Here is a 120,197-nt window from a genome sequence, read left to right as displayed (position 1 = left end):
ATGTGCTACATATTAAGAGACCAGGCGTTCTGCTTTGTTAGGCGTGGAAGCAGAAAAGCCGAACTCAGTAATGAGGCCTGTCAACACCGGAGCCTCGTGGTTCAGTGGGGGAGGGGTAGTGAACGCAGCACCGCCCCCTGTGACGTTTAAGGCCCGCTGGAATGTGGGTTTGTTTAAAGGAAACACAGCTTGATGTGGGAATAAAGCACATTAAAGAAATACCTCTGTTGATAAAAGACAGTGTTGACAAAAAAAGTGGTAATCTTATTGTAATGATACACAAAGGCCTATTAAAAGTAGCCCTTTTGAGAGCTATCAGGCTACTTAAATAAAGTACACTGAAAAGGTGGTGCTTAAACGAAACCTGGGTCTGAAGCAGGTGGCAAGGCTGTTTTGGTTGCAGGGGTAACTAGGGACATAGTGTAGGTTATATAACTCATCATCAGTAGGGCACAGGTGTATTATTGGGATAAGGGGTGTCTTACCCTTCCATTAGGGCATAAGTACTTGTTTTTTCAATTCCTGAAATAGTAGCATTTGCAACCTCTTGGTTCGTATATCGCAGTCAATTTGGCCATTGTCATCTTGTATGTTATTTTGCCAGAAGTGAACATGTATGGAACCAAGAGTAGAGCAGAAGTGCAGCCAGAGACTATAACAAATGCAGTCCATATCCAAATTGAATTAATTAGTGGGCTAAATGGAAAAAAAAAAAAGTTAATCAGCAAGGTGACAAATGCAAACAGATAATTGGAAGTTAGGGTTGACATTTAAACATTACAGGGCCAGACATAGTTTTTGTTCCATATTTGAAATGTATGAACAACTATCAAAAAGGCACGAGCCAGAAACACATCCAAGTGCAGTGACTGACTTATCCAAGGAGAACTCTAGCATACAGCTAGGTCACCCGTCTGTGAAAGCGGCCGCACTCATAATTTTATTCTGGATATCCTATAACTCTACACAATTCTACAATTCACTTAGCAGACGCTTTTATCCAAAGCGACGTACATCAGAGAGTAAGTACAACACAAGCAAGGATCTAGAAAAAAGGGAACAATGTCAGTAAGAGCAAACGATCAGCTTTGAGTCCGATTGGACACACTCACTATAACTAGGTGATTTATTTAAAAATGTTCCTCCCCACAGTTGTAGACGTCCCACGTAATGAAGTCCTTTCACTGGCGGCTGCTCCATCTCCTCAGACCCCAGGTCCACCATGTGCAGGATCCACTGCAGTTTGAGTACTAGGCAAAGGTGGTCGTAGAAGATGCCATCCTCTATCTGCTACACGGGGCTTACTCTCAAATGGACAAAAGGGGGAGGTGTGGTGAGAATCATGGACGTTGATTCCTCAAGCACCTTTAACACCATCCACCCTCTCGTACTCAGAGATGAGCTGACAGAGATGAGGGTTGGATGGATTACAGACTTTACAGAGAAACCAAACATACGTCAGGTTGAAGGACTGCCCGTCTGACACTGTGGCTAGCAACACCTGAGCACCACAGGGGACTATGCTCTCCCCTGTCTTGTTCACTCTGTATAACTCCAAGCTCTGCCACATGCCACAATGTGGAGGTGGTCAGGAGAGCTATGGATATCTAGGGCTGCAGTTGGACGACAGGCTGGACTGCTCACCAAACATGGACACTAAAGGACAGAGATGTCTGTACTTCCTATAGGAAGGCAGGGGTGGTATACTGGTGAAGGAAGCAACAGGAACAAGGATGCAGCACAATGGACAGACATGGTGAGGAAGGCTGGCTCTGTGGCGGTCCCAGAGCTGGACTCTGTGGTGACGGTGGCAGAGAGAAGGACTCTGGACGAACAGTTTTTAATCCTTGATACCACTCACCACCCTCTGTAAAAAGTTGATTTCTGCTGAGAAATTGAGCATTTCGGCATGGGGCTGTATAGAGATTGTCCTTTGCGATAAAGCCTCAAGTGGCCACTGAAGGAACTGCAGTTTTTCATAATTCCATGTTTGCTACATTTTTGTCACTGGAGGCTGCCACTTGTTTGGAGTAAAGAGCTGAAGTTATGAGTATTAAATACTGTGATACTGCTGGGGGGATTTTGGCTCTGGTTTGATTTTCTAAAGCCAATGACACATTTACTAGCTTTTTTTTTTACCAGACAGATGTTTTCTCTATGGTTTGGTTGGGGCGTTTTGGTTTCTGTGGATAATGTATTGGAGTTTTTACAATTTGTCAAAACTTTTTATTTTGCTTCAGGAAACACGGTTGGTGAGAGAAATGAGACTAAATTATAAAAAAAGTAGCTAGAAAGCCTTGTGATGATCCTCTGTGAGTTCCTTTTAGATTACCCAAAGTTGTCTGATTCAGTGTTAATTCGAGCCCGATTGATTAATGGAGCTAATCTGGTCTCACTGGTGTGTTACAGCCTGAGGGTACACTAAATTGAAAAAGTGACGTAGACACCGTTAAACTGAATTCTATCCTGGAAAGTTAATGTGCCGGGATATGGTTTAACAAATGCAGGACTGTTCGGTTGACGAATGAGTAGGAACTAAAACTTGAACCCCAGCCTGAAAAAAGGCCAGGAATCATTTTACGTCTAACATCAGTCTTTCTCAAATCAGACACTTAACTGGTTTGATTTGAGTCTTTATTTTGGCTTTTGTTCCCCAACTAAATGGTCAGGTAAGCTGAAAAAATATTTCTAAAGGCATTCACTATTGGAGCACTGGCTTGTAACAAAAGCCAAGGCTGAAACACAAAGCTTTTTTTTTCGGCAACATCCAATTCACACTTGAATTTGGATCACAAACACTTAGATACTGTCATTACCAGCAGCAGCCTCGGCATAGGATGTTTGTCCCCCTTTGATCAGCGTTGAGGGAATACTTAAGTCCTGATTTCAAACATCTCTATTGATGCATAAACTCAGATTTTGTCACTGTAATGACTTTATCTGTCGTTTCTCCTCCATGTTGTCTTCTCTCAGCTACAGTACCACCTGCTGCTGCTGCAGGACAGAGTGATCAGCGGCCTCATTTCAGCACATTGCTCCATGCTGCGTAAATGATTTAGGCCCCCTGGTTGAAAATCTTTACTGTTGTCTCATTTTCCCCCGCAGACGATGCAGTTGAAGCGCAGTAATGACTGAGCCTATTCGCTCAGCGTGCTGGAAACAGCAGGAGGTCTGAGAGAGGAAGACAGACACAACACACTGCAATGAAAAAGCCACAGACACGTTCCAATAACTCCGTTTATATTCATTTCGTATAGGCCTTTCTTTCACTATATTACATTTAAATTTCAGATGCTCATTATGTAAATAAGGTTCTTATCTTTTTCTTCGCTGACAGTGCACACATTTCACCAGGACACCTCGTTCATTGTTGGAGGCTGCTGCTGTTTTTTCATTGTTTTAAATTTTAGCATGTTTTTATTTTATAACAGAGCGATACAATAGAAAAACAATATATGTCCAAATGAGTGTTTCAATTGCACTAAGAAATAAAAATTGTCCTTGCAAACACCTGAAAACACATCTCATATGACCATGCAGTATTCAGTGATTAGCTTTCCAGTGTGGAGGCTAACAGAATGAGTGTTGTTATTGTCAGTCTTTACTAAAAATAGTGACATTTATCTCAAATCAGAAGAGATAATTTTAGGCAAATGTGTCCAAAAGCAAACTTATGTCTGCGGACCCTGGGGCAGGCACACACAGAACTTGCCACTGCTGTCAAATGTGGCCAAATTCTTGCTCTTGCTCAAAAAAGGCTTTTTGTAAAGAGGCCCCAAATATATTTTGTTATGATTTGACGCTATGTGAATGGAATTTGATGTCTATATATATAAAACTACCATGACATTAAAATATCCCTTAACTGTACTGTTGGTTTCTTACATAGTTACACAAAAATTATTTGAAGGAAAGACGATTAACTCCTGTAATTTGTTATCGATGCTGAATTAAGTGCTCCTATTTTCTCAGGGCTCAATTAAGAACGCAACAAATTAGAGAAGGACGCATCAAAACTGATGAGTCTAGATAAGGAAGTTAATTTGAGCATCTGCGTCATCACTTTTAAAAGTTACATGTTCTGCAGTGAGCTGTTGCGTATTAAAATTCCTCCACAATTTAAACAGACAGTAGCCTCCTTTACCTTGCTTGGCCTTGCTCCTATTTGACGCTGCTGTCAATGTCAATGTCAGAGGTTTAATGGTGGGGCAAAGACGTTCCGGCACTGAGCTGGCATCAGAAACAGATACGTAAAGGCTTAACAGTAAAACGGCAGCAAGGCAGAACAGCGGTGTGTGAGTATAGTGTATGCATCCCAACCATGGACTGTAAATATGAATGGACTAAGCCTGAGTGACGTCAGCCATCCGTAACGGCAGAGGGTTCCAGTGGCTCATCGGCAGCAGCCGCCATGCTGGAAATGCTGTCTCACCCTAACTTTCAGTCAACATAACAACAGGCTGACAGCTGGAGCTGAGGCAGGTTTTAACCCTTACACCAAACCGTTACATCGCGCCCACCTGTCAATCATGTCAGCTACGTGCCTAACTATGGATAACACATATTGTTCAGGAATTTGAAACAGAGCCATTTTATTGAAAAAAATCCCCCCCCCTCCCCCATACACAGTTACTGTGAATTAGAAGATCGAACATAAAAGATACTGTTTATTAATCCCTCAATTGGAAATTCACTTTAACACTCTTGTAGGAGCCATAAATGTAGGTTAATCGTTTCTTTTGTTTACGCTCTTCTTAATGTTAGTGATTGGCATTTTCACCAAAAAATGTCGTGGTGATGGCAGTCATTGTATGGACCACACTCACCTGTACAACAGGACATTTTGGCTTAGACCAAAAGGAGAGACCACCACACTATACTGAACTACAATCACATGCAAATATTAAGATCCGGTCACTGGTACCAGTTGTAATTTCATGTCTTGTCGAATAAACCATGCATCTCTGATCTGCAAGGGAATTATTCTGACAGCGCTTCACAGTGTATTTCCTCCCATGTTTAGTCCCTCGTGGCATCTTTTTGTTACAACTCTGTTATTTAGTCAACTCACACATATGTTGCATACTGTAATCTTGTACTATACACCATTTCATCTTTCTAACTAGGTTAGAGCTCACTTTAGTGAATGCTAACCCCTTGCATCACATACTCTTCTGGCTACAGAAAAACAGGATGTCAGTGGCTGAGAAAACATATTGAATACAGTTTACATGGATATGATTTCATGTAGCTTGCATGTGTACCTGATATGTTTGTACCTCGCTGAATGAAGCCCGTGCAACATTTTTTGCGGCATGCGGCACCACATTTTAAATACTATTAGGCATTAAGCTGCAAGACTCCCATTAACATGATTTCTATGGATGGACTTTCTCTGCTCAGTGAAGATGGCTAGTCCATACTATAATGACACTGGCTCACTCCTGGGGATAATCAGATACATACACACACACGCGCGCAGACACACTCACACTCACTCACACACACACACACACACTAATTTGCATTCTCATCAGTATGCATGAAATTTCTGGCTGAACTTTAATACCCTAACTGCTGCATAATACACTTTAATGAGCGTAAAAGTGAGCATGACAATTAAAACTCGCATTAATCACTAAACGCTGAGGGGCGGGGAGGTGGGGGTAAGATGAGAGAGGGGGGAGAAAAGTGAGGGAGGGTGAAGGAAATATAGAGCACTCAGGAGGGGGGAGGGGGGGAAACCGAAGTGAAAATGAAGAAAGAATGGGTCGAGAGGAGCACAAAAAGGAGGAGAAAAAGCAATTGAGGCGAGAGCTCTTGTGTTAGAGTGCGGATGAGCTTGAGGAGGCATCATCACAGGAACAGCAGCAGATAAATTGTTTTGTTTTATCTTTTGAAGAGCATCCCCCCCCCCCCCCCCCCCACATACACACACTTTTCCCCTTCCTCTTCCTCTCTCTAAAGACAAGACAAGTATCTTTTTTCGTCTGGAGGATAAGAATACCTCCTAACGGAATATAAGCTGGTTATTTTTGCACCCTCCACAGAGCTGCTCCCCCTCTTTAGACACAGATGATTTGATAATTTGGAGGTTTATGAATATTCAGGACAGAATTTCACACATGATCTCGTTTGGATGTGTCTCACTTCTGGTTCCCCCCCCCCGCACAAGGAACGACACAGCCAGGCGCAGCTTGGAATGATATTCTACTCTCTGGATAACAGAAATCAAATGTGACAATTGAAAATGGTGTGCAAATAACTGGAAAAACATGTCAGCCTTAAAAAAGTCAGAAAGTATGCAAACACAGTGTACTGAAGTGATAGAGTATAGAGCATTTCATATCAGATCATCAAGCCAGTAGTAGTTGTAGTTGCGGTGTATTTCTGTCCTTATTAACATCTTTATTCCAACTTACCAACAAATAAATCTATATGAGTCAATACATTGAAAAGAAAAGACAAAATACCAAGCTTCAGCTTCAGCATATTTTATATAACATCAACTAAAAGGTAACCTTACACTATATACTTATTAACAAATTATACAATACAAAAATCAAAGACACATGCTCAAACAGACAAACACAAAATAAAATAAAAAAGATTTAATCTCAGAACTGTTTATCTCATGAGCCCTCTGGTTTATCTTGTGATTCTTCTCCATGCCCGTAAGGCTTAAAACCACTCTGTTTAAATTGTTTAAAAAATTATAAATAAAAAGTGGTTGAGGTCTTTTTTTGTTTTTAACTGGTTCAATTAGACAAGTCCCCAAGCAAACAAATTCAAACAAACAAACTCATGTTGTATTTTTTCTAAAGATCTTAAGGTCGTTTTTATAATCGCACATGTGGGACGGAAAGGACACTTTAGGGAAATTAGACTTCCACAAAGTGTGACCTCTGAATGTGGTGGATCAGATGGTTTGGATGATGAAGATTAGGCGACTGTCCAGTGAAGAAAGCAGTAAACTAGGAAGAGAGGAAAAGGCTTTCTGATCAGGATCAGGTCAGAATTTCTTCCCAGAAAAAAAACGGTAAACAAACAGTATTCACAGTAACTCCTGCCTGACTGGCTGACCCTATTTTGGACACGGATAATACACAGGTTGGCTCTGGGAATTGTATTTTATATTGTTTGCATTTCTCACTGAAGGCCAATGTTACAGTTTGAAAATGAGGTGCAACTGAGGCTCAGAAATAATATGTTGATGTAGGCCTACTGTCGCAGAAGGAGCTTCTGAAAACAGTTCATGGGGAGGTGCACGTCAATCCTCCTGAGCCATGACCTCCTCATCTTAGTTTGAGTAGATCAGGTATGTATTTTGTCTTTAACACATGTTCAGCAATGCTGAATAGAGAGAGCCCTGGATACAGTAGCTGGTTATCTAAAAAAAAAAGTTTTCTGTTTCCTGCAGTTAGGTCAGATCCAGGTCGGTTCATGTTCTTACTACAAACGAAACGCACCAGAGTAAAAAAGAAAAAAAAAAACCTGACAAGCGGCGTCTTTATAGGTGCGTTGACAGCTTTCACACCAGCGCAAATGAACCGCACTAACTTGGCAAACAGACTTGAGTTCCTTTTAAGCAAACTGAACAGGTGAGGTATGAAAACATTAAATGATCTTGAAGATACATTTTCTTGAAGGACTTTTGTAAATAAAAGTAAATAACCCAATCAACACAGTCTAAAAGTTGAACAAAGACTATTCAAGTAGAAAAAATTGAGAGTCATGGAAAGTATTGAATGATGCATAAGCAATGATGCACTGATAACATCGACGTTGATAAATCAGTCTGAGAGACCAATGTTTTCTAACCAGTCTTATAACCTTTAATATATTCTGTACAGTTTGCAAACACATATACAACACATTATCTTGAATATGAATAATCTGCTGCTGCCAAAAAAACATAATGTATTAAGTATTTGTGTTATTATATATAGCAATTACATATCAAGATTTCTGCATTCATAGACAGACAGAGACAAACTCTCGCAGCTAAAAGCAGAACAAAGAAGACCTGATGGTTGCTTATGTGTGTGTCTGTCTGTGTTAAGTAGTTGTGCGTGTGTGCGTATGTGCATGCATGTGTAAAAAGGATAATAAGAACTCCATCTGCATTTCCATAAATCAGAGAGGCCGATTCGTTGTCCCCCAGTTGAGGGGCCTGAGAGCACGGCCCCAGGGCCCATAGGCATTATAAATGAGTGTGTGTGTGTGTGTGTGTGTGTGTGTGTGTGTGTGTGTGTCATTGTAACAGCACCCAAATCTACGTAATTGTTGGCACTTGCACATATACTTTTTAAAACCTATTGTATCTTTTCGTATTTTTGCCGTGTGTGTGCCTCTGCTCCCTCTCACACTGAACCTCACAGATACACAAACGCTCAAACTCAAAGGCAGAGGTATCCACTGGATTACTCAATCGATCACTTTCAGCGTAAGAGTTCTGAATTATAAACACTGCGTTTGTGTGAGTTTGCTCTGCAGTCACTGAACACAAACTCTGCTTTTATTCAAGTGGACCACAGCGATGGGTCATACACACACTGGACCACAATCCTTAATAATTCATGCTGTCATGCTAATATGATTCTATTAATATAATAATAATGTAAGCTATGTACCAGACATGATGTTTTTAAATGAGCCGTCCAAATGAATAATTGATTGCATGAAGCTGCTTAATAAATGTTTTAATAATCTGTCTGCTCTCAAAATCTATTAGTGTAATTCTGACCAACACAGCCGAATGAGTTCACAGCGCAGACTGATGCTGCTTGACGCTGATCGCTTACACTAACAATCTGACATCCTCACTTTCTGTTTTTATTTTTTACAGCCAGTTCAATTGTCTTTCCTCTCTTCCTGTATTATAATAACAATAGAGGAGTGACTGCTACACAAAGCCACTTTTGTCTAATGACCTGGACAATATTTTTTATCTTCAAGGGAAATATAAAGGAAAAAATGTACAATTTTCATGTCAATACATTTTGGTAAAGAAATTCAAATTATCAACTCTGTAGACTATTTTCAATTTCAAAGAAAAGCCACTTAGATCAATAAGCCTATCTGACATGTTTCATTAAGATCCATTTCAAACATTTTTGGAGTGTGTGTACTTCACTTGAGTTTTATTTTTAGGGAAACGTATTACTTATACTCCGCTGCATTTGAAAGACAAATGTATTGTACTTTTGACTCCACTTGAATGTTCTCGTTAACTCACTTACTTTTCTTTTCTAAAATCCGATCAGACTGACAATCGACTGTTTTGGTGTCTTATTGCGTGTGGATTGTCCAAGTAGTGTTGCCGTACCTGAACGTCGTGCATCCCCATGGTTGAACGTATACGGTAGAGCAAACATAGAGCAAACATCACTCAGACAGTTCATTTAGTGGAATACAGAAGTTTGTCACAGAGGCACTTGTCTTTGTATTTTAGTATGTGTTTGGTGCTAACACAACTGCAGAGAAGTGAAAAAGCAAAGGGATCTTTTGCATCCCAAGGATATGACGATATGCCTCACAATTGCAGAGTTCAAGAGGCCTTGTACAGACTGAAATAGTTGTTTTCTCACTGTGTAAAGCTTGGCTGACATTTTCCCGCGTCATCAGGTTATTTTGGTTGTTCCCATTATTGTTTCTATTATATTGGAGCTGCAAAAGTGGAAATTGCCAGCATTTGATTTCAAAAGATGTAAATATTTTCTAAATAAACATAATAGCAGAATGTACATTCATGTATTCTTGACTGCACTCTTTCATTTTGAAAATAGTAAGTATTTTTAAAAGCTGACTGTTGACTGAGCGTCTTTCGCTTGAATTGGAGTCATGTTCGACTAGACTAACCTTTGGCTGAAGTTATGAAGTTGAGTACTTCGTCCACACACTCACCGGGAATGCACTTCAAAGTACATCCATAAGTCTGGAGATTTAGATTGTGCAAGTGAAACCATCAATATAGGACAAGACTGAACAAGCTGCTCACAGCTGAAACAGAACATGCTAGATTGTGTCCGTCTAAGGAATGTTGTTGCTGAGCCAATCTGGCCTGAGCCTTCCTTAGCTCACAGCAGGTCCTCATGCGCATGTTATCTTCAAGGAGCAGTGAAATGTATCTAGGGGGGCGGTGATGTTGAGGTTAATCGCTCTGTGTGCCCCTACAGATTATTTTTAACTGATAAAAATGAACACAAACGACCCTGGTAAAACTCTAACGAGTGAAGTGAGATTTAGCCTAGAGTCAAAGCCCAATAAACAGATCATATCAAAAGAAACACAGCCATTAAATTCACCTCCTTTAAAGCTGTAATTCTCATCTCTATTTCACTTAAATAGCAGGTAAATCAGGGACATGAGGGATGAAATGAAGGGCAGGATAAAAAAACTGACCCAGAACCTCTGGGCACGTCACACAGAAATTTAAATTAATTGGAGAGTTTAACACGTCTCAGAGCCCATCATTTAACCCTCGAAATCAATTATGTTCTTTTCAATTATGAGAAGAAGTTTTAAACTGTCATTAAAGTACAAAATCTTCTTCATGAAGTCTATCAGAAAGGTTCAAAAAGCTAAGTTCTCCAAAGATGTCATCCCATAATGCTGTGTAGATGCAACATGGGCGTTTGTGTGTGTGTGTGTGTGTGTGTGTGTGTGTGTGTGTGTGCGCGTGTGTGTGTGTGTGTGTGTGTGTGTGTGTGTGTGTGTTCCCACCTGATCTGATCCAGTGGGTTTGCAGCTATGAAATTGATCCCTGTGGTGGATGCACCAAAAGGCCCCGAGGAGCCGAGTGAACAAGGAAGAAAAAAGAAGACAGCAATCGCTTTCTGTTTGTTCTGCCACTAAATAATACAGAACGAAGACAAGACGGCAAACAAAAGCATTTGTGTGGCGTGGAGCAATACTGGGGTTACTAACTACTGAAATTACAGATGAGAATGGAACCATCTTTAAAAAAAACTTTTATTTTATTTGATGTTAACACTGATGGGAGACAAACCTGTGGGGACAGAGGCAGAGAGGAGTCTTTGACCAGTAAAGAAAGTTGAAACATGCTGGCTACAAACTGGATCTTTTTTTTATATATATATATAATGTTTACCAGCATAAAATATATCCAAATTTGTATTTTTTCACGCTTAATTGCATCGCTCCAGGCAGAAAGAAAAAGTGATTGCATCCGAATCCCCTGAATGTGATTAAACATAAATGTATAAAGTGGCAGCAGGGAGATTTAGCCCTGAATAATTAAGCTGTATTATACTGCTGTAGGAATTATTCCAACTTAAAATGCTCATTTCAGCTTGCATGTGTTTTTTAACATTCATGCACTGGAAAAAAAAAATAATTGAAGGGCCTGCATGCTGCTGAATATTTCATTCCCCTATACCCCTTTTTTTTTCTCCAAATATTCACAGGCTGAACGATGGCTTTTGCACCCAAAAATAAAAAGAAGGATATGAATTTTTCAGGCTTTTTAAATAATTAAGCCCAAAGTGTTTGGGGCGGCGAAACCCTGATAAACTAATCTGAGACGGAGGAGAGCTAGGGAGAAAAGGTCTGAGAGGGACATTAGGAATTTATTATTTTATCAGCGGCTATTTATTATTAACACAGAGAGATCCCATTAGCATTCATAGACAAAGGGACTCCTGGGAGGATGCCCTGTGGAGCTCAAGGTGATACATTAAAACGGAGAAGTTAAAGGAGGAGAAGTGTCCGCTTCAGCTGCCGATCTGCATGTCAGCTAACAGCTTTCAGGAGCTATTACTCAGTATCTGCTGCTATGGTGGATTTTGAGAGTGTCAGGTTCAGGATGTGAAAATGAAAAGCAACAAAGACGGGTACTAAAAACTTGATGTTATCTTTTACAATGACTACTGTTTGGGGAATTAGAGTTGTTGTTTTATTTTACTATTTTTTAAACTATTTTAGCACGAGATATCAAAAGCTGCCGAAATCCCAGGCTGTCAAAACAGAGATAAGGTCCAGACGTTTGTGGAACTTTTTACATGAACACCTAAGGTCACATCTATTCATAGCAATAAATGCAGAAAAGACATAAAGGCACTATGCCTGTTAAAGGCACTGTGCCTGTTAATGGCGCGGTATTTTCACCCCTATGATGTCTCATCTTCACTAAGAAGCCCTTTTCTGAGTTGCAGGGCTGTAACATGTGTTTGAATGGAGCTGTGTACTCACCTTTACATTTTGGTGTGTTTTACAAGAAATAATGATCAAAAACAAACACTCAGAGTAGACAACATTGTGTCAACTCTTTCCTTAAGGTTTGAATTTTGATCTGAACTTTTTGAAGCACTTGTGAGCAAGATCTTGGACTAAAGTCTTTTAGGTCTGTCATATTAACAGAGAGCAAGAAAATTCAAGACGTGATTAGACAGAGAGGTGTCTGAGACAAAGAAAAGATCCAATATATGTCTGCTTGATGGGAGAGAGCACAGGTACAATGATGGGTGAAGGAGTCTCCCTCTCCTCTTTTCAACTCCCACTAGAGGAGAGAACAGCTGAGAGAGACATCCATACCAACCCCACATAGAACAACCTACACACAGTGCGCGGTCCGTGTTGAAATATCTGAAATCGAATTTCACAAGTGGGATCTTCCTCCTGAATCTCTTAGCATGGTGTCAAAGATAACTTCTATAACATGTGGCCCTCTGAGTGTTGAATCAGAAAATCAGCTCCTCCAGACAGAGAAATCGCTCCCACTTTTAACTGACAAATCTGTTCATGATATTTCACGTCTTCAAAGCCCCAAGTGCTCAGACTTCAACTGTGAGGGGAAAACCACAGGATTATCATTCGCTTCAGAGAGGAAACTGATTGGAAAAAAGAAACATCTGCAGCCTTACTAGCTGCTCTGTGAGCTGAACACAGCGGTGCTTTCAGTGAATGGCTAACAGCATGCTAACATGCTCACAGTGACAATGCAAAAATGCTAAAGTAAATATTTTCTTCTGATAACCTTTGTCAGTAAGCACAAACAAGTACAAAAACAGCAGTATGTTCTCATGGTCTAAATGCGCTTATGCTATGCAATTTCAACATTTACTAATGTTAGCAACTAATTAGAGCTAAACACATGTAGTTTTACAGCAGATGCTAATGGGAATGCCTTTTTAAGAGTTAAATGCATATTTTTACTAGTCACACAAAAACGAAACGGACCACTGGACCACAAAATATCAATGGCAGCAATGTGACATTATTGAGCAAAATACTGCAGTGGGCTATGAAATAGGCCTACTTGCAAGACAGAACAATATTTTTGTCTCAGGGGTAAAAGCTAAAAGCTGAAACCAAACTACAAACATTATAAACTTTACACTTTTTGTAGTGAGGAGAACTGTGTTATATTACTTTAAAACTGAAAAAAAAAAAGATTTAAAAAATGTGCCTATCGATTTATGGGCAAATATTATGGCCATGAAAACATTTAGGGCTATGTTCATGACAGGCTATAGGTGGCCCCACATTAAAGCTCCTATGAGGAACTTTTGGTTTGTGTCAATTTTGGCGCCCTCCTGTGGACAAAGCAACACATCTTAGCTCTCTATATATTCGTAATTACAGCCAACGTTCTTTTAAAAGTGTAATGTATTAATTATTGCATTGTAAAATGTAAAATGTTGTTTCTTCAGCGTATAGATATTGCACTGGACTGACACCTACCCTGAGGCAATGTTTACAGACATTAAAAATTACAAAGAAATAATCAGTGTTGTCGCTGGTGGTCTGGTCTGCCTTTTTAAGTCATAAAGAGGCATCAGTATTCATTTCAGTCTGTTTCATAAACAGCTAGAAACTCTTTATTTTTATTTTTTTTGCTTTTTTAGCAAATACAATTTTGAGGATAGACCTCCAGAAACATTGAGAGATTTGTATAAGCTCTACTCTTTATGCATATTGAATCCTCTATTTTCATAATGACAGTATCTATAGAGGCATAATCTGTGAACCCCTACTTTTAACTTGTGCTGTGCAGGGGTGCAGAGGATGCTGGGTAATGTCACTGAATACGCCTGGAGTGGTGGAGCTCCTCTGTGGCCAAATACCCATATCTTCTGTCACTCAAAAGAGACAGTTAACAATTTCAAATTAATGGAAATAACCCTTAAATGAAGAATAATTGCCCCGTATGAAAATTCAATTACTGTTAAACCATGATGAAAGACTGATTGAAAATTATGAAAACTGTCTCTGACAGAGTAAGAAGACTAAGAGGTAAAAATTCAAGAACAAAAGAGGCATCACAAAGAACATTTTCAAAATGGATTCTTTTATTACATTATCAGCTCTACACAGTGCTAAATTCATATATTTCATAGAGATAAATGATCACTAAATGGATTAAAGACATTTCAAATTTAATCTCACCAACAGTACTTCAACCTTTCATGGGAAGAGAAATGTCATATTGATATGGAAAAACATAGCAAGAAGACCAAGTGTCTAGTGAAACACCAAGCACTGTGAAATAAGGCACTGATAGGTGCTTTAAATCGACAATAAAAAAGCATTTATGCTGCTACTGAAATGCTAATAGCAGCTGTAGTGAATGGTGAATTTGTGTATAACCTATAAGCAGAGTATTGACATCACTTCCATCAAGTCCACAGAATTAGCAACTTCATTGGGCCCCCAACTCTGGATTAAAATGTATACCTCAAGCCAATGAAATTATTCATCAGTTGCTGGGAAATTGCTGATGCAGCTGTTACGCAGCAGGTATAAAACACTTTTTTTTTGGCACTGACTACAAAAAGGATTTCCTCTTAGGGACATTACTCACTGATTACAGTAACTAATCACATCACATCTGTGATTTATCCTTTTCATAAAACAACAGCTCCCTCTTCAGGATTTTTCAGAACAAATTCACAAGCAACAGTTTGATACACTCTGAATATGAGAAGAAATATGAATCATGCCCAAACCCAAACATTTTGTGATAAAAGTCTTTATGGAATAAGAGACGCAGTATACACATGGAGACATTGATGGCTTATATTTTTCATATCTGGTCAGTGCTAAGATGATACTACTGTGACTGTCTCACGTGGGGCAGCCCTTTTCAATTTAGACAGTTTGGTGCTTTTCATTAAAGTGGAAATTATTCAATTTGCAAACCGAGTTCACTGTTCACTGTTCAGTTCTGTGTTTAGTTCACCAGCTGCTCGACTCAATAGTGACAGCTCCTCACTTCTAGTCAGACCGGACATGGCAATCATAGATTTAAGAGAAGAACATTTCGATCAAAAAGATGCTCTTTGATCAGCTTCCAACAACTCTTTCTTAAATTATCCTGCCTTTTTTTTGTATAGATACATAGGGAAGGCGAGCTGCCTAGAAGGTGTAAATGAAAAATCCATGGTGAAACGCCTCTATAGTTAATAGAATACTGCCCCCTGGTGGTGATACAACATGCAACATGCAGGTAGTTGGATAAGAACGAAAACTGGAAAAGGGTTAAAGTACAAGAAATATTTACACAAATGAGAGTAAGAAATCATATATCAATTATTACTCAAGAAATGGGCTGAAGATTCTCTTTAGATTTTGTTGCTGTTGGTGAAGAGTTTGGCTTGACGTTGGGTTTACGTCCTACTCCAAGATTAGGCTTATATCAATTAATTCATGACGTTGGCCTGACGTCATATTATTGCGTTTGATGGCTGTCATTTCCGACATTGGGCTGATGTCATATCATGAAGTTGGGCTGATGTCATTTCCTGATGTTGGGCTGATGTCATATCATGAAGTTGGACTTGTGGTATGCTCTGACCTTGGGTTTAAGTTGTATTATGATGTCATGTTGATGATGTCAAATAATGACGCCCAGCTGGCGTCATACAATGACATTAGGATGATGTCAAATAATTACTTTGGGCTAAAGTCCTTTCACAACATTAAGCTGACGTCATATAATAATGTTGGGCTAAGAAATGTATGGTAATAGCTTTTGTAGCGGTTAGGGTCAGCTCATCAGAAAATATCACAGGTTTGGGCAGAGCAGGTCGAAATCTGTCAAAACAGCGCTCTGTTTGTTGCTCTACAAAATAAGAAGTTGCAGACAAAATGTTTTTAGGACTGGAAGTTTAAAAATGTCGTAACTATTGGGACTCATGATTCATCGTTAATCTTGATTAGAAAAGAAATGTGAAAAAACACTTGAACAAAGTGCTGTATTCTGATTTTATTAAAAGCATTTAATCAATATAACAGAAAACCAAAAACATAACATAAGGTTGCAAAAATAATGAGAAAAATTAATTCCATGACCACAAAATGTGCACATTTACCTGAACAATCATGTTTTTAAGCTCCTAAAACCTAACTGCAGAGCCAGGGTTAGAAAGGCTTTAAGGCAGTGTTTTGAACATGTGAATCGACATCATTTATTTCCAGTGATTCTTTGGTAAGATATCTTGTTCTCTTTGGTCAGGTTTCAAGATTCCCCTGATCCAGTTTCTCCTCGTTTGAACTGTAATTGAAAAAGAAAAGATTCATTTAACACCAGTCTACTGAAGTTATCCTCTCATTCAGTGTGGTAGATTTATATTTGATGAATATTCAGGTCTAGCAGATTGATTTCAGGACTTACGGCATTCTTCAGCAAGTTTCCAGATTTGGTGAAGATGTTGGGCCTTCTTAGAGACAGTTTGGGGCTCTGCGAGGCGGTCTGCGACGTCGCCTTGGGCAGTGGCAGTGTCTGAGGGTTGGTTTGGCTGGATGTGTTTGAGGCGGGTTGTGACGGTGAGTAAGACGACTGATTTACGGAACTTTGTGATGGGTTTGGTGTGTACGGCTGAGACGGGACATAGGGCTGAGATGAGACATACGGCTGAGATGGGACATAGGGCTGAGATGGGACATAGGGCTGAGATGGGACATAGGGCTGAGATGGGACATACGGCTGGGAGGGTGTGAAGGTTTGAGGAGGGGTGTAGGTGCTAGAAGGAGTGTAGCTTTGAGGAGGTGTGTATGACTGAGGTTGTGGTGGAGTGTAAGCTTGAGGCGGTGAGACTGTTGGAGCTGGTGCGAACGGGTTGGTGTTTGCAAAGCTCTGGGTGTTCTGGTACGGCTGTGTCTGTGAAAAGGACTCAGGTTCTGGGGTTGAGTCCAGCAGAGTGGGTGGTGGAGGGGGTGGGAAGCTATCTGATAAGTCCTCAGAGTCGGCGACGCCGGTCTCGGGGCCGTTGAGCTCGTAATGCCTCTTCCTGAGCTCCCCCAGACGGACTCGCTCCTGCTCCAGCTGGCTCTCCAGCTGCAGCACCTTCACCTGAGAGGCCCAGAGAGCAGAACATCTTCAACAACAGTGGACTAAGGGAGACTCACCCCCTTAAAAATTCAGCATAACTATTCTCTGGGATTTCCCCCCTCCCCCCCCCCCCGAGAGGAGAATGCTAAATAATGTAACAAAAACCAACATCAATTTTTACATGAACTCTTTTTAATCAGAATCACAACGAAACTGGCCCACACACTATACCTCTTACAAAATAAATATTTATAATTATCCAGTCAGTGTGTAATAATTTAACTTAAAGAGCCCATATTCTGCCCTTTTTGGGGTTCGTATATTTAATCTATGTACCTACTTTTGTACGTTCACAATAGCTAAAGTTAAAAAAAAGTGTCTGTTTTCATGTACTGCTCCTCCTTGCTCCCTCTACGCTCTGAGTCCGTCAGCTACACTCTGTTGAGCCCACACTGTTAGACCCCACGTGTGCCAAGTCTGCTCTGATTGGTCTGCCGCTCTGTCGTTATTGGTCAGTGGCTCAGCACACTTCTCGGAAATTTCAACATGAGCTGCTGGGCTTGCCACAACGAGCCAATAGGCTTAGATCAGTGATCTCACACTGACAATGACGCCGCACTGACACATTTTTATCGAGGGGGGCTAGAACCGAGCGTTACATGCAGCTAATGCTACAGCTAACAGGAGGACGTAGGAGAAGCCGCGTTTCCGCAGACTTTGAATTTTTGCACATAGATGTGCCTAAACATGCACAGGACACTTGGAAAACACACTAAAGAGCATACAGAACCAGAAAAAACATAATATGGGACCTTTAGAATGTAAAAAATCTAATTTTGTAAATCTCCGAAGTCAAAGTCTCATGCCCTACCCCTTGTGTTTTTGGCGCCGCCAAGGTTTCTCTAGGTTTAGTTACCCTTAAAGTAAAAAAAAAAAAGCACAATACATTGCCCTCTCTGGTGCCCTGTTAGTGGAGAAAACAAGATAAAGTTTCCTTTTGCCCCTTAAAGTGAAAAGTTGAATAAATCTTTCAGATGGCCTTTTAGTGGGGGAAACTCAGTAAGAGTGCCCTCATAGTTGCCCTTCCAGTGCTGCAGACACGATAGGGTTCCCTTTTAGTGGAGAAAATGCACTCAAGCGCCCTCTGTGGCGCCTCACAAGAAATACAAATGTGACAAAATTAGCTTTGAGATTCCCATTAAAGGAAGAATGTGCTGCTTTTTTGATCCAGTAGATGTCGCCCTTGAGCACCAGCATGAAATCAAAAGAAACCTCCACTCTCCTCCAGCTACGCACCTCCAAACCCCTCCACTCACGTTCGCAAGAAGGAGACAAGCGTAAGCAGCAGACTAAATTGTATTTTTTCCAAGCTGCCTATGGCCTGCATTGCTGTGCTGGCAGGCTAATGTTTGCACTCTTTAGTTAGCTCGTAGCTTCACATTGCATGTGAATTGACGCGGAATGACCGTGATCCAAAAATGCTTCCAGGACATCCACATGAGCAGTGAGTATTTTATTCTTCTTTTCTCTAGTCCTTGACTAAAACAGCTTTTATACGCAAGGGGAGGAGTCAGCCGTCCCCGTCCATGTAAACATGGCACGACAACAACACTGTCAGTGGGACTCGCGCTTCTCACTCATCGTAGACAGGCATGACTCAGAGAGATATCTCTGTCTTGATTTCTTCTATATTTATGTGTAAAATGTTGCATCGTCTTCCTTTAAGTGGTAGATGTTAGTTAAAATTTGCTAAAGACTCTTACTGCTAAAGTTCTCTGTGGACTTTCTCTTAGTGGGGACAGTTTCATTAACTGTCCTCTATGAAAAAAGGGTCACAGGACCCTCTGCAGTGCCCCCTTCTTGGGAAAAATGTTCTCCCCTTATTAAGATAATTACACAAAGTGCCCTCTGGGATGATCTCTTAGAGGAGGTAATTAGATAAAGCACCCTTTACCATGACCTTTTCCTGGAGAGAATTTCCTGCAGGAACCTCCAGTGTTCCCTTCTTGTGGAGAAAATGAGACAAAGTGCTGTGTGTGCTAAAAATAGTTTCCTGCTTTGTGCATCTGTGAGTATTTATTTCAGAGTTTAAGTAGTTACACTTAGTCACAATCTGGGTCAATGATAAAATAATGTTGATCTTAAATACAGTTCTGAACCGTCTAACTGTCAATGTATCACAACTTTCTGCAGACAGGTGCCTTTAAAATCTTTGCACCTCTGACTGCCCGACCACAGGCGACCAAGGGTTAACCATAACCCTCTCAAACAACATAAAATACATGTGAATAATGTTAGGATGTGATTGATATATATATAGATAGATAGATAGATAGATAGATAGATAGATAGATAGATAGATACTTTATTGATCCCGAGGGAAATTCAAAGCATCCAGTAGCAGGTTACAAAGACGTACATGACATGAAACATTTGCTACAAATTAAACCACAAAACCGACGCCCCCCTCCCATACATATATATTAAACCGAAAAAAAGATTTAAAGAATACCCCTAGATGAATCAAACTTAAACTGTGCAATTAAAAATAGACTTATACAAGAAATGTACATAACCCGTGCAGGGATAAAAAATATATGTGCAATTTAAACAAGAACCTATAAACAGTTGAGGAAAAAAAATTAGATTAGATAATTAGATATCCTCACCTGCGCTTCCATTTCTTCTGTTTTCAGCTTGATCAGAGACAAGCCAGAGAAGTCCATAACACCTGTGAAGACATGAGAGTTCATTGCATTTAAATGTCCGATCACTGTTTGCAATTTTATGTTGATGTTGCTTCACAGCTTCCTTCCGCTGCCAATAAGTAACCCGATAAATCATTTAATGCACGTCTAATGTAACCAGAGTTGTCAAGTTTCTCCTCTCACCTTCAGAGGTCCTCCGCTTCCCGTGTTTGGTGGAGGTGACCACCACGGCAGCCATGTCATTAACGTGCCGCGACGCCTGCTGCAGCGTGCTCAGCTTCTTGTTGTTACGATCTGCCTTCACCTGAAATGATGACACATCACAGCACGACAGAACTTTAACGAAAGAAGAAAATTAAATCACCACATGGATGGAGTAATGAGCAAAATATTTGCTCATCGGAGCAAAATAGCTTGTTGATGTTGTGATTTGATTTCGTACCTTTGAAGCGGCAACCAGCTGCGCCGTGCTCGCAGCAATTTCATGACAGCAGGCAATGAGCTCCTCATGTGTACCTTTTTCATCCACAAAGCGGTCAGCAGAGTCTCTGACAGTAACAAGGCGAACACATATGTACTGTTACTTTAAAAAAAAGTTTGATATATTAAGAATAGATATGGAATAACTTTTAATTGATAAGGCTAAAATTGTCACTTACAGCAGCTGTGTGGCGCCCCAGCCCACGGCTTTGGAGGCGGAGATGAGTCCTTCTGTCCAGCGAGAGTTCTTGGCGTAAAATTCTGTAACAGAAGCTGCGCCCTGTGGTGGAAAAAAAATGTGTTGACATGTGTTATTGTTGACACGCAACTGTTAATTCGGCTTTTTGCTTCAGCGTTAATCAGAATAAATCAAGATGTTATAAAACTAATAATATGGAATTTATTCCCTTTCTCTAAGTCAAACATATCAGAGAATCAAACAGAGAAAAAATAGGGACAATACAGCCTGAATTTATTTTTTATTCATTCAAAAAGTCAGCAAATCATTCGCTTCAGTGAGTAAAGGTTAAAATCAAAGTGACTATTTGTTTTTGTAACGTATTGACCTGGAATAACCTCAAACTCACCAAAAAAAAAACGTACAACTTATTGATTAACTGTTTGAAAGAGACTTTGCATTGGAATATGAAGAAAGGACGTCCTAAAACCCTTGGAATAATCCTTTAATCTACATTGGTAAAACTGAACACTTGGCTATCTTGGCCTCGGAATAAACACAACTCAGGAACACAGCCGAGTTAATCAACACGGCAGGGGATGCCTTTGATGTGCTCTGGACTAGGGCTGGGCGATATGGACCAAAACTCATATCTCGATATTGTTTAGCTGAATGGCGATACTCGATATATATCGATATGTATTTTATTAACAGTGAAAACACAGAAAAATAAACTACCTGTTTGTGTATTAAGTAATATTATAAAATAAAAATGTTCCTTAAATACAATAAAAGAGAGAGAGAGGAGGAGCAGGGTTAAGAGGGACAGACAGTCAGTCATCATCAGTGAGATGAGAAAAAAGTGACCTGGCACCTCTATGATGTTATTTTAATGCAACTTAAACTATATTGATATTAAAGATATTGTCTTACCCTATATCTTGTTTGAAAATATATCGATATATCTTAAAAACTCGATATATTGTCCAGCCCTCCTCTGGACTATCTCAACAACTGACCTAACAGCTTTAGATCTGATGAAGAATCTGTCCTAACCAACATGCTCAATTTCTGATATAAAAGAATGTCGGTTCAATCCCTGAATCGGATATATATAATTGTGACATCAAGAGTAACATTTTCATGTGAGTTAGATTCCGCTACGATCATCTATGACGGAATTATATATGTAGGAAGTCTTTTCATATTACCTGATGAACTTTCACTGAATCTTACGTGGAGCACTATTGCCCCCTAGTGGCAAGATTGCTGCACAGATCTAAGTTTTAGGATTAAAGAAATGATGATACGTTAATTATGTTATTTTGTTCTAGTTATTGGAGATGGTATTTGAAGATATGATTTTATACTTTTCATACTATATTAATGCGTTTTTGAGAATGTTGAATGTTATAACGCTGGTTTTATTTCCATCCAGGCAGAAATCGTCTGACTGTCCTCAGGTTTGACGTAATGCGAATTTATTGCATCTTCGTTTGAAATGTTTAATGTCTGAGATAATTCTACATACAAATATTGACATGGTGATGTTCATATGATCAAGTTCTTATTTATACTCTTAATAAGTAAGAACTCGGAGTGAATCAAATTAGTGAACAAATTTAGGAGGTAGGTTAGACATTAGGCCCCGCTCCCTCGTAAAGTCACGCCGGGGATAAAATAGCCCGTCTTCGCGAACTCTTCGCTCTTAGTTTTTCTTTCACTCTCTTGTTTTATTTTCACTTCTCTTGTTGCCTTTCGTGCACTCTTGTTTCGTACCATTCTTGCTTTCTTCACGTTTGCTCCCAAAAAAGCTCGGAATTGCAGGACCTGCAGACCTCGTTTCCATCTTATAATTACCACTATTTTTCAGGTTATTATTATTCAGTGTTATTATTTACGTTGTCACGTCAGTATCACTGTCGTAATTATATCCTTTGCATATTTACTCCCTTTATATATCTGTTGTTCATTTTTCGTTATTAAACTTCACATTTCAGTACTTTGTCTGTGTATTTTTATGGTTTTAACTGCTTGAGAATTTACCCCAATGATATGAGACAGATTTATAAATTAATTAATTAACTAAGGTTAGTTAATTTATGCTCATTCTTTGAGCTGGTGCCCCGATTTATATTAGAAGTAGAATAATATGCTACATTTTATTAATAAACTTAGAGAGTTGAGTCCAAACAGATTTCACCAAGGGGACAATAAAGTGTCGTATCTTTTCGCACCGCTTTGTATCGCGATGCATCGTATCGCTTCATATCGTATCACTTCATATCACATCGTATTGCTTCATATCGTATCACATCATATCATATTGCTTCATATCGTATCACATCATATCATATTGCTTCATATCGTATCACATCATATCACATCGTATTGCTTCATATCGTATCGCTTCATATCGTATTGCTTCATATTGCTTCATATCGTATTGCTTCATATCGTATTGCTTCATATCGCTTCATATCGTATTGCTTCATATCGTATTGCTTCATATCGTATCGCTTCATATCGCATCACATCATATCACATCGTATCGTATCACATTGCATAGTATCGTATCGCATATCATCACATCGCATCGCATCGTTTCATCTTGTAGCTGTACAATGAGAGGGTTGATTTGTCTCTTGGGGAATACATGAAACTGAAACTGTATAAATAAATTGGTTATATGACCTTAAATCCGTCTCATATTTTCAACTCTACCAATCTTTTTAGAGTCAGATCTCAGGTGTTATTCTAAAAACTATGCTTAATATTTGCTTGGGAGAAAATCTGATATGGTCTTGTAATTTGATATTTAATTGACAATGTATTACACTGACTCACCCTTCCTCCTTCCACAATGTCTTTTTGAAGGTCAGTAGAAGCTGTCACCAGCATATGAACAGCCTGGAGGGAAATGGGAAGAGCAGAAGAAGTACTGAATAAAAATCCTTAGTTCCTAAAAATACATCTTATGGTAGACTGACTTTTTTACCTTCATCAAGTCTGAGCAGGAACCCAGGATGCTGTGATGAAACAGAAATCACACAGGTTAGAGCAAACAAAGGGAGGGAGAGAAGCTTTATGTATTATGTTTTTAGATGTGGTGTTCGTCTCACCTCTGGTTGACCTCAAGCTTAACACCACTGGTGTCTCTCCTTGCCTGATTCATAATCTCCTGTGAATCAATAATTGAATGAGAGACATTAAGAATCAGTAGGAGTTTTCTGGAGTTTGTGACGTTTACGTGTTTAAACGTGAGCATTTCCTTACATCCATTCGCAGCACCGCCTCTTCAATTGCAGTTGATGTAGCAATCATCTCTTTATCTACCATTGATCCCAGCTCCTCCTTCAGCACATCCTGCCCTTTCGGACGCAACTCCTAAACAGAAGACATACAGTTAGATTTCAAACAAGAGCTGGAAGCAAAAGTCTTGAGCTGTATAGCTTTATAAGAGAAATACTTGTGATGAGTACAGTAACTTGGGGTGGGGTTTCCATGTCACCACATGAACATTTCTGATTTGATTTCAGCATGTGAATATTTGTTTTACATTAATTAACCTTTGTCAAAATGTTAAAGTTAAGGATTTAGCTCAAAGCTTCTTTTGTCTTTAACAAAGACAAACATCAGTCTCACCTGTCCCAGAGCAAGGAGCCGTTGAACGGTGTAGCGTATCGCAGATGGATCAGCTCTGGGTAAACTGGCCTGAAGCTTCAGATCTTTCAGGTACTGAAGGCAGTGATTGGCACAGTCCCGACAGCTGTCAGTTAAACCTGCACAGCAGACAAGGAAAGAGGGACAGCGCGTTGACTGTTGGCGCATGATGTATTTGACATATAATCTTGGCATTTGGTGTGTGAGTGTGTGTCTCCTACAGTCGGCCTGGTCAGTGGGTGCAGAGTGTGATGTCGCTGCTCCGTTAACAATCGTGTCAGCAGCGAGGTGGGAGAACTGTGTGACCGCTCTCAACAAACCACTGGCATCTGAACAAGAGTAGAGAGGCATTAGATACATTCATGGTCTGGGGTTAACATACTCTTAACCAGAAGCACACACAGCTTACTGACCGTTTCTGTTTCCCATGTAGACCTGGTGGCTCTGCTGCATTTTATCAATCGAACTCAGAGTGATTTCAGCTCGATTCACCAAATAATCTGAAAAACAAAAAAAAAGAGAACTGGTGAGCAAAATGGAATCAAAAAGCAAAATGTCAATATGAGGATGAGGTAGAATAGGTGATATGAAGTTAAAGGGGAATTTGAGTTACGTTTCAGACCTTTAGAATTTCATTCTGAGACTGTCAATGGCAAAACAAAACAAAATATTATGGAGGTGCTTTAATCAGGGATATTTCTCCTCAACAATGGGATAGATTTGTGGCCATTTAAGACTAACAGCTAAAAGTGATGTTCTTCCAGAAAATGTTCTTCTATTATATGTTAAAAGTGGACCAAAAAAAAAAGGATTTCCACAATCAGCAACTTCCAGTGTTGAAAAATGAAGCTGATACGGAAGTGCAAAAAACTGCAGTTCCTTGAGTGTTCACCTCGGCAGCTTCCAAAAACAACAGAGAAAAAAGCAGTATATTTCGCAATTTAGTACGCTTCCGGTGGCGCTGCATTGCTGCGGTGTGGACTCCTGTTCTGTCCTGTTCCTGGTCTACAAACACTATAATGAAGTAGTTAATGATGGGCAAAATCATTGTATTTTAGAGCCCTCTTATTTGGTGAATACAGTGTAATGATGTTATTTTTGAAGGGGGGAAATGAGAGGTTTTACCAGGGGAACTGATGCAGCTGATATGTATGGGGTCGTCCACTTTGGCCACAGCATCCAGTATGATGCCTTCAGCCTCCACCACAGCACACTGCAGCAGACAGAACTGCTCCTCCTGCAGCTTCTTGGCCAGCTCTCCTTCGCGACACGCCTGAAGTTTCAGATAATCGCTCTCGTCAGTAACTAACCACCATGACAACTACAGCTTCATCGTGCAGTCATAAACGGTGCAGCACCTGTTGCTGCAACTGAGCGTGCAGCATTCCCAGCTCCATGCTGCTCCTCTGCCTCTCCTGCTCCAGGGAGCTCTGGTGGAGCTGAGCCTGCTGTCTGAGGGAGTTCAGCTCGGACTCCTGATCCCTCATTGAGCGCGTCAGCACCTCCCTCTCTGCCTGTAGTCCTGCGAGTGAACTGCTCAGCTGGGTCCCACTCTGAGGATCAAAACAGGCATGACTGTTTTAAAAGTGTGATTTGTCAAATGAGGACTGGTAGAGGATGAAGTTAAGGGAAAAATATTCCTACCATCTCTTTGCTCTGCAGGACGTTTTTTGCAACAGTCAGTTCCGCTCGTGTCGAGTCCAGCTCTCGCCTCAAACGGTCGATCTCCAACTTCTGCTCCGCATTGATGGTGAGCTTATGGAACACAAGGCAAGTTTATATCTTTATCACCTTTCAAAAACAAGACAATGTCGAAGGGCTACACATGAGGCAAAGACATTAAAGCTGCAACAATAAGACAAAAAAAAAGGCGGAAAAAAGCACCAAGTAGTTCATAATCAATGTAGCATTTTGCTGTTAATTAAAGAAAAGTGTGTTGACATTTGCTGGTTTAAGCTTCTTAAATAAAATAATTTAATGCTGTTATTCATTTTGTGACAGTAAAGTTGTTTCATTGGAGCTACTGGACAATGAAATATGAAAACAAAGTCTCAAATTGACCTGAAAATGGAAGTGGTAAACAGTAAAGTCCTCAGCTATGTGCCCCATCCTGCATGTTAATGACAATTCTTTGTGGTGCTCTGTCCCCAGTCTGTACCTGCTGCTGGAGCTGAGCTCTAAGAGACTCCAGCTCTCGGTTGAGCCGGTCTCTCTCCAGGTCCAGGGAGCCCTGCTGATGCTGGGCCTGTTGTCTCAACAAGGACAACTCTGAGTCTTTCTCTCTGGCGGATCGCAGCAGCACTTCCCGCTCGGCCTGCAGAGCTGCCAGGCTGCCGCTTGCTTGAGATCCCTCCTGAAAACATTTAAACAAAAAAAAAAATGTAGGTGAATAAAACATCTCTGAATGCAAAAATTCACAGGATAAAGCTGTAAAGTGTCATTCAATAGGGAAAAACCAGATATAGGGGACTGACATGCAGGAAAAGAGGTCAGACTTGAATCCAGGGATGTTTGGAGGGTGCGCTCCACTCCACTAGATTTATGAAACGGCTCGGTTCACAGTTTCTGACTTGGCCTGATGGTGGTGCTGAAGAGTTTGTTGGGAAGTTTAAATCAGCTATAATGTTTACAGTAATATGCCTGCTTACTTCAGTTCCTCTCTGAGAGCATTGTAACTGTGATGCATTCACTGACTGCGAAGAGGATGCCTTTGCTTATTCCTACACAAACTGATATGAATTTGAATGTTGACGCGTCCAAATATTTTTGAGCAAAGTGAGGTGCAATTTAACTAAGAGCCATTTTCAGACTTTTTCATTCCGCAAAAGTGCCGTAAATAACCTCCGCCATCATCAGGCCATCGTGCATTCAAACTGATTCTGCAACAGAGTAATGATGGTGTCCCAGTCTGTGAGTTCACGTTGCGTTTCGGCGTTGCAGAAGCACGGCACAGTGGGAACTCCACGTAGACACACAGTGAGACGTGCACGCACGCACAGCACTGCGCCGCCCCACTTGACTCTGCTGAAACTGTCTCACCTCTGTAAAGCCTCTATTACTACCTTCGAAGACGGTTATGAGGGGGGATCACTTCATCCCCCCCATTACGCCTCCGCGACATTCAGAACGAATGCGAGACGTCACAGGGGCGTAAATATCGGGACTTGAAACGGCAGTCTGAATTAGGCTTGTGATGCATTCGCTTACTTTTGTACTTATTCGGGTCAATTCAAAAAGTGATGCTTCAACCACTCTTGCTCCTACTGAACCCCCTTTAAAGTAGATATTTTTACTTAATTGTTTACCAACAAAAGCCTCTTAAAACAGGGATGTATTTGATTACTCTTGTACCACCTCAAGGGCATTTATAGAGCTTTAGGTTCTGTTACTTTTATACCTACTGTGGGTTCCTTAAACAGCGATTCATCCACTTTATTTCTTACCTATTTGTCTACTTTTAACAGCTGGCTGACATAACTGTGAATAATGATGTCTACACTAAGCTTAGGATAAGATGTTCAATGTCTGCTACTACTACTGAGCTACAGTAACTTTAATACTTGCTTCACTGATAAAAGAGTATGTTCATATTTGAACATTATGTCTCACCCTCTCTTTATTTTCCAGAGTACTGCGAAGGAGAGCCAGCTCTGCTCTTTGCTCCAGCAGCTCTTTGTTCAGGCGTTCCACCTCCTGAAGTTGGTTCATCTGATCAGAGGAGGAGACATGTAGTACATTATGAGGGGCAGTCTTTTTCACACAGAAAGGCTCCAGGTTGAAACTGATCATATCAGTAGATGTAGCCGTATTGTTCTGCAGTGGTTATGGATAAGATGACGACGAGGTCCCACCATGTTTCTTTTCTCCTGTCGTAGATATTCCAGCTCACTTTCCAGCTGCTGATTGGCTCGCAGCACATCGTCTTGGCCGTGTTTTGTATTGGACAGCAACTTCACCGTTTCTGCGTTCTGCACAATCACACACAAATAAAAGACTGCCTTTAGGAGGTTCAACATCTAAAGAAAAACACCAAATCGCCTTCTCCCTGAGTGTCAGTAAGACAATTATATCCACAAATGTCGACATTGTCCTCTACTCTGATGTTGCAGCTCACCTTCTTCATTAAGTCGGCATGGCTGCTGATCAGCTCTGCATGTCTGTCTTTGAGCTGAGTGAATCGAAGCTCTGCTGCCTGAGCCCTGGCTGCACAATGAAGAAGAAACAGGAGCTCAGTAAGAGTTAGCTTCATTCCTGTGTCTTTTTTTTTTTTTTTTATTGTTTTTTTTTAAACAAATCTGTGTACTCACTGTCGGCCTCTTTGAATCCAATCTGAGCACCAACACTTGCCACATTAGCAGACCGCAGAGCCTCCACTTCCATCCTCAGATGTTCGTTTTCCATCATGGCCATCTGCTTGTGTGTGCGCTGCTCCTCCATCTCCGATTCCAGACGGTTCACCTGAGACTTTAACTCAATAACAGCCCTCTGAGCCTGAAGGAAAAAGGCACGAATAAGGGGGTATGTTACATCTATATCAAAGGGTTTGTACTGGAAATGTGTACCGAGCAGCTCAACTGATCTACTGACCTCAGTCTTGATGAGCTTCAGCTCTGGCCTGAGCACCTCCAGCTCTCTCTTCAGACTCTCGTTCTCTGTGTTCCTCTTCTCGTCAGGTGCTGCCATTTGGTTCATCAAATAGTACTGCCAGGACAAGACATGCGAGTTTCAAGCTACACCAACGCTATGAAATGTAAAACACTACTTGTCTTCTAAGCAGGAGTGGCCTTTTTCTACCTTTTAAGACCAGTTCAATGATGACAACAAAAATACAAATTTCTACATTTTCTTTCTGTTTTAACCTTGAATCTAACTTTCACATAGAAATCTCTCATTTTGTGTTCATCATATTTTGAAAACAACATCGATCGTTCAGCACCGGCAGAGCGTAGAGATTTGGTGTCAGATCTCACAAAAGGGGAGTTTGAAGTTTCAATCATTGTGAATTTTCTTCTTATGAAGATGTGTTACCAGTATTAACTTTTGTGACTATGAGGCAAAAGATTCCAAACTCCTTCATATTTTCAGCTCAAGGTTACTTCCCCCGTCTTAAATACGAACAGGACCTGCTGCTCATTTCCTTAATGTGCATCTCTGTGGAGAAAAACTCAGATACAAAAAAAAAAAAAAGCATGCTCCCCTCTCTCTCTGAGCCCGTCTCTGTGAAGGCTTACCTGTGGCACCTTCGGCTGCCGCTCCACTTCCTCCACATCTAGCCGCTCCTCATTGGGCATGACCACCACTGCCTTTTTATATTCGCCAAATGCTGCGGCACGGAGGAAGTTCGGAGGAGCCTGCGGGGGTTTAATAACCAAAATGTATGTTATTTCAACAGAATAAAAAAACTTTATGTAAGTTTGAGTTGAAGCATCAGAGAAAACTCCGTACTTACATCTGGGAGATCAGGGATCCGGATGATACTCTTAAAGAACTCAATCTCTCTGGCTCTGTCGAAGAACTGTTTCAGGCTGTGAAAAAAAAAAAAAACGCGACTGTGATTGAGTGAACCGAAAAAAGATGTATGCAAGGTTAATAAAAGATATAGCATACAAAGGCATTTTTTTCTCATTGTAATACTGATCAACCTGTGTAACAAATCTATTTTAACTGTCAGATGTAAGGGAAGAAAACATTGGCTTTTTCCAGTCCACCAGGCTGGGGGATGAGTTTTCTTTTGGAGAAGTTAGTTAGCAAATATCACAGGTAGCAGTCAGCCTAACAGATAGACAACTGGTGAAAATAAAATAAAATAAAAACAGATTTTTCAACTAAGCAGTAATCAACTTGTAAATCCCCAGGTTACTGAAGCTGCTGCCTATGTGTTTGTAGAAATGCGTCGATTAAATACCATTAATAATACAGCACAGGGAGTAGACAACACACGTTTGCATTGAGTTGAGTCGGACTATGGAGACTAATACAGGTTGAGGTTGTCATGTTTTTCTGACAGTGTTGGTCAGGCTGTTTGCTTTAAAATCCCCTTCCCCAGCTATAAAGGCGATGAACGTGAAATGGACAACCAAAGAAAAAAAAAACATAAATATATATCCACTGAAAAGTTTGGGAACCCCTGATGTAGAGACTTAAAGGTCACACATTATACTCATCTCCAACCAGATTAAATAAGTCTCAGAGCTCCCTAAAACATGTCTGTGAATGTTATTGTTACTAATCCACTCTGATCCTGCATTTGATCATGCTTATAAACCCCTCTGTTTCAGCCCTGCTCAGAACAGGCTGTTTCTGTGTCTGTAGCTTTAAATGTAAATTAGCTGTGTCTGACCACGCCCCCTTCTCTGGTAGGGCTTGGGTGGCTTGCGCTTTCTCGCTTCATGCCCGATTGTTTGCGGTGAGAATGCAAACTCAGAGGGCAGAACATCCACCTAGCTGTGTGAGCGTCACCAACCTGGGGGAGGGGTTACTGCCCTTTGTGATGTCACAAAGGGAAAATCTCCAAATGGTGCAGGTGGAGCAGGTAAATGATGGAGAGGATGGACTTTTCTCATAATTGGGGGATTTTTAGAAAGGCTAGGGACACATTTTAGTGTTAGAAAACCACGACGCAGTGTATTATGTATAATATGTGACCTTTAAGTGGGATAATACCTTTTCTTTTTTGCCTTATATTACTTCAATTACACTGAAATCCTACCCTGTAAATAGATCACGGAACCGCTCTCGATGACCTAGAAGAGTGTCTGGTGCGATGCCTAAAAAACACAGAAGAACATGATGAATTTTGGAGGTCTAGTACAGTAAGGTTTGATTTGATGATGAACATTTTTCTCCGACACTCACGGCTGTGAAGTTTGAACATCAGCAGCACAGAGAAGTGGTAGAGGAAGCTGCAGTCCAGGATGAGCGGGATCAATGGAGTCAGTCTGCACTGTCCAGCTGGGGTCGAAGGTTTGGCCCCGTTGGCATCAAGCTGACGCAGAACTTCAGAGAACATAAACAAGACATTAAAGCTCAGTTAAAGGACTAGTCTAGTGGTTTTCTGCACTTTCATAATGTTTATAAAATCACATAGCCTTATGTAAGTAAAACCTGAAGAGGTGGATTCACCTGTCTCAGACATCTTTAGTCCAGCATCCAGGTAATCCAGCAGCTCCTGTGTCATATCCAACCTACAATATATAAAGCAACAATTAATAAAAGCGTTTAACTGTTTTTTTTTATAAGATGTGCTGTATTTGTTAGTGACAAACTTACACTTTGGTCTTCTCTGTTCCTGCTTCTCTGTCTAAAGTCTCATCGCTGACCTCCAGGTTTCCTGGGATCGCCCCGTGCTGAAGAGGAGGTTTTTATTATTGGAAATCAACCTTTTTTTTTTAATAAACTGACACTGTGAAATCTCTTTATATATAAACCATAAAATTATTTAGTTTTATGTTACCTTCACATGGAATTCAATTTTGTGGCAGAGATATTTGGCTGACAAGGCAACAATGTGGCCGTATCGATCATGCAAGCTTCCCTAAAATAAAATGAAAGGTGAATGTTATAAGAAGTCAGTCATTGATGGTTGTTTAGTTGCATAAGATAAAATATGAAATTTAAAGAAGGACACAGTGGTAATGGATGAGTAGGTTGTCTCAATCTGTGAAGGGAAAATTCTACAATTTGTTTAAGATGTAAAATAAAAAGAAACATAATATTGGATCCATGTTCAAAATGATGAAGGATTGAAGTCATTCAATATATAAATGTACTATGTTGGTGCTTGTACCTCAATAGGGATTAGTTGCAAGGTTTTTACACTGGTATCTAACTTAATAAAATCATCTCTGCTACTCACCCAGAGAACGCCCATGTCTTTAATATTGTGACAGTATCTGTGAGAATCTCTGACGCACTGCAAGACAGAGAGAGAGAAGAGAGATAACACATCAGCAACACAACAGAAAAGTAAAAAAACAAGAGGTAAAATGCAAGATTGAAGCATTTTTAATGTTCAAACTCACATTTCTGTGTCCACCACGCAGCACTTTGTGCAGCAGATAGCAGAACTTCCAGCTGACCATGGAATGGCTGGACAGAGGCAGGTTGAGGGCGTAGGACCAGAAGGTTGTAGCTCCGGCCTCCTTATATGTTCCTATGATGATTTCTTCACAGCTGTCAAGGAAACTCCAAAATACTAGTGCACAATCTAGATTCAACCTTTCACGAGTAGATTGTTAAATTAAATCCTGGTTGACTAGTTTTATTGAAATTACTCAACAATCTTACATCGAATGGTCAGGAAGGTTTTTATTAGTTTTAGTTGTTGTCACCAGAGTTTGACTTCTTTTGACTGTAGTGGCCCTCATTCTTTGCCAACTGTTCCATAATCCAGCTGAAATTCGTGATTCATTGCTGTTTTTTTTCCCACTGTATGACAATTTTAACAACTTAAACTGTTTTTGTAAAAGGGAAACAATGTGGTTTGATTTCAAAATAAAAGGATACCGCGGACATATTTCTCTTTGGCCGGTGTTTCGGTCGAGGTGACTGTTTTGCTGATGCAGTGAAGCTGAAAGAAAACAGACAGGTAAAGGTAAACAACTGGCTGCCGGTAATAGGTTCTAATTATATATAAAAACAAAAAAAGTTGGATTTTTACAGTCTATTTTTCCCTCAGTACAACAAAACATCTCGTGCAATATTTAAACGGGAATTCAAATCATTTAAATTGATGAAAGATATCAATAATAAGCTTCTTATTTTGTAGGATTGGCCTACGTTTTTGTTCGCACTTAAACCAAATATTTTCATTCTTGTAGTGCGCCTACAAGAATGAAAATAATAGGCCGAGTCATTAAATGTCTCTTATAGACTATTACTAAAACACAGTATATCTTTGTGTAACACTCCTCCTTCCGTGACGGACAAAATAAATCCAGTGGGGTAAAGTTTAAACCTGTTTTCATTAAACCGATCACTCACCTGTTGCTTGCCAAACTGCTCTTTCTCCGCAGCCAACGCTTTTTCCGTCTTATTGTCACTTTTGTTCTTGCTTTTACTCATTTTGAGGCTGTACTCCACGCAAATTGAACTTCAGCTGTATGAATCCAAGGTGTCAGCTCCTCACCTCCTGTGCGCTCTGGTGCCTCTTTAAAAAAAAAAAAAAAACACAATAGACGTGCGTCAGACGCTCCGTGCGCACGTCCCCAAAAGATTTCTCTTTAAAGTCGCTTCTTCAAATTGAAACATCGCAGTATTCCTCCACAAAGACGTAAACTAAGAAACGTGTCATGTATGTAAAAAGTCCCCTACTGAACAAAAGACGCGTCCCAGAACAAAAACAGTTGTGATTCTATTAAAATCTGAGATTATCTTGAGATTAGTATAAACAATATTCAGACGCACTTCGTGCTTAAATATGTTAGATATAAAATAGTGAAAAGATGACAAAGTTACAAATCCAAATCAAGAACTTTTTTTTAAAACAGCTATCTACATTTCCTGAGTCACCCTGCAGACTTGTAGGCGGTGAAACTGGAATGACAAAAGGACACACCACCTAACAGCCCTGTAGGACTGGTTTCACATCACAGGTACTTCACACAATACAGCCTTTAAAAACATATAGAGGGTGTCAAAATACAGTTTTTTTTATGGCCGTACAAAAAAAATAAAGAATATGTAAAAAGCGTGGAGGCACAAAATAAAATAAAAAAATTTATGGGGTATAAAAATGACAAGTTCATGAAAGTCTGTATTTTAAAACGTTATTTCTCTGAGCAACAGTGGAGTTCATACTTCCATAGTAAAATGGTATTTTGAAATGTTTGGGAAATTCTCATGTAGTCATTGTTTCAGTCTATATCAGGCCGTCCACACGTCTTTGCTGGCACTGTGTCGAGGGCAGGATTTGGGTGGAGTTTCACCAACCTGTTGGGGAACAGAAAACAAATCTGTAATGTCTTAACACACCCAAACCACAAGCAGTTTAACTGAACACTTTACTCCTCCTTATTGTCCCACCCCAATGCATACAAATGGATGAAACTCCTCTACCTTGTCTGTTGGGGAATATGGCTGGTGCTGGTGGTAGTGGTGGGGGGATGTCTGGCTCTTATGATGATACAAAGATTCAGAGGCCCCACGCTCTGAACTGGCCTGAATGACCTGCCTGGACTCATCCAAGAGCTGCTGCAGAGAACGGCTGGATAAAAAATCATCACCCTGCAGGAAAAGGATTAAAAACTTGAATCAGTGACCGACTGAAAGGAATGGTTCATTAGAAGAAATTCACTTCAAGGCTTTCTTGAAGGGAGTTAGACAAAAAGATTTAAACCACTGGATTTCTACCTCTGATGAATTTATAGATGAAGTCAGAGGACGGTTAGCTTAGCATAGCATTAGGAATGGAAACAAGGGAAACTGCTTATCTGGCTCAGTTCAAAAGGTAAAAACAAGCGCCTCTAATGCTCAGCACTGAACGTGTTGTATTATCGTTGTTTAATCCATAAACAAAAATCAGACAGGCACCATGTGATGGTTTTTACACTTTGTGTTTAGTAGAAATTAAACAAAAAAAATGTAAAACATAAAAGTGTAATGAGTGAATTTTAAAGGAGCCAGAAGGTAAGATTACCTTACCTTACTATTGAACAAAGCCGTGCTAGCATTTTCTTGTTTCCAGTCCTTTGCTAATCTAACACGGTGCTAGCTGCCGAGGGACAACAGATGGAAATTATCTAGCTAGCTAAATCTGGTACAAAGCATCTCTTCTCTTCTGAGACTAATGTTTTTTTTGTACACTGTCCCTGATTCAAATAAACGATTAAACTTTGGTAACACTATCTTCTACAACCTCTGCAAAAGAGACAATAATCATGACATTTCTCAACACCTGAAACCATCATTTTACATTTTTTTTGGTTATGTGATCATGGGTGCTTAATCTTGACTCGTCCTTGATGAAGCAGTAGACATTGCTGCTCTTCACATGAGGCCTTACATCTATCAGGTGTGCTGTGCAGACTCCCTGTTCAAAGTTGGCCGTTCTGTGTTGGTGAGCTGCCGCTAAAACCGCACCATCATGAGACAGTTTGAAATTCTTCCCCCTGAGCGATGAAGGTGAACAATTCTCTGGACAGGCACAGCTGACTTCATCCTGACTGAGACACAAAGACAAGAAAGCATATATATATATATATATATATAGTATCACACTCTCACACACTTCTGGTCTTCGGAACCAGGATGTGACATGATTTATCTCGTGGTTATCTGTGTAGCCATCGTTAACTGCCAGGATGAGTGTTTTTCTTGGAGTTAAAAGTTCATACTACTGTGTGTTTCTTTATCATAGCGCTGGCTTCAAAGAGAAATCTGGAAGTCAAATCAAATCTCTCCTTTTCTTCGTCTTTGTTTTTCTTGCAGAGCATTCACCTGGCTGGTAGTCCATGATTGGCCCTCTCTCGCAGGTTGTCACAGGCACTTTCCAAATTGGACTGCAAAAGCTGGAGGTCATTCCGCTGATTATCACACACCTGTTAACACATGCAAACAGCATCATGTGTATTTCTTGCATTGATTTGCTTTAAGATTTTGAGATACAAACCATCAAACGCTGAAAACAGCAGTCAGAGCATCTTTACTAGTTGAAACAGAATGTGTGCGAGGAGTCCCAGAAATGTAAGATCCTTTGCGTTGGTTCGATCCCTGCAAAGTAAGGCGGCTCTGTTCCGGCCTAAATTATGATCTCGATTATTTTGATTGATATTGACAACTATGTTTTTGAGGTACTGGCGTTGAACTCTTGTGGTCAAAATATAACAACAAACACTTTGAAACATTCACCACACATGACAGAACCTAGGAGAAAACGAGCGCAGCACGGCATGCGGCACAGTTATCGTTTAATCTCGATGATCTCGGTTGGAGCATGGTTAGCTATGACAGAGCTATATGGAGCTAAAGAGCATCGTTATCACGGACTTTAAGTCCCCTTTACCCCCCCCTGATTACCTCAAGAGAATGGAGCATGAATCAAATTCACTTGTGCAGGGTTCAGTGAAAATGTAAACACTGTTTGCGTTGCCAACAGTAACCAGAAATGTGACAACGGGTATCTTTCTGTTAAATAGTACCTAAAGGCCAACTGAAGCAAGTTTAATAGAATAGACAGGGTAAGCTAATGACACCAAATCACATTTCAGTTGCTTCTAAAGTTGAAGATTTGACTCAAAACAGGGACCCAGAAAGAGATCTGAGAAAGTGAACCTGGTGTTCACCTTCAAAAAACACTAATTGGGATTTTACAATTCTATACAACATTTTTTTACAAGAGTGTGACTTAACAAGCAGTGGACATGACAGTGACCCAGAGCCACAGTCCTGACACCACACAATCACTCTGAGGTATGCTGCCAAACCAGAAAGACACCACTGCTGTCAACAACAACATGAGCACGAGGAATGAGGAAACACGTATTCCCCACCAGCTTGAGAAGTGTTAAATAAAGGAATGCTCTGTTCATTCGTAGCTGTATACTTACCTGGCAGGGGGAGATACCATGATCAAGAAGGTGGTTCACCCATGGCGAGGCCTGGCCATTGCACTCCGGCGGGGCTGACCTATGCGAATTCCCCAAATGTGGGAATCTCCACTGCATAATTTGTGGTAGTGGGGGACTGCGTTCGCGCTCTCCCCTGATATTTTTTGGGCAGCAGTAGCTCAGTCTGTAGGGACTTGGGTTGGGAATCGGAGGGTCACCGGTTCAAGTCCCGGCACGGACCAAGTCCTGAGCACTGCCAAGGTGCAAGGCACCCAACCCTCCCCCACCAGCCCAGGAGCACCCACTGTGGGCAGCCCCCTCACTCCGAGACCCCCCCATTAGTGCATGTCCATAGGATCCTGTTTGTGCATGTGTGTGTATTTCAGCCTATGTTTGTGTAGCATGTTAACTAGACAGAGTGTAAAAACAAATTTCCCCTCGCAGGATCAATAAAGTATAAATTATTATTATTATCTGTTTGTCCATTTCTCCTGAGTCTTTTGCTTGATTTTAAACGTGTCAAACTCTACCTGGCGGAGGCAGCGGAGCTCTGACATGGTGCGTTCCTGTTTGGAGCGAGCCAGCTCCAGCAGCTCGTCTCTCCAGCAGTCTCCCTCTCCTGGTGAAAGACGAGCGTTACATGTTGCACTTCTCTTGAAAGTCACCGAAGAGACCTCATTTACAGATCAAAATCAGAAAAAGTAGAATGCAGAGTTTGAATAAAAGAGATAGAGTCATTGTAAAGTTGAGATTTAAAGGACAAGAATGGTAAATATTCATAATATCACGTAAATAATAAAAGGGGAAATATTCCTACATGTGAATGTTACACCAGCTCTATTTAAACGGCACCTACCACGAACTGTAGGGTTCAGTTTAGATCTTCAGTCTGTTATAAATCAGTTGTGATTACCTGTATGGGTTAGCTAAAAAAAACCATGTATTTCAAACAATATATGGTGTCTTGACTCTAGCCTGTAATATAATAGTGGAGCAGCTTTTTTTAATGGAAACATTGTGTGTCTGGTGTAAAGTGTTTTGTGTAGTTTTGACACCAACACAAACAAATGTGAGGTCAGATTCTCAGGTTATAAAAAAAAATGTTTAACATGAAACGAGTCGACACTGATGATGATAATGTCTTCTTATATCCAAACAGGTGCAGATTTGAGAAACAGTGAAAATGCAACAAACCTGACAAGGCGAGATCTGTGCGCAGCAGCTGGAGCTCCTGTTTGAGACGGATCATCTCCTCCCTCTGAGTGCTGCTCTGTGTCACCTGCTGCTGCAGCTCCTCTACGAACACAAGAGGATGACATGCTTAAGGAATACATAGACAACTATTTACGATTCATTGTATTGACCATACAGTATCATCATCAAAAACACTAAAAGTTCTCCAGGTCTCACCTCTCATAAGTGCAGATTTGCCTTTTTTCTCGTCATAGATGTAACTGGATCACTGAATCGTTTTCTGGCTGTTGTTTGTGGTTTATTTCTATTTTTTTTACTTTAATGCTGAGATATGATCGATACAAAAAATGTGTCTGAAGCATAGGTTGTAAATATTAATGGACGAAGCCTGAGTGACGTCACCCAGATGGGATGTGACAGCTCCGGAGGCTCATCGGCAGCAGCAGCCATGCTGGAAATACTGTCTCACCCTAACTTTCAGTCAACCTAACGATAGGCTGAGAGCTGGAGCTGAGGCGGGTTTTAACCCTTACGGCAAACCACCACAACCACCTGTCAATCATTTCAGCTACGCGCCTAACTATGGATAACACGAATCGTTCAAAAAACTCAAAACGGATGCATTATTAAAAAAATAATATATACATTGTGTGCCCATGGCGACAGTAACTAATCAGACCTATTTGTTTTATGTACCAGGCTGTAAACATATTAATTACTGCTGCTCTTTTTTTGGCTGTGGTGTGTATGTGACTTGGAGCACTCGACTAACTGCAGGATTTTGCACTTCCACATTGGCTTCATTTTTCAAGACCGGAGGTTGCCACTTGGTCTGAAGCCTCATCAAATGTATTATAGCTTTCACTGTCTCCTTAAATGCATTTCTGGTGTTGGATTAGTTCTCTTCTCTCACTTGCTGTTAATGTGAGCAGAGCACAAACTCTCATGTACGTATGGAACTGGAGTTTTTATCTCATGTACCTTTAAGATCTGTGATCTCATGCCTGGCCTCTTTGTGGCGCCGTTTATTTTCCTCCGAGTCTCTCAGCAGTTTGCTCTCCCGCGAACGACTCTCTGTTAGCGACGTCTCCAGATCTCTTAGGCGCCCCGTAAGCTCGACTATTTGACCAGAGGCCTCATTCACGTCTTTGTCCTGATAGGGAAAAGAGAACAAATCACTTTAACCCAGCAGAGGATTCAGACACTAAATGCTTAACGCTAAATTCATGTTTAATCGGAAGACAGACACAGTAATATAGTTACACACATGACAAAGACATTAATCTACATGTGCACCTTGAGTTTGAGCATGGACCTCAGTTCTTCCTCTCTGACCTGCAGTGAGCCAACCTGAGTAGACAGAGCCATCAGCGTCGAGTTCAGACTCTGGTTCTTCTCCTGAGAGACACCACAGACACTTAGACATGTCAGCCGAGAAACTAAATCCTCTGAATCCTGAATCCAGAGACACTAAAGCTTCACTGACAGTTTTATTTTAATCAATATGAAAGAGTGAGAAGAATGAGTACCTTCAGCAGTATTACTATGGAAAACAGTAAATAATGTATTCTTTCTGTACATTAAGTATTGTTTTTTACATACAAAGGAAAATTTAGGTTCTTACTGGTTCATTTCAACAAAATGATCCCATCAATTGAAAACAATGCAACTCTGGTTGATCTAAAAACACCTGCTCTCTTCAGATGCCATTTCTCTGTGTTATTCTTGCAAGATATACGTAGTCTAAAAATTAAGATATCATTTAAAAAAAAATAAAAATTAAGATTGTATTGTATGGTCTTGTTGTTCTTTTATGTTATTATGGTACCTCAAAGTCTTCACATCTTTGGCTGACGTGCTGCTGTTTCTGTTCCAGCTCACAGAGCTGATTCCGGGCTGCGCTCAGCTCCTTCTGGACTTCCTCCTCCCTGGCTTCCACCACCCACACGCGTTTAGTCAGAACTCTGATCACCTCGTTACGCTTCTGCAACTCATCTGCACATAAAACAACAAAATAAATCACTGGTCATGTAGAATAAGATACTAATAAGCGCTTAATAATGACTAATAAGCAGCCAGTATGCTACTAATTAGCATGCTAATAGGCAACTAGTTAATGGTGAATATTGTCACCTTAATTTAAAGTGTTACCCAACATTTTAAATAGAGATGCCCTGTTCATTTCAATTTCTATTTGCAGTCATACAACAGACACGTTCAAGAAACATCAATAAACATATGTTCTTGATTTCTTAATCCGCATAATTAGCAGTTTTGGTGTTAGAATAAGAACTGGATCAGTACCATGTAAGGGGGGGGGGATATGTTTGACTTCTTTGTGCCCTTACCATCCAGACGTGCACACCTTTGCTTCAACGTCAGCATCATCTGGCGGTCTTGTTCCCAGGCCTGAAGCTGCTTCCGATGGGAGGCAGCCGTCGTGTTCAGCTCCCTGTCCCGGTCCTTCAGCTCAGCCATCAGCAGCTGCAGCTCTCTCCTCTGCCTCTGGATGGTGGAGCTGCTCAGGTCTCTCACGGGGAACTGTAGCAACAGAAACACAAAACGCCATGTAAGCTGAAATAATTACCAGATTAAGCCTTAAGCAAGGCACGTGTTGAATGAGAGAGCACTGTATATTCTGTATAGTTCACTTGTGTTACCATATTTAAATTACTGTGTGGAAGTATGGGGCAACACCTACAAAACCACCTTACAATCACTAAGCACACTACAAAAAAGAGCCATTCGTATAGTAAACAATGTTAACAATATTATGAACACACCAATATACTGTTTTTAAAATGACACACCTTAAAGTTTGGGGATCTGGTAGAATTTAAGACTGCACAAATAATGTATAAAGCAAAAAATAAACTGTTACCTGTAAACATACAAAAACTGTTCAAAGACAGAGAGGGGGGTTATAACTTTAGAGGGAAACTTGAAACAGCATTATGCTCGGACCAATTTAAAAAGTATGTGTATTTCCATTTGTGGGGTGGTTTTGTGGAATGGTCTCGACGAAACGATTAAACAAAGTATGAATATAATGCAATTTAAAAAAATGTACAACAGATATATCTTTGAAAAGTACAGAAATGAGGAAGGAGAATGTAAATCTCACAGCTGTTAATGGCGCCTGTTCATTTTCTTCTTTTTTTGTTTGTTTTTGTTTTGTTCTGTTTTTCTTAATAGCTCGATTGGAGTATTTTTTTTGTATTGTCCGTTTAATTTATTTTATTGGATTTTGCATTTGTTAATGGTGAAGAATAGGGGTAGGACTTGACAAGCCTAGGCTTCTTCCTATCCCTTTTCGAACGAGTCAAATGTGTATTATATTGAAATTGGCTTTTTATTTATTTTTATTTTATACAGATTTTTATTTTTTTTCATTTGTTTATTCATTTTCATCTATTTTTTAATCGTTCAAAATAAAGAATAAAAGAAGAAGTGATCAGTCGTAAGAAGCTTGCTGAGCTTGACAGAATAATATTTTTCTAAATTCACTGACTGATTTCCAGGCTTCTGTGACTGCACATTTAAAATATCTGAACTCTAATATTGCCTAAAAGTACATTGTGAATGTATTATTCTGTTTACAACTGGGACTCAGGTGGCAAATATGTTTGAGTTTGCTGCCTTCACAGTCACAAATCCCTAAAACCAACACTAATTAATCTTAAACCCACATTTCAGCGACTGCAGGTAGCCAGGGGTTTAGAAATCCCATATTTGATCTCACCTCTGTGCCCAGCATGCTGGGGGAGCTGAGGATGTGTGCTTGGGTGGGAGGTGTGCTGCTGCTGCGGTCCATCTTGACACTTGTTGGGACATAAGGTTGGCCTGTATCCGGTGAAGCACCAATATTTTTCTAAAAGGTGACAAGTTTAGAATGAGGCATTTTAATTGCGATGCTATTGGTCATTTAATTTCTATGCGAAGTAAACAGAAATGTTACCTTTTTAACTGGAGTACTGTGCCACAAATCAGCTGATGCATCTAAAACAAAGTCAAAGTGGATGTTACAAGGTGGAGCTTTCTTTGTCCTGTATAGAAAACACAAATAAACAAACTAGATGTTGGTAAAGATATAAGCCTAATGTGTATGTTTACCATTTGACCAAAGGAAACAGGCTGAGGCTTTCTCCACAAGCTCGTCCATTACATCATAACAACACCAACCCACTTCATTCGTGTTCTGTCTCTCGTTGTTTTAGTCTCATTGTTGTTTTGTTGAGCTTGTTGATGACTTTTCAGAAACCAGCAGCAAGAAGTCTAAAAAAACGTGAGTGTGTATTATTTAACACAAGGCTACTGTAAATACCATTAGCTATCAATAATGTCTCTGAAAAACTGCAATTTCTGGCCAACCTTAGCTACCGCTTACCCTAGTCAAACTTTTGAACGTGAATAAGTGAATGAGGTGAGGTAGACAAGGATCGGACAACAACGTCACAAGAAAGGACATTGCCGGAAGTGTTCTCTAAACTTTTTAACTGAATTGTTAAAAAAAAGAAGAAGTTGTATAATAGAGAGTAAATTCTTGCAAAACCCCATATAAGTAATTTATGGAAGCTCCCAATTAATTTTATTGAATTTTTTTTTTGTCGTATAGCTGTCTTATCCTTGAAATATTTAGCCCAGGAAGAAAAAACGGCAGAAATCGTTCAAAGGAAGATTTTCAAAATAAAAGTAGGCTAAACGAAGCGCGAAGTACTGAGAAACCATCTAAGATTTTAGTTTCAGTTGGAATCATGTAACACCAATTTATGGAAGCCCATTTCCGCCAGTTAAAAAAAAAAATGAAAATAATAAAGTCATAATAATGAGATAAAAAGTCAAAATTATGAGATAAAAAGTCGAAATTATGAGATATAAAGTCGAAATTATGAGATATAAAGTCATGCAATGAAAAAGAATGCCCATCCTGATTCATTGCACCTCATCATATTGATTCAAATGGTTCTGTCAACACCAAAGCTCAAGATAAACAGTTTATAACGTACTATAAGGTTGACAGGTCGGTGACTTCATTAATGATAAAACCAGGATACAACACCTTCAACACATCTAGGCGAACACAGAAAGACTCAGGAAGAGCTTCTTTCCTCAGGCTGTCCGGACTGTTACCTCCACTCTCCTCAGTTAAAAACATAAACAGAACTAAACAAAACAGAACTGTGATTACATGATGCACACACACCACACATTACAATCTGCACATTGCACTTTGACACCCTGGACACTTTACACACTGACACTTTACACTGTTTACATTTTTCTATATTCTATATTTTGTATATTCAAATTTTTAAAATTTTACATTATATTTCTATTTTACTGTATATATGTGTATTAGTAATTTGAATGTTATTGCATGGCCTTGCGGAACAGTCTTTACATTTCACTGCACATCTGTATGAGCATGTGACAAATAAAAATCTTGAATCTTGAATCTAAAACAATAAACATGTGTTTTATTGCAGTTTCATTTGTAGACCTTGGATGAGAGAGTAGTAGGTGATGCAGCAAAGGACTGACAGCTGAACTAAACCTGGGCCCTGCATATGTATAATAATAGAGAAGTGCACACCCATAGACCGTAAATAGTACACACCACAGAGAGTATAAAGATGTTTGGTGAATGGTATACACTCATAGACTGTAAGCATTACACACTTGATAAACAGGGGACAGATGTGATATTCATGTGGGGTTCCAGCACATTCAGGTATAGCAGGAAATGAAACGGTGGACAGGTTGGCAAAGGAAGCTGTAAAGAAAGAGAGGATTGATATTAACATCAAATGATCTAAGTCAGAAGGGAAACGAGTCACATGGAGTAAAATTTAACAGGAATGGCAACAATATTGGAACAATCAGACAAAGGGAAGACATTTATACTCAATTCAGAGGGAAATAGATAAATACAGAGGGAGCAACAGAATAGAGGAGGTCGTAATGACCAGGTTAAGAATTGGTCACAGTAATTTAAACAGCACTCTACATATCATTGGAAAACATTCATCCGGTCTTTGTGAGATATACAATCTAGCAGAATGAACATGTAGTTATTAAATGTAGAAAGTACGTAGCACATAGACATAACATGATGTCAGACATGGAGAGAGAGAGGGACTCGTAAGAAGAGATTTAAAAAGTATTTTGGAGTGTGGGGAGAGAGGGAGAGGCCGAAGATGCTTGTTTAAATATCTCTTGAGAACAGGGTTTGTTGAGGAGGATTTAGAAATGCTCAATTCACTCTATCACTACACACTTCATAGCTATCACTCCCACCCTTCCTCCAGAGCCCCAGGCTGTCTGCCACACATCTGTATCCGACCTGGGTGCACCAGCAAGCGGACACTTTATCTCTATCACTCCCACCCTTCCTCCAGAGCCCCAGGCTGTCCGCCACACGTCTGTATCCGCTCTGGGTGCACCAGCAAGCGGACACTGGATGCCAGCTGCCAATAAAATCCAAAGAAGAAGAAGAAGAACTACACGCTTGAGTTGAGTTGTTCTCCCTCCGGTCACCAGGCGGCGCTGTTGCGTCCTGACGCTGCGTTAACATCCGTTACAACAACTAAAACAAGAAGCACTACTAGGCGTGCTCGAAGTACGCCAACTAACCCTTATTCAATAAGAATGCCAATCTGAAAGTCAAACTAACGTGAAATAATGCGAGCGGAGTCACTGAAAATACAACAATTTTAAGAGTATAGTTTGTGGGGTACGTATCACGACATTTTCTCGACGTTAATCCCGTCACAGTGAGCAGCTGAGCCTGTTCGCTGTGCGTTAGCCTCGTTAGCATGCTTAGCTGAAGCCTCATAAACCCGAGGTGCTAACGGGGTGACAGCTGGGTGAGTCAACGTTACTTGGATGAATGAAACCACTGAAACTAAAATTGGTGATTGGTTCTTTTGGCGAGGTTGAGTTTGCAAAGTGATTGTGGTGCTCCACGGCAACTTTGATATTAGAAATGCAAACACTGCTTCAAGTTTTTGTGCCTTTTTGAAATGTATATTTTACAGCCCACCAATGTGTAGAATAGCCACATGGGTTAGCCAGCTAGAAGCTAGTTGATTATTTATTCCAAGCTTTGAAGGCAAGTAGTAAGACTGTAGTTTTCTTTGGTCTCTGTGGGGATGTGTATCTGCTCTGTGCTGCTGACAGTAAAATAAGATAATCAGAGTTTGCTAAGCTTGATGAAATACTGCCATTGCTTGTTCACTCATGCCCACACTGGAGTCGTGTAATAACATCCTTTTTTTAAAAAGATTTATCCTTCACCAGTTGTTAGGCTTGAGTGGTGCCAGATTAAGGATGCTCTATTTTCCAATCTTCATTTACATCAACATTCACACATTTGTCTCTAATCCAGATACATTGTGATGGCTACTACTGAGATGGAGTCTGGTTCCTCAGAAAGCAAATCAGAGCATGGACCAGTTGACTCCGATTCAAAGCACCCACTGAAAGTCCTTTATTGTGGAGGTACAGTGTGTAACATTTCACTCACATTTACATCTTTAATGTGATCAAAAAAAATTAAATTGTGACAATGTTTTTATCCTCTTCTCCGCAGTGTGCTCTCTACCTACAGAGGTACGTGTAATGATCAAACAGCTGTATTAATTTTGATGTTTCACCAGCTTACTCATAAATAAACCTACCGAGCTGTTTTATGTTGTGTCACTGACTCTGCCCTGTTGTATCTGCAGTACTGTGAGTACATGCCGGAGCCAGCCAAATGTAGGCATTGGCTTGAGAAGAACTTTCCGGATATATTTGCGAGAATGACTGTAGGTGAGTACCAACTTTTCTTAATACGAACATACTGCAAATGCCTTATCATCTTACACACGCTCTTAATTGAAGCTACGTGTGTGTATATTGAGAAAACATATTATACCCATCTGGATTTATCTTCACAAAAGTCTGTCAAATGTAAATGTATACATTAGGTGTCCTTTCCGTAATACACATCAATGTCCCAAACCTCTGTTTCATCAATCGATCAATCTTCATTTGTATAGCAAATAACAAATGTAATCTGAAGACACTTTACAAAAAGCAGGTAAAAGACCTTCCTCTTTGTTATTTAAAGGGATACTTCACCCGTTGAAACATGAATCTGTGTTGACATTGGGTCATATATGTAGTGGAAATGTGAAATACATTTTGAAGTTGGTGCCTTCTGGGCCGAGAAAAGGCAGAAAGTGTCTTTTTGGCTCATGTGGATGAAAGACACCAAATCCCAGAATGCACAGCATCGCAGGCCACTCCCACTAAGGTCCTCTATTTCAGAATCAGAATCAGAATTACTTTATTAATCCCAGAGGGAAATCGTGTAATCGATCGTTACAGTTTCTTCAAAATATACAATATAGCAGAAGAAATATAGTAATAAAAACATTTACAGACATATTTACTTCAACACATGCGGCCATTTCCTCAACTGATTCAGAGATTTCTTCCAGAATTGATCTTGGAAATTTCTGGCAGAAAACAGACTCTATGTCTGTGTCCATAGGCAAACAGTGAGAGCTGGCCCAGGCTCCTCGTCCTCACCGCCGCCAACAGGCAGGCATTATGTCTCGGCTGCTGAGCTGGCAGCGGCCGGCGGCGGCAATAAAGCAATACAGCCGCGAGACGGTTGCTGCCGACAGGCCGGACTTGTGTCGCAGCGGCCAGCAGCGGCCCCAACAATTTATCAATACAGCCGCGAGACGGTTGCTGCCGGCAGGCCCGACTTGTGTCGCAGCGGCCAGCAGCGGCCCCAACAATTTATCAATATAGCCGCAAGACGGTTGCTGCAGACAGGCCGGTCTTGTGTCGTTAAGTTTCGATTCTGGGAGTGAGTTCCCACCCACTGATCTGGTCTGTAGCTTCAGTGGTCGAAAATATGAGGAACTAGGGTTGTAGTTTCACCCCGCTAACCGCAACAGCGTCCAGTGACGCAAAAATCGTCATTTTGCGTCACTGGAAGCTCCTTTTCAGACTTAGAAATACAAAGATTTCCCATCTCAGGGGAAAATGAGGTCGGAATGCGCGACCATTCAAAAATACTACCAGGTTTCTAATGATACAAAGCTTAATGCAAATGAAGTATCCCTTTAATATTACAAAAGAGCAAGTAAAAGTCCTTAATCATTGTTAAGTTACAAAAGAAAAATGTGATGGGGAGATGAGATAAGATGCAGGAAGAAGGATAGGGAGGGACAAACAGAGGGGGGGGGGGGGGGGGGGGGGTCCATAGCAGCAGGCTGCCCCCACCAACAGGAGCCTACAAGACATGAGAGCTCAGGAGCTCCCAGGAAAATATGTGGTTAGTAACTCACATAGTACATGAAGATTAACTGACAGCCACATGCAGTAATATGACGTGAATGCAGAGAGAGAGGAGCTCAAGGTGCAAGTTCCCCTGGTTGTCTAAGCCTATAGCAGCATAACTAGGAGCTGGTCCATACCTTGCCCCAGCCCTACCTATAAGATTCATCAAAAAGGAAAGTTTTAAGTCTATTCTTAAAAGTACAGAGTGTATCTGCCTCCTGGACCCTGACTGGTGGATGATTCTGAAGGAGAGGGGCCTGATAACCGAAGGCTCTACCTCCCGTAGTACATTTAGAGACTGTAGGTACCACGGGCAGGCCTACGTTGTGGGAGCGTAATGTTCTTTAAAACGTTTGGCTGTAGATTCAAGGTGCTGCACACCTGTCCTCATACTCTCAATCAATCTGAGATTTCCCCCCTGAGAGCTCCTAACTTAGCCTTAAAAAAAATCAAGTGCCGCGATTCAAAGACACATAGACAAGGAAGTAAAGGTAAAATAAGGTGCAGCAAAGACAGTGCAAGGTAGACAAAAAATATCAAATCAAATACAAAACAGATAACGCAGCCTAAAGACGTACATATAGACATATAGCTTACAGAATGTTTGACATCACGTGTGCTCTTGTGGATTAACCTCTTCACATGCTGATAGTAATATTTATTTGCTTCACGTTTGATTTGATGTGTTGCGTTGGGTAGGAAATGTGAGCGCATCGCTAAAGAGATCGACCACAGACGTGATCACCGCACGATCCGGTTGTGTAGTCTGTTTAATGAACTCCCTGTCATCCAGTGTGTTCAGAACATTTCTCTTGTGTTTATCTCTTTACACCTCTGCTTGAGAAACTCTTCAGCCTCTTAAAAGTCCTCCTCACTTCTCCTTTTGAAGTGTTCTACCATCGCAGCTCTCTTCAGGGCTAAGACGCTTTGTGAATTGCTTTCATCTAAACAAGTCTTTTACTTGGAGGGGATTTTCTTAAAGCTCTGAGAATACGTGCCCTGTAGTTTGGTTTAAAACAGTTAAAGTGGGAGAGTATTCGTTTGACTGTCAATCAAATAGTGATCCATTTTCATTCCAGCACAAATGACATGGTTAAATATATTCACAAGATTCACATGAAAACCCTGAAGCAGCAAAAGATTGTATTTGAAAACGAGGACTAAAGTTTATCAGTCTAATTTATAAAAAATCTGAACACAACTTAAGTGTCCAGGAAGAGACCAGGAATCCTGAATGTTCTCACTGTCTTAAACTTCATACAGTGATCAGGAGTAAGGCTAACCGTTAACTAAAAAGATCCCGGCTTTATACAAGAACGTGCTTTGTTGGCAGATCGGTTTTGATATTTTTCCCATTTTCCTTCCATCCAACAGGCCCGGCATCAAATGCGCCCAAGCAGGAAACCGGCACTGGAGAAGCTCCCCCTGTAGGCGAGGAGGAGGAGAAGAAGAAACAGAAGAGAGGTGAGTTAGCCGTACATGTTTTCAACATCAGCGTTACAGTGCTCGTTTAAGGTTCTCATGATGTTTATATCAAAACATCAGAAAGTGAGTTTTGTTTTTATTGAAATGAAAATAATGATAAGTTTAAGGAAACATTTGCGAGCTGCTGTCTTTGCTTTACTTTAAAAAAAAAAAATGTAGGTGGAAGAGGCCAGATCAAACAGAAAAAGAAGACGGTGCCTCAGAAAGTTACGATAGCAAAGATCCCAAGAGCCAAGAAGAAATATGTCACACGGGTTTGCGGCCTGGCAACATTTGGTAAGAGTTTTGTGGTTTTAATTTTGCCTTCGGCTCCTTCTCTGTCGATACTTTTGTTTTTCTTAACGTGGATTTTGTGTCGACTCCCTCAGACATTGAACTCAAAGAGGCTCAGCGGTTCTTTGCTCAGAAGTTCTCTTGTGGTGCCTCAGTGACAGCAGATGATGAAATAATCATTCAGGGAGATTTTACAGATGACATTATCGACGTGATTCAAGAGAAGTGGCCTGAGGTGAGCTGTTCAAATCCATTTTTATCTTGCTTTCTTCATTCCCTCCAACCTGTTGTGACATTCACCACTGTTTGCTAAAGGGGGTTAAGTAATGTTGGCTAGTAAAGTCATAGAATCTAATAATACATAAACCCATAATGTTTTTAATTTTAAACTCAACACCCCCCATCATAGGAGGACAATTTATTTATATCTAAAGATCTATTCTTACGTGGACTCGTCTCCTCGCTGTATCCAGTTCTTACATAACCCGACCAACCAATCAAACGTTGAGTATTTGAATAGAGCATGTTTATGATTGGTCAAATAGACCAGGGCAAACTAAAATACTTTTCAGTTATTTTTTACATTTTGAGATGACGCGAGATGTCCATGCCTACATCCTGGGCCATTCAGGCTGTTTTTAAAAAAAAATCTTTTGACCCCTACTTCAGTGTCGCTCAATGAGGCAGAATTGGCTTAGAGAAGTTGCTCTAAGTCTGACCCATTTTTTTTTAACAGTTTGGTTTAAACTTAAGCAAAGCCAAAGTGACATGGGATTTTGGAGAACGATGTGATGATCATTTAATTTGAGTAATTAGACTCACAGATTGCGGATCTGGCTGCTCTTAAAGTAAACATTTCCTTTTTCAATTGTCATGAAAATTTACCTTTTCTAAGTAGATTGTGTAACTCCTTTGTTCCTTTTAATTAAAAAGTAATTCATCATTTTCTAAAACGGCTAAAACCTCACTCAAACAGCACACGCACACACATCACCACATGTATCCATATATTTGAAACCTGCTCATTTCAATATGCCAGCTTTTTCAAAAACAAGCTTTGAAATCAGCTCCTGATGTCGGTCCGTGTGTCTCTGTGTTGCAGGTGGATGATGACAGCATTGATGATCTGGGCGAAGTGAAGAAGTGAAGACCAAATATGCACTTTTAATGAAACGGATGTGACCTGTAACAGCAACAAACACCTGGCCAAATGCACACATTGATTCATTTTCTACCTATTTTATTTACTGTTCATAAAAAGCTGCGGACTTGGCCACTCACTTGGCATTATTATTTTTTTTTTAAGCTAATAACTGCTTCCTCTCGTTTGCCAAAGGTGTGGTATGACGCGAATCCCTCCCAAATGTTCTTCACTCAAACAAACTGTAGGCTAATAAATTTCAGTCTCCTTCACCTCTACGCTCTAACTGTACTTCTTTCTGAGTTTGTTTCACGAGGTATATCTAAAAAGTCATGTATTTTTCAGGGCTTATGTGAGTCACTTAAATGGCTGCAGGTTGCTTGTTTTTGCACGTTATCCCCACGAGTCAACCTTATTCTGCTGCATAATAGTTTTATAATGAGGCTGTGCTCCCCAGTCAGATAATATTTACTGTTGTTTCCATGCTCCTCTGGGTCAATATCACTTCCCCAAAAGATAACGGATAGTGCACAGATGCTCGCTCCACGGAGGAATAAGCATGTTTGTCCGAGAATCATTTGCATGAGTGCGAGCATGATTCCCTTACCGAAGAAGTCACCTGGTACAGCATTATGTACCTGTGTTGACTCAGTGTGGAGCAGCAGATTGGTACTCACCTCCTTATCGACGTTTTAAAGCATGAATCTCACACGCTTTGATGAGTGCTGCGCCTTCGAGGCTCCCATCCTAGACCAGCTTTTGCCTCCGATACTGGTCCTTGAGTTCATGTTTGGACTGGCGGGTAACGTTGTGGCGCTGTGGATGTTCATCTTCCACATGGATACATGGAAGCCGAACTCTGTGTACCTGACTCACCTGGCTGTGGCAGACTCCATCGTGCTGTTCTGCCTCCCTTTCAGAGCCGACTATTACAGACGGGGGAAAAACTGGCTGTACGGTGACGCCTTTTGTCGAATTCTTCTCTTTTTGCTTGCCGCAAACCGCGCCGCCGGGATCTTCTTCCTCACGGCTGTGGCTGTCGACCGGTACTTCAAGATCGTCCACCCTTTGAATCGAATCAACAGGTTGGGTCTTTGTTACGCTCTCTGGGTCTCGCTCTGTCTCTGGGGTCTGATTTTTCTCGCTACCGGGTATCTTCTCGCCGATGAGCACTTTTTCACAAGCAACAACCGTACTCAGTGCGAGAGTTTCAACATCTGCATGGGCTTCAGCCCCCTCTCCACCTGGCACAACACTTTCTACATCGTCCAGTTTTTCCTCCCCACGGCAATCGTCGCTTTCTGCACCATCAGAATCACCTGGCAGCTGAAAAGCAGGACTGTGGACAAAAATGGGAAAATCAAACGTGCCGTGCAGTTTGTCTCCGCTGTGGCTCTGATCTTCATTACCTGCTTCTTCCCCAGCACCATTTCACGCATAGCCGTGTGGATCCTCAAGGCGTGGTATCAAGAATGCAAGTATTTTGAGACGGCTAACCTGGCGTTCTACACATCCGTTTGTTTCACATACTTCAACAGTGTCCTGAACCCAGTGGTGTATTATTTCTCGAGCCCGGCATTCAGCGGCACCTTCCAGAAGCTCCTGAATAAACTGCTGAGAAGGAGCAATGATGAAACTGATACATCTGAGAATGACATTTCCACGGTTGATGGCAGAAGAATATAAAACCAGCTGCTATTTCAAACTGTTACATGAATGCATGATGCATTTCAAAGTTCTGGCTACTGATAAAAAATGATCCTGATTTATAACTAATAAGATTTAGTGAAGAGGTTATGCTGTGACTGTTACAACAAAATTGAACAGCCTGTAAAATTAGCAATTTACTGTTGTGTGTACTTGCATAGGCTTAACATAACCCCTCAAATGTAAAAGCCCATTTCTACCAATGGTTAAAAAAAAAATCTATTCTGTTAGTGAGGATAATGACTTTCATTTAGATTTTCTAATGATGACTTGGTATAATAAAATATTAACTTGGTATTGCAAAATAATTTTATTTACAAATCTTAAATATTTTGTGGAAGTTACTTATTTTAGAAAGATACTTTTTCTGAGATGCAGAACTGTCATTATTCATACACCAAATTAATAATTTATTATTGACAAGTCCTAACTTACTATGATATATAGCTGCATTATTGTAGAGAACAATCTGCATTCTGAGATACTAAATTGTGAACTGAGGATAATACAATATTAATTTTAAGAGATTACTTTATAAAGAGATGGTCTTTTATTTGGAAGATGTACCTGCTCATTATCTAAAAAACAAATATTTTTAGATTGCATCCTATAAAAATGACTTGGTAAATTTTCCCATATATAGTGGAACTGGGCTGCAATACTAGTATGTGTGATTGCGCTGTTAAACATTGAACCACGACTAAGATATTTCATCTTCCAGTCTGTGCATTTTTTTTTTCCAGTAAATAAAGAAATAGGATAACCTGTTTAAATTTGCAACTATCTTGCCGTTTCTCTTTGTGTCTTTCTCGAATCTTGAAATTGTCTATAAAAATGTTGGATGTCGGATGAACTGAGTTTACGTTCCGTCCCGTGAAGGCAACATTATTTCCCAAGGTGACGTCATTCTGTCAGACGGGCTGGGGCTGGAAAAACATGTAACGGTGCGAGGTACGCCGCACCTACGCACCCACGACATCCTTAACTGAGACCCAGTTCACCAAGAGAGACCAAGTAAGATATCACAGAAAATATTTCCACGATTGTCCGCTCTTATTTTTGCTGTACTGTCATCTCAACAGTGCCCTACGCAGTAAATTAACAACTAGTTTTGAGCTAAATCTGAAGCTAGCTAGCGTCCAAGAGCGCATTCCGTTAGGGAGAGGGGGCGCTCAATACAGATAGATACAAAAATCAAAGAATAAGTTCAATGTGTAACACTGAAAAATAACATGTTTGATCAAGTTAACCCGATTATGTCAAATAAAATGTTTTAATATGTTGAGGATAAAGTGGTGCAGCAATTTTAAGTTGTGAGATGCAGCAAGTGAAAGGAGCCCAGCCCATGCAACAAACAACAAGACCTGTGTCATCATCTGCTACAATGACTTATTATATATTCATGGGAGATTTGTTTAAGGCGAGACTGTCCTTTTTGAGGCTGAAAACAAAGCAGTGGGTAGTCTGACATGCTACTGGAGACTGAGAGAGACTGGGATGAGATTTGACAGCTCTGGGTGTGTTTGTTGTTTTGGTCTGTTCTTCAGGGAGCAGACAGGGCTGTTCCTGTTACCTGCTCCCTGCTCAGTGCATTGGATTATTAGTCTATAAAACAGACCTCTTTATTCGCTGACATTTGCATATACAGTAGGTACAGTCAGATAAATATGGACAGTCAGATAAAATCGTGTAGATAAAATGAATAAAGTGAATTGAGTGATAGGGTCTTCATTTTTTTTTTTTTTACAAAGAAACAGTTCTTGTTTGAACTTAGTTAGGACTATATGTTCTGGATACTCCCTTAACTCTGGCTAAAAGTTCAGAGGGCTAGTCGTTTATTTGACTTGAGTTGTTTTGTGGACTTTAAGTTCTTGATTCATCCTTTTAAAGACTAGTTTCTTTGAGCGTTCCTTCGTTCCAGGGACTAACATAATATTTTTGGTTAAAATGCAACAACATATAGTCTTGGTGGCTTGTGTGCAAATCAACCAACATTTAAAAGGTATGCCAGCTGATATTCTCTTATAAAGATATATATTTTAGTTTTTTTGTTCGATCATTTCAAAGTAAAGTTTCTTACAAAATAAGCAGAGAGATGTGCGGTTTGCAGCTACCGGTATCTGGGTAGAAATCAGAGTTGCTGCTTGAGAAATGGGTTTAAATCTTTCTAATTAAGCAGCAGATGGAGTATTGTTTTATTTAAATGGTAGAAGATGGTTGGAATTTTTGTAGAACAGCAGTATGTTTTTGTTCAACAACCTCTGGGGTTTTTTGAATAATTTCAAGGTATTTATTTTTCATGAAAACAAAGGCTCAGCTCTGTGACTAATGTAGAGTTACTGCAAAAATTATCCACTTTTGTTTTTGTGTTCATAAAACACAAAGTGACTAAGGAAAATGTTCTAAGACAGCAAAACAAAAATAATGGCAAATAAACTGTTATGTACATGCATATAGGTATAAAAACTGAAATATACATAACTCAGCACAAAAAAAGTAAAACTAAAATAATTAATGTATCATCGACTACTATCTGTAAACGAGTGTGTTCCCCACTGCTCAAAAAACCCCAGTCAACCCAGCCCACGATGAAAACTTCTGCCCTTACTGTCGAAAATTCCTCGAGTGCAAATACTTTAATAAAGGCTCTGAGTTCCTGTCCAGAAACAATCTGTTTGACCCAAATTAGCCTGGCTTTAAGTAGGGCCACTCTACTGAGACTTCACTACTGTCAGTAACGGAATCGCTTTAGCTAAAGCTGCTGGTCAGTCCTCGTTTATATTGCTGCTACACCTGTCAGCTGGCTTTGAACGATCAAATCCTGTTGTCCATGCTACTTGAACTTGAGCATCTCAGGATCTGCCCTCTGCTGGTTCGTGTCCTACCTCTCGGGGAGATCTTTAGAATGAGGTGTCCAAAGCGCACAGTTTATCAACAGGGGTGCCTCAAGGGTCAGTGCTCGGTCTCCTTCTCTTCTCAGTATACACACCCTCACTTGGTGCAATCATCCGCTCTCATGGTTTGGTTTGTCATACCATTGCTATGCTGAAGATACCCAGCTCTTGCTGTCATTCCCGCTAGATGACTTTACAGTCAAGAATTTCATCACACCTTTCTGAAATCTTTAAATGTATAATCAATCATGATATTGACGACGATGATGACAGTATTTAGAATGGTTTCGATGCTGATTTGAACTCACATGAGCAGCTGTCAATGTTGTTGATGATGACTTTAATATTTCTTTAAAAAGAAAAAAGAACGCACTGATACTGACTTAACTGACGTTTTTTTTTTCCTCCTCTCTTGATCCTTGCTCATGTTGTACTTACTCTCTTATGTACGTCACTTCACACAAAAGCATCTGCCAATTTAATAAATTGTAAAATTATAAAAGTTGTATCTGCTATTTTAAGGAAAAAAGCTGACACAAATCAATGAGCAAGACTTTTCAAATGTACCAGATTATTTACATACATACTACATAGAGTAAGGAGTTATGGAGAGAGTGATATGCTGAAGCCTTCACAGTGTGAAACAGAATGTCTGTGTTGACCTAGTTACTCTAAAAATGAATCATCTGCTTTTATTAATAAAATAGATGAGCCGCTGCCTGACACCTACAAGACCTGCAGAAACCAAAATGTAGCTCATCGTCCGGAGAAAGGCCCGTCTCACGCTAGAGTCTCATTTCATTCAATTAAAGCCATGAAATGAAACACACTGGACGAGTGTGAAACTGTACACATGGCAAAAGGTCAGATGATGTCATCTTTATAGATGGTGATAACAAATAGCCCGGCAATAAACAGTGGGTTGTGGAAAAATTGTTGGAGGTGTTGTGGTTACACTTGGAGACAGGAGAATTGATCATGTTTTATTGTTTTATAATATTGAAGAATAATATATTTGATTATTCATGATGGCCAATAGAAAAATAATCAACATTATCATTACTCCTAAAATAAAACAGATTGATTGGGTCTTACGTGTTTGTTTTTTTGTGTAGTAGTCCACCAAAAATGTGTTTTTATATTTTGATTGATTCACAAAACAAAATGTTTGGTTTTTGCAGCTGACTTCTTTTATGGAGTGGTGGGAAAGGCCCAGTCCCCCACCCTGATCAGGCCAAACCCACAGGCGACAAAGCTGCAGCCATGAGCACCACAGGCAAGGTCAGCGGGCTCAAACCCCCCACTAAGATAGCCCGACCATCTGGGGTGCCAGGAAAAACCTCTCCATCGTCTGGTAAGACAGTAATGAAATAACTTATAAGTATCTCTTAAACCACTCGGTTACAGAATTACTCTCTTCCATTTACTTTAGAGGTTTTTGTGATTAGTCATTTTATCCTCACTTATCATTTAAGCTGTTTTAAATCTCCTTTTGTTCATTAACCGTCTGGTCATTTCTCTTGTTTTATGTCCTTGTTAAGCTCTTTCTTACTTTAATTTGGAAATGTGAGAAAGTTCAGGTGGAGGATGTTATGAGTATATTAACTTTTCATAATATAAACAAAAAGATAAAAGAGAACTGCACAGTGTGAAAGTGAAAATGAGCCTATAAACAAGAGGACTATAATGCAAATATGATGCAAAGCTGCGGTGTTTGCACTGAGAAACCTTTCAGACCTTTCTTAACAACACCTGGCTGTCAATGTGATCACAAAGATCATAATTTAATCAGCAAAGACCTGCTGAAGTGAACTGATCGCACGGACCTCCTAAGTGTGATGGGATGCAAACACAAATGTATGTTTGTTAGTGTGTTTTTGGCAGTAGTCATTTACAGAAATGTTGTGCAAAGACAAGTCATCTATGTGTAAATTGTACTTTGAGCAGCATCCACAATATACCTGAAGAACAGTTTATTAAGACCAGTCAAGTATTGAGTAAATAAATGGAAGCTGCATTTACGTAAGTCATGTTTAAAAAAACGTCTGCTGCCTTCCTTCACATTTTTCTATCATTACATAAAGAGCTATGATATTAATGCTGTTTTTTCCCCCTTTTCTTAATTTTTACTAAAAGGGGACATATTATATAAACAAAACACTTTTACAGTGTTTTTGAACATATATTTTGGTAACCTGAGTGTCTACTGACCCACAAAATGAGAAATAAATCCATCCAGTCCTTTGTTTGTGGTCTGCATAAGTCTTACAATACAGAGAAAAGTGCTCTGTTTCAAATTTGCTCAACTTGTGACATCACAAGTTGGGTTCTTGTAAAAAAAAAAATACCCTCCCCTCCTCAGGTATCTCCACCCATGGACTCCATCCCCAGCCTAGAACAAAACTTTTGCGCAGGTCTGCCAGTTTTATTCTCGCTACAGAGGAGTGATATCTACCGGGAAACCTTGGGGGGACTCATTGCATTTAAAGAGAGACACACACCAAAACGGAGCGTTCTGAGAGATCTGGTTTCTACAGGGTCACAAACCTCCTCTGGTGCTTGATTCATGTTATATTTTGACCAAAGCACAGCACAGATGTTTCATTTAGACCACAGGGGACTGTTTGAAAAAGTAGAAAATGGGTATAATAGGTCCTCTTTAATCTTAGTTAGAACAAGACAAAGCACTAAGAGAAAGACTTACCACCATCACACTGGCTTTGGATAGTACTAGTGTCATTTTCTAACAGTCTATAACCCAACTTTTAATTGATGTGACTGATGTTATTACAGGTACTCAGAAGCCAGTTCCTCCGGAGAAACACCACGGCATTGTGACCTCCCCGACCCAGGAAGACTTTAAGATCGGAGAGCGAGTCTGGGTCAACGGCAACAAGCCCGGCTACGTGCAGTTCATCGGGGGGACTCAGTTTGCTCCCGGGCAGTGGGCGGGGATTGTGTTGGACGAGCATATAGGGAAGAATGACGGCTCTGTGGCGGGGGTCCGGTACTTTCAGTGTGAGGATGGGAGGGGGATCTTCACACGTCCTTCAAAGCTCTCCAAGACTGCGCTGCCTGAAAGGGAGGCAAACGGAGGGCACGCCAGTCCAGCACCAGGAGCTGCTGCACCTGCAGCCAGCGAGTCTGCACCTGCTGGAACGACCTCAGCTGGTAAACATGGACAACACCTGTGTTCTTTTTGTTTTGTTTGTTTGTTTGTTTGCTCTGAAATCTTTTCTAATAAAATGTTTTCTTTGTTTAGCTCAGGGCAGTGGCATCAAGACTGCACTTCAGCGTATGCACGTTCAGTCCAGCGAGTCAGTGTCGAACCTGTCAGACACAGAATCCATGAAGAAGATCAAGAGAGAGCTGAGGCTGGGAGACCGCGTGCTGGTAATTGTTGGTTATAAAGCAGTATCAAACACACAGTTCTACTTTCCTGATAAAGGCTGGTTTGTATAAAAAATCTGGTTCATCAACGAAGTATGTTTAACATTCGCTTGGTGTTGTGGCCTATACAAATCACAAGAAAACTTAAAATTGGGGAAAAAAAACTAAGGGAATGCTTTTTGTGTGTGTATGCGCAGGTGGGTGGTACAAAAGCAGGAGTGGTGCGATTTCTGGGAGAGACAGACTTTGCGAAAGGGGACTGGTGCGGAGTGGAACTGGATGAACCACTGGGAAAGAATGACGGAGCTGTAGCAGGGACCAGGTAAACAACATGGACAAAGAGCCATTGTAAAACATCTGTTTAATTACAATCATAAAGGTTTGGTTTGCAATAGAGGACCATACAGGCAATGCATCCTAAAAACAGCACAATGACATCAATACATACATATAAAACATAACCACCATGGATGTCATCATGATGGATGTAGGTGAGATAAGGGACACAAAGACCAACAGTATAGGCATAGTAAAAGTGTACAGGCAACAATGCCTTCAGCTTATTTAAAAACTCAACTGCTGATGGGACAAACGACCTCAGGTTAGATTTGACCCTCCTAACTACAGTGAACCTGCTCCCTGTCGGCAGAAGTATAAAATCTGCATGTAGGAGGTGCTGAGGGTCTTCCAAGATGGCCTTTGCCTTCTGAGTGGCTCTTACTTGGAAAACATGGCCAAGATCATTCAAGTCAACGCCGACAATCTTTCGGCAAAGTTCAACCAGCTGACGTTTCGGTCTATGCAACGTCCTGTTTCCCTCTCAGATATTTCCAGTGCCTGCCCAGATACGGCCTGTTTGCTCCGGTCCACAAGGTGACACGTATCGGCTTCCCCTGCACCACGCCGACCAAGGCCAAGAGCTCTCGGAGGAGGTCCACCCTGAAGAGGAGCCCAAGTGCCTCCTCCATCAGCTCAATCAGCTCCACCACCTCCTCCATCAGCGGCAAACCCAGCCGGGCTGGACTGGCAAGTGTTACTCTGACCCAACAAACCTCACTGCCTTTTATTTAAATTTTCAGTTGATTATGATATATTTTTTCCTCCTTTGTCCCTTATTTTCAGCCTCTTATACTTGGTATATATATACAATTTTTAAATCAGTATGTATCCGTCACTGTGTTTTTTTTCCAGCTGACAGAGACGTCTGCTCGATATGCTCGTAAGATCTCCGGCACCACAGCCCTCCAGGAGGCTCTGAAGGAGAAGCAGCAGCACATCGAGCAGCTGCTGGTGGAGAGGGACCTGGAGAGGGGTGAGGTGGCCAAGGCAACGAGCCATGCGGGAGAGGTGCAGCATGAGTTGGTGCAGCTGAGGAAAGGACGGGATCAGGTAAGGTTCATGTGCACATGCTAATGTTAACTGCAGTCAAACAAAAAGACAGGCAAAAAAAAAAAAAATCAATCAAGGGAAATGATGACTTTCCTCTCTGTATTGATATATATATATTTTTTAAAGCTATTTTAGCTTATGTAACGGCTAAACTAAAAAGTCTGCACACAATGACTCATGCATAAAAACATCTTTTAATCACGACTTATTAAATTAACTTGTTCATTCCTAAGCCATGGTCCAACAACAAGCATTACAAAATACATTCAATTATATTTTTATGAATATACATGATAACTTCAGTGTTCTACCTCTATCTCTGTTTGTAAATCCGGGCTAAAATCACATTTTTATTCCTCTGACATTTTCGGTCAACTAATCCTTTAAGCTCCTTTTCTTTTTCTGCTGTTGTGTTTTTGTGCTGGTTCGTTTCTCTTTGTGTCTTTTATGTCTCCTTTTGCACAACACTTTCGTCACCTATAGCTACCTTAAGTATGCTCTGTAAACAAACTCGGATCAGTTTACTACTAAGTTAGTTCAATCAGGAGAGACTTAAGTAAGAGTTTACAGTGATTTATTTAACAGTTTTGGAAAAGTAACTATGTAATGCCTTGATGACTTCACGCACTCAGAGGGACAGTGAGGCAGGATAGGATACCCCATTATGGAGTCTAGACCCTGGTGGTGGTGGTGGTGATAGAAGATTGCAGGATGCGATGAGGAGTGGGTTTCTGAGGCTGTATCTGGACTCTGCTGAGCTGGAAAGGAGGTGACTGATGGGGCGGAGGAGGGTCGCAGCGATCGCACTGAAATGACAAACTGACTGCGGAGGAGAGAGAGAACAGATTGTAAAATGTGACAGCAGCAGGATGATTGGTTGAGAGAGGTTGTGGCAGAATCAGGTTGGATTATTACTTAAAAAGTAAACGCCCATAATCATCTGATCACCAGAGCAGGGAGGAGGTGGAAGTGGTAGAGAGGGAGTGGCTAAGTTAAATGAATGAAATTGAATGAATGTGTGAGAGATTATAACCAGTCTTCCTGCTTGAACTTAAGCTGAGCTCCATTTCTGAACGAGTAATAATTAATTTCTATCAACAGGAGACAATCAAGAACTTAATCTCCAAGAGTCACAGAATTGTTCAATGTCTCAGGACAAATCAAACATAGAGTTAGAGGCCTTTTCTGACTGAAGGAGAAACTTAAATTTATCAGCATTTTAAAGATAACCTCGTCAATCATTAAAGATAATAAAACATCTCAATGTTGGTGATTGGATCTTCTTTGTGTGTGTGTTTTTTTTCTCTTACAGTATGCCGGAGAGATGGAGGCCAAGTTGGATCAGCTGCGTTCGCTGGTGGAGGCAGCCGACCGAGAGAAAGTGGAGCTGCTCAACCAGCTAGAGGAGGAGAAGAGGTGGGTGTTCTGTCCTCGCCGGCACATGGTGAAACTGTTTAAAGGTGTTATTACAGTCAGAGGTAAAAGCAGAGGATCACTGCTCTGGAAATGTTTTTATGTGTCATTATCTAAACTGTACAGTGATGGAAGTACTCATGTCTTTTATTGAAAGGTATATTTTGTAACAAAAATCAACTTAACCTATGTCATGTATTTATTGTTTGGTTGGTATGTGCTTTATCGCAAATGTTTCCAAAAACTGGAAACCCAAGAGAAGAGTAATTCAAGTTATCGGTGCTTTTCATTTATCCTACATTTAACTTTAACCAACCAATGGATGGCATCACTGGGACTACACCAAGTGGATTGTATACAGTCTATTGTTAAAGTGAAAGTCTTTCTTGAGGGAGAAAGTAAAAATACATATTTAGATCCTGGTCTGTGGCTAAAGTTTTAAGCTATCAAATAAATCTAATCAAGTAAAAAAAAAAAAAAAATACAACATTTCGGTTTAAGATTTAGAGTAGAAATAGAGACATGACAGCAGAAATAATCTCGACCTGTCTCCCACTAGGACCTACTGAGAGTTAAAGTGCAGTACTTGTAGATGTACTCAGCTACTTTCTGAACATGAACAGTAGAAATACTTTGAATGGAAACTTTCAAATTGTCCCTGTTTGACAGGAAAGTGGAGGATCTGCAGTTCAGCGTGGAAGAAGCGTGCATCACCAAAGGAGACCTGGAGGTAACTCATGTTATATAATCCGGTCCTCAATTAAACATATTCCCTCACTCACTGCAGCTATTTACCTCCCACATGTCAGGCCAAAGTTTGAATGAGACTCATGTTTGAATAATTGACGGACGAAATGGAAAGTTGATTAGGTTTCTTATTTAAGTTTAGTCAGGGTCAGACCACGGAGGTTTTGGGAGGATTTGTCCCTGATTCACCCATCGTAACAATCTGAGGAGGAATCTGGGTTTAGCTCTTGGTCTGTATAGATGTTCAACCCAGATTCACTGGTAATGTGACTTTACAGATCCAATCTTAAACACCTCTAAGAGCTCACAGGCTCATTATGGTCACTGCAATGATTACTACCAGATCTTAATGTATTTATTTTTGAATTTGGAGGATTACATCATCACTTTCTGAGCAGATGTCTAAAATGTTGCGATGATGTTTTGCAGTGAAACCAAAGATATGTTTATTTATAAAGCACTGTTCATATATACTGTAGAGCAATACAAACAGAACATGAAGAGCATACAAAGAAATATGATACAAGTCAAATTAGGCGGGACAAATAGTGATTCAATTCAAAGAGTAAAGGGAAACAGTGAAAAGGAAACTTTTGAATATAAGCATATAAGGAGTGGTTGAACTTGTGGGAATGCAGCAGCAAATAAAAAGGTTTGAATATCTGAGAAGACCCCAAGAAGAAAAATAATATGATGTTCAGTCAGATATTTCCTTTGTCCAGTTTCTTCTGCTCCGATGACTTTAGGTCATCACATCTGGCTAACACATGTCCCGGTTGAAGATTTGAAGCTAGAGACAGATACCAAAGTTCAACCTGTGCACCTCTCAGACCGTGTCTTGGAAATGTCCCTCTGATCTGAGGCAAACTTAAAAAACTTCAGGGGAAAAGGGGAAAAAACCACCATGATGTTAAAACCCAGTGTTATGTGTGATGCATCCAGACACCTGAAGTCTGAGCCTGGCTTTAGTCTTTGTTTTAAAAACAACACTGTCGACCTTGAACCCTCCTGAATGTGAGTTTTTAACGTAAACCTCCTGAGCTTGTCTTTTTGCTTTGACTCGCTTTGTTGAAGCACCATCTTCACTGAATTTGAAAATGTGAAGATTATCCTCTAACTTGCATAACTGCTTTCAAATGTCTTCCAAAGATTAAGAGCCCATGATTAAATCAATCATCCTCTCTTCAAGTCTTCAAGTCTTCCTCCCCCATCTGAATCATTTATTTGTGTTCTCGCTCTGACATCTTCTTTCTTCCTGCTTCTTTTATTTCTTCACTCATTCTAAATTCACTCACTCTTACCTTCTGATTTTCCAACCATCTGCAGCACTTACATTACCATCCTCTTTTCCCGCTTTTCATCCACCCTCCTCTTCTTGAGCTGTTTTTGTTTTTAATCTTTTCGCCTTGCCTTCAGTCTTTTATACCCTTTCATCTTCCTCTCTTGTCTGCATCTTTATCCCTCTTCAGAGGAATTACCGCCTGAATTAGCTTCCTTTAAATCCTGGATTACAAGCAAACAAGTGCAATTAGAAGAGAAACACAAGTTTCTGAGAGTCAGAATGAGATTATTGGAAGAATGAACTCCCTAATTCATCAGAGAAATCTTCTCCTTTGTCCACAAGCAGCTGATATAACAGAAACAGAGCTTTCTTACTCACTGGCCTTCTCTTTAAAGTCTTTTTTTGTTTCTTTCTGTGCGTGGCACAAAGCTGGCATGTCAGTGTTGCATTGCTGTTTGTTGTCCTTCTCTTCCTGCTCTCTCTTACTAACAGACGCAGACCAGGCTGGAGCATGCCCACATAAAGGAGCTCGAGCAGAGCCTGCTCTTTGAAAAGACCAAAGCTGAAAAACTCCAGAGGGATTTAGAGGACACTAGGGTAATGCTGGCAGTCCCTTGATGAGTGACGTCCTCCCCCCCCCCCCCCCCCCCCCCCCCGCACTCGATTCATAATGATTCACAGAAATCATCGAAGGAACCACAGCAATGCAAATTGTCAGACTTATCGACACATGCAAAGCGGGACATTTACATTTCACTGGGCTTGAGCTTTTCTAATCATGCAGGTCTATCTCTGAAAGTTCTGCATGTTTGCATGATGCTTTTTTTTTTAGAAGATAGACTTTTGCTTCTTCTGCTTATGAAGATGTCGCCCTTCCCTTTTGCTTCAACAAAAAAACTCAGGAAAAGACCAAAACCAAAATACATACCGGAAAATACTTTTCATTTCTCCACTATGTCATTTGGCCTCAAACCCATTGCTTCATACTAAAAATTATTATTGACCATAAAGTCATTAAAAAAGTGTGTCATTAAAAAAAGGGCATTAATAAGTTCCTATTAGTCGTTTTTATTCAATCATTTGTAGACAGTGGCGAATGAATCCACATTTTTGCTCTTGTGAGTATTAAAGCAGCAGTAAGGCTAATAAGGACTGTATGCAAACTAAACAGTGCTCAAACATTGGTGCCCATGATTTGCTATCAAGACTTTTAGTGCTCCAAAGCTTAGAGGAAATTGATTTATCAGGCTGTGATTACACATGTAATGGTTGTAAGTATGTGCACTTATTTTTGATTTTGGTCTTTTTATGGTATTTGTTGACAAAAAAGAATAAAAGTTTCAACACTGCTATCCGTTACCCTTTAACCAGAAGGTCCAAACTTTGAGCGGTCTCCCTGGAGTCAAAGTCTCCTGAAGTAAGAATATGAATCCCTGCTGATACCACGTTCTCCACGTTTTTTGCCTTCTCCTGTCGAGTCCGTTTTTCCCACTTGATACGACACAATACATCACACATTATTTTCCCCTTGTGGAAATGAGTCCCAGAGGGGGGCCATCAGGTATACAACACAAATTTTTTGTCTATGTGAGGCAACATTATTAATGTCCACGTTTTAGAAAATTCACCAATTTCTGATAAGGACGCTGATAAAGTGAATTTTGAAGCAGAAATGTGACAACACGATGGTAATCGTATGGTTGATTTTATTTACATTTTTCAGGATATTTTACACATAGTACTGTTTTAACAGTGATCTGAGTACTTTAAAAACAGATAACTTCAGGTAAGATGTTTACTTCTTGCTGGGGTAAAAATAATTATACAGTATGAAGGTGATAAATGAGACAAAAGTCAACTTTGTTGTACATTTTTTTTTTAAACTGAAAGAAGTAGATGTGGTATTTTCATGAAGTTGCTTGTATTTTTCTCGACCCTACAATACAACCCAGGCTCATTCCTTTCCTCTGTCTCTCTTCGATATCTTCACTGGCTTCGTGCCGTTCTCTCTCCGCGCGCCCCGCTGCAGGTGGCCACGGTGTCGGAGCGCTCCAGGATCATGGAGCTGGAGAGGGAGGTGGCAGACCTCCAGCTCAGGCTTCGGGCGTCCAAGCAGAAGGAGGATGCTGGGTCTCTGTCCCAGCAGCAGATCAGCAGCCTGAAGGCCCAGGCGCAGTCTCAGGAGAAAAAAGTTTGTGCCAGAAACTTTGCAATCCAATTCTTGTTCCGCTGATTCACTGTTAGAATCATATAGTTTATGGCAGGATGTGAAACCAGAATACCTGCTGTCATTTCTTTTAACAGCCCGTTTTAAGACCCTGGATTAAATAGATGGCATTTCAGTGTGTGTTTGTTAAAGCTACTAGGTTAATGTATAATTTACAGCTCCTCTCAGGTGTACGTGTGTCAACTCTACATTCTATACTGTGTGTCCTGAACAGATCAGTGAGCTGAGCGTCGACGTGGAGAGCAAACAGAAAGAGCTTCAGTCTCTGCAGAAAGATAAGAGCGACATGGAACAGCAGCTGGCTGAACTGGTGAGAAAAGGATGAAACCGGGGAGGGAAACTCGCCACGAGGCCGCTTATAGCTCAACGACTTGCCCGTTATTTGCTCCTGCTATCTGCGCCGTCTCAAGATCCTGTTCAAAAAGCATATGGTGCTAATGATAATCAAGCACAAAAAAAGGCCCATAAAAATGTTCTGCTTTGTGCTGTTTGCACTTATTCTGCGTCTGATTGTGGAGATGAGCCACCAGCCCCTCCCCTCTCCGATGTGCTGTACGCTGTGTGTTGTGTGCTCTCATACGGACAGCGCTCTCCTCTGTCCACATCGGCTACAGATGAAAAGCTGGATAGGGAGGGGACACCTGAAGTCGAGTCTTGAAAGATGTGATACAAGTTTAACCATTTATAATACCGGTGGCTTTCTCCCTGGGTCGAGCCAGCCGCAGCATCCTGTCTAGATAAAATGAACCTCTCATCCTGTGCTGTGTAACAGTCTCTGCACATGTGGATACAGTGTTTGCATTTGTTCTTGGGTGAAGCCCCCAGACTGCTTTAAACCCTGATTTCAATTTAATTAATATTTACAGACTAACAGATGACCATTAAATGAACAAATCCCCCTGTAGTTTTGGCTCTAGACGTTCCACAGAAATGTGATCGGGTCTTATTTAGTCATAAAGCTGTCCTGACTTAAACAGAACCCCCAGTGGGCCTAATGAAACACAAGGCAGACATGTAGAAAACGCCAGCATATTTCCTCAATGAAGTGCATGTCCATGAGGGTCTAATTGTAGATTCCACTAGTCATGTTGTTTTTCACTGTTTTTGCTCGCGGGCATCCTGAAAGTGGCCTCGTTAAGAGAGGTATTTTATCCACAAAGCGTGCATGTTTTTCAAGGCCTGGTCATCATTTCTAGGTTAGCTAAAGGTACAGGAATGTAACCGTGTAGTCAACGCTGATGTTTCTCCTTCTCAGAGACAAAAGCTTGAGACAGCTGAGGAGGAGAGCAAGAGGACGGCGAAGAGCACGCAAGGTAAACCTACCAAATGTTACTCAGCTTGTTTGTTTTGTTTTTTTTCTAAATGTCTGATCCTTTTCTCATCCGTTTTCAACATGACTCTTACAGTTGATGATGTGTTTTGTTGTTGTCAGAATTGGAGCAGAGTTTGGAGAAGTCGAATAAGGATTACCAAACCCTGAGAGAGGAGAGTCAGAACAGAGAGAAAGAGCTGACACAGGTGGGTCAACACATCAGTGGTGAAAAAGAACTGAGTATCTTTCTGTAAGTGCAATTTGGAGCTACCTGTACTTACCTTGAGAATTTCAGTTTAAATTGATTTCATGCTTTGAAACAATTTTATTTATCTGAAGTTTGAAATAACGGGTAACTTTCAGATTTGAGAGAGGGAGAGGTTGATAAATGCTTTATTACCACTCAACCACACATTGGGGAGACATTGGGATGAGAAAATAAGTAGTTCTTAAATTCAACAGGCAGATTCTTAATCTTTGTAACAAAACATAAACACATAATATCAACTTATATTTAGGTCTCCTTCAAAAACTATTCTTATCTCATAAATCATCTTAATACTTCATTAGGATTTTTGGAGGCTTTCTGCCATTATTAGACAGGACAGCTGAAAGAGAGAGGGAAAATGTTGGGAGTAGAGAGTGGAGGATGGCATGCAGCAAAATGCCGAGGTCGGATTCAAACCCAGGGCTGCTGCCTCCGTACATGGGGCGCGACAGAACCGCTTTGGTGCCCCAAACATTAGGACTTTGAATGCAGGATATTGATTTCAGCATTTTCATCGTTGTAATTCTACCTAAACTTACATAAAGAGTCTGTATTTTTATTGAGTCTATAAGAGTTTTGTATATAATTCACCAGAATAACAAAAAAGATTATAACTGTAAAATTTCAGATCTAAGTTAAATCTTTAGCTCTCCTTATTATTGTTTTACATCCTCTCCTATTGTGTCTGATTACTCAGCATGTTGAATATGAATCAGCCTATGTGCATTTATTGATTTTCACCATGATACCTCAGTCGGTTTCAAGCTGTGAACACATTTGTACAGATTTACATTTGTTGTATTCTCAGGGGGAAATGATGAAAATGTCACGTTCACGTATTATATAAAGTTGTGGGCACTTTCAAGTGGGCTTCCCTTTAATCCCTCCTTCTGTAATCTTCTCTCCTCAGCGTTCTTTCATTAAGACTTAGCGCAGCACTCCCACTCTGACGCTGACACTGTCCTCAGGCTGGATTTAATGTTGTTAAAACATTACTAACACACACATGCACACGGCACTCTCATTTCCATTTTGGGTTTTTTGAGTCCACGCCGCAGCGCTACCTTTGATTCAAGCTGCTAAATGTGTCATTTGTCATATAACAATCATTTGTCTTCATGAAATACTGAATCTGTTTCCTGAGAAGTGTCAAACATAGAACATGTTAGAGGATGAAACATGGCGTTTTACAAGAATACATAAACTATTTTTTGTACGGTAGTTCAAAATACAGGAGGAGGAGGATCACAATCGACCTGTATTGAACATTTTCCAAAATTACAGATTAGGCATGCACAGACTATATAAACTTCTCTAATATCACAGAGACAAGTGACAACCTTGCACTTACTTTTAAGCCACATATCATTAAAAACTATAAATTGTGGATTTGAAAGTGTGTTGGTACACAGAAAAAGAGTTAGGTGAAAGTAAAACAGCAGTCTTTGAGTTTAATCAACCTTATTAATGTCGAGGTGAAGCATCTCCAATAGTTTAGTAGATTATTATTGTGTACGCTTTTCTCCTTACCGAATATCTTTTCTGATTATGGTTTCAATTAATTTATCAATCAATCGACCAATCAATCAAGTTTTATTTAATAGCACATTAGAACATATTCATAATCACATGGAATTAAAAGTGCTTCACAGTGATTGATCAAATGCAGGATGTTAAACGTGGATACTGTAAGTGGTATTCTACTTTTTTGTAGAAAACAAGGCTTTATTACTAGATACTTACAAATGAACTAAGTATAATGTTAGTTGTGTCTTTGTGAGGGAGGAAGGGAAGATTTTAAGTTTACTTGGACACATTTAGTCCAGCTGTGTTGGCAAGAAATAAGGAGTGCTTAAAGATGTGAGGAGTTTTTGTCTGGTTATGAAACAAACTCAGATTATTTTGTATGCTTATTTATGACTTACAAAAGCAAACAAGACCATTAGAGAAGGAGATTTATTATTGCTACAGGGTGATTTTATATCTTTGTCTCTCCTGCTGTGGAGTTCTTGTTAGACGAAGCGGCTATTAGCACTACCAAAAAAGATTTTTCAGAAAAGTCACTGTGAGGTAGATGTTAGGCTTTTAAAATGAAGATAGAGGGTCATTTTTTTGTCAAAAAGAAAACTGTACTTACACATTTACATGACAAGATCTGCAAATTTAATAAATCGTCCTGCTTTGTCCACAGGGGGCGCCAAAAATGACACAAACCAAAAGTTCCTCCCAGCAGCTTTCACTTATATTACTTACTGTAGTGACATGACCGAATTACACTTTCCGAACATTTCTTAACAAATGAAACCATTGATGTTTAGGATGAACCCAACGAAAAACATACAAAGTCTTATATTTATAACGGAAACTAATTGTGATGTGGTGAAAAAATAGAGGCTGAGTCGTCGCCTGGAGTCTCTCTTTCTAAATTTGAGCGACCCCAATGGACCATACTGCTTGCGGTCATAACAGAGCATTTTTGTTCTTGTTTCCTGAAGTCAGAGCTTTCTGCTCTCACTTCATGGACGTGAACAAGCTAGAGGCAGACTGAGTTAAGAGCTTTCTTTCTTTTTTTAGCAAAGATTGTGTGCGACCTCTGTCTCCTCTCTCTGATGAATTAATGGAGCGCTGTTTTTTTAAATGAAAAGGTCCTTTTGGGCTTCAGGCCTAAATTAAGAGTGATGTTGATGTTTTTAGCCTTTTGCTATATAATAGTTAATATTAAGCTGTTCTAATTACTTTTTATTATATCAACAATAGGTCAGATGAATCTGTGTGCTTAGAAAGAGAACATTAACAAATGTTAACTTGTTAACTTGTTAACTTGTTAAATGTTAACAAATTAACAAAGGAGTGTGATTTGGACTTAAACATATCAGGAGGACACAAACACAATCATGGTATGTTTGGGTTTGGTGTACAGCGTTTGTCTGCTGCCCTTTAGTTGCTGAATACAGTTTGTGCCACTTCAGATTAATAATACAAACTTTTAAAATAGTTTCATCAAATTGGGATGTATGCGTAGATGATTTGAGGTCAATCACAACGAATCAAATCGTTATTGTGAGAACAGACTTTCACTCACTGTAATTATCCCAAAAACAGCAGAATTATCGTAGAATAAAGCTGAATAAAACCCAGAACCTGAATTACATGAAGAATGAACCATGCTTTATCTTCTTGTCATCATTACAACATTTTCATCATCACAACGCTTTCACGATCAAGGACAAATATTTCGAGAAATTAGTTTGGAAGTTGTGTTTTGTCCAAATCAGACAATGATTATTTTTAACATGTTCTCAGGTTAACAACTTGTCTTGTCATAAATCATTCTCCAAACTTTGCCGTACCACTGAATATGGGGCTAAATGTCGTTATTATGTTCACCCAGGCTACTGAAAAGTTCGACAGGACGGCGCTGACGCTTGAGCAGCTGACCAATGAGAAGAAGACGCTTGAGACGCAGGTGAGCACACAGAAAACATACAGAGGTTGTATTCAGCAGAAGACCTTAAATACCCACTGTCCCTGAAGTCAACATGTCATCATTTATTTTTATAAGCTGTATATTTTTAGGTCTATGCAGTGACGCTCACTGCTGGATCCCCATTGGTTTGTTGTTGTTCTTGTTGTTCTTCTTCCTTTTTTCTGATATTGCTTTGCTAAAAGTCGTCATGCAGGTTTAGAGTCAAAACACTTTCATCATGTTAATCTCTCAATTAGTCTGTGTCTTTGCGCCGATCGTCTCTGGATTTGAAAATGCAAATTGTTATGAATTTTCTGAAACATGTTTTTATCTGAGAACTCGTCCCAAATAGTAAAGCCTGTCGCATAAGACGCTGACAGAACCATCTATGGACTTTTGCAGCGAAAACAAAAAAAAAACCTCACTTTTTGATCCATTGTTTACGTAGTTTTTCAGGAAAGACAGAGGCAAGGACCACTTTTTAGAAAAACAATTATGTTAAGAATGTGAAATTCTCCATGGCCTTTCAGGTAACCAGTTGTGATGCTTGTAGCTAACATTAGAGCAGACTATTTTCACTTTTGTTCTTTTATTTCTGGATTTAATAATGCTCAAATGTTGTGTAACTCTGTAATTGCAGCTCCATGCACAATAGAAAGAGAGTGAGTGTGTGTTTCTCTGTGTGTGTGTGTGTGTGTGTGTGTGTGTGTGTGTGTGTGTGTGTGTGTGTGTGTGTGTGTGTGTGTGTGTGTGTGTGTGTGTGTGTCATACACTGTGTAAAGCTTTCATACATGAACGTACATAAGTTCAGCATTCATCGCCTGCAGGTTTTTTATTACGTATTCACATCAAGGTTCCCACGCTGATCGCATGTGACTGTGCAAGTCACAGTCATCGCATTAAATCAGCCGCGCATGAAGTCCTCCATCATCTCTCTCTGTTATCCTCTGTCTGTCTCTCCCCTCTCAGCCTACACGTCTCACCTCCATCTGTAACTTGATATTTTCATCATTTCATACTCATGCGTCCCCTCTGACTGAGATCCACCTGCAGCCGTTCAGACACTCTGCTGCTCCCCGGTGCACTCTGCCTCGCCTACACTCATCTCCTCGCTGAATTGAGCTTCCTGTGAGCTCCAGATGGTCGCTCTTATGTCTTCCAGAGAAAGGATTGCACAAAAGAGCGGGAAACAAAGACTTTAGACGAGAAACATGCTCTACTTTTGGTAGAATTCATTGATGCTATTTGGTTTTTAAAACTCTTTATGCAGCCATCCAGTCACTGCAGCTTAGCTCACCGTTCTGTAACTTTTTCACGAGGTGAGAAATATGTAAAATTTATACTGAATTCAATCATAAAATGACCTTTACTATATCATCAGACATTAAGGAAGAGCTGACAATAATGCAGCAGCCAGTATGTCCTCCTTCTAAGTTTTGATTGTGGTCGATGGTTGGTCTCTATTTGTTTTTACTAGAGAAAGGTAGGCGGTTATAAAGCACTGCTCCATGGGTCAACCAGGTAAACAGAAAACCTACAGGTGTTGCAGCGATGGAAGCCAGCAAGCCAACTGGTTCAGATTGAACTGATCCTACCCGACCTAAAAAGCCTTGGCATTTTTCTAATAAGCTCCTCGACCAGGAAGATGGTAAAACTAGGATCAGTATTTGAGATGCTTTTGAAAAATGGAGAGGTTTCAAGATTGATGCAGAGCTGGCTAAACACTGAAGCTTCAGTGTCCACGACATGGCGGCCTGCGTGTACATCGACTCTAAGGAGGAGGGAGCGGGGGCAGACAGTTCTCTCTCTCTGATGTTTTGAATTTAGACTGCAGTACCCATTTGAAACACTAGGTGTCAGTTGTATATTGCTCCTTTTAGCAATAATTTGAGATTGGTCACAGTGAATGAAAAAAAGTACTCTGTGTTTTTACCAAAAATCAAAGTCAACATTTTACAGTGTAAGAATTCTGTTTCATGTGAAAGGGACGTGTAAAAATCATTCATGGTTCCAGCTCCTTAACGTAAAGATGAACTCCTTTTTATAAATTGAATGCATTTGTAAATTAAGCTTGGACTGTTGGTTGGACAAGACAATCAAAATGGAATTTTCACTTTGATCTTTGGGTAACCCTCTGAACTTTCTCCCTTTTTTCTCCTTTTTTTTCTGAATATTTTAGTACTTGAAGGAAAAAACGTTTCATCCTCTTGCTACAAAATACTGTAAAATGAATTTTGAGTTTATGTGCAACCGTCATGAAACAAGACAAATGTGACTACAGCTACAAAAAGAGAGACTGAGAAAGTAAGAACGAGAGAGAGAGAGAGAGAGAGAGAGAGCAGAAGTTAGTCTCTGTAAAGGACAGACACAAACACACACACGTTTCGTAGCATTTATTTATTCATTACATCTGCCTCAGTGCTCCGCTCAGCCATGTAGCTTTAGGTTGTGATGTAATCCTGCACGTGTGTGTGTGTGTGTGTGTGTGTGTGTGTGTGTGTGTGTGTGTGTGTGTGTGAGTGTGAGTGTGAGTGTGTGTGAGTGTGAGTGTGAGTGTGTGTGAGATGCCTGGCCTGGCAGAACATTGCTTTAGTTAATGAACGGTTGACTTGAGTTAGACCCTTCTCTCTTAAGCTGTTATACATCTGCTGGATGTAAAAGCTGAAACGATGGCGTTTGTTGAAGAATAATTATTCGCTATAATGAACTATTTCTGTTTGTCCAGTTTGTGCTGCTCATCCTGCCTTTACACACTACATGTGTTTGGGACATGTTTCTCCTTTTTATACCACTTAATTGGCACTTAATATCTGAGGATTAAATTCAATCTGACTGAATGATAAGGGTCTGAAAGCCTGGCTCTTATAACCCAGGCCTCCAGCCAATAAGTAAAATGTACTCATGCTGAGTGAGGAAGCATCGCTCGTATATATTCAGTTATTTTCTTTCTGAGTTATCGCGATAAACTCAGACTTTAGCATGTGACTTTGCGATTGCTGTTGTTGCGAATACAATGAAATTGGGATTTATTGCGCAGAGCTAGTGCTATAAACGTCTGACAGGCTGCTTTTAAAGTCACTAACAAGTTAAAATAACTTCTGATGGTCTCAGATTCAATGGGCTTTTATTAAGATGCCTGAAAAAACAAACAAACACATTTCCCACATTTTTAAACGGTTCACTTTTCTTTCGAGACATTAAAATGACGTTCAGTGTTCACATTTGACTCAGGTGACTGTGGAGTAGTTATCCTGAGGTACAGGAGATTGCTGTTACACTTCAGAAAACATTAAATCAATGTGAAGGTTACACTGCTGGGCAAAGTGTGCAACTACCAAACTTTATTTTGCCTCATGGATTAGTTTTGCAATAACATCCATTGAAAAAAAACCCTCCATTGGCTTGTTTTTCAATGCAACAAAGAAAGCAACCTTCCATATTATCCTAGGAAAATATGGCTACCTTTCAGCATTCAATGGATTTTAGGGCTATTTTGTTATCTAGACACAATCACATATACATAAGTTCTAATGAGAAAATATACTTATGTTCAGATATACATTTTAAATGTGATAATATACTGAGCATCTGTCGGTTTTCAGTTAAGGTTAAACAAACACATACAACACATCGGGCTCTTTAAAATGTAATCAAAAGCCATTTTCAGCAATTTCTGACAAAAACAATGATCATGAAAGTAAATGTAGTTTTTTTGGGGTGGCATTTCTGCTTTTAGAGGACAGGGGAGAGAGAGTGGGGAATGACATGCAGGAAAAGGAGCCACATATCGGACCTGAATCCTGGCCTGCCACTTGGAGGACTGTAGTCTCTCTCCAGTATATTGATATGGCAGTATATTGTCATTATATAATGATTAAATCGCTGGTGCAAAGTATTGCTATTCACTTTATTAAAAACGCGCTCCTGAACGGATTTCCCTGACAGTTTGTCTCACTGCGGCAATACCTCGTGACTCCTCACGGTGGCGCTTATGAAATGAATGAAGCTGATGTGAGCAGAGGGGAATGCTGAAGGAGAAGTTGCAGTGAAAATAAGTTGACTTTGATTAGAGGTGAAATTGACAACAAATAGTGAATGAATGAACATTATTAATACCTTTTCAGGGGCATTTTATATTCTTCCGAAAATATATCAATTGAGGATATTGTATTGTATAACTATGGTATGGCATCGTATTAGTGCTGAACTGTATTGGAATAACCGGGCGGATATTGTGATATTTTTTCTGTCAGCAACACATAATGCAGTTTGAAAAAGAAAAGGAAAACAACGCTTTACCAGATAAATACAATCTGCCTCATTTTCTGGTTTCAAATCTAAACCCCCTCCTGCTTTGATCCCACACGGCGTCCAGCCCTCTGCACAACAGCGATTCTTCCACACACACACACACACATTTGATCATAAACATCGAAGAAGAAACTTTTGGCTTGTTATAGTTTTACTGGTGCTTCATCGACCATTTCTAACAAAGTTCAAAGCTATGCTTAGTTTGCATGACCAGCTCAGTGATAGTAACTTCTGATTAGATGAAAGCTCGCTGGTCTGCCTGTGACTAACACAACCCTCCACGTGTAGCTGCTGAAAGTAAACAATCAGCAGCACATCCGCTCCGTTAACAGCATGTATGAGACCACAGCATTAACAAAACCCATACCTGGGAGCGGGAATACTTTCAAATGAAATCGGCCTCACATAAATGAGCATGTGCCTCGAGCGTCATAAGTGACAGCAGCATCTCCTGTTTACATTTGACATGACTCATTTTACTCTGCGACCACTGAAGGTGATTTCAGAAAGACTTATTGTAGATACATTATGGAAAATGAGAAAACTGGCAGTTTTTTTGTGCATCCAACAACAAAAAAGTAGAAGTATGTTGTGCCTTGAAATCGCACTTTGCACATTGCGATTCTAAAACGATGTATCGTTCAGCCGTACATTGTTTCGTATTGTATCATGAGTTACATACAGGAATCTTTGTTTGTTTGTTGTATATATCACATGTGTGGAGAGAGACTACCCTTCACTATATCTCTAGAGAAACTAGAGTATGAATGGCTGCTTGTATTTTTCAGATATTGCTGTGACTCACGCTTACACTGAATGAAAGGTGAATCTTTTAGAGTGTGTGTACGTATGGTGTCAGAGAGTGAGGAAACAAGATTGCGAGCAGCAGAAATGAGGGTTGGGGTGGGGGGGGGGGGTGGGGGGGAGGAGCTTATTCAGGCTTACATAATGGTAGTGCTCAGCTTCTTTAACCCGACTGTGAGAGACGAGCGGGACGAGAGTAAAGGAAGGGGGGGGGGGGAGGCTGCTCCGGCGATACACTCTCTCCATTTCCCCCTCTCGCAGCGTGCTCGGCGGGGGGATCGGAGCTGATGCTTTATTGATGCCCAGCTTGTGTTAGTCTGTGTGTGGCTGTAGATAAGAGGGAGGGAGAGAGCGGGCATAGCAACATTGCTGCAGTTGTTTTAGCAGGTGAACATTTGCAAACGGTGTCTGTGCAGAACATGGACATAGCTGCTCTGCATCAGGCTTACTCCAGTAGCATCTACTCACCTCGCTATCAGGTACGACTGTCTGCTTTTCCTTTTTTAAAACTCAGAGGGGAAAAAAAAACAGGTCAGCGCTGGAGCAATGCAAGGACATTTAACTGTCACATGTTTGCAGGAACAGGACTCTCAGAAATGATTGTTTTTGTTGCTGGTTTTTCCAGGATTTCCTGAAGCAGTCTGTCATTGTGACCCAGCATTTGCCTGCTTTGGTTCTGTATGTTTTGCATGTATTTGTGTGTGTGTGTGTGTGTGTGTGTGTGTGTGTGTGTGTATGCTCTGCACACTTGATCTGACTTCAGAGGTGCACTTAAATATTGAGGTGCCAGAAACTCACGTGTAGAGGCATTCAAAACAGAGCATCCGATGGCAGCTTCATGGACGCTGTGACTCTTCACACATTTTATTTGTTTAATTTGAAGCCGGTTGCAGCATAGGAATTGATTTTTAAAATCATTCATGCTAATTAATCATTGACTGTTGCCGTTTCCAAGCCGCTGTGATCACGGAGCTGCGTGTGTCCGACAAGCAGGGGGGGATTATTGTTTTATGTGTTCTGATAGGATTTTGGACTTGATGAGTTACAACAAAAAGTTTTTCATGAGAGGAAGTGCGAGGGGTTTTATTTTTAGTAACACGTGGACTGAGCCGATCCTGCTGTCTGCTGACTCATCCCGATCATCAAGGCATTGTGTATTTTAAGTATAAACTGCAGCATCTCGCTTAATGACCCAGAATCTCTCTCTCGTCTGGGGGCAGATTTATTCTTGGATGAAGAAGCTTTTGAACGAGGCTTAAGAAGAATGTGATGTTGAGTGAATGTGTGCGGTGTACAGAGGAGCTGAAACGAACCAATCTGTGAGATGACAGAGAATGAATTAGCTTTTGTTCTTACAGATGACAGGAAATATGCAACTGAGGTCTAGTCTGACTGACAACCAATGCTGATGCAGTTTGTGGTCGGTTATTAAATCAGCTGCTGTTTTACTTCTTATGAATAAAATAAAGATTTCCTGCTTGTTTTTATCTTTATAAAAGCTTATTCAATAGCTTCGAGTCTGAGGACGTTGGTCAGACAAAACAAATAGAAGTCATCAGTTTGAAATCTGGGAAAAATTCAAGACAATATTTTTTATGATTAATAGAAAATCAAATCAGCCCCCTAAGAAGTTTTTCTTGGTGTGATCTTGTGACCTTTCCTCACCTTCATTACCTACTGTGATGTCAAACAATTTAAAGGATACTCCCGTGTTTTAGTTTTAGCACTTTCATAAGTGCAAAAACCGCTGCTGCGAAGTCTCTCTCCTCTTTGAAAACATTTGAAAAAAGACGCTGGTGCTCAGGAAAAAACGCTAGGTGGACAAGGGGCCTAAACCCAACTTTATGTCTGAAATTGGTGGAGTTCCCCTTTAAGACAGATACCACCACGTATTCATCAAATTTAAAACCTGTTTGTTTGGAAGGGATTAAAATGATATGAGTTGGGGAGGAGTTAAATAATCTCCTTAGAACAGGATGTAGTTTGTAGGGAGAATTAAAGAGGTCATATTATGTCCTTTTTGGGGTTCATATATTTAATCTATGTACCTACTAAAGTATGTTCACAATAGATAATGTTCGAAAAAAGTGTCTGTTTTCATGTTCTGCCGCTCCATGCACCGGCTCGCTTCTGACTCTCTCTCTCTAAGGCTCTGAAGTGCCCACGTTCAGAGTCCCCACGTGTGCCAAATCTGATCTGATTGGTCGGCCTGTTGGCTCTGCCGTAATTGGTCAGTCGCTCAGCACGGTTCTCGGAAATGTCACGCCCCTTTTACCATATTGGGAATGCAGCGACTCTGGCTCCGAGGGCCGGGGAGCATAAACATTAGCACCTTAGCACTACTGTGCTACCGCAGGCTACGGCATATCGTGGGCGTGTTACAGAAGTTAACAGGCGTGCAACATGAGCTGCTGGGCTTGCCACAACGAGCCAATGGGCTTAGATCAGTGATATCACACTGACAAGACGTCACACTGGCAAATTTTTTTCAAGGGGGGCTAGAACCGAGCGTTACATGCAGCTAATGCTACAGCTAACAGGAGGACGTAGGAGAAGCTGCGTTTCCGCGGACTTTGAATTTTTGCACATAGATGTGCCTAAACATGCACAGGACACTTGGAAAACACACTAAAGAGCATATAAAACCAGAAAAAGCATAATATGACCCCTTTAAGCAGTACAAAGCCCGACAAAATCTTACCATGATCAGAATTTCTTCGAGTTCTTTATAACTAAATCAGATCGTATCAAATGGATAGGAAAGTGTGTCTAACATTTCCTGTCTGTTTCCTTCATCATTTAGGTTACTTAAGTGTTTTTTTGTTGTTTTGTCCATGACCTGTTCTCCTTTTTTATATTCAAACACCTCGATGATTAAAGAATAATTGCACTGAAAGGACTTACAGTGTGTGTTCTCTCTTAACGATTTAACGAGATTGCTCTTTAAAATATGAGAATAAAAATCTAGGAGAAGCAGATTGTTTTTTTTGCAGTATATTTTGGCTGTAACCATTTCTCAGATTGAGCTGAAAAAAAGATAAATGTATTAGATTGTGGATTAAAAATCACTGACCAACACAGGTAATGCTTCCTCTAGGGAAATCAGTCTGAATAGAGGCTTATGGGTTAGCTGGGAATGTTTGAAACTATTCCTCCTGTGTTTCTGTTGTTTGTTTTGTGTTGTGTATATATTCTTTCTGACTGCTGTTCCTGTCCTGTGTCCTTTATCTGTACAGCTAGAGGCGTTGAAACAGCAGAACTCCAAATACCAGGAGGAGCTGAGTGTGTCGACGGAGCGGAGCAGCTCAGAAAATCAGCGGATCGGAGTCCTCTGCAAGGAAATGTGAGTACTCAGGATGACTAATGTGTTTTTTCCTGGCCTGTGTGTGCTCTCAAGGTGAGCCCCCAGCCCGCCACTTTATTGGACCGGTGTGTTTAAAATCTGTGCTGCGGGACCTCTACTGATAATGCGAAAGCAATTCTAGCTCTTATTAAAAACTTTATGCAAACATGGCCTTCTGTAACTGCATGTGCACACTATAAAAATACAAAACAAAACACCTGAACTGATGTAAACATATGTGTAAAATGTTCTGTTTATGTGGCTCCATCTGTAAGTCTCCAGAGAGACTCCTCCACTTGTAAATATGTTTTAAATTGCTGCGTAAAGCCTATAATTAGAGAGAGAGAGAGAGAGAGAGCGAGAGAGAGCCAGCCATGATGTGATTATTTGTCTGACTGAGTAGAGAACAATGCACCACAGTCATATTTTCACATTCAGAGCAAGAAAACAAGCACCTGCTGGGTTTTACAGAGATATTACACCATGAGTCATCAGTGACAGTGTTCAAAATGTTGTAAAAAGAATCAAGTTTTAGAAGCTGAATTACAATGACGAACACTTTACTTACTACATCATATTTGAATGCATGAAGATTTGTAGAATAAACAACTAACGCCGGCATTGAAGAATTGTCTTAAAAATAGCCCTGAGTGGGGCGCCGTGTGGACTAGCAGTTATGCTGCGCGCCCCATGTACAGAGGCTATTAGTCCTCACCGCAACATCCCCCGGTTTGAATCAGAGCTCAACCCTTTGCTGCATGTCACGCCCCAACTCTCTCCTCCCAACATTACCTGTCTCTCTTCAGCTGTCCTATCCAATAAAGGCAAATCTGGCCCAAAAATATATTTAAAAAAAAAAAGCACATTAGCTGCAGCTGTAATGTGACAATTCTGAAGCTACCAGGAGTCGCATGTCTTCTCTTTTAGTCGTAGCTAACGGCCTCGCTCGGATTCTAACCCCTCAGCTAGCTGAGGCCCGCCAAAAGGTCACAGAATCAGAGTGTAAAAGGATGAGTAGCTTTTTGTAATAACAGGATTACGAATTGTAATTCCTTTTAAATTCTTGTTGCGTAAAACAATTAAACCCAGATTAATTTAAATTGGTTTTTGTCTCTGAGACAGCTGAGCCAATCACAGTCATGCTTTCAACGTTGGAATACAAATAAGAGAAAAGACGCCTCTTCATGAAATCCTGCTGTTGTCCTGAAAGTGTGAAGCACAAAACGGCCCTAAACATTTTCAGTTTATACGATTTTTACATGACACAAAAAGTCAATAGTAAAAATATTCTTCCGATCAATTTCATGCAGTGTAGAATCCCCCTCAACTAATTAATGAATCAATGTAGACGGAATTTCTGCCTTAGCCTCATCAAATGTTGCCATTTTAATTCCTTTGATAACTCACTAGCTTAGACTGTTTTTAATGCTGGCTAAATATATTCTGTCCTGTTACAGCTTTTTTTTTTTACATGACTTTGTTGTGCTTGTGCTGGATTCCCAGCCTGATGTTGTGGTCTATTTTTATACTCTGTGTGTGTGTGTGTGTGTGTGTGTGTGTGTGTGTGTGTGTGTGTGTGTGTGTGTGTGTGTGTGTGTTAGCACATCATATGTGGATGCGTATGTGATGTGTTTCCAGCCATGTGCATTTTGAGTCTTTAATTCATTTTGCCACACCTCCACTGAGTCATTGCAGCCCCCGAGCTGTGATGTCACAGCTCCGCATGGCTGTAATTGGCTGAATTATAGTCATCAAAATATAGCATCCTGGTGGAGGGGCAGCAGATGGGGAAGGAACTGTAAACAAATATTTTGAGTTACAGCAAAACAAGAGCGGCTTTCGTGAATTGTTTTCCTTTGCTCGTTTGCTTTATAAAAAAAACGAATCAAACAACAAAGCAAACAGGAATCATGTAAAAGAGGTCTGTTCCACATCCTTTAGATTTGTCCTTCCTCTCTCTGCTGCTGTTATGTAATCGCTCCCTCTCTCTTCCTAGGACTGCCTGGCTCCAACATGGACGCCACTTTCACTATGACATCAGAGTGTGTGTTTCTCAGTGTGTGTGTGTGTGTGTGTGTGTGTGTGTGTGTCAAAGTGTGTGGAATCAATGGTGGCCTTTGTGTCAGCACAGAGAACAGCTGTAATCTCCACAGATCAGATGCTTTGATTGTATTTGGTTCCCCTGTGGATTTAGATCTGTATTTATTAGTCAGCAGTGTATATCACATGTATTTTTAATGTTCAAGAATCATTTGTCGCTGAGTACATATAGATAATATTTGCACTCTTAATTATACAATCAAACCAAGATTAATCTCTGTGATCATAATTCCACACTTTTTTTTTATAAAGTATTTACTGCAGAAGCCCCTAGAAGGTACATACTTTGCATCAGCAGTGTAAATCTTTCAATATCTCATGATTAGATCCAAAATGTTTTTTCAATTCAAAATTCCTGATTCACAATAAATACCCTATTTGTTCCAAATTGATACTTATTTCAGTCTCCTCTACAGAATACTTAGATCGCTGCTAAGAAGCTGAAAATTGTGGCGCAGATGAGCTACCCCCTGTCTGGAGGCAAAAACCCTCCAAGCGGGTGGCCCGGGTTTAAGAGTCCGACCTGTGGCTTCTTTCCTGCGTCTCATTTTCCACTCTCTCTCTGATTTCCTACTCTATCCACCCCCAAAGTCCAAAAGTAAATCTTAAAAAAAAAAAAAAGAACAAGCTAATTATAATTATTTCACATGAAAAAAAAACAGCAAAATGTGTTCCAGATAATTCCGCTTTTATATTTTTAACCATTTAATCAGCTGATTACAATAATATGCAGGAAAATCTAAAACAAAAGAAAGCATTTTTTTTATGGCTAACTTGCAAAATTCTCTAATATGAGTAAAATCTGCTGACTCACAGTGTTTTTTTATCAGGAACTTAACGGTAATGATAAATCTAAACACTTCATTGTTGATGAAGTTGTAAGGGTGCAAGAAATAAACGATGGCGATACAAGCTCAAGTCCATTTACCATTTACCAATACTAGAGGGACGAGTCATTAAGGTCATCAGGATTCATTCTCTCGGGACTGTTAATGTCTGTACAACAGTCTACGGGAATCAGTCCAGTAATTAGAGTCATTGTTAAATGATTCCGGACCAAAGTGATCCTCCACCGTTAAGACTTCTCCATTCGTCCCGTGTGTAAGTGTGTAGAAATGGAGATGTTCTTTTTCACTTTCAATTCCGTTTGGTGGAGCATCAAATAACAGTGCTGAGCGTATTCAATTTTAGATGATGCATCAAACAATTTCACGATAAAAAAAAAATTGGAGGAGCTCGGTCACATCTGCTTCACTCTCTGCGAGCTGTTAGAATCAAGCGCTTGAATCTTCCTGTTTATGTGACTGACACATGGAAAGTAGACAATCGTGTTAAAGGCTCATTACCTAATAAACTTTGCTGTTGATTTTTAGTGCTGTTTCCCCCTTTAACTCAGCCTCCTCCATGTTGCATTTGAGTGCAGTTGATGCTGTAGAGCCATGGCTGACGTAATTACACAGCAGGCAGACGAACGTTTCACCCAGATGGTGCTAAGACGGGTTATTAGTCACACAGATAGCCTCAGAGTCCTTCCTTTGACACAAAGCCGAAGAATGACCCACATGGAGATCATTTCAATCTCTGCAGCAAATCACTTTCTGCTCCAGCTTCCAAAAATATCCAGAATCAAAAATATCCAGACAACGCGGTCTGTGCTGCTGTCTCCAGGTCTGAATGTGATCTAATGCATAGATTACAATGTAAGTCTAAAGTAATGCTGATGGTATAGTTTACTGTACTGGATCATTCCTGTAGCGCTCTGTAGCTCCGCAGAGCGTTAAAACCCCGCTAAGTATTCCAGCTGTTAAATCCTTTGAGATGTTTAAAAGAGGAGAGTGTGTGACAGTCTACATCAACAGCAGATGTGAACAAGCAGAAGGCTTTCCAATGATAAGAGTGAGTCTGTAGATTACTTCAGTATACGTGCAGATTAAACCAAACATTTACTGTCACCGTTGAACTTAATTAGTCAGGAAAAAAATTGACTTAGTACATTTGGCTGCCTCATAAAACAAAAATGAACAAAATCTTTAAAAGTATTTTAATGAACTTGTTTTGCTTTTTATTTCAGGTATAATATGTAGAATGTTATTAGAATTTTGACACTAAAATATCTAAATTAATTAAAAATGGACTAAACTTTTTGGACTATTTTCGTTTGTTATTGAGTACTTACATTACATCAAATATTTCCAACAGTTATCTAAGCCAGAGAAATCTGTAATATTTAATAGTTGTAACAAGTTTCTTGTCATGGGGCCCGCCATGTCAGACAAGACGTGTTTATCGTTGCCATGGAAACACCAGATGTTACGTCAAAGACCGCTACATAAGGAAGCGGGAACTGCTACTGAACGCTGCCGTACTGTTGCTGTATGAGCTGCTGTGATAAAAACGTCATATAAATGATACTGTGATACATCGTCTGTAAACGTATTCTCTTCCTCCTGTTTCGCTCGTTCGTCTTGACTACATTCAGCGCATAGTTCGTTTTCATCGGGGGTTTGCGAGGGGAAGAGTAGAAGAGAGAACTCCCATGATTCCCTTCCAGCCTCGACGTCATCTTTTGTTATTGTTTTGATTGAGAGTCCTCTGGCAGCGGGTTTTACACTCTATGTGTTTAAAGACTTGGTGGAGAACAAAACGGAGCAAAAAGAGAGCAAATACTGCTCATACTAGATCAGAACTTTTCACAGTTATCGATGGAGGTATCCATTAGCCAATAGAATAATATAAACATACATAGATCTCGTTTCCTTAGTACAGCAGTTCCTCCACGTTTTTGACATCTTGTTTTTGTTACTTTGTTAGTTTTCTTCAACGATGATTACCGACTGTGGATTATCATGCCGGGAAATCATCTGGGACAGTGAAACTCTGTATAGAAAAAATATGCAACCCAGTTTCTCATGTTGTCTAACTTCTCCCCAAAGAAAACTGCAAACGTGTTACATCCTCAAATGTTTGTTTTTTAATCAACAGGTGAAAAATCTTTTTTTTTTTTAAATGCGCTTTACAGTGAAACAAAACAGATCAAATGAAAACAAGCTTTATATGGGAGGTGCAGAAAATGGCTGATTTTGCCATTTATGTTCCCTAAAACCTTCATTCATTTTTAAACCTGTGATTTAATGGACGGATAGTTTCAGTCAAAAGTGGAAAAAAAGGATCTGAAACAAATTCCCTTTTATAACACGCACATGTACGGAGCCCCTGAAGGTTTTGTTAACCTGCAGCGTGTTTAAGCAGCAGCTTCTTTTTTATAATATTCTAAGGTTGTTATAGCATTTCAGTTATGTTGAGTTATCTCCATAAGGCTGAACTATTTGCAGAGGCAAATTACTTATTTATTATTATATATGTTACTATCTTGTGCGCACAAGATATATATATCTTTTACTTTTCTGGACTTCAGGGGCTCCGTACACATTTCAAAATGCAATGCAGGCTTATCAACATTTTTGCATGTATTTGTTGCATCCTGTCACTGACATATGTAATGCTGAACGTTTAGTCTACAGTAAATGATTAAAATCGTAGCAGGTAAAACCATCTGCTGCATATCAGAGTGTGTGTCATGCTCATGTGGATGTTAAACAGATGTGACACCAGCAGATTTAATCTTTACAGCCGTGACGGTGACACACATATCATAGAGAGATGTGACTGCAGCACTTTAAGAGTGTCCTCATCTCTCTCCCCTCCCCCCCCCCCCCCCCCCCCCCTCTCTTCCTCAGTGAGGAGCTGAAGCTGGCCTCCCAGAAGCATCTCGAGGAGGTACTGACCTTTCTTAATAAAGAAAATATAGTTATATAAGCGGTTACCTTCATCCTGTTATAGATCAGGAGATTCCGGAGCAGAGTAACTTGATTAATAGGTCTTGGCATAGCAAGGATTTACTCCCTGCTGTGTATGAACTCTTTAAGCTCAGACAGGGTTTAGCTTCTATTTAAATGCCTCTGCGTCTGTGTGTGCTTGTCCTCAGAACAATGAGGAGAGAAAGAGTCAACAGCCAGACATGAAGACCAGGTAAGAAAACTGACCCGCTCCTTCTTTACTCTTACATGAGTTTTGTTAAGACTTCTAACATGGCGCCTGCTCTCTTGATTTGATGAAATCATCAGAAAATGACATTCTTAGTTGCATGCATGCTGAAATTTTGAAATGAATGCTCTTTTTAAACACTTTTTTATATTTCCTCTCTTCATTTGAAAAGAGACTTTTTACATAAATTATCGTTTCAAAAGAAGTCCATGCACCTTAGTTTGCTGAAAAACATTTTTTTTTTATTGGTGGTCTCTTTGCCCGGTCCTTTAGAGCATCCTGTTTACCTTATAAGATTTAAAATAAGACATTTGTGTAATTTTTGCTACTTATAGATTTGTATTAGGGCTGTCAGCATTAATGGGTTCATCAGGATGTGATAATGGTCTGAAATGAACACATCCATATTTTTAAATCACATCGATCGTGCATTATTTTGTCCCTTGGATGCACAGCGTAGGTAAGCCAATGCAGCATTTTCCTGCAGTCACATTAATGGAAATTAATGACCTTTGAATCTCATTGAAATTAATGGCTCATTTCACTTAAAAAAAAAAAAAAATCTGGACAGCTTAGTTGACGAGTTAAAAGTAATATATATCATGTGACATCAAACATTTCACTTTCATATTTTTACTGTTTTGATTTACTTTTTGTCGAGTTACAGATTCCTTTTTCCGTGATTAATGTTGTAACTTTGGTCTACCAGAAGTTCCTTGTTTTATTTTCAAAATAAAAGCAGGTTTGTATCCAGACAGGAAGTAAATACACTTAATTTAAGATAATAAAAGCATGACAAAAACAGTTTTGAAATGTATAATAAAGGCATTGCAAACATCAAACAGCAGCTGTTGCAGAGAGTGAATGTTTGATAGAGCTGAGATGATAGCAGCTGATGAAGATTGACAGTCCTGTATCAAAGTCTGGTGTATGATGTGAGAGAAGAACATCAGAGCGATGGAAAAGAGACGTGAGGAGAGGCTGATAGCTCCGTGGTGTCGGCTGGAGGGCGATGAAGGAAAGGTGATGATTCATGAAGATTAGATCAGAAAGAATAGATGTGAAGGGAGAGCTTTGACTGGAGATGCGATTCAGAGAAACGACCTGCTTCACTTCCAGATTCATTAATCAAGAGAAGGAGATGTTGTCAGGGCATCAGCTGGGCGTCAGTGCTTTGATTTGATCTGATTGATTTTCTGCCGTTTTTTTTTGGCACTTTTGCACTGACTTCATTTTCATTTTGGAGGAGGTTGTCGCTTGTTAACCCACTCTCGTCCCATGCTCAACTTGTCCCCAAAGAAAATGATAGGTGTCGGCATAATGAGGATTTTACGTCAGTGTTTCAGGAGCTGTCAACATAGAAGTCGTTTCTAAACCTTCCCCTTTTTCAACAGAGAAAACATTTCAAATCAGGAGATGGAGGGGGGCATCAACTACCAGAACTCCACCGGAGCTTTAATCTCAGAGAAAGACCGGGAGCTGGAAACTCTGAGGAACGAGGTGCTCACACGCGACTTTCATTAAATGTCTATCAAACACCAACCTGTGTCGTGTTTTTTTTTCGCTGTGTTAATCTCGTTCTCTTTGTCCCCGCAGATCGCAGTGCTACGAGGGGAAAATGCCATGGCCAAGACTCTGCAGTCGGCCGTGGAGACGCTGGAGAGGGACAAAGCTCAGCTGAAGGGACGTGTGCACAGTCTGGAGCAAAGGCTCATGGGAACACAGGGAGTGGATGGAGGAGACAGAGACGCTGTGCCAACAGGTGAGGAGCAATGAGCGGAGAGGTCACACCATTCTAAGGTTGTCAAAATGTCAAATACTTCCTTTGTTTTTGAAACAATACGATGTCTGTTATTCTTTCTGCAAAATGATGAAGCTTTAAAGAACGCCACATCTTCAGTCATACTTTGAAATTGCACAAATACATTGGCAACATGTCAGTACTGTAACAGACAGTGTGTTTGTGCAATTTAGACAGTGGGCAGGAGTTTGCCAGAATTTTTTGGTTATTAAAAATAAGAAATTATCCAAAGTTAGGGGTCTTGGAGTTCGCTTTTTTGTTGCCATGTTATTGAAATAGGTTTCAACAAAGTTAGATTTGTTACTGGTATCATATCTAAGCATGAAGTTCTGTTACTGTAACAACCCCAGAACAAAAGGAAAGAGAAGGAACTTTATTTAGTAAACCTGTTGTTCTGATTTCCTCCTGCAGGTGATTCTGCAGCTCTGGAGCAGCTCAGAGAGGAGAAGGAGTTTGCAGAGGGACAGGTGAGGCAGTCAGGATGCTTCCAAACCTACTTTCTCATCCAGCGGTGGAATCAGTTCATATTCACAGCTCCTTTGTCTTTTTCTCTCTCTCTCTCTCTCTCTCTCTCTCTCTCGCTCTCTCTCTCTCTCTCTCTCTCCACCAGATCAACTTCCTGAACAGTGTGATCGTGGACTTGCAGCGGAAGAATGAGGAGCTGAAGATCAAACTGAAGAAGCTTGCTCTGACTGAGTTCAACGGCAATGAAGGGACCGATGGGTAAGACGTGAAGACGTCCGTAAAAGCTGCTTCTCTTGTTTCCTGAGATGAATATATATCTGGTTTCGGGACTGTTGGTCTATCAAAAGAAAGGAAGAGGTAGATTTAACATGAAAACACTTAAAGCTGTGAGAAGCTCTACTCTCTAAATGGTGTTGGCATTGCAATGTCATCCACACTTTGATATCAGGAATAGGGAGAGGAAGGAAGAAACGATTGACCCAACTCTCATATCTGTCCTGAGCGTACAGCCAGAAAACAGTTAGCTTAGCTTAGCTTGGCATAGCAGAAAAGGCTGGGACAACGAGGACGCAGCCAGACTGGATTTCTCCCAACGGAATAAAATAGCTCCTCTGAAATTGACCAATGAATGCAAATCTTATTAAAGTACAACTTAAATGATGAGCCAATCAGAAAAGAAGAAAGCTAGGCAACATCGTGTGATTATATTTTAGGTTTAAATAAAACATGTAAGTTGAAATGTTCCTTTAATAAATGAATATGTGTTTGTCTTGATTTTTCATGGGACTGTATTGAGAGTAAAAGACTTTAAATAAACAGTCTCCTTCTAATCTCTCAGATTTACGGAGGGCGTGCCAAAGCGGGACAAGAAGGCAACCCCGCGCCTCTTCTGCGACATCTGCGACTGCTTTGACCTCCACGACACCGAGGACTGCCCCACACAGGCCCAGAGCCCCGACTCTGTTCCCCACACCACCTATCACGGCAAACCATCCGACGAGAGGCCCTACTGCGACATCTGCGAGGCCTTCGGACACGCCACCGAGTCCTGTAACGACGATCAGACCTTCTAGCGGCTCCAAAAAAGAAAAACTCTCGACCTTCCTCTTTCTTCTTCTTCCCCTTTAACTCACCTTTTACTCTCCCCAACATGCCTGACTGCGTCCCTACAGATTTGATCATATTGTATTTTTATACTGTATTTATGCATATCACTGGTAGCCACTGTTCTGATCGGATTCCTTTTACTCTGCAGCTCTTCTCTCGAAAGATAACGCTCGTCCAAAAAAAAACGCTGCTTCGGTGCAATATTGATGTTTTTGACTAAAGGAACCCGTCCTCTGCACTCGTCGTTTTTTTAATGTGTTGTTTTGCATTCATTTTGTTTCTAAAATTCTGCATAGGTGATGTTTTACACACGTTTATTTTCCGGGCTTTATTTGCTATTTTGCAAAAAGAAAATGCAACAGATCAAAGCACAGATGAAAGTGAAGGGGAAATGAAGCACCTTTAAGACTTTACATTCCTGTTTTCCTGCAGCACATTCCTCAGTCTGTCCAGCTACCGAGAGCGATACTGCCATGTCAGACATGTGACTAATATTGTATGTTAGATAACAGATGTTTTAACTCCTTCTGTATCAACCTGAGATCGAGTATTAAGGCCACTATCAGAGACATTTTTTTATAATATTATGACTTCTGTTAATGTATTATAACCATTAAAGAGATATCACACCTTTGTCAGCCGAGGTGTCTGATAAATAGAAGAAATATAACTCTGTATTAACAACATATTACAACTATATCTTTCTTTGTTACATGTTAACTTAATTTAAAAAAGCATTTTCCTAAAGATAACACTTTTTTATTACTATGATTAATTAATAATATGCCTTAAACGACAAGATATTTTCATTATTTGAGAATATAAACTTTTTCATCATGATGCCTTCATTCTAGAAATACCATTAGTTTATTTCTCAACATTTTAGAACAGTTGCCCCCAAACTCTTTGATTTTTACAAACTTTTTAAGGATTTTTATAACTTTTTGTTGAAGACTTCACTACTTTATTCACAAAATGTTATAAATGTATCCTTACTTCTTTTGTAGAAAAAGAGATTTGAAGACAGAGATTACTTTTGATTTGACATGTAGTAACAGTTTCTGCCTGAATGATTACCATATTTTTCCTAAAAATCCTTCGAAAAATGTAAAAAAAAATCTATATGGAATTTTATCCTTAAATTATAGCATATATATAATTACTGTAAGAAATAACCCTCCCCCCCTAAATATATGACTGCTTTAATATCAAATGTTTGACTTACCAATAACAACATACCAATCACTTTGTCATAATGTTGTTGTTGTTGGTGTTGTTTTTGTTTTTGACCCCTGTAGTGGCCTTAATACTCTTTCATAAATGACCTAAATGCAAACCTTTGGAAAAAACAATTACACTTTGTATCATGGTATTGGAAAACTGTAGCATTCAAGGTCACCAGCTTGTTTAGTCAGAGTTTGGTGCTGCATCTCACTGTCCTCGTTTCATTCGTTTACAACAAGTTAAAACCCCTTTTTTTTAATCTATCTGCTGATGAAGACCCTGGATTACAAATGGAAACTAATTAAAAATGTTGGTAGCTGTAATTGAACTTAAAGGGACACTCCACAAATTCGGCACATAGAGGTCAGTTTTACTCGTTTACTTGTTTCTTTATAAAGGCGTCACAATTTTTGTTTGGATGAATATTCAACGTCCATTTTAACAGTTTTTCTGGAGCTTTTTATTACCGTCACACTACCTTCAAGCTACATGCTGAGAATCCTAGGTGTTCAAATGTTGTACTTTTCTGAGCACTATTTCAGTGTTTGCATGAAAATGTGGTAAAAAGCTCCAGAAGAGCAACTGAACAGACTGTTTTGTTTTGTCAGCTTCGGTTTCCAATGTCAACATTTTTCATGTGATTTTTTTTCTCCATGGGTCACCACAGAGGTTTACATCTTTAAAAAAAAATGCCACTGAAGTAACCGAGGATTTTTTGTTTTAACAATAATGTTTTTTTTGTTTGTTATTTATTGTCTAATCTTTCACTAACCGGCGATGTTCCTACAGAGAAATAAGCTAGCACTGATTAAAGGTGTACGGTCTGTACGAGGACTACTGTAATATAGGTTGGCTTTTGAAATGCATCTGCCTCATGTTACAGTCACCAGATGAAACTTTAGAAGCCTCTACTAACTTAGTTTTTTTTGCACTGTCCACTTTAAAGATTCAGAAGAAATGTGCTGCGCTTTAACATTAGGATTCCAAATATGAAGTCATTTTATCAAAAAAAGGTTGATATGTAATATTGTGTGTACATACTGCACTCTTTTAAAGCACATATTTCACATTTTGGGAAATGTTCTTATTTGCTTTGTTGCAAAGAATAACAATTGATTAAACTCTCATGTCCATATGCTAATTATGGATCTACAGCAGGTTAGCTTAGCTTAGCAACAGACTCCTTTTTCCTGCCTCTTTTGACTGTGAGAACTACAGATGTGTGTATTTTTAATCTAATTTATATAATACCAAAAAATGAAATTAATGTGATTTAAAGTTGTTAAGAAATAATTTATTTAACCATAAGGTGGCGACAGGCTAGCAGCTTCCAGTTTAAGCTTAGCTAACTTTGTTGTTTGTTTGTTTTTTTAGCAAATTGTCTCAAATTATGTCATTTGAGTCCAAGACGACAAGTTTAAAAAAAAAAAAAAAAAAAAAGTGACATTAGCAGCTCCAGATTTCATTATCTGCTACATGCATAACCCAGTGTCTGTAGTAATGTGGGTAGTACAGGCACCATCCTAACCCTGTACAGATAAAATATTGGCCTGTGATGTAAAGTTGCGTCTTTTTATCAAATCTAATCACGAGTCATAACCTGGCTAGCCCCAACTTCCATTTTCTGTGCTAAAATCTGCTAACAGCTTGTTAGCTATAGCATCATAGTTAGCATGCAGATAAGAGAGTGGCATCAGTTTTTTTACTTCCTGCTAACACAAAGAAAAGAAGAATCTTTCCTAATATGTTGAACTATTCTTCTAAGTTAACCCTGCAGCTATTGGACTTATTAAGCACAATATTGGATCATATTGAATCTGCCAGTGTAACAGTGTATATATAATACATGACGTAACTAACCATTAACACTAGTCCTTGTAAATACTCATCAGAGGTTTCCTTATGATAAATGTGTACACAGTGCCATGGAAGCTAAATATAACTTTTATGTGAACTACACTTTATTTTTCTGCCCTGTTGATAAGATTCACATTGTTTAAGGAGGTTTTCGGGGGGGTCAATTTGTATGGATTTCAAAAAACATTGTGTACTTTATAAGTGGTGCGTCTAATTATTATTGTAATGTTTTATATGGCACCATCTAGACGTGGTTATGAAATGTTTAAACCAGTTTTACAGATGTTGACGTGGTGTAAAAGTCACTGTTTTCTATGTTCTGTATACTCCTGAACAGTCCAGTAGAAATACTAAGAAAAAGAAAAGCTTGCCTGTGTTGTGCCTTTTTTTTTTTTAAACCATCTAGCATTAACCTCTTACAGCAGACACATCTTTGTTTCAGACAGCATTACTTTTTAAGCTCACAGTTCAGTATAGACTGCTCCATTATTTATTAAATCCTTAGGACGATTTCTTAAACCAATTAAAAACAGTAATTAATGCTCATTTTTACTAAATACAGTATCATAAAGGAGGCTAATATGGCGAGGCACTTAACCCTCCAGACTGGTATGATCCATGACCAATTGAACTCAATGAGGTTCCTCTCGGCTGTTTACGTTTTTTTATCTTTGTTTTTGGTCTCCACCACATCCTGAGAGAAATAAATGGCTCTTAACCCTTTCGCACAAATAAGGTCACATACAGCGGGCAGATTTTCAAAAACAATGTTCTACTAAATGCATGGGTGTTGATGGAATGGTTTCACATGAGCCACTTAAATGGACCTTAGTTTGTCATGTAACGCACTGCCATCCACTGGCCAGCCATCGTAAGTGAACCAGAAATTTCTCAAAAGCAAGATGACTGAAATAAAGTTAGAAATGCAATGCCGCTCAGGAATATGTTGCATATCCTACTATTCAACAGACCCTTGTAGGTGATTTATTTAAATAGCCACATCAACAAACAACTAAGATGCAATATTACTGTTAAAATGTCCAAATGTTGATTTTAGGTCTGCAGAAAGCTGTTCTCTACACTGGACATCGTGCTGTGCTGGCTATGAGTTACTATCAGTGTTAATATTTAGCCTTTGCTGTTCTTTAAAATATTTGATGTGGAGTTAAGCTTGGTATTTTAATCAATTAATTCATGTTATTAAACCGTAATTTAAAGTTGTTTTTTATTTAACAAAAACATTTTTGTGAGCTATATTACACCAGGTTCAATCAATGCTGCTATTGAAAGAGGAAAATTAAAAGGTTAAATGTAAATATATGCACTCTTATCGCCCATTAGATGTCTGCTGAGAGCCTGGTTTTGCAGCATCCAGGAAACAACTGTTGATGTAGTTTGATTTCCTCCTGCATATATACTGTATATATATCTTTCTGTATAACACAGGAAAACTTCATATCTCATATTCAAGAACTCAACTTGATTCTCTCTACCTGAGGGGACATGTGCCAAAATGAAAATTGTTTTTTAAGAGAACATTTTCAATTATTTTGTGGATATGCATTGAAAAACTTAAAAATGTCTCTTGCATTACATGATGTCCACTACTCCTGTAAGACATATACATTTTAAGAAACATAACAATTACTGTCACTTTGCCGATCCTTACATGTAAAAAATAACAAAAAGTTACTTTCATTACAAAATCTTGCTTTAATAATCCATGCATGCAAATATTAGGAATGTGTTTAAGAAAGCCACCAATGAGCTGAGTTTACAATATGAAAATATACTATTGCTGCAGGGGCTTTATGCTAAACCCCACTTTGTTTACTTATCAGTCAACTGACATCATAGCATAACTAAGTCGTCAGAAAACTTTGAGACAATTACTGCAAACCTCCATTTTAAATGAAGTATTCCTTAAAACAAACTGGATGTTGTTTGTGCTTCTTTATGACCTTTAAAAGCAAACAAGACCATCAGCATTAAGATCGACAATTTCTATAGTTTTATTTTTGAGGTCTCAAACTGCTGCCAGAATGTAGGGATCATATGAAGTGATAGCATCCTGCATCAAACAGACTTTTTTTATTTACATTTTTCACATTTGATGGGTTTAAGAAAACAGGAAGAGATTTTTTTGAGAAACGAGTGTGTACAGGACAAAATCAGCACAGAAATAAGAGGTACTTTTTTGGCCACAGAAGGCAGCAAAATCAACACATACCAAAAGCTAAAGACAGAAACCCCAGTTGTTCTGATTTGTCCAAACTATTAAATTCGTGTACATTTGTTAACTGTCTGAGAGCACAAACTGACATGTTCAGATCATAAGAAAAGTCACACTGATGTAAAATCAAAGTGGGGAGTTTTTTTTTTTAAATGCCATTTACTTTTGAAATGTGATTTTTTTACAGTGCATGTGCGCATTGGTGTAGTCTGTGTACTGTTTTTTTTAATCCACGTTCCCGTGGATAAATTATGGAGCATAAGAACTACATTTTCAGTCATGCTGTCTGTCCAACTTTTAGATCAAGATAACTCTCACACCCAAATGTCCCATCTATGCACAAAAGTCCTGGAATTTTACGTGGGTGATTATCCTGTACCTAAGAATAAAACAATGAACACAAACACCAAAACATTTTATCAATTTTATTAAGAAAACAAAACCATTGGACATGATAAAAACCAAGCACTACTGATGGAATAAATAAGTCAAACCAAACCATAAATCTGTACAAGATCTAAAGTGAAACAAAAATGGTCCCAAGAAAAACATCATACAAGAATTTATATCTCACAGCTCTTTTTTTTTAAACACACAGTTATGAGCAAACTATAAGGAATCGGCTCAATCAGGTGAAAGCTACAACATAAGTGAGATCTTTTTTTCCTTTCTTTTTTAACTGAGTGTACATAATGCTGTTTATAACTGTTAATGTCATTACGATAGCATTTTAAGTTCCAGCACTGCTGGACTGGGAATGAGGTATATGCTAATCCATCCTCTAAACTGAGACCATTTTTTTAAATTTCTTTTCTCTCCATCCATGTGATTGCTGATTTGCTGAAATCTGATCAAGTAATTCTGTCATAAAGTTCTTCTGCAGCTCTGGTATGAAGTCACAAATATTCAGAAATGAAAGGAAGTCTGACATGTGTGAGGTTGTACATTAGAGAGGTTTAAAGGTCTGAATCTCGACTAACAAGTTCAAGTAAATTGCACAGATCTGCACAAAAACCGAGACCTTTGATGCTGTGTGTGTGTGTGTGTGTGTGTGTGTGTGTGTGTTAGGATTCAGCCAATAGACAGCACCTTGAAGGAGGATCAGAACCAACATTTCATCTAAAAATCTGGACCCTTCTGTGTCGAGCTGCAGGTACACTTAGGCCAGAGATAAGTAGTGATACACAGAACATGTACAGAGATGGGGGGGCGATTAGTTATGAGTCAAGAGGGGAAAACCGGTTCAAGTAACGGGTCTTTTTCTTTTTTAGAGGGGAAAAACAACAGCTAAGTGCCACCTGACCTGGAATTCAGATTTTTGAGGGTTGTAGAGGTTTAAACTTCCAGAAGAAGCATCTTAAAAAAAAAAACCTCTGGCTACTGTTGGAGTTCCAGTCCGCGACTGTTTTAGAGGAATAGCTCTACATTTTGGGAAACATTTGCTGTCTTGCTCAGCGTTTAAAGAATGATGCTACTAGTAGTGAGATTTAGAGGTGCCGATAGTTGGATTTCTCTGTCTGTGGAACAGAGCCGGGCTCGCTGTTTGGTCTCCATTTCCAGGCTAACGTGAGCTAAGCTAAGCAAAGCAATCACATTCACGTCTACAGTCGATGTGAGTGTAACACGCTCGAGCCCTAAACTGCCTACCAGCACCTTTTCTCTCTGTTGATTCTGAAAATCTAAGGTTTCCTCCTGGAGGTCAGAATCACATTTCCACCCATTAAAACACAACTTGTCATTTTATACTGTTTTTATAGAAACTAAGGAATAATATAAAAAGGTGAATTTGAGAACTTGTGTTTAAGTTTTACAAAAACACTAAAAACAACAAGGAGCTGTTTTACGGGGGGGTCACATGGGACTATGTATTGGCGTTAAAATCGTGAAACAACTGAGTGATACTGTGTTAATAAATGCGTATAATCCATGTATCAGCACCTCTAAAGCCCACTAATTAAAACTAATCTTTCTGCATCAGTTCAAGAAGCAGGATTTCCTTCCTTACAGGGAGTTCCTGAAACTTCATCATTCATCTGGTGTTCAGTAGTGAGCTTTAGAGGTGCTGATGCGGGGTTTGTCTTCTGCCTCGGACAAAACTGGTCAATCTGATTTTCTCCGTCTATGCCAAACTAAGTCCCCTCTGCCTTTTGCTTAACATCAAACATCAAACTACAAGAGTGGCATGTTGCTCTCACCCAGAATGGGAATATTTTCCAAAATGTTGAACTATTCCCTCAAATAAAACCAAAGATATCGTAGTGGAATAAAACAAATTTGATCATGCTCATTAGCGACGATGATAAGGCAAAAACAAAAAAAAACAACAACCATGGCACCAGAATTGTGAGTCCAAACCTGTTTGACCTAACACGTGTATTTCATCGTAGCAACTCAAGGCACACCATCAGGACGTACGCTACCTATGCCTGTCTTCACTACTTATCCAAAGAGTTTATTATCTTGCCCAGTACCGTCTTCTTCTTCTTCTACGAACCACAAGCTAACTCACCTTAATAAACTTGTGAATGGAGAACTTTTCATGGATAGAGACAAAAGACTTCCACTACAGCAGCAAATCTATCTGTGATCGATTGTGACATACCATAACAGTGCATTGACCCTCCTGAGAAAAAAACCCTAAACACTTCCTAAACAAATATAGAACATTAGTCTAACAGGAGGCGAATCAGGAGGATTGGATTGACGTGGTCTTAGGGTGGAGGTTCCCCCTGCAGCCGCTGTTTTGAGACCTGGTTAGCCTCTGAGCTAAACCATTAGCAGTATTCAAAAACGGTCTCAGAACAGCGCCCGGGATCAACCTGGTCCTAAATTCAGAACGCCAGTGTTAACTCTTGTAGTCACAGGTGCAGGTCAGTTTTTGTGGTCTGGCCTGGTGGTGGCTGGAGCTTGGCTGACGGTGCCCCCTCCCCCCTCCCCCCTGGTCACAGAGGGGGATTTTAGCCCCGAGTTCAGAGCTTCTCTTGGCATTAGTGAAAAAGTTGTGGAGAACTGGAAGGAAGCACGGAGGGGACCAGTGAATAGAGGTAATTTCCATTCTCCCTCTGTGCAGAGGAGTGTCAGGGGGGGGGAAAGGAGGCAAAGTGGAGGGGGAGGGAGGGAGGGAAAGAAAGAAGAGAGACGTCCATTCTCCCTTTGGTATAGTTTGGGGTAAAGAGAGGGGAGGGTGAGGGAGTGGGAGGAGAGCTGGTGTGTCCATTCGCCCTAAGTTATCTAGAGTTAATGGAGGGAGGTACAGAGGGAGGGAGATAGGAGGGGAAGGAGACAAACGTTTAACTCTCCTCAAAGTCCGGAGGAGAGGACTCCACTTTGCTCTTCTTAGTGGGCGGGGCCTCTTCCTCTTGGTCCTAGAAGAAGAAAAAAAATACATCAACAATGTGTCCGTAACAACAATTCAACAGAAGAACAGATCGCCAAATGAGAAGCCAGAGCTAGCAAATCTAGAAATACAACTCCAGAAATGTATCTAATAAATAAATAAATAAAACTCCTCAAAAAAAAGTTTGGAAACATTATATCGGTCACTTATTTGGCCCCTTTAAAAATACTAATTGGTGTTGGATTTTATATCGTCGGAAAGCCTGATTAGTCACCTTTACCACGAGGTATAACTTGTAAGGATCGTGCATTCGTGAGAAGAGCAACACAGCTAAACATGCGAGTAGCGCCCCAAAAAGAATGTGCCAAAATGCCCTGCAATGTTCTTCTGTTGGTATTCACTCCTAGCAATAAGCAATGGCAGTGTTTGTTGATGGTCTCATGATGATGAGTAAAACTACCCAGTAAAGTTAGATTTTTGTCTACAGATAAAACTACTTGACATTGATTTTTTATTTATTTATTGATTTTTTACACACAGATAGTGACACACACGCTCCAAGGACAGCAGCAGCAGCAGCTCCCTGCAGTCAGTGTTGTTGTTATTCAAGGTCCTGTTTTATCTACAGCATGTAGCTATAAATATTCACTGCACATTCACTGAGTTCCCCCCCGGGGGCAATGCACATGATGGTTGTAGTTGTAGAAGAAGCAGTGACGGAAAATGTGAAAAACACTCGAGTTTTTTTTCTTCTTTTGGTTTGGTTTATTTGTCCTGGAGTCAAAGTATCTGGCCCAGTGATTTCAACCTCAAAACTAATAAAAAAAAAAAGGGGGAAAAGAGAAAACTAAGTTGGGAAAATACAACAGCATGTTTTTTCCAGAAAACAGTGGGCCTCGTTCACCAACGATTCTACACAACACAATTGTGTTCTTACAAACTTTTGAAGAAGATTCTGAGATTCACTGACGTTTTCTTATGTGGGATTTGATCTTAGGTAAGAACAGAAGTTACCAACACTCAAGAGCACTCTTACGCACATTGGGGTGCTGACCAGCTCGGGAAAAATTGTTTCAGTTGTTTTGTTTCATGTTTAATACATAATTTTATGATCATACAAATTGTAGTGGTCTTTATAAACATAGAATAACTTTATTGATCCCAAACTGGGAAATTGTGGAAATAGAAAACATACACATGATACTTCAATTCATGTACATTAGACTAATTATGTTTTTCACATCCCATGCGTCTTTCTGTGTGTTCCTGTGAAACAATTCCTCCCACTGCTGGATCAAACAGCTTGTTTGCTGCTGACCTCCTGCAGTATTACCTCCACTTCTCAAATTATAAAAGTTTGTTCTCCGTCTGGAGTCTGGTGCTCAGCTGTCGCTGTCTGCAGCCCTCTGATTGGCATCTCCACAATCATATTTTTTGCTACCAGCATCCAAATGTGTGTGTCTGCAGGGCCCTGAACTCATTCCCTTTTACGGGCATTGGTTGGGCGGTTACCTATGCACACTTTCAACTTGCTAACACAAGGAGGTAAGCTGCGAACAATTCAGTCATTTAAGAACACGTCGGTGAATCTGACGAATAGTCTTCTTAGAAATCTTCTGAAGGAAAAACTTCAAAGAAAAGTCGTACAAAAAAATACAATCCTATAAACCAAGATATTGGTGAATGCCCTGATTGTTGTTGCTTCCTATCTGTAGATTTACTAACACAGAAGCTTCGTAGAAATATCTGGCAGTAACAAGTCAAAGCCTGGATCATCTGTTTGGCTGGATGTTATTACACACACTTCTGTGATGTCCTTTGCTGCTTTCATCTGACTCCAGTTTATAATTTAAAGGTGTCACCATCTTTAAATCTATTTTTTCTTTATATGGCTTTGTTTTGAATCCTGTTATTGGGGCGAGTATTTTTCTATGTGATGCCTTATGTTCTTTGTTTGGTTAGAGATGATGAGATAAAGGGTCTCTGTAACTGGAGGAAACTGATGAGCTGTAAGTCAATGTGAGGTTCACAGACATGTTTGTACCTGAGTGGCTTTGCTGTCTGATGAGTCCTTCTCCCCCCCTGAGGACAGGCTGTCTCTCTTGGCACTTTGTGCTCTCTCTGAGGTTTCCGATGACGGGGTGGTCTTACCTGAGGATCAAAACACATCGACATCACAACAGGAACTCCATTCTTCATCTGACAGCAAATACAGAGGTCCACAATGAACAAGTCGGGTCAAGACTGTTTTCTGACTCTTTACTGACACCGTGTGGTTGTATAAAGTAACTGCACCATAGCTTTGGGTTTAAATGGAAGCAAATTGGAAGTAATTTAAGAGATCTGACTCTCGTTTAGCCAACAAACCAACAACTAGCTCGCTTAAAACTTCTAAATTGTGAGAGCCTGCTGCATTTTGCCAGAAAGTTCTGCGGTGAATAGACTCTCTGAACTGACATCAGCAACATGTTAGAGTGTTTTTCACCGTTTTCTGAGTTTATTATTCTAAGGACCGATCAGAGGAATAAGCTGAAGTTTCATTCTTAAGTTTAAGTCCCATTTCCTCACATGCTGTTTATGTATACAGAGTTACATCTGCTACAGTTACAGTTCTCTAAATGAGGCTTGTGAGACGCGTGTTTGAAATGCTACTACCGCCAATGGAACTGCATTCACATAAGATTTGTTTAAACTGTTACAGAAATGTTAGTACGACATCTGCCCAGAGCTTATTCAGACCTACGTACTAAACTGTCGTCATAGTAACTTACAGAGGTCGATGTCTGAGGGGGCTATCGAGAGACTGAGAGGAGAGTAAAACAGGGTTGACGGTTTGAGTCCCAAGGGAGACAGAGAGGCCACAGCTGTTTGTCCTCCAGTAAGCTGTGTGTACTTAACTAATGGGGAAGAATTCGTTTTGACTGTCAGAGTGATGATGTTGGAACCGATGTTCAAAGACGGAGATCGGTCATGACAACTGCTTGCTGTTCATCAAGCTTTATTATTTCAAAGTGTCTGCTGATGTTAATTGTATAAGTGTGTGTGTGTGTGTGTGTCTGACCCCTCTTGCTGTCCGGGCTCTGGTCACTCTTGGTCTCGCTGCTCTCGCGGTGAGACGTGTTGGTGGGCTCGGGGGCGGGGCTCGTGCTACAACTGTTTTCCTGTTTCACTGGAGACGAGTCGGCGATGGAGCTCTGGTTGCTGTTGTCGTCTGGAACAGACAAAAGATGGAGTCACTTTATTTGGAAATGATGAAACTTGACAGACATGGAGACACAAAACATGTCTCATCTTTTATTCCCAGAAGTAAAAGCCAAAGGGGGGAATGCATTCAAAATACAAATAATCTGGTCAACATGTAAATACGTTTTTTTTTTTGTTTTTTTTTAAATGGAAGGTGGAAATGTCTGCTTTAAAAACATCTAATTTATTTCCATACAGCCTTCATTTTAAAATATATTTCCATTCAAAAAAGAATGCAAAAACACTCAATAACATCACGGCAGGGTGAAGGTAGTCTAAATCAATGATGCTTCAAAAACCAGAGAGAAACATTCAGAGTGTACCGGGCCTTTTTCTCTTTCGTATTAGTAATTTAAAAACATTGAAGGGACTCTTTTTTTAAACTATTCGACAGAGCACAGCCACTAAAAGTAAACAAACTGGTAATCAGACTTTTTGTCTACAAGGTGCCTGCTCAGTTTGAGAAAATAGTGTTTTAAAAAAAATCTCCTGATTAAAAGGAATTCAAATAAATTATCTTCCTTAAGACATATGAGCTTGCATCTCACATTGCAGGACATGATCTAACACCACGTTGCAACTTGCAGAAGTCACAGAATAATGCGAACAACATATCAAAGATGGCGGACGAAGCAACAAAGTCGGACACTATGAGGATGACGACTTTCCTACCAATCACTCTTTAATAAGACATATTCATAGTATCAATGAAAGCGTGGAAAAGAACACAGTGGCAAGCAGAAAAGGGTATAAACAGCTTCATAACAGGCAAGAAGACGACGTTTATAGCACCCACCATGCATGTCCATCATCCCCGGAGAGGAGCTGTTCTCTGGAGTCGTCAACTCTGAGCCGTATTTCTCATCTTTGCCCTTCTTCTTGTTCTTATTTTTCTACAAAGACGGAAAAAGAAACCACACACAGAAGCTCAATTTAAGAGCAATCAACATGTGAATAATCTTGACAGATTCACAGCATTATTCAAAGGGTTGAGGGAGGTTAAAAGTGTGTTCATGTATTACAAAATAGTATTTTGTCCTTGAATACAAGCTGGAACATCCTGGAACTCACATCATCTGATTTAGGCTCCGTCACTGGCACCCACTTGTAGATACGAAGGGACGTGTCTCCTACAGTCACCCATTTCTTCTCCCTGTGTAGGAGTGAAAATAAACTCAATAAAAAAGGAGCAAAGGCAACGCACGTTTATTTTTAAATTAAGACACTGAGACGTGATTTTTTAAGACGGACTTGAACTGCAGTTCCCGATCACGAAGCATCTTGAGATTAAATAACGTTCATTTCTAGATAGATTTAACTCAGAAAAGTACATATACAATCTGTACAATGTCAGCTAAAATACGATCAAAACCATTTCAATATCCCACAGCCAAGTATCACACAGATTCATTTAACAGTGATTAACGGCTTGTTTCATTGGACACAGCACATCCTAAAGTTCACAATCATTTAAAGCAGAGGAGAAGAAGTATTTTTGAGGCTGGAAGCTATTTTCCTCAGAGTCTTATTGAAATCTGTCAGTGAAATATATTTAGTTTTTGTCTCTAAAAACAAAAACTACAGTAGATTAAATACAATGTAGGACTTTGCCTTTAGGAAGTTTGGTAGAGTTTTTATTTAAAAAATTATAATGAGACGCAGAGCGCACGCCCCGTGTACAGAGCCTACAGTCCTCCAAGCAGGCGGCCTGCCTGGGGTTTGAACCCGACCCGTGTCTCCCTCCCTTCATGTCATTATCCCATTCTTACTCTCTCCATCCACTGTCCTATCTCCACAATAAAAGGCCCAAAAAACGCATAAATACATCTTTTTTTTTTTTTTAAATGACACAACAATGGAATTAATTGAATTTACTTGTTTTTTGCCTACTAGAGACGCAGGTTCATCAAATTAAAAAGCAAGTGCTGATAAAGTGATAGTGTGTATAGTTTATAATGCGCACAAGAAGTCTGTATTATGTCTGTAACATCAAAATATTGTTCATTCATTTGTCAACAATTTGTAAGACTGATCAAGGACATTGTCTTTACGGTTTAAGGAAAAAGCAAAAAACTATCCATCACAGTCTAGCCTACTGAAGCCGGTATTTATATTGACTTTTTCTTTGTCCAACAACAATCTAAAACCTGTAAAGACCATAAAAAGACTCATAAAATGCAGCAATGTTCCAGTTTTTTTTTTTTACTCTGAAAGTTGACTTTTCATTTTCACAACTTGTTTTCTCAAAAGTTTTCTACTGACCAAACACTACTTTATTTACTGTAAGCTTTCTCTTATACAAGTACAAATATTTATATCGGAAAATCTAAAATGAAAAAGTATTGACCTCTGAAATGTTGTTAAATATAAAGTACACAAAACATTGAGGGGAAAAAAAAACTAAACATTTGTTTTACTAAAGTAAAGCATCAATATTTGAATGAAACTTTAAAAAAAGAAAAGAAAAGAAAAAGCCTACATTCCCGGAAAACACACTCCGTGAAATAACATAACACATTAAAATGTATAAAGTTTAAATCCATGTAGTCCCATTTCTATCAACAAAAAAAATGAAGTTACTGTTCAAACTTCTTTCTGTGAACTGTCTTTCACCTGAGGACGTTTGATTAAACCGACTGATAAAATATTTCACACATCTACATTTGACCCCCCGGCTGAGGTCAAACTCCGAGATAAAACAGCAGCATCTCCTCGTAGTAAATATGTATATTTCAGCAGTTAAATGTGTATAAAAGCGCTTTTTTTAACAGTGTTAAACGATGAAGACTGAGTCACTACGTGTTCAGCCATGCACTACTGTAGCCTACTTCCCTCTCCCAACCCCCACCGTGCCTTCTTCTCTATCAGACCTAAAGGGCGACTCAAAGCGCTTAATTTAAAACTCCACACGGACAAAAACTACTCCGACTCAAGAGCGCCGTCGTCCAATTGTTCCCGAGTCGAGAGTTATCGGACGTTTCGGCGCAACAAAAAAAAAAACCCGCCGCCTGTACTAACACACTCAACAGCGGGCAGCAATGGCTTCATGTGACTGCATCGAAATGGCTTCTGGTTCAACCCTTGCCGTTAAAAAACAGCGAGAGAGAGAGAGAGAGACACACCGGCTACGTGTTGTGAGATTCACACACCGGCTTTTCGACCTCTCTACGCGCCGCGCTGCACCTGAGCAGCGACTACATCTGCCGTGAATCCCGTTCACAAATTGTCCTTTTTTTTCCTTTCAATTTCATCCCTCGCTCCCGTCTCGCTCCTTCCCTCTCCTCCCCCAACAAGCAAGCCTTTCTCGTGTTAGATAACGAAGCCAGTTTTTCCCCTGTTATTTTTACTTACCATTTTCGTACTTTCTCAATAGCGGCCATAACCCGCTTGATGTCATCTTTCGCCCTGCTCCGGGTCTCAGCTCGGACCGACCTGCCCGACATTGCCGCGGTGGGTATAATATTTTTTTTTTTAAAGCTCGCCGGCAGTTCAGACACAATGCAAACAGTAGAGCGCACAGAGGAGCCGACTGCGCATGCGCGGACTGATGAAGCATGTAGAGAGAGAGGAGAGAGGGGAGCGTGGCTGCAGCTGCACTGTGAGGAGAGATGTGTCTCCCTGCTGTGTGTGTGCAGGAGAACAAAGAGGCTGCTAACAGCATGGATCTCCTCAGTGCTGAAGAAACTATTCTGTAGTCTTTACTGGAGTTAAAGTACTCATACCAAATTGTAAGACTTCTACATTAAAATTAAAAGTCCTGCTTGAAAGTATTTACAGTGTCAACTCAAGTACTGTGTTTGAATATAATCTGAGGTAGGCCTACTTGCACAACATTTGAGTACTAAAATATAAAAAATTACTGCTCTATTATTAAGCGTCTCAGATTGCAAATGTTTCTCAAGTGCAGCATTGGAAAGTGCTTTACTGATTAACTTTAACCTAAAACATTTTAGGGACTTATTAGCTGAGTTGGATAAAATATTTGGAGTTTTCTCTTCAGGTAGAGTTCTGTGTGACATCATTAGGTGGAAAACTACAGGTGGAAATGTTAATTGTAAGTGCCTTTCTAAATTTAATGTAGGTTAATTGTATGTACTTGCTTTTATTAGCTCAAGTACAAAAGGCTAGTGAAGTTAAATGTACTATAGGTGTACTTGTACTTCACTTTATTACAACCCGTAAAGCATACATAATAAACAGGCATGTACTTAAGTAAAAGTTAAAGGTAGTTCTGCTTGTTCTAACTGCTGAAGCCACAACTTGATAAACAGGATAGGAAAGATGGTAAAACACATGCTGCCACACAGAGGGGTCATTGGGCAAAATGTGTTGGGTTAAAGTTTTTTTTGTACTCCACAGCTTGGTCAAAAAATCCAAATAACTACATGACTGGACTTTGAGTAAAGTTATCAGGCATTTTGAATTACAACGTTGCCCTCTGTTGGTATAATTAAAAACTGCAGAACTTTGGTCAAAATGAGGAGTTCTGGTGTCTCTCAGCCTTTTCCATTAAAGATTAGCAAAGAAAGATCGAACTCAATTTTACTAAATGATTTATCCTCTTCAGTCTTGTGCAAAGAATATAGTCTATGCATATGTTTTCTTTCCAATTTTTTCCACAACAAAACTCAAATACAAACATTGTAAAAGGTAGGCCTCCTGGAAACTCAGAAGAAACAAATGGGTGCCTAAAAGAAAATGTATACTCACAGCCTTTTGTTGTCACATCTGTAATTAAAATACTACAGTGACAGTTATCAAGAATTATCTGCACCTGAATTATTCTAGACCACTTTTTTCGGTGACTAACCTGAGGTCCCTGAATCTATTTCTTTCATGCAGAATTCATTTATTTAGTATTTTTTTTAAAAAACAAACACTATAATGTAGCCTAGTTATAAACAAACATAGCCAATCCGTTTTTTTAAACGTAAAGTATTCGTCAGGAACAATGACTTAAGGTCAGTAATCATTTAGGGTCTCCTTTAAAAACATGGGCTATTTATTTAAGTTGTTTTTTTTAATCTATCAACATTACTTCTCCATACTATAGCCTGCAGTATATGCCATGTGTGCTAAATAATGTAAAGTTTTTACCACATTTTCTGGTCCATAAAAGAGATAAAGATAAAGATAAACTTTATTGATCCCTGTGGGGGAAATTTGTGCATTACAGCAGCTCCAGAAAACGGGACGGGAATATAATTATTAAAAATAAAAATAGAAGTTAAAATCAAATCAAACATATTTACATCAGTTAAATAAAAAAATACAATAATGTAATGTAAAATTACACAGTAATAAAAAAATACAATAATGTAAAATTACACAGTAAATAAAAAAAATACAATAATGTAAAATTACACAGTAAATAAAAAAAATACAATAATGTAAAATTACACAGTAGTAGTAATTACAAAAGTAGTCCTATTAACTGCATGTCGACTGAAAAAATGTGTAAGAGTAAAGACAGCTGGAAAAACAAGTTTTTAATTTTTTATAGATTTTTTTATAGATAAACTAACTACTATTTTAAGCAACATGTTTCCAACAACAACAAAAAAAATCAAAACCTCAGAGTTCAATAGTTCCGACAGCACGAGAAGGGGGCACATCGTTTACGTCATCTCTCTGCGACACATCAACACGCAGCTCTTCGAAAGGATGAGCTAACACAGTGCAACTCTTCAGTCACCGATAACAAACTTTCCTGACAGACTCAAGCGCATTTTCTTTGGCATCATTTTGAGAACTGTGTCCGAAACTGTTAGTAAATAAATAATTAATTTTCATATTGTTTTGTTATTTGGTTTAAACGAAGGCTCCATTGACGCGAAGTGAGCAGCTCTGGCATGTGTCAAAACTAAATGAAATCAGTATCCACACAGGTTGGTTTTAATACTGAAGACTGCAGCTCATAGGCTCCCCTGTGGACGTACAATATGAATGAAGAAGGTAAGTACTTTCAAGAGTAATATTTATATCATATTTATATTTTATTAGCAGAGCACGTTAACTCCCTTTCACTGTTTCCACTGAGCAGAGCTGGTGGAGTATTTCAGGGCTCAAATGAGCAAAGACCCGGACATGGCCTCAGCTGTGGCCGCTATCCGCACTCTGCTTGAATTCCTCAAGAGAGACAAAGGTTTGTTTATCTCCACTATTGAAAATGTGTGAAAATACCACCCCAAAAGCCCTGCTTTCAAAACCCTCATACATTATATCTATGTTGTTGTTTTCAGTAAAATGTATTTCAAATATGGCTTGTAGTTGTAAAAAAAAGAGAGAAACATTTCAATAATGTTCAGTTCATACTTTACTACCGCTTATGAGTTACCCCATCTTTTCCATTTAAAAACTGCTTGTTACGTCTACATTTCTGATGCCTGCTCCCTTCAGGTGAAACGATCCTGGGCCTGAGGGAGAGCCTGAAGTGGGCCACAGACTGCCTGACAGGAGTGGACTCCTCAGTGGCTGTGTCCTCAGGAGGAGAGCTCTTCCTGCGCTTCATCAGCCTCACATCACTGGAGCATCAGGTGAGCAGAAAAATACAACAACAACAACAACAAAAAAGTCCTGCAGTCTTCAATACATAAAATCAGGGGGCTAAATCAGTCAGATTAGGGGTCTTTCTAAAAAAAAAAAAATGGGATGACTGACATTTTTCTGCATTTTGAAACATTTATTATCAAAGGCATACGGGTATTCAGTCTGAAAGTCTGAGGAAACAAAAGTCAAATAATGTCTCTCATCTAAATGACTAATTTTTTGTAGCTTTTTATCAAATCTCTTCCAAAATGTGAATTACAAAAGTCTGACTAAATCCAACACAGTGCTCTGACAAATTCTAACTAAAGCAGTTACTGTTATTGGTTTTAATCATTATGAGGCTTTCATACCTGCCTACCAGAGATCAGCACCTGTACCTGTCTGATGAATTTAAAAATGAGGATATAGGTTATAGTAGGAGTAGAAGGATACGGCTGATTTAAAAAAATATTTTCATCATATAATATTTTACAAAAATACATAGTTTTACAAAATACTAAGATGTGAAAAAAAATCCTTACAGAGTTGAAACAAATCTGAGGGGGCTCCAGCACCCCAATTTGAATGTGCATGACACATCTGCATTAAAAAAAAAAAAAATCATCTTATAGCAGCTTTACTAGTCTAAATTAGACAAAACAAGACCAACCTTGGTTTTTTTTTTTTTTTAAATGTTGTTACTTGGACACAAATCAACCAATATTAGACTTGATTTGCACATCAGTCTGTGCATGACGTAGTTCTTTTATGTCTTCTTTAGAGGTTGCTCCAAAGTGATTACTTAGAGAGGGTTTAATCAAGTTGTTAGAATTGAACTGAATTAGTCTCTGCTCACTTTTCTGCCTCCGTCTGCAGGATCTGTCTCGCTGTAAGAAAGTGATGGAGGAGAGAGGGGAACTCTTTCTGGAGAAGATCTCGTTGTCCAGGACCAAAGTGGCTAAGCTCTGCCACACCTTCATAAAAGATGGTGCTGTAAGTATTCACTATTTCCACTCGTGTTTGTTAAATGTTAACAATAATGCAACAGAGGTGCAGATACTGTACTAAAAAAGTCAGGGGTCATTTTGAGGTCTTCTTTGACTGGTGAACAGAACCATGACACCTTTTCAAGCAACTGATGACAGAAATGAATATCATTAACGGTAAAAAGAATGACTGAAATACCAACAAGCTCTTCTTAACCTCAGAAAATCCTGACTCACGCGTACTCCAGAGTGGTCCTCAGGGTGCTGGAGAAAGCTGCAGCTGAGAAGAAACGCTTCTCTGTCTATGTGACTGAATCGCAGCCTGACGCCGCCGGGTGAGTAAAATACCGTCCGTAAAACTGTGTCTCGGTTCTATCCAGAAAGGACGAAGCGACTCATTGAACGACCCTTTCTTGTAAAACGCAGGCAACAGATGGCAGACGCCCTGAGAAAACTCAATGTTCCAGTCACTGTGGTCCTGGATGCAGCTGTGGGGTAAAAACATTCACTTTAAAATCATTTGGATCTACAACAGGAACACACCTCACGTCTTCGGCGTGTTTTCGTCGAATCTTTTTTTTTTACAGGTATGTTTTGGAGAAAGTAGACCTGGTCATTGTCGGTGCAGAGGGAGTCGTCGAGAGCGGAGGAATCATCAACAAGGTGAGTTTCAATAGACAAGTTCATATCAGGCTCTCTGCGGATAACTTTGTGGGACCAAAGAGCCGAGTTAAATCTTGTTTCAGCACTTTCCTATTAAAGAAGGGGGAGTTTTCTAAAAGTCTTACAACAGGTGCATGGGAGTGCTAGAAGCCCCTTTTACATTGGCAGTTTCTGGGAGGATATTTGCGTCCCTGGGTGGTGGAAAGTTGTTCAACCCTGATCTGCCATCAGTGGTAGTGACAGAGGTGTAACAGAGTCATGTGTAACATGAGATTTGACTGGGCAGATTTAATGTAAAGAACAAAGCAAAAGGACAGCAGAACTGTGTTATGGCGCTGTCACAGAATTACAATGTAAGAAACAAAGGGGGCTGTATGTGTTTAAAATGTCTCCTACACATCTTTATAGTGTCTCCAGGAGTGACTGCATCAAAATCTGATGAATTGCTTCAAGTGATGTCACTGGAGTCAATGTGAATCAGGGTTGTATCGGGGGTCTGGAGTTATAAGTGAGTGGCTCAGTTGGTAGAGTCGTCGCCTATCAACCGGAACCCAGCTGAGCAATATGTCTGATGTGTCCTTGGGCAAGACACTTAACCCCGCATTGCTCCCTCTGCTTTGGTGGCAGTGTATGAATGGATTTGTGTTGTACTTACTCTCTGATGTACATCGCTTTGGATAAAAGCGTCTGCTAAGTGAATTGTAGAAGTCATTTTTGAATTGCAGAACAAATGCAAATTAGTCTCAAAAGTCTTTATTACAAATTAAGCGATGAAGCTGTTTTAGGCAGACGTAAACCTGTTCAGGGACTTCTTGTTAAAGATGGATGAAAAATAAATTGTGATTATGTTTTATTCTGTCTTCAGTGAGAAATTCCTCATCTGGCACATACCCTGCAGCAGGGTTAAGGGCACATTAAGAAACTAGACAGAAATAGTCCATCTTCTTAATCATGATCTGCTTTGTTTTTTTTTTTAGTCATATTAATAAATGCATCAGGTTAAGTTTCAGTCTGTTTCTTTACCATCAAAACTCCTCACAGGAGCTGAAAAACATACACAGAGGAGTGAGGTGTTGTACATCATAATAATTCAAAGAAAACTCAAGGAGACAAATGTGGAAAAGTATGAAGTTCAGAATTTCATGTTGAATGAATGGAGAGTGGCTGAAAATGTAAAGACTGAATAAAAGTAAAGCATGTGATGCATCAGAGAGATCAACATTTCTCCTTCCCTCCTGCAGATTGGCACGTATCAGACGGCCGTGTGCTCCAAAGCTCACAACAAACCGTTCTACGTGGTGGCAGAGAGCTTTAAATTTGTCCGTCTCTACCCGCTCAACCAGCAGGACGTCCCCGATAAGTTTAAGGTATTTAACGTCAGAATTTCAAATCCGCATTGATCGTCTCTTTGAGTATTTCTTTTCACACCTTCTCCTCGTCCTCACTTCCACAGTACAAAGCCGACACCCTGAAGACCGTACAGAACCTTTCAGAGGAGCACCCAATGACTGATTACACGCCCCCTTCCCTCATCACCCTCCTCTTCACCGACCTGGGAGTCCTCACACCCTCAGCTGTCAGCGACGAACTCATCAAGCTTTATTTATAAAGAAAAAAAAAACTGTGCCTCAGAACTCTCAATAAAAATATCAACAGGTCAAAGTTTTGGGATTTATTTCTGTTTTTTTTTTTTTTACACGTTGTTTCATCAGACTTCCTCCTCTGGGCCGTCGCGTGAAGCTGCTTCTGTTTTGTGTTTGGACTTTGGTCCACTTGTTACCCGATTCTCAAAGTCCTCCTCGCTGATTTTACCTTTCTTTAGTTTCTTGAGAAGGCGAGTGTCATTTAAAAGCTCCGCCATGTCTGCATCTTCAATGTCGGAGTCCTGCAGACAAACACACAAAGGAGAGCTCTGAATTAATGTTGAATTTTTCATTCAAGACCACTTTTAAATCTCTGCCTCATGTACACATGACTGCATTTTTTCACAGTCTGATCTAGTGTCAGATTTCAGGAGTTCTGCTGGTTTGCATGTTCTACATTAAACAATTTGACCACTACCGTAAATAAAAAAAACAAGCCCACGAGTTCTGAATTGGATGGTCACTGGTTGAGAAATACCTCATTGTGTTTCCTCTTGGCGGCGTTCTTCCTCCTGCGATCCTTTCTGCTCTTCTGTTTGGACCAGGACTTGTTCTTGATGAAGGTCCTTCTGGGAAGCGGCGGCTTGTCTTTCAGCTCGGCGAGCATCTTCTGTCTCTGCTTCTCCCTGTTCTTGTCCTTGTAGCGGATTGTCTCTGTGTCTATCGTTGTCTGGGTGAAACCAGGAAACGTTTTGCCCCTCAGCTCAGGCATCTTGGGGAGGCGGAGGAGGGCGAATCCGCGGGCTAAAGTGGCATAATTCAGATCTAGATGGTAAAAAAAAAACATGACATGTTTATACTTTATGAATTCCGCTGAGAAGTGCTGGGCAATAAAACAGAAGACATTCTCACCTTTAACTCTGAAGATGAGGCTACACTCGTGTTTGGCGTAGGCCTGGACGCAGGAGACAAAGGCTCTCATGCTTCTGTCGAACATGGCTCGGTCCGCTAGAGACATAGCCTGAACCTTCGGCAGCACGTCCACAACATCACCTATAGGGGACATCGGCTGCAACGGGCACTGAGGAGAATACAGAGTGAACTTAAATGTGTGAGGGCTGGACTGTGGAAGTGCGAGAAAACAACTCATATTTTATCTGTGACCATGGACTGTATAAGAACATGAAGTAACCTCAGACTCTTTGAAGCACTGAGAAGCCAAAGCAGCAGTGTTTAAAAACCTGCTTTCTTTCTAATGTGGGAGAAAAACTTTAACTTTTTAGACTTTTACAGTAGAACACAAAGTAATGGATGAGGTCCCTGTAGCTACGTCCTCTTACAGACAGTCTGAAACCTACATTAACAACAATCAGCACAACATAAATGTCCAAAATTTACTTTCTGGTTGATGGACAGAAAATTGACGTAGGACTCCTCCATTGGCAGCAGGAAAACGAGGGCGTTGCCTTGATTTCCAATGCGCGCTGTACGCCCACATCGATGTACGAAGGCACTGAAATATAGAGGAGAAAGAAGAGAGAAGTTATTATCGCAGTATGAGCATTAACAATAAGTCTGAATTTATCACAATAAATATGACCTGCTATTTACAGTTACAGTATCTTATTGAATAAGATCAAGTATGTCACTTATAATACCAAACACACCATTCTATTTTAGCATTTTGCTTTCTCACCTGGCACTGCTCGGAGGATCATACTGCAACACCCAGTTCACATCAGGGATATCTATGCCTCTCGCCATGACGTCTGTGCACACCAAGATCCCACTGCAATGCAACGTGTGCAATATTTAATAATGAAGAGTTCCACTTGCACATAACCCGATTTTTGTCGTACCTGCACATGCACACAAAGTCTCACCTCTTCAGCGCGCGGAAGTCTGCAAAGATCTTGTTGCGTTTGTTCTTCATCTTGCCGTGGATGCAGTGGACCGTGACCTTCTTGACGAGAGTCTCGAGAGCTCGACCGTAGTACTCCACACACGCACACGTACTGATGAGGACAAAGACAGTTACTACACGCCGACAAAAGAATGTTTGAATTTAAGACAAGTGACAATGAAATGCTTGGGGCAGTTTAATCTTGATTTTAGCGTAGGAATTGATATTTGTCATCCATGTGTAGCTCCTGACATTTTTTGTGATATTTTCAGGAGATTCAGGGTAGTGGTGCACACAGACTGTTTAAAGAATTAAACAGAAAGAAGTCTTGATCATAGACTGTGTAAAATGGTGGGTGAAACAACAGTCCCCTAAAAGCGAAGCCAAAAGATTTAGAGCTCCCCCCTGTAGACTGGCTGCAGTATAGGTCATATATCCCCGCCTCCTCCATGTTAACAGATGGGCAACGAGTCTAGCTTAAAAAAGGAAAATGCACGTCAAATAAAATGTTCTCACACGCTCCGCTGTCCTGATGGTTAATTTTTATCATTCTGGTTTATGTTTAAAGTTTTATTTTTCTAAGAAATGTAGCTTAAACTAGTTGTTTGATGCAAAAACGAGCAGATGTAAGGACGTGACTGACAGCTCTGTTAACAGATGTTGCTCATGCAGCGTTCTTAAGATATATAAGATAATCAGAGCAGAGGAGAGTCATTTAACTTTCTAATTGTGAGTTTGTGCTTCAATCCGACTCCACAATTTGTTCCGCTGTGGACTGTGATGACTTGAGGGGATCTCTGATGTATTATGGGTAAGTTTTGTGTTTTGGTTAGCTGAATCACCAGCGGAATACGCCAGTTAATGTAATGAGGGTACGTTGGCTTCAATTTTGTACAGTGGAATAAGAATGAGATGCACTGTCCATATTTATAAACAGTCTTAATCGGGGTGAACAGATGTGGCCACACACGCAGCCCACCTTGACAATGTTGAGATATTTTCAGGAGTGCGGTGCATTAGTGAAATGGGCTTTTCAATAGATATCATTTAGTCCCCTGCTACTAAAACACATTCAAACAGGCTGAATCTCTTCTATGAAAATGTACTGTCTGATGTTTCCGACTAGTTTAACACACCTGAAGAAGACCAGATTCTTCTCGTGCTTGTGTTGCCGTAGAAACGCCACCAGGCTGTTGAACTTGTCTTCTGATTTACAGATCTGGAATGACATGGCTTGTGTTATTCTAAAAATGACTTTGGTTGGCGGGTTGTTTGGAATCAGGAATCAGACTAACTCACAGTGTAGTAGTTGGAGAGTCTGGAAGGAGTTTTCTGGACGGCGGAGGCAGCCACGCCCTTCTCTTTGACGGTGATACGTACGGGGTTCCTAAGCCCCGCCCTCACCAGCTTCTCCAGCTCCTGAGTCTGAGTGGCTGAAAACAAACCTGTACGTCTCTGTTTGGGTAGGTAGTCCAGGATTGTGTTCAGACTGGAAATACAAATGTAGACACACGCTGTTAATAGTACAAAGACTGATTTATCTTAATAAAGAAAACAAGTCAGATTTCTGTACATCCATTAGAAGAAGCACTACAGGGATTTGCATATCGAGCTAATTTCTTCTCCAACCAAAAACATAAATTCTGTACCTGGCTTCAAATCCCATGTCCAATAGTCTGTCGGCCTCATCGAGGACCAGCACGTCCAGACTCTTGACGGAGCCGGCCAAGTCCAGACCATCCGACTTTCTCCTGAACATGTCCTCCAGACGACCAGGCGTCGCTATCACAATGTTCGCTCTGAAACAACAACAAGGTTATTATCATTATAGAAAACTGATTAAATGAAAACTAGACATTCAAAAACTTCTCCATGAAACTGAAGTTAATGTATTTCCTAAATATGATGAGTGACAAATGATTTGCCTTTTGTAGAGGGTTTGTTTTTGTCCTCCGCGTTCTGTTGGAATGCAATTCTTCAAAATGGTATGATGTTTGGAGTTTCTATTACACGATGCTTTTTCCGCGGGCCCTTTTGGGTCTCGGCCCTGACAAGTGTCCCACATTAACAAAACACTAAAACTAACAGTGAAACTTTTAAAAACTAAACCAGAGGCACTGGTAGTCTGGTGGTTGGTGCACACGCCCCATGTACGGAGGATGTGGTCCTCCAAGCGGGAAGCCCAGGTTCAAATCCGGCCTGTGGCTCCTTTTCCGCATGTCATTCCCCACTGACTCTATCCACTGTCCTATCTCTACAATAAAGATACAGAAGCCCAAAAAATGTAATAAAATGTAGCTTTTTCTAGATATAAAAAAAGTTTAGACTTAATTAACAAACCAGATTGTTTTAAGTAATCGAAAGTTAATTTAAAATTGAGACAAAAAAAAGAAGCTAAAAAAAAAAAAAAGTATTTTGTATTTTGTGACCATTTGTTGTGCTGATAGTCTTAAAAATAAATTCTCCAAAATATTTTTACAGAAACACTTTTAGAAAATATAAAATATAAATAACAACATACTGATACAACTCTGAAAATATGCTGGTCAATGCAGAGCTGCCATCATACAGTAACATGTTAATTCTACTGCAGTAGTGCTTTAATGGTCTCTGTAATAAGAAGGACATCGTTATTCTTTCGTAGAACTGATAATTGTACCTTCTGTATTTATCACATACCCTTGCTCTTTGAACTTCTCCACATCCTCTATTGGGTTGCTGCCTCCAATCAGTAAAATCTGCCTGAAAAACAAGCATTCAAAAACACACGATCAGGGGAAAAAACTACGGAAGCCCTAGTGGACATGCATCCATACATGATGATTAAAACTTAAGAAAAATCTAGCAAGTGACTAAAGACAAAACGATCAAGACAGAAGAAGACGACTCAGGTCTCCTTCAGCGTCTTTGTACTTACTTGAACTGTGGAAACTTCTGGATGAACTGCTCCATGACTTCACTAATCTGCAGAGCAAGCTCTCTGGTGGGAGTGATCACCAGGGCACCAACCTGCAGGTGAAGAACAAACATTTACAGCTCGGCACTCTCCCAACAAACTAAAGGTTTGAAAGAACGTCTCCTAAAAGTTTCCCCCGGGGAGGGAAAAACAAACACCAGGGGCCGTATTCACAAAACTTCATAAGAGAACCAAGAGTTACTCTGAGTGACCAAATTCTAAAGAAAACTCTTAGTCAAAACATTTTCTTATAATGACCCCTTAAAGTTAAGACTAGATCATTCACAAAGCATCTCTCAGAGCTCTGAAGGTGAGTCAGTGTTTGGAGTAGTGAGGAGGACTTTTAAGAGGCTGAAGAGTTTCTCAAGCAGAGAAGAAAACAGAAACGTTCTCCAAACACTGAATGAAGAATATTATCAATGACTCATAGTTGGGCTACAAGACAAACATCATTTATGCAACCTAATGCCACTAAATGTGGTTTACTCCACAGATGTATCTTCTCACTGATTTAAGGCCCTTCTCGTGCTGATGTAACTATCAGCATGTGATGAGGCTGCTGCACAAGTGAGCATGTGTTTTCAAATATATGGTAAGGTAAAGTACAGCTTGCAATTTAATCACCAGAGATGTTCACGCCTGGCTAGATTCTATGCCTGGACCCAATCGACTTCATCGTCTTTCTACGGCCATTACCACTGAGTGTCACACCTCCGCACTAAGATACAAGTTTCAGTCGCCTCCTTGCTCAGAGTCGCTCTAAAAGTGTTCCTAAATCACTCCGTCAGCTCAAAAACATGGGAGAGTTTTCGCAGATGTTTCGTGAACAGGGGCCCTGGTCTCCTCCTCACCTGCATCTTCTTGAGCTTTTCTTCTCTCTTCAGGAGCAGCTCTATGATCGGAATGACGAAAGCCAGCGTCTTTCCGCTCCCAGTCACCTGCAATGATGTTTAGATGGTTTGATTCATGATGTGTTTTTGTTAACTTAATAATTAGCGGTCTATGATTAATGTCAGGATTGACATATTATCAGTTAGCCTATCACAGTTGTATCCGTGTACAACAATAATGCTGCCATGTCTTCTTATAAGCACCTGTATAATAACATCAACATACTTTAAAAGCACAATTCAGAATCTTTTTTTAGTGACTGATACAGGGGTGGGCAACTGGCGGCCCCGGGGGCCACATGCGGGCCCCCATCAACCCTCAATGTGGCCCTCAGGTCAATTTTTACATATCAATGAATTGAAAATGTGACAAAATCTGCCATAAAATCATGAAATCCAGAAATACGTCCATAATAATATTTGATCACTGGCATATGTTGAGTTAAATTTGAGACATAATTGATTTTTTTTTTTATAATTGAGTCATAATTGATCATTTTTGTATACTACAATTTGGCCCTTTGGCAGGGAGAAGTAATTGAATGTGGCCCCTTGCCGTGACCGAAGTTGCCCATCCCTGCACTAATACAACATGCCCTGAGATAAGAAAGAAATGCCGATGATGGCTAATGGGAAGTCTCTGCTCACTACATCTAATCCTGTCTCATCCATATACTGTAGATCAAATGTAAATCCATTACTTGCATCCCTATTTAGAAAAAATGGTAGCAGTGCGTCTGGTGGATGGTAACTTCACACATTGTACAAAACAAAGCAATTAACAGCAGCAAAATGTAGTCAAGGTCAACTGGTTTATTTAACTCCTGAAACAACAAATAACAGAATAATTCCCTATTTTAAAATAATCTTTAGTGCATATTCAGATTTTTAAAGTGATGAATTGCTGTGTTCATAACTTCAGTGATGGAGCAGGTCATTTAAATAACATACTAACCTTCTAAAAAAAACATAAAAAATATATCTTAATTTATTATTTCATGATTTTTTTTGCACTCTTAGTACGAATCAGCACAATGTATAAGCAGCAAATACCTAAGTTAGGTAAATCAAATAAATATAGTGAAGTTAAGGTAGAAGTGACACACTTACCGCCTCAGCAGCAACATCTTTGTTTCGCATAAAGAGCGGGATACAAGCAGACTACAAATAAGAAATCAACATGTTAGAATAATAAAAATCAGGTATTGTGTTAACTAGTTTGTAGGAGTGCAGCAAACCAAGTGTGAAGCTTTAGTGTTACCTGTACAGGTGTCATGTGTGTAAATTTGAGCTCCTCCAGCGTTTGTAAAATGCTGTCGTTGAGTTTGACAGGTAAACTGTCCCACGTTCCCTCCGTCGCGTTGTCCATTTTCATATATGATGCAGAGTTTGATGCTAATCTTGTTAGCCACTGCTGAGCTGACTCTCCACGCTGCTCCTGCTTCCGGGTGCGCTGATGTTTACAAGCCGGATGGGAAACTAAGAGTTAGCACGACTATAGTTCCGCATGCCCCCCCACACTCCCTCACCACTGTTTTTAGCTGGGGGTTTTTAGTCTCTTATATATCTGTAGGCCTACATATAAGTGTGTCCAACAAAGAAGGGGAGAACAGTAGTGTCTCCTACTTACGTTATATATATATATATATATATATATATATATATATATATTTATATATATACCCCGACCATAGACTGTTTGGACAATGCATCTCCATTTCCTCCCACTGTACAAAATTGAAGCCAATTTTAATATTCTGCTGGTGATGTCAATTGGAGCCATGATGTGCACAGATGGGATCTGGCTGATGGATGCCACGCTCCTTCAGCTAACCAAAAACACAAATATAACTTACCCATAATACATCAGAGATCCCCTCAAGTAATCACAGTCATCAGCGGAACAAATTGTAGAGTCGGTTTGAAGCACAAACAAAGGACGAGCTTAATACTTTCATATTTTGCTGAAACTTTTAGTCTCTATAAAAACTTGTTTTATTGATCATAAATAATCATGTGAAATCTTGAGAGACGAAATAAGCAGTCATACATGCTTCGGATCAGATGTATCATAATTTGCCCAGGATATGGAGTTCTGTAAAAGCATAAAGTAACAGAACGTGGATGTCATTTAAAGTACACAATTACACTTTTATTTTACACATAGCCTATTTAATCATATGTAGCCTTTCCTTACAGGTTTTCAATCTGCACCATGCTCTAATTTAGTTTATTCAAAGCGTATACTGTACAAGTAAGTACTGTACACATGCATGCAAATAAAATAATCAATGAAATAATCAATAATATCTCAATAAAATCGTCATCCAAAAGTTCATAGTTGTGCATTGTTTTTGTGTTTATAGTACAGGAGTGTTTCTTTTAAGTTATTATTCGGCAGTAGCGTCTGTAGGGAATTAAGTTGGGAATCGGAGGGTCACCGGTTCAAGTCCTGGCATGGACCAAGTCCAGAAATTGGTCTGGTAGCTGGAGAGCTGCCAGGGCACTTCCTGGGCACTGCCGAGGTACCCTTGAGCAAGGCACCGAACCCCAAAACTGCTCACTCTGAGACCTCTCCATTAATGCATGTTCATAGGGTCCTGTTTGTGTGTGTGTGTGTGTTTCGGCCGATGTGTGTGTAGCATGTTCATTAAAAAGAGAGTTTCCCCTCACGGGATTAATAAAGTATAAATTATTATTATTTGTTTGGTTTTTATATTTCTTGTAAGAGGTATATACCATCTATCAAAAACATACAGACATCCTTAATATATTATTTATGAAAAAACTATAGATGACCATGAGATATCTGTTCATATTTTCAAAGGACGCTTAATCTGAAATTCTTTGTTTCTGTATATACTGGCTGAAAATTATCTTAAAGGTTGTTTGCTCTGATTGGACAACGATCAGTTAATTGAAAAAGCAGTCAGACCTGATACTTTGCATGCAAATACTAAACCTGGTGCTGCTCTGCTGGAATACAAACCTCCTGCTTGATGTGATTTTCTAACTTTTGCATGATGGGCTGGGCTATTACAGTATTGATTTAGTTTTTGACAGATTTCTTCTTTAAGACTTTCTCAGGCTGAACTGGTACACACTTTGATTCCCCTTTGTTCCCTGTAAGCGGTTGATTAAAGGTGAATCACATCTAAACAATGAATATATATTTTGAATTTTTTTATTTGTGAATGTGTGAAAGCAAATGCCTCCAACATGCTTCAGGGTGTTAGAGCATGTGAATGGATGGAAAAGAGGGTAGGATGTCGCAGTTTGCACAGCTCCTGTAGACGTCAATGAAGGGCTTGGAAAAGGCCTCGGTCACAAATGAGAAGAACCTGTGTAACTTGCATTTCTCTGACGATTTCTTCTTAGAAAATAGTGATGAACATAAGCTCTTCCTCTTTGCAGTTTTTGGTTCGAGGGGCTCAACCCTGGACAGGCGAGCTACCAAGGTCTTGACAAAAATGTGGTCGAAGGCTTGATTTTGCATTTCAATGGCTGACTGTAGCAAGCTAGCGGCGCAAAACTCTCCAGTGAGGTCGCTGAACACGTCGTAGAGGATCTCATCTGTGTCAAGAGCCTCGGAGCTGATAATGGGGATGTTACTTGCTTTGATTTCTGCGAGACACTTTTCTGTGAGGCGGTTAATTACTGCTTCAGAGTCCGCCTCACTTGCTGGTTTGCTGATCAGTGCAGCGTTGTGAATTAACAGCTTCCTCAGCAGCCTCGAGACAACCTGCTCCTTTTCAACCTGGGGAGACATCACGGTGTTCTGGATAGAGTCCTCGTCCCCCTCGGAGTTTGCTGCCCAATCATCCTCTCTGGGACTGACAACAATCTTTGACAAAACCTCGTCAATGTCCGTTAATACTTCAAAGACTAGATCCGGCAGGTTCTCTCCGTCTAGGTCATTTTTGAACCAGAGGAGCACCTGCTGCAAAAAAACTCTGACCACATCTTCTGTCATTGCGTATGAAAGTTCAGGTGAAGCTGCAAGCCGAAGGACGTCCTCTTCCTTTGAGACCCCGTATATAACGGTGTCTGACAGTAATCTTCCTTCTGCAACCGTGGGAATCTGATAAGTCTGCCCCTTCATCAAGTGACAATAGATGTCTCCAGTGAGCTTCTTTGTGAATCTTCTCATCGTCTCACAGGAGGTGACATCTTCTACATTTTCGTAGATATCGTCTGCCGGTAGCCGTGGCGGGAAAACCTCCTTCAGCATCTCCTGGACATTGTCTATGAGGCTTTTAATGCTGTTTTCACTTTCCTGACAAGATTCCTGCTCACTTAAGTCAATGGTTGTTGTCCGGATGATAGCAGTGCAAGACTCAATTGAGGCGATGAGCTCAGGAGAGACCGGTACAGCACCTGGTAAATCACACTCATTTGGCATTTGCTGAGTCTTTACCTTAGGAG

General features: G+C 40.0%; 8 protein-coding genes and 1 non-coding gene across 10 annotated transcripts; 5 read left to right on the top strand and 4 right to left on the bottom strand.

Annotated features, from left to right (window-relative positions):
- Window positions 1-16,208: 16,208 nt before the first annotated feature.
- Window positions 16,209-33,910, bottom strand: LOC132992165 (huntingtin-interacting protein 1-related protein-like). The gene is made up of 33 exons (XM_061061330.1): window positions 33,305-33,910; window positions 32,828-32,891; window positions 32,344-32,486; window positions 32,178-32,234; window positions 31,776-31,856; window positions 31,592-31,668; window positions 31,445-31,506; window positions 31,178-31,318; window positions 31,032-31,089; window positions 29,772-29,847; window positions 29,554-29,673; window positions 28,910-29,023; window positions 28,630-28,813; window positions 28,437-28,525; window positions 28,174-28,290; window positions 27,932-28,030; window positions 26,481-26,675; window positions 25,967-26,077; window positions 25,681-25,875; window positions 25,448-25,595; window positions 24,736-24,822; window positions 24,544-24,651; window positions 24,305-24,441; window positions 23,936-24,046; window positions 23,782-23,840; window positions 23,658-23,688; window positions 23,507-23,569; window positions 20,661-20,761; window positions 20,444-20,549; window positions 20,185-20,305; window positions 19,963-20,024; window positions 16,637-17,314; window positions 16,209-16,516 (listed from the first exon to the last, which is right to left on the bottom strand). The coding sequence occupies exons 1-33, from the start codon at window positions 33,383-33,385 to the stop codon at window positions 16,481-16,483; spliced, it is 3,912 nt and encodes a 1,303-aa protein (XP_060917313.1). The 5' UTR covers window positions 33,386-33,910; the 3' UTR covers window positions 16,209-16,480.
- A 118-nt stretch (window positions 33,911-34,028) lies between these two features.
- ccdc62 (coiled-coil domain containing 62) lies at window positions 34,029-42,520 on the bottom strand. Of its 2 annotated transcripts, XM_061061332.1 has the most exons (14): window positions 42,449-42,520; window positions 42,175-42,336; window positions 42,020-42,060; window positions 41,804-41,932; window positions 40,410-40,602; window positions 39,890-40,056; window positions 39,358-39,459; window positions 39,043-39,214; window positions 38,062-38,163; window positions 37,398-37,486; window positions 35,759-35,859; window positions 35,325-35,484; window positions 34,379-34,546; window positions 34,029-34,252 (listed from the first exon to the last, which is right to left on the bottom strand). In XM_061061332.1, exons 2-14 carry the CDS (start codon window positions 42,221-42,223, stop codon window positions 34,187-34,189), a joined length of 1,539 nt encoding a protein of 512 aa, XP_060917315.1. In that variant the 5' UTR covers window positions 42,224-42,336; window positions 42,449-42,520; the 3' UTR covers window positions 34,029-34,186. The 2 variants fall into 2 exon arrangements, with proteins under 2 accessions (XP_060917315.1, XP_060917316.1); XM_061061333.1 differs by lacking the exon at window positions 42,449-42,520 and having other exon boundaries at window positions 41,804-41,904; window positions 42,175-42,438.
- LOC132992735 (U1 spliceosomal RNA) lies at window positions 36,860-37,024 on the top strand. Its single transcript, XR_009676374.1, has one exon. It is a non-coding gene; the product is annotated as a U1 spliceosomal RNA (small nuclear RNA).
- A 2,928-nt stretch (window positions 42,521-45,448) lies between the features above and the next one.
- On the top strand, window positions 45,449-50,571 carry denr (density-regulated protein). Its single transcript, XM_061061446.1, has 7 exons — window positions 45,449-45,561; window positions 45,653-45,672; window positions 45,789-45,873; window positions 48,775-48,864; window positions 49,045-49,161; window positions 49,254-49,393; window positions 50,261-50,571. Exons 1-7 carry the CDS (start codon window positions 45,459-45,461, stop codon window positions 50,303-50,305), a joined length of 600 nt encoding a protein of 199 aa, XP_060917429.1. The 5' UTR covers window positions 45,449-45,458; the 3' UTR covers window positions 50,306-50,571.
- Window positions 50,572-50,955: 384 nt separating this feature from the next.
- Window positions 50,956-52,199, top strand: LOC132992246 (hydroxycarboxylic acid receptor 3-like). The gene has a single exon (XM_061061445.1). It carries the CDS (start codon window positions 50,999-51,001, stop codon window positions 51,983-51,985), a length of 987 nt encoding a protein of 328 aa, XP_060917428.1. The 5' UTR covers window positions 50,956-50,998; the 3' UTR covers window positions 51,986-52,199.
- A 725-nt stretch (window positions 52,200-52,924) lies between these two features.
- clip1b (CAP-GLY domain containing linker protein 1b) lies at window positions 52,925-91,818 on the top strand. The gene is made up of 23 exons (XM_061060749.1): window positions 52,925-53,020; window positions 56,082-56,254; window positions 57,694-58,071; window positions 58,163-58,293; window positions 58,488-58,612; window positions 59,115-59,316; window positions 59,482-59,679; window positions 60,992-61,095; window positions 61,762-61,822; window positions 63,614-63,718; window positions 65,151-65,312; window positions 65,563-65,658; window positions 66,604-66,661; window positions 66,781-66,866; window positions 70,320-70,394; window positions 78,746-78,852; window positions 84,690-84,729; window positions 84,938-84,981; window positions 86,391-86,496; window positions 86,593-86,758; window positions 87,209-87,264; window positions 87,408-87,520; window positions 88,101-91,818. Exons 2-23 carry the CDS (start codon window positions 56,164-56,166, stop codon window positions 88,333-88,335), a joined length of 2,739 nt encoding a protein of 912 aa, XP_060916732.1. The 5' UTR covers window positions 52,925-53,020; window positions 56,082-56,163; the 3' UTR covers window positions 88,336-91,818.
- A 2,275-nt stretch (window positions 91,819-94,093) lies between these two features.
- On the bottom strand, window positions 94,094-103,750 carry bcl7a (BAF chromatin remodeling complex subunit BCL7A). The gene is made up of 6 exons (XM_061062066.1): window positions 103,615-103,750; window positions 101,335-101,416; window positions 101,060-101,156; window positions 100,082-100,231; window positions 99,065-99,171; window positions 94,094-97,048 (listed from the first exon to the last, which is right to left on the bottom strand). The coding sequence occupies exons 1-6, from the start codon at window positions 103,704-103,706 to the stop codon at window positions 96,974-96,976; spliced, it is 603 nt and encodes a 200-aa protein (XP_060918049.1). The 5' UTR covers window positions 103,707-103,750; the 3' UTR covers window positions 94,094-96,973.
- On the top strand, window positions 103,607-110,102 carry eif2b1 (eukaryotic translation initiation factor 2B, subunit 1 alpha). The gene is made up of 10 exons (XM_061062064.1): window positions 103,607-103,713; window positions 106,102-106,218; window positions 106,307-106,408; window positions 106,663-106,799; window positions 107,668-107,784; window positions 108,000-108,112; window positions 108,204-108,272; window positions 108,365-108,440; window positions 109,682-109,807; window positions 109,894-110,102. The coding sequence occupies exons 2-10, from the start codon at window positions 106,206-106,208 to the stop codon at window positions 110,047-110,049; spliced, it is 909 nt and encodes a 302-aa protein (XP_060918047.1). The 5' UTR covers window positions 103,607-103,713; window positions 106,102-106,205; the 3' UTR covers window positions 110,050-110,102.
- On the bottom strand, window positions 109,178-117,186 carry ddx55 (DEAD (Asp-Glu-Ala-Asp) box polypeptide 55). Its single transcript, XM_061062063.1, has 14 exons — window positions 117,034-117,186; window positions 116,883-116,933; window positions 115,734-115,820; window positions 114,844-114,935; window positions 114,606-114,668; window positions 113,576-113,725; window positions 113,226-113,415; window positions 113,063-113,145; window positions 111,907-112,038; window positions 111,720-111,812; window positions 111,422-111,536; window positions 110,936-111,104; window positions 110,562-110,848; window positions 109,178-110,325 (listed from the first exon to the last, which is right to left on the bottom strand). Exons 1-14 carry the CDS (start codon window positions 117,145-117,147, stop codon window positions 110,149-110,151), a joined length of 1,803 nt encoding a protein of 600 aa, XP_060918046.1. The 5' UTR covers window positions 117,148-117,186; the 3' UTR covers window positions 109,178-110,148.
- Window positions 117,187-120,197: the final 3,011 nt, after the last annotated feature.

Source organism: Labrus mixtus, chromosome 17 (genome assembly GCF_963584025.1).
Source record: "Labrus mixtus chromosome 17, fLabMix1.1, whole genome shotgun sequence".
Lineage (NCBI taxonomy): Eukaryota > Metazoa > Chordata > Actinopteri > Labriformes > Labridae > Labrus > Labrus mixtus.
This window is presented reverse-complemented; position numbering and strand designations above follow the sequence as displayed.

Coding starts and splice junctions, on each gene's coding strand:
- LOC132992165 (XM_061061330.1), bottom strand. CDS start 33,385: ATGAGTAAAAGCAAGAACAAAAGTGACAATAAGACGGAAAAAGCGTTG. Junction 32,892..33,304: donor AGCAGTTTGGCAAGCAACAG/GTGAGTGATCGG, acceptor GTTTTCTTTCAG/CTTCACTGCATCAGCAAAAC. Junction 24,047..24,304: donor GGCTCCTTGCTCTGGGACAG/GTGAGACTGATG, acceptor TCTTCTGTTTAG/GAGTTGCGTCCGAAAGGGCA.
- ccdc62 (XM_061061332.1), bottom strand. CDS start 42,223: ATGGACGAGCTTGTGGAGAAAGCCTCAGCCTGTTTCCTTTGGTCAAAT. Junction 40,603..41,803: donor CCAGCATGCTGGGCACAGAG/GTGAGATCAAAT, acceptor CTGTTGCTACAG/TTCCCCGTGAGAGACCTGAG. Junction 40,057..40,409: donor AAGGTGTGCACGTCTGGATG/GTAAGGGCACAA, acceptor TTTTATGTGCAG/ATGAGTTGCAGAAGCGTAAC.
- denr (XM_061061446.1), top strand. CDS start 45,459: ATGGCTACTACTGAGATGGAGTCTGGTTCCTCAGAAAGCAAATCAGAG. Junction 45,562..45,652: donor GAAAGTCCTTTATTGTGGAG/GTACAGTGTGTA, acceptor TCTTCTCCGCAG/TGTGCTCTCTACCTACAGAG. Junction 49,162..49,253: donor TTGCGGCCTGGCAACATTTG/GTAAGAGTTTTG, acceptor CGACTCCCTCAG/ACATTGAACTCAAAGAGGCT.
- LOC132992246 (XM_061061445.1), top strand. CDS start 50,999: ATGAATCTCACACGCTTTGATGAGTGCTGCGCCTTCGAGGCTCCCATC.
- clip1b (XM_061060749.1), top strand. CDS start 56,164: ATGAGCACCACAGGCAAGGTCAGCGGGCTCAAACCCCCCACTAAGATA. Junction 58,294..58,487: donor GGCTGGGAGACCGCGTGCTG/GTAATTGTTGGT, acceptor GTGTATGCGCAG/GTGGGTGGTACAAAAGCAGG. Junction 87,265..87,407: donor AGGAGTTTGCAGAGGGACAG/GTGAGGCAGTCA, acceptor TCTCTCCACCAG/ATCAACTTCCTGAACAGTGT.
- bcl7a (XM_061062066.1), bottom strand. CDS start 103,706: ATGTCGGGCAGGTCGGTCCGAGCTGAGACCCGGAGCAGGGCGAAAGAT. Junction 101,157..101,334: donor CGGAGCCTAAATCAGATGAT/GTGAGTTCCAGG, acceptor CCGTCTTTGTAG/AAAAATAAGAACAAGAAGAA. Junction 97,049..99,064: donor CAGACAGCAAAGCCACTCAG/GTACAAACATGT, acceptor TTCTTCTTCTAG/GACCAAGAGGAAGAGGCCCC.
- eif2b1 (XM_061062064.1), top strand. Junction 106,800..107,667: donor TCACATCACTGGAGCATCAG/GTGAGCAGAAAA, acceptor CTCCGTCTGCAG/GATCTGTCTCGCTGTAAGAA. Junction 108,441..109,681: donor GCGGAGGAATCATCAACAAG/GTGAGTTTCAAT, acceptor TCCCTCCTGCAG/ATTGGCACGTATCAGACGGC.
- ddx55 (XM_061062063.1), bottom strand. CDS start 117,147: ATGAAAATGGACAACGCGACGGAGGGAACGTGGGACAGTTTACCTGTC. Junction 116,934..117,033: donor CACACATGACACCTGTACAG/GTAACACTAAAG, acceptor TCTTATTTGTAG/TCTGCTTGTATCCCGCTCTT. Junction 111,537..111,719: donor GATCCTCCGAGCAGTGCCAG/GTGAGAAAGCAA, acceptor TCTATATTTCAG/TGCCTTCGTACATCGATGTG.